The 132,384-nt window shown below is 34.5% G+C and overlaps 13 protein-coding genes and 1 pseudogene across 23 annotated transcripts; 9 read left to right on the top strand and 5 right to left on the bottom strand.

The window, feature by feature from the left end:
* Positions 1 to 242: 242 nt before the first annotated feature.
* LOC108991345 (receptor homology region, transmembrane domain- and RING domain-containing protein 2) lies at positions 243 to 4,398 on the bottom strand. Of its 2 annotated transcripts, XM_018965542.2 has the most exons (5): positions 4,306 to 4,398; positions 3,746 to 3,892; positions 2,912 to 3,142; positions 2,012 to 2,416; positions 248 to 1,183 (listed from the first exon to the last, which is right to left on the bottom strand). In XM_018965542.2, the coding sequence occupies exons 2-5, from the start codon at positions 3,867 to 3,869 to the stop codon at positions 612 to 614; spliced, it is 1,332 nt and encodes a 443-aa protein (XP_018821087.1). In that variant the 5' UTR covers positions 3,870 to 3,892; positions 4,306 to 4,398; the 3' UTR covers positions 248 to 611. The 2 variants fall into 2 exon arrangements, with proteins under 2 accessions (XP_018821086.1, XP_018821087.1); XM_018965541.2 differs by lacking the exon at positions 4,306 to 4,398 and having other exon boundaries at positions 243 to 1,183; positions 3,746 to 4,116.
* A 1,770-nt stretch (positions 4,399 to 6,168) lies between these two features.
* LOC108991346 lies at positions 6,169 to 11,885 on the top strand. Of its 10 annotated transcripts, XM_035682911.1 has the most exons (10): positions 6,169 to 6,485; positions 6,655 to 6,885; positions 7,074 to 7,340; positions 7,887 to 7,970; positions 9,078 to 9,183; positions 9,361 to 10,164; positions 10,941 to 11,065; positions 11,156 to 11,264; positions 11,390 to 11,452; positions 11,554 to 11,885. In XM_035682911.1, exons 1-5 carry the CDS (start codon positions 6,276 to 6,278, stop codon positions 9,117 to 9,119), a joined length of 834 nt encoding a protein of 277 aa, XP_035538804.1. In that variant the 5' UTR covers positions 6,169 to 6,275; the 3' UTR covers positions 9,120 to 9,183; positions 9,361 to 10,164; positions 10,941 to 11,065; positions 11,156 to 11,264; positions 11,390 to 11,452; positions 11,554 to 11,885. The 10 variants fall into 10 exon arrangements, with proteins under 10 accessions (XP_035538804.1, XP_035538798.1, XP_018821092.1 ...); XM_035682905.1 differs by lacking the exon at positions 9,078 to 9,183 and having other exon boundaries at positions 6,655 to 6,891; positions 9,896 to 10,164; XM_018965547.2 differs by lacking the exon at positions 9,078 to 9,183 and having other exon boundaries at positions 9,896 to 10,164; positions 11,390 to 11,885.
* Positions 11,886 to 16,717: 4,832 nt separating this feature from the next.
* LOC108991320 lies at positions 16,718 to 17,341 on the bottom strand. The gene has a single exon (XM_018965504.1). The coding sequence runs from the start codon at positions 17,339 to 17,341 to the stop codon at positions 16,718 to 16,720; it is 624 nt and encodes a 207-aa protein (XP_018821049.1).
* Positions 17,342 to 34,392: 17,051 nt separating this feature from the next.
* Positions 34,393 to 42,831, top strand: LOC108991309 (ABC transporter G family member 25). The gene is made up of 3 exons (XM_018965491.2): positions 34,393 to 34,652; positions 34,812 to 35,649; positions 41,518 to 42,831. Exons 1-3 carry the CDS (start codon positions 34,521 to 34,523, stop codon positions 42,540 to 42,542), a joined length of 1,995 nt encoding a protein of 664 aa, XP_018821036.1. The 5' UTR covers positions 34,393 to 34,520; the 3' UTR covers positions 42,543 to 42,831.
* A 1,982-nt stretch (positions 42,832 to 44,813) lies between these two features.
* LOC108991329 (exocyst complex component SEC5A-like) lies at positions 44,814 to 65,337 on the top strand. The gene is made up of 21 exons (XM_018965510.2): positions 44,814 to 45,452; positions 47,490 to 47,641; positions 48,119 to 48,213; positions 50,532 to 50,726; positions 50,916 to 51,043; positions 51,136 to 51,294; positions 52,100 to 52,204; positions 52,848 to 52,922; positions 53,492 to 53,629; positions 53,730 to 53,921; positions 55,236 to 55,370; positions 55,686 to 55,812; positions 55,890 to 56,100; positions 56,653 to 56,768; positions 56,853 to 57,087; positions 57,698 to 57,791; positions 63,188 to 63,265; positions 63,391 to 63,447; positions 63,656 to 63,805; positions 64,168 to 64,383; positions 64,834 to 65,337. Exons 1-21 carry the CDS (start codon positions 45,048 to 45,050, stop codon positions 65,053 to 65,055), a joined length of 3,285 nt encoding a protein of 1,094 aa, XP_018821055.1. The 5' UTR covers positions 44,814 to 45,047; the 3' UTR covers positions 65,056 to 65,337.
* A 2,165-nt stretch (positions 65,338 to 67,502) lies between these two features.
* Positions 67,503 to 75,989, top strand: LOC108991321 (annotated as a pseudogene).
* Positions 75,990 to 76,452: 463 nt separating this feature from the next.
* On the top strand, positions 76,453 to 80,248 carry LOC108991334 (subtilisin-like protease SBT3.17). The gene is made up of 3 exons (XM_018965516.2): positions 76,453 to 76,787; positions 76,927 to 77,024; positions 79,934 to 80,248. The coding sequence occupies exons 1-3, from the start codon at positions 76,558 to 76,560 to the stop codon at positions 80,005 to 80,007; spliced, it is 402 nt and encodes a 133-aa protein (XP_018821061.1). The 5' UTR covers positions 76,453 to 76,557; the 3' UTR covers positions 80,008 to 80,248.
* Positions 80,249 to 80,638: 390 nt separating this feature from the next.
* On the top strand, positions 80,639 to 85,188 carry LOC108991331 (non-structural maintenance of chromosomes element 1 homolog). The gene is made up of 6 exons (XM_018965513.2): positions 80,639 to 80,909; positions 81,236 to 81,432; positions 82,031 to 82,111; positions 83,942 to 84,181; positions 84,468 to 84,545; positions 84,628 to 85,188. The coding sequence occupies exons 1-6, from the start codon at positions 80,795 to 80,797 to the stop codon at positions 84,871 to 84,873; spliced, it is 957 nt and encodes a 318-aa protein (XP_018821058.1). The 5' UTR covers positions 80,639 to 80,794; the 3' UTR covers positions 84,874 to 85,188.
* Positions 85,189 to 89,383: 4,195 nt separating this feature from the next.
* Positions 89,384 to 94,012, top strand: LOC108991330 (calcium-dependent protein kinase 11-like). Its single transcript, XM_018965512.2, has 7 exons — positions 89,384 to 90,154; positions 91,030 to 91,173; positions 91,295 to 91,447; positions 91,573 to 91,688; positions 92,295 to 92,462; positions 92,570 to 92,794; positions 93,627 to 94,012. The coding sequence occupies exons 1-7, from the start codon at positions 89,599 to 89,601 to the stop codon at positions 93,759 to 93,761; spliced, it is 1,497 nt and encodes a 498-aa protein (XP_018821057.1). The 5' UTR covers positions 89,384 to 89,598; the 3' UTR covers positions 93,762 to 94,012.
* Positions 94,013 to 95,288: 1,276 nt separating this feature from the next.
* On the top strand, positions 95,289 to 98,385 carry LOC108991333 (50S ribosomal protein L21, chloroplastic-like). The gene is made up of 5 exons (XM_018965515.2): positions 95,289 to 95,733; positions 96,007 to 96,087; positions 96,781 to 96,882; positions 97,015 to 97,089; positions 98,125 to 98,385. Exons 1-5 carry the CDS (start codon positions 95,419 to 95,421, stop codon positions 98,194 to 98,196), a joined length of 645 nt encoding a protein of 214 aa, XP_018821060.1. The 5' UTR covers positions 95,289 to 95,418; the 3' UTR covers positions 98,197 to 98,385.
* A 329-nt stretch (positions 98,386 to 98,714) lies between these two features.
* LOC108991332 (uncharacterized membrane protein At4g09580-like) lies at positions 98,715 to 101,930 on the bottom strand. The gene is made up of 4 exons (XM_018965514.2): positions 101,393 to 101,930; positions 100,389 to 100,659; positions 100,096 to 100,266; positions 98,715 to 99,067 (listed from the first exon to the last, which is right to left on the bottom strand). The coding sequence occupies exons 1-4, from the start codon at positions 101,653 to 101,655 to the stop codon at positions 98,936 to 98,938; spliced, it is 837 nt and encodes a 278-aa protein (XP_018821059.1). The 5' UTR covers positions 101,656 to 101,930; the 3' UTR covers positions 98,715 to 98,935.
* A 7,755-nt stretch (positions 101,931 to 109,685) lies between these two features.
* LOC108991347 (auxilin-like protein 1) lies at positions 109,686 to 117,116 on the top strand. Its single transcript, XM_018965551.2, has 8 exons — positions 109,686 to 110,194; positions 111,100 to 114,970; positions 115,070 to 115,133; positions 115,237 to 115,334; positions 115,423 to 115,488; positions 115,579 to 115,668; positions 116,004 to 116,180; positions 116,893 to 117,116. Exons 1-8 carry the CDS (start codon positions 109,830 to 109,832, stop codon positions 116,926 to 116,928), a joined length of 4,767 nt encoding a protein of 1,588 aa, XP_018821096.1. The 5' UTR covers positions 109,686 to 109,829; the 3' UTR covers positions 116,929 to 117,116.
* An 11-nt stretch (positions 117,117 to 117,127) lies between these two features.
* On the bottom strand, positions 117,128 to 120,272 carry LOC108991348 (ornithine carbamoyltransferase, chloroplastic). The gene is made up of 5 exons (XM_018965552.2): positions 119,964 to 120,272; positions 118,747 to 119,081; positions 118,443 to 118,574; positions 118,046 to 118,321; positions 117,128 to 117,569 (listed from the first exon to the last, which is right to left on the bottom strand). The coding sequence occupies exons 1-5, from the start codon at positions 120,193 to 120,195 to the stop codon at positions 117,387 to 117,389; spliced, it is 1,158 nt and encodes a 385-aa protein (XP_018821097.1). The 5' UTR covers positions 120,196 to 120,272; the 3' UTR covers positions 117,128 to 117,386.
* Positions 120,273 to 122,788: 2,516 nt separating this feature from the next.
* Positions 122,789 to 126,258, bottom strand: LOC108991381 (dihydroflavonol 4-reductase-like). Its single transcript, XM_018965609.2, has 6 exons — positions 125,848 to 126,258; positions 125,565 to 125,734; positions 124,258 to 124,452; positions 123,803 to 123,962; positions 123,333 to 123,525; positions 122,789 to 123,207 (listed from the first exon to the last, which is right to left on the bottom strand). The coding sequence occupies exons 1-6, from the start codon at positions 125,963 to 125,965 to the stop codon at positions 123,024 to 123,026; spliced, it is 1,020 nt and encodes a 339-aa protein (XP_018821154.1). The 5' UTR covers positions 125,966 to 126,258; the 3' UTR covers positions 122,789 to 123,023.
* Between the last annotated feature and the right edge of the window lie 6,126 nt (positions 126,259 to 132,384).

Here is a 132,384-nt window from a genome sequence, read left to right as displayed (position 1 = left end):
GACAGGAATTAAGTTTGGGAACTACTAACAAATGAAGATAATAACCTTGAAATCTTCAGCTCCATGACGGCCAAAAGAGAAGAGAAACGATAAAATTAAAAAATATAATAAAATAAGAGAGAATAAGAAACCGATTCCTGGGACAGAGCAGTCAGCAGAAGCGAAAAATAACCTGATTCTTTTGAATGGACCAATGAGAAAGAGCCTCTCTAACAGCACACTTATACACAGCCCCAAACAAGTCTGGTTAGTGTGGTTTACCATATTCACCAATGAAGACTATCAAAACATCAATGTTAATAAAAATCCAGTACACCACAATGCACTCGTGAACGTGTAAGACAATTCGACAAACCTCAAATCACAATTATCACTTGAAATTTGAAAGAGACAACACAAGCTTGTACTATTAATGTACATGTGAGCATGCAACAAGAAACACTCCAAACATAAAAAACTGGTAACCGCCGGTGTCAAATAGAACCCAACTATGATTCAGCAATTTTGTGGTGCAAGCCAGAGGTAGAAATGATCCAGGACTTTCGGTTCAGCTCCCACTGATGAGCTCTTGGTCGTGTCAACCCAGATTTTCAGTCGTGATAAATTTCGATTCAGCATTCTGGAAGAGAATGAGCAGAAGCAAAGGGAGAAAAACTTGCAGCTGACTCGCTACAATGCAGTGGGTGCTGTAGACGACCAGATGAACTGACAAAGCTTGGCGATGCATACCTTGGGCTTGGAATATGCGGAAGCATGTATCTTGAGTTTAGTGGTGATAAAGATGGGTAACCCATTGAGTGGGGTGAAACTAAATAGGAAGCATGAGATCTTTGGGATGATGCATTCCTGATATCTACCGAGCTTCGGCTTACACTCAGGGGAGGGGTTTGGCGATAGGATCTAAGAGAATGCTGAGCATAAGGAGTGCTAGCAACAGAGTGAACTTGAGAAACTGACGGGGAATGAGACGATGCTGGTGCTATTTGTATGGCTGATGATGATGCTAATGATGATCTAACAGACGACAAAACAGAAGAAGCCACAGAGGCTGGGCTGGATGAAAGCAATGGTGTTGCTTCGGATGCTGGTGGATCACCGGAGTTAGTTCTTGCATCGCGCTTGCAAACTGGACAGAAGGTTCTCCAGGTGGTAAGCCAAGAATCCACACAGAAAGCATGAAACTCTGTCAAATTCCAGAAAGTTTCATAAATATATGTGCAAGACTAAATAATATACGATAATATAATGAAAGAAGATAAATAAGCTGCAACAAAATAATCATTGAAAATAGCACGCCTGCCACAAAATAAAATAAGCTTGCCCTGAATGACAAAGGCAGTGCAGCATATAAGACTACAATTGCCAACCCCACAGGTACAGCCTCTGAATCAACACTGTAGTAACTCCTCTCTCTCCTATCTTCCCCTCCATATTTCTCTCTCTCTCAATAACTGCGAGTTCTCACCAATGATGATTTTCTCAAAAACAAAACAAGACGGAACAAAGTCATTTAGACAATAAGAGGATTAAGGTGCTTCTATTTTTCATCCACTTCCAAGCCAGCTTTTAACAACTTTTACAGCAGAAAATTTTCATTTATGGCTAACGTCATTTTTCCCTGCAGAACCCTCTCTACCAAAATCCTAAACAACACTTACTACTTCCAGGGATATCTATCCAAAATGACATAGGTGAAACTTCCACGGGTACCAAAAGTGAAATTTACCCATATTTCTAATAATTGGAACATAGTCAATGTTGGCCTATAACTATATGGTAGATCAATGCAGATACACACTTGACAATATAACCACTCCCTCTCTGCTCTCTCGGATCTGTTGGGACAAAAGCTTGTGTATTAACCACCTCCCACCACTAAACACCATTATACGTTCCCACTCATAAAAAAACACTCACAGAACAGAGAAGCCATGCCACCAAATTTAAATAAATACAGTTAATAAAAAATTTTACAAGCATTATCATCTTGGCTGTGGTAAGAAACACTTACTGTGACGACATGGCAGAATCCTGAGCTTATCTCCAAAGCTATAGTCTTCAAGGCATATAGCACATGTAATTGAAGTACAATTATCCTCTAAAACAGAAGTGAAAATCAAGCTTGGCATTGCTTTCACGAATCGACTACTCATCCCATGGAATTCCCGCACACGAGAAGCTCGTGGTCTTTCACGTCTTATGCGATGCCTGCGAACAAAGAAACAAGTAGCCAGCACTGCAGACATGGCAAGTAGGGAAATAAACGAGATTGCCATGATTGACCATGCTGAGTTTTCAAAACTTGGGATAATCCATAGCTCCTTGTCAGTCAAGCCGGTATATTTTGTTAGTATTTCACCTGAAGCTTTAGAAACAAACACAGCATGTATTTTGATGCCAGCTGAATTTCCTGCCACTGCATTGTCCACATGAATGTCGATTATTCTTGGATATGAACATTGATTTGAAAAACAAAATTAACAGAAAGTACTGGAGACAAAAATGTATACACAAAGCTATGCTCATATACATCTACATAGTGAATCTATCAAATATCATTCACAGGAACAAATTAGCATGCATTTTTTACTACTATTTCCCAGCCAAAATAATGAGATTGATGGCAATTCCAAGCCGTATTATCAATTCAATTAGTAGGAGATTCATTTTCCTAGCTCAAATATCACCATAACTATTTCGTCATTCATGGAGTACTAGCTTGGTACACTATAAAATCTCATTCAGTAGCCCAGTAGGGAAAGCATGTGAGAACTCATATACTATCTTATGTATCAGACTAATATTGATAAGTCGTATGTATTAGATTACAAGGGAATATTAACTTAATTGATCAATAACCATAGGCATAAATGTCATTGGACAAATTTGACTATGCAGGAAAAGCTCATACTTGCAACCAAGATGCCACCATCTTCATTGTCATAGACAATTGCAGCTTTGAATTCTGCCTTTTGAGCTCTTCTTACTTTATCCTCAAAGCTACACCCTCCTCTAGTAATCAGAACAAACGGGGAACTAGTATTTGAAGCTTGTTCAACTTCATTAGTCAGTGTTGAGCATGCATCAAGAGGCTCAGCCGTGTATAATACCCCACAAACCCCTGAACCTTTAACCGGTGGAGCTGTAAAAACAACATAACACAACCCAATAAAATGTACCAATATCACAGTCCAGTATGTACGGATGCACACACTCACATAAGCACACGTACACAACCCACACCGTCGACAATCTTCGCATAAAATTTTGCACCTACTCTTCCTTGGCAAATGCTAGAAATTAAAACCGCAATCCAATATATATTAACTTATAGATCATGCAAACGTGTATATATAAGAACGGCATTAATCGTAAATACATTAATACATAATTCAACACAATTTTTCCTTTCACAACACGAGTAAAATCCAGATTTCCCGCTCCCTCACCCGAACAAATAACCCAATCAATGTTTTTAACCATTTCCAAAGTTGGTTTAAGGCTTCTAATTAATGACTTGCTCTTCTCTACTAAAAAACGAAACAACTTGGCTCAACTAGCCCAAACAGATGAATTGCCTAACCCGAGTAAAACTTTCAAAATACCCAAGTACCCAATGATCAAAACTTCAACACCCTTGTACCAAAACAAAAATATAAATATTGAAATACCAGTTGTTTCGCATGTTCCCACAATTGCCTCACCAAAAAACATAAGTTTTAAGCTAAAACCCCAGAAAACTAACCGAAATTAGCTTCAATATCGTCGAAAGAGAGAGTGACGTTGTCCCCAATTAGCACCACGGTCGCTGCCGTCGTACAAAAGCCTGCCAGTAGAGACAGCAAAGAGAAAAGCACAGCCGGATTCATAGCTTCCCACACGAAATCAGATTCTGAGTTTTCCCAAACAATCAAAAACCCAAATTTCTCAGCAAGATATACATACATCAAAAAGAAAAAATTTAGGGCTTCGCGGAATCCATCACAAAATCAATAGATACATCCGCTTCCATTTGAGGAGGAATAATAAATCTGAATCTTCTTGTTAATTCTTTTGATGCTTTCCAAGTTGAGAGGATCAAGACATAAATTATTGTGCGAAAAAGGTGAACTAAATATATATATATATATATATATATATATATATATCGAGAGAGAGAGAGAGAATAGTGTGTGAGAGGGAATGTCGAAGTATAGACAAAAAAGTAAAAATGAAGCTTGCAATAAATATATATATATTAAATAGTTTGGTAATGATCAATTATCCCCACCGCCGGAAGGGGCCTGGACAAGATGGAAAACTCACTCTATTCAAGTGCACATCGTGTACGATGAGGCGGGCCATTGTGTCGCAGCTTCCTTCCGCTTTGACGACGACAACTGCTCACTTCCATCTCAGGTTAGTTTCTCCAAGCTAAATTTGCTATTTCTTTATTTTTCCCTTCTTTTTTTCCTTTTTCTAAGGGAAAAAAAAAAAAAAAAACTGTACCAATCACATGCCATGATTATCTTTTCATTTTTTACTGAATTTTTATCTAAATTAAAATCTACAATTCCAACAGAAAATTAGATGCGATCTGTTTCCTGTCATGTCGATTGCTCAGACAAGACATGCGGCGACCTTTAAAACCTTAAAAGTTACTTTTCACGTGGCTCAGACAAGAAAATTAGGCCTCGTTTAACTATGAAAAATATCGACAATTTGGAGATAAAATTTCAGGTGTTCATAATGGTGTGTGATTCCACGAGGGAGGGATGATCGTACGATTCAAAAAAATGTGAAAAAAATATTTGAGAGTTTATCTTCTTCTTCTTCTTTTTGTTGTTGTTTTGCAATTATACAAATAATTTTTTGATTATACAATAATTTCGAGCTAGATTATTCCCGTATAACCAGTCAACCCCAGGATGCCTTATTTATTCTGGAAGCGACAACTGTGTAGGATAAGGATGGGGACTCATTTTTCCATTAGGTAGGATGATAGTGTGATAAGACACTCACTTTGTCCTTACTCCTACGCCGTTTTCACTGTAAATTTAAGTTTTACATCCAATTTCAATGGAGTTTTGATGTCTTTGCTTCTTCAAATACACTTCATTCGGACAGAATCACAAATTTTAAACTTGGGATAAAAGCTATTAAATTTATTTTTTATAAAATACTTCTCGTAAAAATTAATTTTTTTTTTAGATATTTTAAGTTTAATTTTAATCCCAACCATTGTAATTTTATATCTTTATCTTTGTCAACAAAAAAGACTGACGCGGTCCAGAAAAAGAAAAGACAAGAAAACATATCGTCTTATTCCAAAAGCCTCCCAGCCCATTGTTATCTGAGCACTAACCCAGGATTCAAGACCGCACACGTTCTTTGCAAGCGGGCCTTCCTCGATAGAAGTGTGATGGTATAAGTAGCTCTTACCGTACGATTGGCTTTTTCTGGCAGTAAAATATCAATTAAAGTTTTTTTTATTATCTAATTCATCTCAATTTATTATTATAATTTTTTTAAATTTTAATATAAAATATAATAAATAATTCAATTTTTTTAAATTTTAAAATAATAATAATATTAAAAAATAATATTCTAATAATATTTTATCAACTCAATTCAATTCAATTCACTTCAATATCTAAACACAATTTAAGACCGACTATATTGGCCACTTTGGATTACGTCAAATTTGAGCAAACAATTAAACCGTTCGTTTCTTAAATAAGTATTTTTTAAAAAAATTAAATAAATTTAAGACGATAATTATTTTTTTAATAATAAAATTCATAAAAAAATTTTAAAAAATAAAATAAAATAAATATAGCCTCGCAAGAGAAAAGATTAAATAAATAATATTAGATGTAGTTTTAAATGATCTAAATTTTATATATATCTTTTAGAAAGAATATAATTTGTTATTAAAAAGATAATTTTTTTAAGTAGATTTTAAATTAATTTATTTTTAAAAAAAATATGTAAAATTTATATATTTATATATTTTATAACTATAAATATTATTAACGGCTATATAAAATTGTAATTTATTAAAATTGAATGTCAACAGTATTTTGCAATTTTTTCTTCTTTAATTTTGAATTTTAGTTCGACAATTGTCGATAGAAAGCAATGGAAGGATCGTAAGTTATAACAGTATGTAAAATATTGGCTGATCAGTGATTAGGTGGAATCTAGTTCACGACGCACGTGGCCTTGGAGCCACTGGATAAAACAAAGAAGTTGAAACTGCGAAGGCAGGGTTTGAGTTCTGAGCAGCCTCAGCAATGTTGGAAGTGCCTATAATCTTAGTAACTAGCAGTGAAGACGAAGACGAACACGTCGTAACGAACGTGAGCAAGATCAGAAAGCACGAGGATGAGTACAGATTGATATCAGATCTGAGTGGCTTTGACAACCTCAGGGCCATGGTTGAGGCCGACGCTTTACTTAGAGCGAAGAGAATGGAGAGAAAGAAAACGATCAAAAAGGAGACTGTAAGTTACGCTTAAGAAGTGTCTGTGCCTTTGATCTATGTTCATGTTAGTTTTTATCTTTTTCTTTTTTGCTGTTTGGTTACTGAGAAAGAGCGAGGGGAAAAGTGTTGGAAGTTGTTGGAATTGCCGCCCTTCCCGCTTCTGAAAATTCTATTATATGAATTCACAGGAAAGGAAACGGACGGGAAAAACTGAGAAGATAACGTTTGTAAATGTCGAGCCCGAATTAGAAAACCCCCTGATCTTTTTAGAAAGCAGCGAAGATGAAGAAGCGAACAACGTGAAGAAAAGGAAATACGAAGATGAACACAAAGGGATTTCAGATCTGACTGGCCTCAGAGCTATGATTGAGGCCAAGGCTCTCAAAAGGAGGAACAAGAGGAAGAGATATACAAAGAAGGTACCCGTACGTGGATCTCTCTCTGTTCCTTTCATTTTCTTTCTTTCATTTTATCGGTCGCAGCAAATGGAATATTGGAACAATGGAATTCATCAATTTACTTTACTCGTCTGAAGTATGCTTTAAAAGAATGACTCGTCAGATGCACTAAAATAATCAGAGGCACTCGTTATCTCATCTTTTTACAGGAAAAGAATATGGCTGAAAGAGTGGAGAAAAGTATACCGTTAAAGATGGAATCAAAAATAGAAAAACCTATGATTTTGATAGCAAGCAGTAAATATGGAGATGCAAACATGGATAAGAGAAAATTAGAAGATGAATACAAAGTGATTTCAGATCTGAGTGGCTTTGACAACCTCAGAGATATGTACGAGGCTGAGGCTATCGTGAGGTCGAAGAAGAGGAAGAGAAGGAAAAAAAAGATTGAATGTAACGCTCAAGAGAAAGTGTCGGTGTGTGGATCTTTCGCCTTTTCTTTCTCTCTTCCTTTTCCATTCATTTATTCTTCTGGTTCATTTTTCTGTTTGGTTTTTGAGAAACAGGGAGGGAAAATTTTAAGATAGTATTGTTTCAATTTGGACTTACGTGCGCGTGATTATTTATACACGTAATTTCTAATACTCTAAGTCCTTATACAGAATCACCAAAATAAATGGTGTGTTGAAACTAAAAGATAAATCGGGTCAGCTACGGGAAACCATCAAACCAGAGAACTTGAAAATATTAGAAACTATAACCTTCGCTCTTATGTTGATATCATCCGTCAATTTGGCTCATAGGCACTACACTTGTTTCATCTTTCCTCCATTTTTCAGTTGCATCAATATTGGAATTTGTGAATCCGCTTTCAGAATCATGTTCATTGCTTTCTCCATATTTTGCGAAACATGTTCAGAATCATGGTCATTCCTTGTTTTACAGCATCCTAGTTTAACTTATGGTGTGGATTGAGTTTGCAATCGCTTGAATTATCAGATTTTGCATTCACCTTGCTACAGGTTGATGCTATGAACGAGATGAAGCAGTTGGATAGAAATAAAGCTTTAGACTCAACTGAAGCATTGATTACCGAGTCAGTTGAGGTAACTTTAATTATTGTGCCGCAAAAGCCTTTTGAGTATAAGAGTCAATTAAATCTTTGAAAACACCATTAAGGAATATGTAGTACTTGTTGGTCTTTTGTGTAGCATGGTTTTGTTTGTGGGCGGCCTGGTTGTTAACTTGATCCGACAATGATTAGTTGCAGTTTTTGAATGGATTTTTCTTTTTGGCTTGGGCTATGAAGCGGCTTGGGCACTAGAACAATGGATTTTTGAACATTTTTTTGGCCATAAACCCGACCCACTTGGGCATATATATATGTTCTCCTTTTTCCTGGTTCAGGTTTTATTGTTTTTTTATTTTTCTCTCTCGTACGGCCACAGCTGTATTTTCAATTAGAAATAGTAAAATCTTTGTAGTTCTGTGGACGTAGATAGCACATTTTTCAAACCACGTAAATCTTATGTCATGTATGATTTTGTTTTTTTATTCTATTTTTGTCCATTTTCTCTTATCGTTCGTAACAATACCATTAGCACAGCGAGGATAAGATGTATGCCTACTAGCACATCCCGTTAAGTAATCAATTGTTAGGAACAATAAAATAAAAAGTAAAGTGAAAAACGAAATCAATCACACATGAACATAAGAGTCAAGATTTACGTGGTTTGACAACGTGCCTACGCCCACGAAGTTGTAGAGGATTTGATTTAGAATGATAGTCAAATACAATATATAGTAAATCATAATTAGTAGGTTAGGTTGGATTAAGAGCTAAAAATGGGTCCAAGCCTGCACTCTATGGCCCAAGTGTCATTGAAAATCCACAAAAAAAACACACACAACGAATTATTGTCGGGTCGGATCATCAATTCGGGCCGCCGCAAAACAGAACCAGGCTCTACACAAAAAGCCCAACATCAGTGACACTCACTATCTGTCATGGATCAGATTACATTTGACTGTGGGCCATGGAGCATGGACCACTGCTTGCTATTTCGTTATTTCAATTACATGCTATCTTCTTGCTATTTATTTGGACTGTAGTTGTAGTGGGTTAATGGGCCCTTAGAATACTTTTCATTACATTTTGTTGTTTATTGTTTCTTTTAGTCCGGCCTATTGATGCATGAAAAATTACACAACAGGCCGGAATAGGAGAAAGAGTCATTCCTGGCTCACTGAGATGACTCGAGTCTCGATCGGTATTGTTTAGAGCTCCCGACAGTGGTCTGATGCGGCTGTATGGTGTTGGTACGTACATCCATGGCGGTGAATGAAAAACTAGTACAGAGAAAATAGAAAGAAAGTGATACACAAATTTACGTGGTTCGGCATGTTGTTACATTCACAAGCGTTTGAAGATGAAAAAATATTATAATATGCTTGTTTACAGTCTCTCATAGCTTCTCATTTCTCACTGTACAATAGGAGCTGGAGATCTACTTGCTGGAGAAGATGTTCTCTTTGGAGCTCTCCCTCCAAAGACTAAAGAAGAAGTCGAAGAAGAAGTCCCTTTGAAGTCGTCTAGATCTCCCTTTTTATTTGATCTTTTTCCCGCATACGCCTCAGTAGTGGTGAGAGATGTCCGCTTTACGTGTCTGACCTTCTCTCCCTTTCCCACTTTCTACTAACACCCCCTGCCTCCTGACACCCTCACTTCCTTGTCCCTTCTTGTCCCTCTCTTTCTCTTATTTTGTCTTCTAGTGGTAGCCTGGTAGGCTGGCCTGGTCTTGGACCTGGTGTATTTTACACATATGGCCCATTTGAGGATAGTTGAGGTGAACGTTACCCTATATGTATTGGCCTTGGAGGCTCTAAAGTTGAGTCTAAAGAATCAACCAGAAACCTAATAGAAGATTTTTCTCTTTTTCTTCCTTATCTATCTCTATTTTTCTTTGAGGTTCTCACCCTCAAGCGAGATTGTTCTTTCAAAGGTGTGTTACACTATCTCATCATTTTACAGGAGAAGAATATGACACAAAGATCACAGAAAATAATGAAGGCAAACATGGAGTCAGCAATAGAAAGGCCTATGAATTTGGCAGCAACCATTAATGATGAGGATGCAAACAACACAAAGAAGAGAAAACGCAAAGATGAATACAGAATGATTTCAGATCTTACTAACTTCGACAACCTCAGAGCAATGTATGATGCAGAGGCTTTCATGAGGACGAGAAAGACCGCATAAAAGCGGAAAGAAAAGTTTGTATTTAATGCCCAAGAGTAAAGGTCTGTACGTGAGCCTCTCTTGAATTCTTCTCCCCTTTTATTTAATTTATTTTTATTTTTTCCTTTTTGCTGGTTGGCTTTTTAGAATCTTTAAGGTTAAAAATAGTAAGTTGCGAGAAGACAATGTGATGGACTCAGTTCTTCCATGACATCTGCTGCCTTACATGTCGTTGTTCTTGATGAGCATTTCTTCCGCATTTTTCTTTATGTTGTTTTCTGTTTCATGACTACTGTTTCTAGAATGTACGAAAATCTGACAGTTTCCGTTTCCTAGCATTAATTTTGGTTGTTTCTTTTCTCACGACTCTCTCTCCCTCTTCATGAATGAGCTGTAGTGTAACTTCTGATGTTGCAAATGAATAAGAGCAGACTGACAAAGCTGTTAGGTTAAAGAAAAAATAAATGATCCAAAACAGTAAGACTACTGATTAGAATATGATCTGGCCTCAAGTATTGCTTCAATTGGAACTTGTGTGTGGATGTATCTACTTATTGAAGAAAAAAGTCTGTACTTATCTGTGCATGAATTTTTATCTATATGTATCTGCGCGCCTGTGTATTAATGGGATTTTTTCTTTTTCTGTCTTGCAAAAAAAAAAAAAAAAAAAAAACAGAACACCAAATAAAAGCTTTTTAAAACTAAAAGCAAAATCATGTCAGCTAATAGAAACCTGAGGAATATGGTGTGCTAGAAAGTATTACAAATAGCCTGATGATGTCTGTTTTAGGCCTCTTCCCAAGTAATAAATTTCTTCTTCTCTTTTTGCTCTTCTTAGAGATCACAGGTTGATACACGTGCCTTCAATTTTTCCATTCTGATTCAAGGCTCGTAGGCTTGTATCTCATATCCTTCGTAATTCCTGATCAAATGACCTGACTTCACTTCCCAATGATCATCCACGTAATATTTTTCTGATTTTATCTTTTTTCTTCATTATTATTTCTGCTTTAGTTTAATAATCTCAACTCATCAGGTTGATGCTTGCTACAGGATAATCTCAACTCATCAGAGTAGTCTTTTTCGTTCACTAGAAATGGAGCAGTCAGATAGAATTCAATCAGTAGAAATAACAGGAGTGTTGGAAACCGATTCGATTGAGGTAACTTAAACCATCTTGCCCTAAAATTTGAGTCGGATGGGCACTTGCAAAGGAATGTGTAAAAGCAGCAAGATACCTAGTTTAAGACCAAAAGCCTACTCTTATGATTCTTGTTTTTGGCGTAGGTTCATTGAATGTGACTTATTATATATATTCTCGTGGAGTCATTATCACTATTAACGGTGGAGGTACGTTGATTTTGAGGCATGAGTACGAAAATCCACAATTGCACTTCGGCTATATTTAATGAAATAAATTATGTGTTGGGCTTAAAATTTGGGGAGAACAGATTCTGTTCGTTGGCTTAGGCCCGTCTGCATCGCCCGGATCGAACAGGCGCTTGACATGGGCGCACAATGCTTCAAAAATTAACTGAAAATGACGTTGGGAGGTGTGGTGCCTATCAACTTTACTGAATGTGCCCCTTTAGAGTTTGAATATGGACATTAAAGGTTATGGTAACTCTATTCAATTTTATATAGAAATTCTGAAGAAAAAATTTTAGAATTGATATCTGTAATTGGTGGTTTTGTTCTATCTTGAAGGTGAATTGTTTATAACTTGATAGCGAACTCTTCTGAATGGAGGCAATTATAACTTTAAAGATAGTATTTTAAAGATAGTGTTTTCCATGTTTAAAAGAGTAGATTTTATTATTAAAAAATTAATTTTTTTTATGTAGTTCTTATATTTTATTCTTTTTTTTAAATTGTCTATATGGTAGTTATATAATTCAAGATTGTAAATATTTTTTCTCATATTTTTATTCCTCAACAGTATTGGGCCGATTAAAAAAAGAGTAATTCTACATACAATCGTGAAGTGCGTAAACGCCGCATAATCGTTTTGAAAAAGAGTGGGGTCTACTATTAAAAAATTAATTTATTTCATGTGGGTCTAATGTTTTATTCACTTTTTTCAAAGCGATTACACGGCGGTTGCACAATTCACGGTTGTAAATATCTTCTCTCTTAAAAAAATTCAAACAAACAAACAGCTGTATTGGGCATCAAATTTTACATAGTACGACATTCCGTTGGAATGACCAAGTTTCGTCGTTGCAAAGCTAGCGTTTTATAATTCAATTGACCCATCCGTATACGAAGTATTTAATTTAAGACCTATCTTCCTGTAATCTAAAGAAATATTTGGTCTATACATAATTTAATACAATAAAGACTTATACATCGAATTAGACTAATATAATCAATCAAATTAAAAAAAATTATTAAAAATGTATAAATTTAGAAAATTATAAAAAAAAACCGTATATATTCACTGCCAGTGTCTCCTAGAAGAACTCCATGCAAAGATATATGTCATATATACAACAAGAATTTTAATTCTTAGAGAGAACGTTACAGCTAATTAATGCATCATGTATAGATGATATATTATTAAATATTTTTGAAATACGGATAACGTTGTATTCTTCTCCTATTATAACACGTTATTTAATTAATATTATTTAATATTTTAGAGTAAGATTAGCCGTCGGATATTTGCGAGTAATTAAGCAAAGCATTAACTGTGGTACGTACTGCTTAACAAGCAAGTTAATTTCTGTCGCAGCCGTGGACGCCAACAAAAATCGCTTCTGGCACAAGAATTTCGTAGCAATACAAGATATATAAGATTCATGTCCTGTCGTGGTATTCAATTTCTTTGACGTTTCTACACTCAAGAAAGAAACAATCGGCACGTACGTAATAATATGTTTTCTTTTGAATTATAAAAATATCTCTCCTAAAATTATATTTTTTCTCATTTAATAAAGGGTGGATCTGCATATACAGTCCTCAAGTAAAAATTATAAATAAAGTTTCTCTTATGAAAAATATCTTATATTCTATGAAAAATACATTCACACTCTATGAAAAAGTGTAGGTGTAGGGTGTGAGAGTAAATAATAGCTGATGAGTAAAATTCTTTTTTTTTATATATATATACAACTGCAGATTAAAAAAAAACCTTAATTAAAAAAAATTAATTTTCAACTGTAATTGGCCAATATTTATCCAATATAAACCTTCAAACACACACAAACGACTGGATCGGATCGATGCATTTTTAATTATTTATCGAAAACACAAAGTTGGATTTTTTTTTTCATCTTTATTCTTTATTGGCTGACAAAGAAAAATTATATATATAAAAAAAAAAAAGATGGATAAATGATAAACCTCACTACCCGCCGTTAACGCATGCATGCATGAGTGGGGAAGCGTGAAGAAGTTTGGTTACTCTCTCTTTAACATTAAGCAACCGCGCGGCAATCTTTCATGGCCATCATACCATCGGGTCCTATATGTTTCACTATTTTTCCATATTTTTATATATGTTTGTTTTATGTTGTGTCAGCGTACTCATGAACGTGTAGTGAGTTTCCTGTTTTTGTTCGGAGTCATGATGAAATTAACGATGGCAGGACATAAAAATGCTTGTTATTTGTAAGTGGGATGCACAATTTGTAGTAACGCAAATCACATGACGGCAAATGATATTTCTAAAAAAAGAAATATTAGAGGGACAAATGATTACGTAAAACTAATTTTACAAACTGATGTAATTTAATGTGTTTCGTCATATTGTAAAGTTATTTTATTATAAAGTAGATCTGATAAATTACATGAAATCACTTCAATTTATAAGATTATTTTTATGTAATCTATTTATGACTATAGCAATATTCAAATCATGATCACAAGACCAACAATAATATCGATCCTAACCATCTCTACATGATATAATTACAAGTCCAACCAGCTGGTATCAATATTCACATGCAGAGTATGCAAACAAGGTCAAATAATTACGCATTTAGGGAGATTTATCAACAGAAACTGAATTACGCAATTAGTAGTTTTGTATAAGAGTACTACACCAGCTTATCATGCTATCCGGATTCCTTCCAATCGAACACCACAGTACTTGAGAGGATGTTTTATCATGGGTTTAATTTGGGAGTAAATATGAGAAAATTAATAACCTGAATTTCATCTGAAAAGTTTAAAAAATATTTCTCATGTTGGCCTTGTATATCTCCTTATATTTAAAAATATCTATCGCCTAATGAACAGTAATGATGAACAGCACTCTTAGTTTACGATTTTCTTCTTCGTCTCTCTCTACGTCCTCAAACCAATATTTTTCACAAAATCATCACAACAGATCACAAAATCACCATACAAAATCACAACAACAGATCACAATATCATAGCAAGCACATACCAAACTCACCGAAATCATCTCAAAATCATTATGGGATGATCACAAACTCACCGTAAATCATCCTAATTCTACAAAATCACAAAATTTACAAATTTACAAAATCACAAAATGGGAGAGGTAGAGGGCTGGGCATGGAGGACTAGGGGAGGTGCTGTGGAAGGCTGGTGGTGGCGTCGTGGGCTGTAGGCGGCAGATCTCGGCCGTCGTGGTGGTGCTTGGTAGAGCAGGGGCTGAGTCGCGGTATCGCAAGGGTGGAGAACCCATGTGTTGAGACCCATTTCAGATTGTTCGCGTGCGGCTAAGGGATGAGCTGCTAAGGAGCTTCGACGGTGGGGTTTGGTCGCTGGCGTAAGGGGAGGCTAGTGACGTAGTCGATGACACCGCATGGTGGCACACTGCTACTTGAGGGAGGAGATTGAGTGAGAAAGAGGGAAGACGTGGCTGAGCGGAATGAGAGAGAGGGAGAAAGAGAAAGTGAGAGGAAAGGAAAGTTTTTTAGATTTAAATACAATCCTTCATCATAAGTCTCCAAATTTGATCTAATGGTAAAAATTTAAATACTGATTTAAATTAATTTAAAATAGATAATCAACATATAAATATCATATCATAATTAATAAATTATCAAATTTAATTTATAAAATATTAATATTTTATTATTAAATAAATGATGAAATTTTGTTAAAAGATTTTTTTTTTTTTTTCCTTCCAGGCCAGTACCGACACATTTAGGTTTTGCACTCGTATATACAAGTCAACCCGGCGAAACACTACAGACAACTTTTGATTTGTTTTTTTGTTTTGGGATCACTTTTAATTATAGGTCATTATAACCAAAGAGATGCCACTGATCAAGATGATAATGTAGATAAATTAAGTAGCTAGCTCGGTCAAAATACATATTAATTCATCTATATGAGTTGTGGACCTCTAGCTAGCACTAATTAACATAAGCTTGACAAAAAGATATTGTCCACTATTGCATGCTTTCATCATGATGTGCGACACATAAAGAACAACAATATATATCGATCGAGATGATCCCTACCACCAAGAAAGAGACCTCGATCGATCGTGAACATTTGCTTATGTATGACATATATAATCGAAGGTCTCAATTACGAGTACGAGTATATATCATGTACATGTACAATAATCATGCAGGACCAATACCGTACAAGCAGATCATCAAGTCATGCAAAAATTATGCCAACATGAAATTAACAGCCGTACTACAGAAAATGATAGAGCCACCAAGAAATTGTATAGAAGAGTTTGTATTGAAATGTTTTATTTTTTAATATTGTATTTATTTATTTTTTAGTATTCTTTTTAAAAATACACAAAAAAAAAACCAGTTAAAAATAATAATAATATTAATAGAGTAATGCTAGAGAGAAGCCACAATAGCAGTGCACACTTTGCACTCACTGCATGGCTACTTTTAGTTGATTGTTCTCAACACTTACTTGAAGAGATGTGTGGTCTAGATAATGTCACATCATGTGTGTAAAATAGATGTTTTTAATAATAGCTTCTATCTATATTTATTCATATTAATAAGTTTAACGATATTTTTGTTGGGTGTGAGTAGCACCGTCGACTGTGGTTTATATATTAAAAAAAAACACGTGGGAGAGCATATGGTAGCTCAACAACTCTAACCCCCATCCCAAAATTTGCATGTATTTATAGATTATTGCGTATATTTTAGAAAAGAAATCGATCGCGAAAAAGAGAAGATCAAATGAAAAGTCAAATCAATTATAACTCTAGCTAGCTGTCTTTTCCAATGTGGTCCTGTACCTTGCTCACACATGGGTTTAAGTAAATTTCACTCCCGCTGTTGTGCATACAATATCACATGAAATACAGCGAGTATCAATATATCATCATATATATATATATATTATACAAAGATTTCGATAGCAAAACTGGAAAAATAAGGCAAAACGATGCAAAATCGTTCACAAGACAAGACAGGCAAACACTACATGCTTCCAGCTAGCTAGTTATATATTAACATTTTACAATAACTCGTAGATTTTTGGGACATAGTTGTCCACTTCACCCTCAAGTACAGTTTAATAAACAAAGACAAAAACATAAACATGAACGGGTAATGAAAAGATCAGTACATTTTTTTTTTTTCAAGTTTTTGGTAAAATCAATAGCACAAACCCCACAGAGGATGACTGGAAATTAAGATAACAAGTAGTAATTCAGCGAGAACGGCGATAAATCAGATCGAAAGAGTGTCTGCTTGACCTTGGAAGATAGACTATTGACTCTGAGATTGCACTAGTTCTCTTGCAAGAAGCATAAAGATCGATAAACCCAAAGCGATCGCTCAAACTCCTCGACACCTTGGCTTGATTCCAAATACTACCATTTGATAATTCTTCATGATCATCATCCTTGGAGCACTCAACCAATGCAGCAAAAAATGGATCCCTTTGTAGAGTACTCTGCCTAGAATTCTTCTTCCGATCCCCAGAGTATTCTTCCGAGTTGAATTTCTTCGAGGTCGAAGTGGTGGGTGGTGGCAATGGCAAATTAAGCTTTGACAAGGGCTCCTTCTTCTCGAGGACTTGTTTCTTGGGTATTCCGGGAAGTTGTTCCCAAGAAAATGGGACACCGGAATATCTAATTGGGATGGAAGGGTTAGGTGGGGAATCGTCCGGGAAATAAGAAGAATCAAAGGAAGAAGAAGATGGCGAAAGTGATGAGGAGGAGGAAAATGACGGGGTCCGGCGAGAAGAGGGGTATTTTGAGGCCGGAAATATGATGTCACTTTCTTTGGAAACGAGTCGGGCATGGCTGGTAAGAGTTGCTGAAGAATCCATTATTTTCTGGCTAGGAAAGAAGAGGGCTCTGTTTTTTTGCTGTTTATGCTACTTTGGTTTTTCTTTTTTGTTCTTGAGCTTCTTTGCCTCTATATATGGAGAGAGTGCTACTCTGGTCATAATCTTATGGGACTTTGGGAGTGGAGTGAAAATATAATTAAGGGACCCTACACACTGATGATTAAGGGTACTGGGGGGAGACAACTGGGGGCAGAAAGGGAAATCAATGCTTTGTAGAGGTGTTAAAACCTAAACCTATGTTTTATTAGGGGCAAAAATGTAATTCAATGGTTACCTGGAACTGGCCGGGTATGGGAGAGCAAAACCCGGTTAGAGCACTCTCATTAGATTAGCTAAAAGTTAAATCCAATCCAATGAGTATTTAATTATTAAAGAGTAAAATATGCTTATATTGGATTAGTCAAATTCCAAATATTTATAATTTAACTACAGTGACTTTTAAAAATTTTTTTAAATTTGAAAGTTATTGTACATACATCAAATTCATATTTTATTAATTATTTCTCTCTCCATTTCTTTCTATCACATATTTTATCATAATTAATATATTAATTTGATTTAGTGATATATTAATTTAATAAGAACATGATTGTTAATTAATATATAATAAGTAGAATAGTAAAATATGATAAAATTAAAAAAATTAATAATTAAAAAAATTAAATATTTTTAAAATTATTAGTTATTCATTACTATATAATTAATAAATATATAATTTAATACAAAGATTTGATGTGAATAACTAAAATTAAATTCATCTTATATTATTTTATTATTATATAATAAAAAAATAACTATTACAATATAGAGATTTATGTGAATAAAATAGTTAAAAGTTAATTTTTTTTTATATTTATTAAAATTATCTTTTAATTTTGACTAATTCAATAAAAGTATTCTTACAGATATGACTGTTCAAAATCCATATTCTCTCCCTGGGGACCCGGATAGCGATCGCTTAAAATAAAGCATTCGTTCAAGTACTGTTTGGCTGTGAGTTTGTACATCTAGATGTATGTTCTTCCTTTTAAGAGCATTAGTATTGGATTCATCATTTTTATCTTCAAAATTTGATGAAAAGTACATATTTTTCATAAATCCAAAACTTCTCTATCCATAACCCCACATTGGATTAACCATTAGATTCATCAAAATAATAATATAATATTATTTCGTTAATAATAATATTTTTAATTTATTTTTTTCATATTTGACAATTACACTAACTATATGTTAATTAATAATTTAATTTAATATTTAAATTATTATTTCCTAACTTAAATATATTGTGGCTCAAAATTGAGAAACAATAATTTAAATAAATAAAATAATGATTATAGAGTGTGAATAGTGAGTCTTCAAATTTGAAGATGAAGATGAATGTACTGTAGCTAAAAGCTTGACATTTGAGCATATGGTGAATCCAATGCCAAGATTTTAAAACTAAAATCATCAAATTTTGAAGATTGGACTCATGGACTCATTTGATGAGTCCAATGCTAATGTTCTAAGGTCGGAAGTAATTGGAAGTCCATCACGAGCTGCACATTGAGTGCAAATAGAACGGGACAAAGAATTATATTTACAAGTGGGCGAGGGATGCCTGTGGTCACACACTCACACGGATGGGATCGAGTCAGTCGAGCGACATTCAGCTTCGCGTTGGATTGAAAGATGAAATAAATTGAGATTATTTATTAATAATAATGAGATTTATGAGTTGAGATAAATTAAAATAATTTTTAAAAATTTTATTATTTGAATTGGAAGTGAGATGAAATGGTTTTAAATTATTTAAAAGAAGATAAATGTGGATCTCATAAATAATTATATAATATTTGTAATGATTTTATTTTATTTATAAATATATTTATAAATAAGTAATAATAATTTTTTAATAAAAAATAGCCAACTTTTTTTTTATAATATTAGAAACCAATAGAAACAATAGAAATCATCTCAAAGTTAGATAAAATACCGGGGCTCAATGTTGTTGGAAATAATTATGTATATTCTTTTAGCTTCTAGAGCCAGTCCTCATGAGCTGCAACTATAATTAAAAGGAGAAAAAGGGCCACAATTTGATATTTACCTTTTAGGGCTATAATTTGTTAACTAAATTATTTGAGTATTAATTAATTAGTAAATGAAATAAGGGTGGGCAACGGGATCCCGCACCCTGCTGCCCTGCCCCCGCATGGCGGGGGAGGCAACTCCGCTCCTCTCATGCAGGGACGGAGCCCCCACCCCGCATCTAGTGCCCCTAGCAAGGGCAGGGGGGGAGGCCCTCTCCCGCTTGCATGTTTATATATATAAATATAAATATATATTACAATTTGTTAGACTTGTTCACAAAGTATGCACAAGCAAATTTAAAAATTAATACAGTACAACTTACACAAAATATATACTAGCAAATTTAAAAGCTACATAGTTTTTAAATTATAATCATATTTATAAAATTTAAATTTATAATTCGGGTCTAAAAATATATTTTTAATTATTTTTAGATCTATAAATAATTTTTAAATCTAGTAGAATGTAGTTCATTTTGTAAGTAAATATGAAGCGGGACAGATTGAGAATTCGCCCCACACCCAGCCCCCGGGGGCGGGGGCGGGAGAAGGGGGTGGCAAGCCCACCTCCCACCCCATGCGGGGCGAGGTGTGGGGAAGGAGTGGCCTCGCCCCTATGGGACGGGTAGCACCCTTAAAATAAAGTACTAAACGTGCATTAATGAAGACATAGTATCTCGTGCTTAGTTAATAGTTTCTAACAATTTTAGTCTTGTTTCCTAATAAAAACAAGAGCGAGGCATGCCAATAATAATTAATTAATTTCATGTACGACTGATTATAGTAGCTAGCAAGCAAGCTAGAAATTAAAGACAAAATGGAATAGAATACACAGAGTATTGATATTGTAAAAATCACACAACAAGCTGGAATGAGAGAAAGAGTCATTTCTGGTCCACTGAGTCGACTGAGCCTTGATTGGTATTGTTTGGAGCTCCTGGGAGTGTTCCGGTGTGGCTGTACGGTGGCGATGCATACGTTTATGGCAGTAGATAGAACATAAGTACAGAAAAAGTAAAAAGAGATGGATATAAAAATTTACTTGGTTCAGTACTAAGCCTACATCCATGGTGGTGTGGGAATGTGAGTCTTCACTATAATATATTTGTTTACAGTCACTCATGGTCCATCATATCTTACTGTATAAATAAAGTTGAACTCTTCCTGTTGGAGATGCTGTCTTCCTCAAGAGGTTGCTAAAGAAGAAAAAAATGATCTGATTGAGAGAGAGTCTTTTTGTCATCCGGTAAAAGGTTTTTTATATATCTCTTTATTGTTTGTGTCAGTCTACAGTAATGGGACCTGATCTCTTTACGTGTGTCAGCTTCCTTTCTCTTCCTATTTTCTCTCTTACCTATATAATACTTGTACGCTCTCATGTCCCTCCTTAGTTATTTCTTATTTGTCTTCTTATCTCTAGTAATGATCTAGTAGACTGGGCCAACTATAGACTAGTATGGTGTTTTCTCCCTTCACACAGAGTTTATAACTTGTTATGCCATTAATTGTTTTTTAAAATTTCAAGAGGTAAAAACTTGTTAATTAGACTCTAATTACATGTGTGGTCAACTGAAAGCAATAAAGGCATGCGAGGCTATATATATAGTACAAACGAGCAGTGTCCTCAAAACTGGATAGGACCCTGCTACAGTCATAGCTTCCGGCCACCGCACTGTTAGTTATTGAATTTTTTTTTATTTTATTTTTTGTTTTATATATATTTTTTTAAAATATTTTTTTAAAAAATAAAAAATTATAATATTATTAAAAAATATTTTGTGAAAAAAATTTAAAAAAAAATTAAAAATTTAAAACAGTAGAGTGGAGCTATAAAATTGAGTGAGAAGAATAATATTATCCAACTGGATATTCTGAATTAGCATGGTTAGAGCAATAGCTTTCCGAGCTAACTAATAACTATATATGCGGTTCGATAATTATGGCAGTATGTATACGTATTTGATGTTTAGTTAGGTTGTGTGGATCAGAGAGTGAAACAACCACTTCACCAATTCCTCGTACGGAAGCCGTGAGGGTTTAACTTCATTTAAATATTATTGCTTCAAATGCACGCATGCGTCCACAATTAAGCATATATATATATATATATATATATCAATGGAAATGAGTAAGATCGTGGGCTTGATATATTATGGCAGCTACTTATAACCCCCAATAAATGTAGATCATCACCATTATTATAATTTAATATAAAGTAGCATGCATGTTCAGGTTACGAATTAAACTTCAATATTCGTTTCAACTAAAAGATCAGCATTTTATTGATAAACACGACGCAACTTCACGATGGAACTCTGCAACTTTTTTCAAACTCGATTGTTTCGACAGAATTTCCGTACATTAGTCTTTGTAAAGATCTTTGAAGCTACGCTCAAATTAAGCACGTACCAAAAGGAAAAGTTGTGTCCAAGTTAATTAATGCTAGCTACAAATAATGATATATAATAGCTTTGGACGTGCATGGTTTAATTAACGTACACGATTATATATATATATATATATATATATATATATATTTATATATGAACCCTTAGTGGTTGGCTCAAATGGTAAAGATCTTAGTTTGTGAGTATGTTTCTCCCAGATCTAAAGTTTAAATTCCTTTAGATGCAAACAATCTCTAAGAATTATTGGACTGGAGGATTTTCTCCTTTAATTACCCAAGTGTGCACTTGTGGGAAATTTCTTACCAAGGGTTTGTTTACTTTTGGGATTAGTCGAGACACTGTTCCTAGACACCCGGTACAAATCAAAAATATATTTATATATGTTACATTATAGCTTATCATATTATACATCATCTTCCTAGCTTGTTAGCTAAATCAATTCTGCTAACAAAGATTTCCAATTAATATTATAAGTTGTCAAGATCAATTGACAACATCTTGCTTTCTCACTAAGAGAATCAAGGATTAAATCCCTCCTCCCCCATGTGTATATATATATATATATATATAAATATTTTTTTTTAAAAAAAAAGAAGAAGATATTACAAGCTAACCTAGCTAATAAGTTTTCGTTAGACTAACATCTTATTATATACAACCATTACCCTCTTATATGCATATATACCATACCAAACTTCACTAATTGAAAAATATGTTATTTTAATTACTTTGTTTAAGCATACTGAAGTAGTAGTACTTTACTTGAAAAGTTTAATATGTTATTTAGTTTTTAATAGATAAACGCATACTCTCCCATTCACTTAATGGGGGTTATACCTTACATCTAGTATTATTCAATCATGATGAGATCAAGCTTGATAGTACGAACGCGGGGCCTTACTAAGTTACTAACCATCCCAATCAACTGCTGATCACTATTGAAATTTGAAGTATATTTGGGTACAATAACTAAAATCTAATGATCGGATACCAATATTAACTTAAGAGCACTTCTACTAATTATTTTACACCATACATCGTATTTGATTTTTTTTTTTTTTGCTAAATTAAAGAAATTATTCTACTCATCATCCATATGCTACACATTTAGTAAAAAAAAAAGATAAAAGATAAAAAATAAAAAATCATGTGTGTTGTGTATGTGTGTTGCATGGTGTAAGGATGATTTGTAGAATTTTTCTGAACTTAAAAGATCACTTACAAAAGAGATTGAAAATATTGTAAGTTGTTGTTTTTACATTGATCCATAACATTTAACGATATATGATTTTAACAACTCAAGTCAAGCCACCTTTAAAACTATATTCTAAAATAACTAATATTACAATTAAAATATATTGAAAAAAAAAACCTACAAGCTGAGTTCTCTCTTGCAGTACTCAACTTAGAGCCCGCCATTCACCACTAAATATAAGCTAGCTTTCAGATATAACATATTAGTTGAATGGGATAAGTCTTTTGGTTTATAATAATTTCAATAATATAATGACAACCAATCATTATGTGGCTTGAATTAAAATGCAAGGCCATGCCATAAAATGTGATCAGAATTACTGAGTCATATATGCCATCTATAACGAAATGACCTAACAAGAATATTCCTAGTGACTTGAGACACTGAGACTTTAATGCCCAAAATTAAGCATACAAGTATAATATATTTTTGAACCTGAAACGCGCTTGATAGGATTTTTATTTTTATTTTTAATTACGATTGAAAATTAATGAAGCATTTCTCGTGTATCTTGTAAAATTAATGAATGAATAATTTGCATATAAATGCATCAGTTGGCCCGTCGTCTGCAATGGCTGCATATTTTGCTGAGTATTTTCCTCCTTTTCTGTATCACTAGGTCAGATTTTAGCAAAAATAATATCAATTTTTTACAAAAATTTAATTAATGAATAATTTAATGCATAGAAATTAAAAACTTAAAAAAAATTAATTAATTTAGCAAATATCTTTAGATAATAATATGTTAGTGATATATAATAATTTGTAGTCACTGTCCCACCAGAAAATAAATAATGAGACCTCTTTTGTAGGTCAAAATCTTTTTATCATTCTCAATATTCTCATTTTTATTTTTCATTTTAAGGGTAAAGGCAACCTTCAATATTGGCATCTAGCTTTCAAAATCACTATTTGCCGTTTCAACAAATCTTCTTTGATATCTTTCAAAATCCACAAAAGCTAGTCTGCCCATCTTCTTTTTCTTTTCTTTTTAATTATTATTTATTTATTTATTAGAAAAAATAACCTCAATCCACAAATTTTCTAGCAATCACAAGTAGATCTTTTACTCTTTGATTTTATCATTTTAGTAAGTTTTCAGTACAATCCATGGGTCTTAGGAGAAGGAGAGAAACACATATTGACATCAAAACAAGCTAGCCAATAACTCCTCTATCTAATAAAACTCACATCTCTACAACATGTTATTTTGTTCCTCACATGATCAAAAGAATATATATTCCTAATAAAAAGATAAAAGGAAAATAAAATGGAAACACAATCATAGAGCAAAGACTGAACAAAAACAAAAGCATCTACTGCAAACCAATCTCTCATTCTACATATGTACCATTGCAACACTTCATGGGCAAGTCCTTTTTGTCTACAGAAAAACGGAAGTTCCATGAGTGACGCTAATAGATTCAGAGCAAGTTGTAACAATGATATGCCCTACTTCCATACCTTAAATCTAGAAGACTATCAAACACAATTAAAATTGTTTGAAGAACAGACAGGTCATCAGTGTGATACCCCATAAGATATGGATAATGGTAGGTGGTGTATGAGATCTCACATTGCTTGGGAATGAAAAGTTCTTGCTCTTTATAAGGTTCCAATTGGGCTCCAATTGTATCATTGACTAGTCCTTTTGGAGTATAGGCCAACCAAAAATGTGGGACTTGAACCGTGCCACCTACAATGAATAAGCCTGACGAGGACGTCGAGAATTTAAGGGGGGTAGATTGTGATACCCCATAAGATATGGGTAAGGGTAGGTGGTGTATGAGATCCTACATTGCTTGGGAATGAGAAGTTCTTACTCTTTATAAGGTTTCAATGGGGCTCCAATTGTATTTTTGACTAGTTCTTTTGGAGTATAAGTTATGTGGTTTGAGCCTTCTATTAAGGCATTATAATCAGTATGCTCATCTCTTACTTTCTCTATCTAGAAGTGTAATTAAACAAAGAGCCAAGGACTATGTAAAATGGCAGGAGTAGAACACAGTCAAGAGAAAAGAAAGTTCTAGATGAAAACATGAAAATTTTGTCTTTTTATGAAATAAAGGTTTCTAAACTCGTGGAACACCATGACTACCACCAAACACACTACAAAGTAATAATTAAGAGTGTCAACCGAAACCATACATATAGTAAGAAGCTCAAAATGAGAAAGCAATGCACCAAAAAAATAGAATGCAGGCATTGATAGGGGCCTCACTTGCAAAAATTGCAACGCATACGACGGTCCATAATTACATCATTTACTACTCCTATACTCAAGTTTTATAGCTACTTAAAAATTTAGAATGATCATTTAGACGAGTTAACACATAAATTATTATCCAACATAATTACTATTTGAGCACATATATCATATAACAAATATGTGATACCTCAACAGCTCCATCTTTCATTTGAACTGGTAGCACCAACACGTATACACTTGTCCAAATCCTCCCTCCTTTACCCAGTTTTCTGACTGTTTTGTACATTGGGGAACCACCATCTTGGACCTGTTGTAGAGAAACCATATAACAAAATGAGTATCCTGAATGCATAAGAATATTGTCCCTGAAAAAAATAAACCACCAAATTAGATCAATTAAATAAAAATAATAATGACATGCAAACCAAAAAAATAAAACCCATAAATTGAGCTTCAGTGAGATAGTGAGACGCATAATTTTGAATTTCATACTGTACCGACCGGTACGGTCAAAATTTTTCGTACCGGTCATCTGGCCGGTACAGATACTATATTTGTTTCGTAACGGCCAAAATACCGGCCGTACCGGACTATATTTCGGCATGTACCAGCCTCCATTTCGGCCTATACTGGTAGACATTTCGGCCAGTGTTTTTTTTTTTTTTCATTTTTTCAAACTACAATCTTATTTTTTAACCTCCAATTTAGACTAGACTATTTATAATTTATATATATATGTATTTATATATAATTTATTTATATATAGACTATTATTTTGGAATATAATTTTAGAATATAATTTATTTATATATCGACTATCCTTAAATGTTATTCCGAAACGATATTTTGAAACGGTACCGGTATCGAAATATTTCATTACAGTGCCTTGACCGGTACGTCCTCCAGTACAGTATTGAAAACATTGGCTGAGACGTCCCAAAAACTGTAGAAAAGAACTGTGAAAATTTGAACAAAAAAAACTGTTAGACCGACATACAAAATAAACCAACACAAAAGAGAGTCCCAACGAAAAAAAAAAAAAAGGATTAGAAGGAAAATGTGAAAAGATCAAGGAAAAGAGCTTTGATGAGAGAATGAGAATGAGAGGAACTTCGGCGAGAGATTGAAGGGGGAGAGTTTAGGATAGAGCAGCTTTAGCGACAAGAATGAAAAGACGAAGAAAAAGAACCATAATCAAATAAGAAAACTTGCATTGACACAAATCGGGAAAAAAGGAAAAACTCAGAAAACATGTATATCCATTAAATACACGAAAACACGTTGTACTCACTTAACTAACAGAAGGGTAAAACCTGGAGGACACAAAACAAATGGATGAATATTTTCAACGGATAACGTTTTATCCGGATGGACTAACACAAACTCAGACCATCCCTTTCCCAACACTCAACGGACTAACACAAATAAATTCATCAGCCGATTTCTTTTCCCAAGACTCAAACAAAAAAGACCATTGTGTCCCTATATTACACGAATGAAATATACGATAGACACTTAACAAAAGGTTAAAAAAAGGGCATAACAAAAAAAATAAAGAATGAAAAATGGATGAACAAACATTATTGTTCATCACTGTTGATAAGGTTTTTTATCATAGAATAGATACACATGTTTTCTTTTCTCAAGCTAACGTATTTGATTGTGAAATCACTTTCAACATATTTCAGACGCCCTAATAATTATTCTTTTAATTTCTTGGCTTCAAATCAGAATTACTGGGTATTTATTATTTAATAGGTGGATACGTATGAGGCTAATAGTAATAGCTATTTATAACAACCTCGTGCTAGTAGAAGCCGGTCATTAGAAATTCAAAATTACTCGCATTACCCTTCCCAATCAGATATTTTCCGTTGAGAACCCTTGGCTCTGGATGATTGCTAATTTGCTACCACGTCATTAGTGTGTAGAGGGGACCGGGTAGTCCACACACGTGCACGTGATGAAGCCCTTGTTTTTTACTCGCATGGGAGATTGGACCCCACCGTCTTGCACTTTGTAATCTTTTTTTCTTGTACATAACGAATGAACGGTTGAGGAGAATCACGTGCAAGATGTAGAATGGAAGATTGATTTGGAAGGTTTTCTTTTGCTTTACGATTTTCTTTTGTGCTCGTGACTTCTTTCTCTCTCTTATCTCTTTTAAATCGAGTTGTGCTCGTGATTTAATTACTGTGCATGCGTGATTTGATAAAACAGAACCATCTCCGGCGTCCCATTCTTGTAGGATGGTTCTCTAAACGCTCCAAATCTCTAAATTTTAGAAAATAAATTTAAAATTCTTTTATTTTAATATTTTGTCAAGTGTTATTTTTATTAAAAAAAAAAAATGAAAAACGTGATAGAGGAGAAAGAAGTTTCACTACACTGATAGGATTATGACCGGCCTATATCCCATGCGGGCAATACTTGACTAAGGCCTTGTTTGTTTTTCAAAAACATCTCATCTCATCTCATCTCATCTCACCTCATCATTACAACTTTTCTAAATTTCCACACAAAATAAAATAAACAATTCAACTTTTTCAAATCTCAAAACAACAATAATATTAAAAAATATATTTTAACAATATTTTATTCAACTTTTTAACTTTAATCTCAACTCATCTCATCTCATCTCATCTCATCTCTGAAAACAAACGAGCCCTTAGCTTCATTAGCAGCCGGTAAATCCCGAGGGTAAACAATCGTGTGGCTTGTGATGTGATGTCAAGCAGACAAAACTCCGGGCCTTGGCTAGAATTGGGCGGCGGAGCTGAAATCAAGGAAAGGTCATCTTCTTCCTTTTTTTTAATTTTTTTTTTCTTAGACTTTTGCAAGCCTCTGTATATCAAACTTGGGTGGCCACCGCTCCCAGTCACGCTGGGAGCCACCGTTAAGGTAAAATGTTATATTTTTTTATTTTATTTTTTTATATATGTATTTTTTTAATACTAAAAAATATTTTTTAAAAAATTAAAAAAATTATAATATTATTAAAAAATATCTACTTAATCACTAAATAAAAAAAAAATATTAAAAAAATATATAGTAAAACCGAGAGCTGTGAGAGTAGCTTTACTCATCAAACTTTACATATTCCATAGAACTAACACAAAGGTTTTTTACTAAGTTCCATTGGCACACTTCGTTTGTAAATTATTGCGATAGAAAATCGCAAGCATACAATTAGAGAGACAAAAAAGAGGGAGTGTATTTCTTTTGTTTTAAGGTTTTACTGAAGTTGAACTGCTGCAATACATAGAATTTTCTCTCACAGTTCTGTGTAACAACCACTCAAACAGTCATCACCCCTGTTTCTGGTCCTGTTATACGAATTTTGACTATCGACTCCTCGATTGCCATAAGTTCAAGCGACCCACCAGCTGCTCCAACTAGATACGACCTTATTTCTTGGAGTACCCTCTCAATATTTTTCTCATTCAGGTCAAGGCCAGTTTATTCATCGGCTATGGGTTCCACTGTAACTATTTCAGGGATATTTTCCATCAAACGACTCTTAATACCCATTTTCATTGTCGTAACAGAGCTGTAAACCCATTCTTTTTAGTTCTTAAATATGCTAGATGAAGCACGGCGAAGAGATAATTGTTTCAGTTTCACCAAAAATCAAATGCCCCGTTTCGGTCAAGCACTTCAAATTTCATCTCCCCCGCCTCAGGATAAGACGCACCGTTTTAATTAAGTTTGAGTCCACCCCAGCCATCAGTGTGCAAAAGCGCATGAGAGAATCATTTTTCATAAATTTAACTTTTTAATACAAGTATCTCTCCATTCGGTTTCATATTTTAAATAAAAATTTTATGATGTGAACAGTAATTTCCTATATTTAGGATGTTACTGTTCTTTCCTAAATTATTATATATATATATATATATATATTATTCTAATAAATAAAATAAATTTTTCTTCTAATCATTTACACTTTCTTTTATACTCATATTTGTTATAGTTAAAATTTGAAAAAAATATCACCATTGAGATAATCCATTTAAAATTTTTTTTTAACCATTTGTGAAGATATGATTTTTTTAAAATATTATCATTACAAAAGCACTGATTTTAAAAATAGTATCATTTAGATAGATTAGCAGTTTAAAAAAACCATTACAGATGAAAAATCGAGAATATGGATACAAAAAATAATAAAATAATTACAAAAATGTGAAAAAAAAATAAGTTAAAAAGTTTTCTTCTGATCATTCTCGAAAAGATAAAAAAATGAGTAGTTAAAGATGTATAAATAAAGGAATAGAAAAAATAAAAAAATAGAAAAATATTATTTTAACAGAATAGAGAAAAAATAGGAATAAGATGTAGAAGGTTTTTGAAATGAATAATGTTACATACAGTCGTGAAATGTACAAACGTCATACAGTCGTTTTGAAAAAGAGTGAGATCTACTATTAAAAAATTAATTTATTTTTATGTGGGTCTCATATTTATTCACTTTTTTCAAAGCACTTACACACTCATGACTGTAAGTATCATTTATCTTTTGAAATATAAGTAAAATTTAAAAGAAAATTTTAGAGTGTATTTTTTCGCTTAATTATAGATAAATGTATAAAAAAGCAAATGAGAATGCTCTCAGAGCACTCCCAATGGCTCTTGTAAAACCCAACTTTTTGTAAAATTTAAAGAAAAGAGCTCAAAATATCCCTCCAATAGGTTACGTATTTCATCTTTAAAATACAGTTTGCTACAGTATCACCGCTACATTTAGCAGACACCGTTCAAAAATGTATAACTTTTTTATTCATTTCTCTCTCTTACCTTCTACTTTTTTTCTCTCACTGCAGAAACTAGAAAGTAAACTTCATTTCCATTTCAGCCCCAAGTTCTTTTCTTTCATTGCATAAACTAGAAAGTAAACTTTCAGAACATGGTGGTGCAGAGTGTGTACGGGAAATCGGGATCATATGTATTGAGAAAAAAGATTATTTTCTGGGGTGCAATAGCAAACCAAAATGTCCGTTGGTGGTGCGCGTAGTTGTAGGTATATATCATGCTCTATTTTATTGAATTAATTTATATTTTAGTTTAGTTTATAAATTTGAATTAATTTAAAATAAAACATAATTATATGACATTATATATGAAAAGATATTATAAATATTAAAATATATGAATATATCATTAGTAATTAGAGAAAATATTTGATATGAATAAAAAATATTAAAAAATATAATATTAAAATGATATGAAGAAACAATAGATAAGCTGATGTATGATATATTATAAAAATCATTATGTAAAATAAAAAAAATAAATTTTAATGATATATTTTAAACGATAAGATAAAAAATTCATTGGGAGTGCTCTAACCACTTCAGTTTTAACTTCTCCACGTCTTGTTCTGTCGTTTGAGAGTAGCAGAGGACAATGGTGCAGCCAGCCAGACCATGTTTAGGCCGACAAATAAATCTTCGACTTGGGGTAAAGTGGAACGAAGCGGTAAACCATACATGGACGAGCCCAATAAAAATAAATAAACCAAAGCTGTTAAACGGATTGGGCTTCTGTCCTTAGAGTAACGTACGAGTCTTGTGTATTTATGCATTGGGTATGGGTCGAAAGTGTGTGGGCCTTGACCTGGTCTTATTTGATTAAATGGAATTTTAATTGAAAGCCCAAAGAAATTTTCAGATTTTTTTGTTGAGACACCAAAAAAACCATCTTACATACATGTGTTTATAATATTGTTTATCGTAAATTAAAAGAAAAAACCATTTCGAAAATTATTTATGATATTACTTAAAACTATTTGATTCTTAAAAAATAAAAATAAAAAGATGATCCAAAATAGACCAATAATCAATAAATCATCGATATGTTGTAAAACTAAAGAAAAATAACAAGTAAATTGAAGGATTACAATATATGAAACTAGTTATTCAGGAACTCAATATTATTTTCTCAATATTGTCTACAACAAATCTTCCTCGAGACTCCCTTTTATAGACATGAGATACATTATATTAATTATATTAAATAGATGCATGAACTTATGAAATAATAATACATGAATCGAGAGAATACGTGGGTATTGAAAATAAGAATACATGAATGGGTCAGAATTTTAATGGTCATCTATCAAATACAAGAAATATATTTTACTACATTCATATATTTACAACGCGGTACGCGATTCTGGCCGATGAGGGTGGTAGTATACTAGTATAGAGAGAGCAAAGAAAGAGAATTTAGAAACTCAGAAGTACAACGAGAGAATTAGGAGATAGATCATAAAGGAGATTTTGCTCAACGACCATAATAATTATGGCACTTCACCTTCCTGGGCAGTGCGCGCTGCATGTACATCAAATACCTGCGCAACAATCTCTATGATGATATTGTTAATGTCAGGTTTGAGCCTGCACAATAAATTGAATTTGAAAGATCGATGTTTCCCCATATAAATCCATAAAGTCAAACAGAGAGATCTGTTTCATCGAAGTTATCTGCCAATATCTACAAAAATAATAATAATCTGCTAATATCAATCTCATGAAAACAAGCGGAGTTCCCTCCTCGACTATTGAGTGACTGATATTAAATAAACCAAAAAAACAGAAGACAATATTCTGGTAAGTATACTTCGTTGTGTACTAATTATTACTTAAATGAAAATATCTTTTCATTTATATAACGTTCATGATCAGCTTTAGTTTATTACTTTGAGTCTCAAATTTCTTCATTGTGCATATAATTGTGATCTGTCAGCAAGATTCAAGAAGTTGCGAGTCATGATGAAACTGTACCCGTAACTTTAAATGGGGTAGAAAAAAATCCCCAACGTGCTCGCGATCGTTTTCAGATGGTATGGTTCTCTGATGACACTTCATCACGAGTAAAGATAACATCACTCTGAACAGTACTGCACTGATATCTATATCTATATCTATATCATGAAGATATAGACTTCCAAATTAGGTCCATGCATGGATGGCAGAGAGAGATCAGAGATCGGTGGTAGAAGATAGCCATGGAGGAGGGAACCTTTTTTCTTTTCACTTGCAGTACTACTGCATCATGATCTCGATCGGTCACACCCCTGTCATGTCCTAATTCTTCTTCCTTTCCTTTTCTCTTCATGCTTTAGTTTTTTTTTTTCCTCCGAGCTAGATGTAGCTAGAGACTATATTACAAGAGGTTAGTGAAAGCATAGATGCGTCACTCATGACGACTCTCACCCATTTTCAATAAACTCACAAAATGATGAACAGATGCATGATTGTCAGTGACCAGTTTCGTCAGATCATGATTCATGCATCACCTTTAATTAATATGTTGTTGGTAAATAAACCGTTGTACATGCAGGATATACATACAACGACTTAAAACAAGCAAGAAAGAAAGTTAAAAAATGGGCTGTTTCGTAAATGGCCCACTTTCAAAAGGTTTCAGTGGAATCGTGGATGATGTGGTCCAATGGCAGGCAGACACAATTTCGCCTCCACGCCTCCGTTTCTCCGCTCCACCACTAGTACTAGTACTACAGATAATGGCTAGCCTAATTCTTCCCTGAACACGCGCGTCGTACGCGCACACAAAGTGCGAGTGCCGAAAGCTGCTTAGAATAATTCCGAGAAAGCAAAACAAAGCGAAGTGGGAAGAGATTCGGTGGAGGTCTAAATTGGGGAAAATGAGTGGGCAGCACGTGCCACCGGTTTGATTAATAGACACGCGTCTCGGCCTATTTTGACCGCCTCAGAGGGTCGGGTCCTCACCCACTGAAAGAAGGAAACTCTAGATTTGGTGCTATCCATTTCGATGACAGCCCAATGAGGTAAGCGAAAACAGTAGAAGATCGATTTGCTGGACCAATGGAGTTCTTTTCGCAGCTGTAATAATCAGATCGCACAGCTTTACGTCACAGCCTGAAGAAGTGCTTGTCGTGCTAGCGGGACTCGGGGTAGGACGTAGAATATTGGAAATGAAAAGCGTGACGTGTCATTTCCGGAAGTTCTAGCCGGAAAGGGTAAATTTTCCGGTTCCCTTTTTTCGTCGATTACTTCGATTGAACATGGATTGATGCGAGAAAATTAAGCAACACAGAATACGTGTCGTAGTACATTGGGAACACGCTGATAATTAGTTCGATCCTCCAGCAGAAATGACTTGCGCAGAATGCAGATAGTATTCTGCTGTTGATCTTTATTTTTTTTAATTCTTTATTTTTTGCCCTTTCCAACTTTTTATAGCACCGTAGAAACGAAATATAGAGATTTCATATCATTTAATTATTATAATTTTTTTAATTTTTAATATAAAATAAAATAAAAAATTTAATTTTTTTAAATTTTAAAATAAAAATAATATTAAAAAATATATTCTAACAATATTTTATTTAAATTTTTAATTTTAATCTTGTTTTATTTTATCTCACTCTTAAAACAATTCAACCAATTTGTACTGTTTAAACAGAAATCTGACATATACAGTGATAGCAGGTCCCGGATAATATATATCTTTATGTTCGTGTGACGTGAGATTTTGGCGAATCTAACCATGTATTTAAGATACAACTGAGATTAGGTTGGGTTGAGAATCTCAACCAGTTAAAATTTTTGTAAATTTTTTTATAAAATAAAATAAATAATTTAATTTTTTATAAATTTTAAAATAATAATAACATTAAAAAATAATATTTTATTTCATTTTTAATTTTTATTTCATCTGCAAACTTATACAATCCTATGTAATGTTAGGCATGTCCTGTGGTAATTGCTCACACTCTCTCCACGATCTCACCCCCAAAGTCATCTTCTCATCTCGATTACAGATCTCTCTCTCACAGCCTCTCTCTTACTTTCTGCCTTCCTTTTAAATGAGAGTAATGGCTCCTGAAACCTTTTCTCGCTCTTACTTAAGATAGAGACAATCGGGGAAAAAGATATTAGAGGTTCTTTACATGAACCTGCCTCTACGAGCTGCCAACTGGCATACAGAGCTGCCACGTTGCGCCTTTGCTGTTGGCGTTTCACTTTGACGTGGCATGCACTGGGACCTTAGACCTAAATAAATAGGGTTTGTGTTCGAGCACTCCGCTCTCGATCTCTCCATTACTCAGTCTTACTCAACCAGTTACCTCACTTCCCATCACTCTCTCTCTCTCTCTTTCTCTCACCTTTTTCTCTTGCCTGGCCTCTACTTTTTCCTTTCGAGAAGAAAGCAAAAGAAAATCATGCCGGGGCTTGGTGTCGGAGAAACTCCCAATGGAGAGTCATCGGACGGCCTTGTTTTTTCGAAAGGTGGCCCTCGAGAGACGCGTGACTTGCCATTTTTATTGTCTTCCTCCGATCCTATTACTCTCAAGGTACGATACGGAGAGGAGGGTCAGAGATTTTGTTTTTCCAGTACTTCCTGTATATTAAACTGACCGGGTCGAACTGTATGACTCGGCTATTTCAGAGTCACGACTTTGTTCGCCATATGATTGACCTTTTTATGAATTTCTTTTAATCTCTACATGCAGTTCATAGACGTGTGTTACCGACGGAAGATAGAGAACAAGCAGAAGCGCGGTGTTAAGTGCATGTTTCGTCAAGGTCCCACAAAGTCCGATCAAATATCAACTGCTTCAATTGAAGAACGAACAATCCTGAACGGAATCACCGGCATGGTGTCCCCCGGTGAAGTCCTGGCCATCCTAGGCCCATCAGGAAGCGGAAAATCGACGCTCCTCAATGCACTTGCAGGGAGACTCAACGGGAACGGCTTCACAGGAACAATCCTCGCCAATGGCCGTAAACTCAACAAAACCGTGCTGCGGCGAACCGGGTTTGTGACTCAGGACGATGTTCTCTACCCCCATCTCACAGTCCGTGAAACCCTAATCTTTTGCTCTCTCCTCCGCCTGCCAAAAACTCTATCCAAAAAAGAGAGAATATCAATTGCCGAGTCAGTGATCGCCGAGCTGGGTTTGGTAAAATGCGAAAACACGATCATAGGGAACAGCTTCATACGTGGGATATCCGGTGGGGAGAGAAAGAGGGTGAGCATAGCTAATGAGATGCTGATTAACCCTAGTTTACTGATACTGGACGAGCCCACGTCGGGGTTGGACTCCACCGGGGCGCACCGATTGGTGTCGACGTTGGGGTCGTTGGCACAGAAAGGGAAGACCATAGTGACGTCCATTCACCAGCCGTCAAGCCGTGTTTATCAGATGTTCAACTCGGTCTTAGTTTTGTCAGAAGGAAGGTGCTTGTACTTTGGGAAAGGGAGTGATGCGGTGCCCTACTTTGAGTCGGTTGGGTTCTCGCCGTCTTTCTCCATGAATCCTGCGGACTTCCTGCTTGATCTCGCTAACGGTACGTAAGCTTTTCCCAGCTTTTTATCTCTATTTTTACGTAATTTCTTGCTCTTTGTGGTGCCTGGCCGAGTAGAGTAGGGTAACTAAGGGGAGCTTTGTATACAAAAGCTAATCAATATTTTAATTCATTCCATTGTTATAATTTTTTTAAATTTTGATACAAAATACATTAAATAATTAAAATTTTAAAATAAAAATAATATTAAAAAATAATATTTTAACACAATTTTATTTTACTTTCAAATTTCATCTCATTTCAACTCACCAAATTTTCAACTCACCAAATTTTGCAAGAATAATTAATTTTGTTGAGTCTTTTTTGTTTTCCTTCAATTTAGATGAAGAAGAATGATAGTTTATTAAATATTGATACATATAGTTGTAGTTTTTACTTGATCGCTTTCTGAGTTTGCGTATACGTTTCTTCATTCATTTCTTCTTATATTCCTTCTTTTTCCTTGAAAAATATTGAGACTCGTTCTTTCCAGATTTTTTTTTTCCCTTTCTTTGGTTTCTGTTTTGATCATTTTCTAACGTCAATGTCCTCTAATTAAATCTCAATCTAGTGAAAAGAAATGAATTTAAGTGCCTAGCTATAATGCGATCATCATGGCAAAGAGTCAAGTGATTCGTGGCCAAGGTGATCCATTAGCAGGACCATGTCGGGTGTGGCACACTCTCTTTGCGATCGTCGACGCCAATTCTCCGATCCATACCATATACGGCGCTATCTGTTGTACGTACTGTTTCTCGTTAAGACTCGTGACCAGCTTGGTCAAATGGTCCATACTCCGTAGAGAATTATTTACCATGTCATGGCCACGGTGATCGATCTGGATTTGCGTCGTGCATTGATATCTTCTGCCCATACATTATAGTTGTGAAAGCCTAGGATCGAAGATGGATAATTGATCTAGTTCCTGGTAGATTTTGTGATGGCCTTATTGGGGAATAGTGATGGCCCTGCTGGTGGTGTTGCTGTTGGAGGTGGAGGGTTCGATAAAGTAACACTTTTATTCTCTCAATGGAAACGTAAAGACTAAAGACTTGTTTTTGAGAACCCTAGCTAGCTGCTGGATAGAATCGATCGATTAGACCACCCGTACTGGCTATGATTTAATTTCCATTTTGAGAGAGTTCTTTGTAATTTGTTGGTAAAGTATATAATTTTTCTGTTGCACTCCACGCGTCCTTCATTCCTTGAGTTTGATGGTCACTCTCTCCCTTTACCACTTTCTTTAATTCCTCTTTTAGCCAACTCGATGCGACTCCTTATGCTCCATTAATCCTTTCTCCTCTTTCCAACTTTCGTAATCTTTAGCGCTTGTGCGTTATTCTCGTCCACAGGACTGCCTATTGCCAGTGTCTTGGTGCCTCCCCTAAGTTGGACAGGGTGAACATCGAAGATTCCAATTTCGCTTGTGCTTATTCTCTGTTTTTCCTTTGTTTCCTGGTTTGGACATTCCAGCTTTTAAAGTTTTCGTGGTGCCGTGATGATATTATTAATTGAAATTACATTTCTATTTTTAATAATCTCCAAAAACTTTTCAATCTTTTGTGATCCATTTTGGGATTTTACTTCACTTAAGAATTAAGGAGACGGGTATTAATTATTGGACTGGATCTTTTCTTTTTTTCTCAGCTTGCGAATCGTTTTTAGTGACTTCAAATCATTTTTTTTCGTTAGGAGGATATTATATTTATGGATGGAATATGGGACCCAATAATACCCTAAATTCGTACCAAGGTTAACTAGATATGGACATTATTTGATCATAAACGTTGGACCCCCCATATATCACAGAATATATATATTAGAAACGACGTTTATTTCGACCGTACGTTCAATGAACTTCATCTATGTTCTTTATATATTCATGGTGCAAGGTATGTAATATATATATTAGAAACGACGTTTCTTTCGACCGTTCAATGAACTTCATCTTTGTTCTTAATTTATATATTCATGGTGCAAGCTGGTATACACATACCCGAATAATGTGTAAAGATTTATACTAAGCTACTAATTAACCTCTCGCCCCTTCACAGCCACACTAGCTCGTGTATTTATGTTATTGAAAATAATGAATGTTGATTTAGCTAGGCTATTTTGTACGTTGAGTTGTGAATATTAATATTTTGTGGGTCCTATTGAGATGGGTGTAACTTTTTTAAGTTGTTATGATTTTAATTTTTTAGGTTGAAATTGATGAGTTTAATTTTTTTTATGATAAATTGAAAAAATAGTAGGTCCTATTAATAATTAATTTGAGATTTAGATGTCATTTGAATAGTAAGTTGAGATGATATGAGTTGAGACGAAAGTCGAAAGTTGAATAGAATATTGGTAGAATATAATTAAATTATTTATTATATTTTATGTGTTAATTTAAAAAAATTATAACGATGAGATTAAATATTTTTATTATTTAAATGAGGCTTAAAGATTAGTTTGGATAGTAAAATATTTTTAAAATATTTTATTATTATTAATTATTTTATTATTAATTATTAATTATTTTATTATTATTCACAAAATATCTAAAATAACTCTGCTCAAACACAACCTAAGTTGACCAATTTAAGGTCTCGTTTGTTTTGGGAAAGCTTCTCATCTCATCTCATCTCATCTAATCATTACAACTTTTCCAACTTTCAATATAAAATAAAATAAACAATTCAACTTTTTCAAATCTCAAAACAAAACTAATATTAAAAAATATACTTTAATAATATTTTATTCAACTTTTTAACTTTAATCTCATCTCATCTCATCTCTAAAAATAAACGAGGCCAGTCGGATAATTTGGCTGTGAAGTCAATTTCAACCCTTTTTTTCTAGAAGGAGTCGTTTTCAACCTTTTGAAACGAGATCCTCGCATTGTCGTAATCATTGACCATGGCGTGTCCGGTATGGGTGCCACCTCAACTCTCTATCCAGTAATTTAACACAATGGATCTTATTCTCTCTCGTTTTTTCCTTTTAAATTACTTTGTATTTTTTATATTATTTTCCGATAAGCGATAAGTAAATATCATCTGTACTTAATATCTGATTTAGCATGAGAGTAGTTAGAGTGGCGTGGGCGTAGATTTGAAGGCATTAGTAAGAAAACAGTTTTTCCATGTTGAATTTGTATTTTAATCACTCATAATAAATTATTGAATTTTTCTTGGAAAAAAAGAAAAGAACAGATTATCAAAAGTTTCACGCACCCAAACAATTTGAAAAGGAAACATGTCAAGAGTTTATAAGAAACTACAAGCTGTTCCATTGACTTTTTTCTTATTATGTTACAGAAGCCATTAACAGATCATGCAATAGGCTTGGATGTGTGCCATGTGGGCCACCGTATTTGTTAGGTAATGGACCACCCCTGACGAACCAAGTTTGGTCGTATAAAATTGCTGGAAAACCTGGGTCCGTCCGAGTGTGAGAGCGTGCGAAACTGTTGGACACAAATGGTATCGCAGATTCGCATAATCAAAGTAGTCATTTTTGAATGCGTTGGTGGACACGTCACTCAGCAGTGTCTAGAGTTAAAATAATGCATACTGACTGCACTAGTGCTCTTCGACTTGGTGCCTTGTATAATTGTTGCACAGATGTTTGGGGGGGGCTCTGTATTTAGCTTTCCCTTCAAACAATTCTTGGACAAAATGATTAACGTTTTAAGGGAACTCTCAAGGTGGAGCATCGCATCAGAGTCCCTCCAATATAATTCGTGTTCCTATCCATGGGTCCATGATATAATAAGGTTGTCTGTCATCTTCCTCTAATTTACATGATGTTTTGCGAAAGTTCATGAACGGTTATTTTGTCCTCTGTGAAAGAATATATACATATCTTTTAGATTTAAATATTCTTAGTTAAAATTAATTATAGTTTTCAGGGTTAGGGAAATGACAAAGATAGAATCATTTTCATAATTCTGTTTCACGTACAGTTGTCTTTAATTTATTATATATTATTCTTGAGAGTTATTAGCTGAAAAAAACATATAGGAGGATGACGAGTGTATGATGAGGATTGCACTCTTAGATTTATTATGGATATGATCAATTGCTTAAATTGTTCTTTTCAGCGCTGACCACTTTCTTTTGTTGTATCTCTTATGTCACTAATCTCAGTGACCAACTCTATACTCCTCACAAATTATAAAGTGGAGAAAATAGTGATCATGACATCAAGGCTAGAATCAAGATTTTTTTTTTTTTTTCCCCTTGATATGACGAACGTGATTAGGTATTAATGATGGGAATAAATAAAGATTTTTAATCCAGGGAGGTTATGTTCTCCGTGCATATTACGGGACAGCATTATAAAATCAGCAGTAATGGCCTCATTTTCATAGACCATCATTAACGTACAGCTTCCTATATATTAAGGGAGCTAGCTTTAATAGTTAATTATCTTAAAATCTTGTACCTGTAGATTGGTGAATGTATTCATTTGATTGATATTCTGTTGACTAAGCAATTTTTTTTTGAAGTGCTGTTCTTCAGTACTTGATCTTCGTGTTATCGCTCTCTAGTGAGAACTATAAAGGTGTCCTAGGATGTCCTATATTCCGTCCACCACACTGACTAGGCTTCATTCTCTTGAAAGTACTAATATGAGTAGTATAAACCGAAGAGCAACACGTGTTGGGTTGCTTTGAATTTAATTCCATGAGTGTTCCCAAAAACAAAAAGTTTGAATTATTTACGTGTTTTAAAAAATATTATATGTACAGTAAACATGGAAGTGGTGGATCGCCCTGCGGCCTCTTTTGGGCAGCACCACCAACTTTGAGTGGAATCCCACCTTACCACTACCACTGGTCCGCTTTTATTTCTAACTTAGGTGTGCTACTAATTATCTGCTTGTACAAGTCATTAAATCTTGCACCATTACATTAAACTAATCAAATAATACAGTCTTTATTTATAGTGCGTCTGCTTTTTGCCCCCATTTAATATTTTATATGTATTCTAAAGACTAATGTGCTAATTAATCTATGTTATATTATTAATTAATGGTCCAATCAGTCTCCCCAGCATGCATTTACAGGGACCAATTATGTTTCACTTTCTTTCGTTGAGATCATGTAGTGGTCATACCTGATTTAGATATAGAAAATACTTTAGATATAAATGAATTATATAAAAAAAATATAAATTGATGTGATTTGGCGTAATATATTAGATTATAAAATTATTTTTATTATAAAATATATCAAACGATATGATTGGCAGATTGGCATTGGAGGCACTTTCTTTGGTATTTGTTGCTTGTAGCAGCAAATTAATCACTCTGATCAGCAAAATCTTGTCCGATCTGACTCTGTATTTTATTTGAATTTTATTTGAATAGTCAGGTTAATTATCTTTCGAAAAGTCCAGTTTATTGGACCGACCTTATTGATCACGATAAGAGAAAAAGAACACACACACACATATATATATATATATAGATAGACATATGTACATGCATGCTACTTTTTGGCTCATCTTTACACCCCACAAGACAGAGCAACCTATTATTTTAACTATGTTTTTAAAGGCTCTTTTGATGCTGTATGAGTTGTTAGTCTAGTATCTGTTTGTTAAATGCTTAATTTTTAACTCATTTGCAAAGACTCATACTTTAACAAGTTGTTTACCCTAGTAAACCTTGTTTGAATGTCTGCTTGTTTGCTTCTTAACTTTAGAGAGATAATAATTCTATTGGCCAAAATCCCACATACATAAAAACTTGATGTGATATTATTATTACCAACTCCAATAAATATAGGCTCTAGTAGGTGCAAAATCAGAAAAGAGTGATTGAATTATGCTCTTCTTGGATATGAATTATAAGGACTATTCTCCATTAATTGCGCAGGTATCTGCCAGCTCGACAGTGTAAGCGAAAGAGACAAACCAATTAACATCAAGCACACCCTCGTTTCTTCGTACAACACCTTGTTGGCTCCTAAGGTAAAAGCTGCATGCATGGAAACCTCCACTATTACAACAACGGAGGCAGGTTCTGTTGGAAGCAACTCTCCAAAAGAGCATAGACGCTGCAATAGAACATCCTTTTCCACATGGTTCAACCAATTCAGCATTCTGCTCCATAGGAGCCTCAAGGAAAGAAAACACGAATCCTTTAACACGTTGAGAGTCGTCCAGGTAATCATTGCTGCAATATTAGCTGGTTTAATGTGGTGGCACTCGGGTTTTCGAGACGTTCAGGATCGTCTAGGCCTCCTCTTTTTCATCTCCATCTTCTGGGGAGTTTTCCCGTCGTTTAACGCCGTGTTCGGCTTCCCTCAAGATCGTGCCATTTTCGTGAAGGAACGGGCTTCGGGAATGTACACTCTTTCATCCTACTTCATGGCTCGGATTGTGGGAGACTTGCCGATGGAACTGATTCTTCCCACAATTTTCCTCACCCTGACATATTGGATGGCCGGACTAAGACCCACCCTGGAAGCTTTTCTCTTGACTCTGTTGATTCTACTCGGCTACGTCCTCGTTTCTCAGGGTCTTGGCCTTTTCCTGGGCGCGGTTATCATGGATGCCAAGCAGGCTTCTACGGTGGTAACGATCACAATGTTAGCTTTTGTATTAACTGGTGGATATTACGTGCATAAGGTGCCGTCTTGCATGGCTTGGATCAAATATATCTCCACCACCTTTTACTCTTACAGGCTCCTGATCAACGTCCAGTATGGAGAAGGGAGAAAAATCTCGTCTCTGCTGGGTTGTAATTCCCATCATGGACGTGAAAGACCTGACTGCAAGTTTATTGAAGAAGATATTGGAGGGCAGATTAGCCCTGTTTTGAGTGTTGGCGTCTTGTTGTTGATGTTTGTGGGATATAGATTACTGGCCTACATTGCGTTGAGGCGCATCAAAGCTTGATTTCTGCAGTAGTACTACTCTTGATGATCTGCTGCTTCCGCTGGAGTGGTCATAATTGTAGTTTTTCGAATGACTGAAAGGACATGACGAGCATCGATACACAAGCGCATCGAGCGCTCATGTTGTTACCTCTGCTTAATTAATATCTTTAGGTGCCATTGTTTCGTCTTTGTTTTTGCTGAGGCATTATATGGGCCACTAATTCAATCCACTCCAATTGTATAATTGTATTGTAGTAACGATCGGTTTGCATTTCTTGATGAAAAAATAAATGGGTATATTTAAGTAACAATTTTTGTTTGAAATTATATTTATTCATGCAAAAATATGTGAGAGCACGTAATAAGTCTGCGATATCGGTAGGAAGTACGAACCTTTTCATTCTATTATAACATCAAATGTAAACCCATCTGTGCACGCTACGCTGCAATGATAGGCCCATGCACACTATTGGGCCAACAAAACGCCCTATCAATGTAATACTCTTAACCGACCCGACTGTTGTATGATAATTAATTATAATTAAAGCAGACGACGATAGCCCAATAATAAGGAAAAATGCTAAAAACAGAGCTGAAAGAGCAGATCCGGTTACAAGTTTATTCAGCAGTCATACATCAGATAATTATTTGTAAAAAAATTCTTTTTATTTTTTTTTTCTGACCAGTATTGTGTGTGATATAGGATTGTTGAGTATAATTTTTCATCCCGTTATATAGAAAAGATATATTTATAAATTTGAATTATGCAACCGTCGCGTAATCATTTTTAAAAAAAAATGAATAAAACATAAGACCCACGTGAAAAAAATTAATTTTTTAATAATAGATCTTACTTTTTTTCAAAATAATTACATAATATTTATGCAATTTACAATTATATGTATAATTATTCCGTCATATATGTATAGAAAATGATACAAGCATATCGACTAGTGATTTTTTTTTTCTTCAAACATTTGTGCATATTTATTTTTTAACATATTTCTAATATCCCTAATATTTCTCACACAATTGTTTTTCTTTTTACCAACATCCAATTCCCACCACTGTCTTCCTTCTACCCGCGCCCTGTTTCTTCGACATGTTCTATCAATTTTATCAATAAATTTATTGTTTACCGAATAGAAAAAATGTTCTCTCACCATGTTGTTACCTTGACAACATTTATAAAAATTATGGATTAAGAAACTAGTGACCCAAAGTCCTATATAAAAATTATCATTATTTAATTCAATGACTTTTAGCTTGACAACATTTGCCTCTTCTTTTATAAGGAATTGTAGAGATTTGAGTCTCTATATCACGAAAAATTCTATACACTGTATTATTATCTTAATTTTATTCTATTATGTATGATGTAACATATTTATTACTATTAAATGATTATTTATTAGATAATTTGGTATTATTTAATATTGATAAATGTGTCACATCTTACATAATGAGATGAAAATATGATAGGATTATGGAGTATAATATTACTCCTATATCATTATTTACAATACTGAGTAAATTTGTGATTGGAAAATAAAATAGAACAAAATTAGTGATTCTATATATTATAATGAAAAATGATAGAATTATTACTCTCATACTATCCATTTATTATTATTTTTTATTTGATCTTTTTATTAATCTTTTATTTTACTTAATGGTTAAGGAAGTGACTATTAGTAAAATTATATATTTTTTATTTTTTTAATAATTAAGGATATTAGAAAAATACTTTAAAGAAAATGATAAAAAATTAAAAAATTTTTAAATATAATATAAGTAGTAAAGCAGTAGTGAACCGATTGCAAGGGTATCATTACCCTATTACAATAAGTGACAGACATTAAAAAATTAAATTAACATGATTTGATGTGATATTAAATTATTAAATTAATCTTATCATAAAATAGATTTAACAAATTATATTAATTATATTAATTTATGAATTTATTTATACGTAATTTATTGTATCCTAATCTTATTTACTCGTACTTATATAATAATAATTGAATGAAATTGAGATGAAAATATATTAATTAAAGAGCAGTGTGCTACATTCACGATAATCGTTTTGATAAGAATAAAAAGTGGTTTTTATTTTTTTATATTCTTATAATTTTTTAAAAAATTAAATTAATAATATTATTAAAAAATACTTTCTCAATTTCTTAGTTAAAAAAAAAAAAAATTATCAGGACGAAGATTCGATGACTTCTAGCATTTTTGTTAATTAAATAATCTCATTGCCAAACGGCCCTAAATAGAAACCGCGGCGAGAGAGAATACGACGCGCGTAGCGCTACGTACTCTACGACCTCTCTCTTCCATGAACTTTCTCATCTCCCGTTCCGCGTATTTGTGTGTATATGTTTCCTGAGGTGGTGTGATGGAGCCTTTTCCATGCCCATGTAATATCTATCATCGTCAGTAGCACGGACAAGTCCTCGTTAGATCTGTACTCCACGAGACAAAACCCTCAAGAACGCGACCTGATTAGCGAAAAAGGTAAATGTCGAGCGGCAGCGAGGACCTGGACGAGGACGAGCTCCTCCAAATGGCTCTCAAGGAGCAAGCGGAGCGAGATCTCAATTACCAGAGGCCTCCTGCCTCTTCCAACAACAAACAAAGGAAGCCTGTCGTCAATTACGTGCAGCCTCCTCCTCCTCCGCCCAAGAAGCCAGCCGCCCCTAATAATTCCAATTCTAGGGCTGCCGCGGCGGCGCGGAGAGTGGTGGACGAGGATGATGACTCCGAGGTCGAGATGCTCAGCATATCCAGCGGCGACGACGACTCCACCACTAGAGATCATCCTCATCATCGGCCATCCAGGGCTCGCCCTAGCTCTGCCAGGGACGACGATGTCGCCTGGGACGGCGACGAGCCTTCTTCGTGGAAACACGTCGAAGAGGCCGAGGTTGGTCGATAATCCCCTGATTCCTCTCGCGTTTAGGATTTTGATCCTAATATTGAATATTCAGTTGTTTACTACTAACTGACGTGCTTGTCTCTTCCGAAGAGTTCTTGCAATTTGCTGATCATCTTATTTTTGTTTAGTATTGAACCTTAAGAATATTGTAATGTGATTGAATAAGTGTGTGTGAGGGCATTCCTATTCAATTGGAACAAATGAACACTAGAAGGATCAATTTTTTGATTTAGTTCACGCAATATCCGCCATTACAAAATTACTTGGACTTAAAGAACTTCAATGGACTGAATGTGGTTCAGATCAGTTCATGAGGTTAAAAATTGACTAGGGAAATCATTTTAGTGCTCAGTAGGTATGGGCCTCCGTGGATCTCTGAATCATCATGGCAGTTATCCCATGCCAAACGAGAATACATCCTTCTACTGAGTTTCTTTCCTTTCCAACCCCCCCCCCCCCTTCCCCTTTCCTTGTCTATGGTAGTTGTTTATCATTTTGGTGTTTTGAACATGTTGAATGTATTGTGTCTTTATGTGGTCATCCGTATGACATGGTGCAAAACCATTAAACACGTCGTGCGATTTTAGCATTATTCATCTGTTTATTACAATCACGTACTATTTTAGTAGTGGAGCTTAAAAATAGACTAAGTTGTTGATACTTTATGGTTAGATCATATTACCAACATTAGACCTTTAAGGTGCATTAGAGACATTCTTTAAACATTGTCAAACATGGCAACATAGGACAAAAGGTCTGATACCAATCTTATGCAAGATCTTTAATAAATTCAGCACTAGGTTAGGTTTCTTGATAACTTCTTAAAAGCTACTTGGATATGGTTTGATGATTAAGGATTTACGCATGGTCAGGTTATAAAAGGAATTGAACGTTGAAGGAATTTGATGCTGTGTGGTATTATAATTGTTAATTAAAGGAGAATGAGTAAGAATAGCCTAGGCAGTTGCAGTTGGGTTCCATAAGCAATCACACCCTCAATGTTTGGACTGGAATTTTGAAAACTCAATCTCTGATTACATAAAAAGCCTTCCAATATTATTATTTTACCAATAAGAAAAGAAACTTCGTATAATATATTTTTAATCCTTATTGTAAGGAGACTATAGTTGCTAATAACAATGAAAAGTAATTAAAGAACTCCTAAAGCAGGTGGTATGGTCCTCCAAAATATAAAATAAGTCTCATAGGTCACTGGTACAGTACATTTTGACAAATATTAAAATTACCAAATAAGCCTTGGCATAATAAAATTTGAGAATCAGAATTAAACCAACAGCTTCTTATCACCAATAAACAAAATAAAATAAGACAATCTATGGACAAATACTTCATAGAATTTCAGCTAGGTTCACGGCAAGTAAAGGTCATAATTTCCAATAATCTCAGTTTTAAAATTCGGTCCGTCTGATACCGTGCTTCAGTGGTAAAGCTGACAAAGATTGTCCTCAAACACCCTTAAATCATCGATAGTAGCTCATGATACCATACTTGTTTTTTCTAGTGTTTTCAGAGATTTTGAATGGCTGTTTTTCTTTTGATTTGAATAGAGGTTCTCTTGAATACATCCTGCGTACTATGGCTGTGTCCCCCTGCTCTTTTTATTGAGATTACATACGTATGAAAAAAGGTTGTTCCTCCTAGAGCTTCTTGCTGCCTGCATCACTTGTCTAGGGAAGAGACCAAATAAAAGAGGCAAATTTATGGGTAATTATTTTTACCAAAAATGCGGATGATTTTAGCCTTACTGTTTTAAAATATTTGTTGGTATTTTTGTTTCGATGTCTGCAAAACCCCAAAAAAAAAATTAATAATAAAAACTAAAAAAACCAAACTTGTTGTGCACTCCAAGCGGAACATATGGATCCTGAATTGAAGATTTGAAGTTCATAATATTTAGGTATCCTCAGATTGGGTGCCTTCCAAAGTATAATATAGTGTGCATAAGGATGCTATCTTCTCTTATAAAAATTAATTGGATAATATATGATTGCACTTCTTTGACAGCTTGCTCGTAGGGTTCGTGAAATGCGGGAGACAAGAGCAGCACCTGTGGCTCAAAAATTTGAGAGAAAACCATCAGAAATTGGTAGAAAGGGGCTTACCAGTTTACAATCATTGCCTCGTGGCACGGAATGTATTGATCCACTTGGGTTAGGGTAAAAATATTCAATACAATACCTGTCTGGGATTACAGAGTCATCATTTCTTCTGGCCATTAATCGATCTTGACATTTTTTACTAGGCATTGTTTGCCATGTTGTCTCTGTTTTAATTGCTCTCCCGTATATATTTTACAAAAATACTTATAAAAAAAATGTTGCAAAAATGACAGTACAGTCCTCTTTTTAATATATCGAGGCTTTACTAGTTGGCTGCTGTATCTATGTTCAGCTAGCTGTATATGCATTGATGTCTAAAGGAATTTGACTTTATCTTCTTAATTGTTGAAATTGGTTATTGTTGATTTTTCATTTCAAGGCAAGACAACATATACTGTAGCAATTATGCAATAGACAATATTGTTACTGAATTAGTGGTCCAATATTTTCCTATATCAGATCAAAGTCATAGTTATATAATTGATTATCTCTTATTATTACTTTCACGTACCTGATTTTGTGCTGTTCTTACAGAATAATAGACAACAAATCATTAAGGTTGATCACTGAGACGGCAGAAAGTTCTCCATCCAAGTTTGACAGAGATTATTTGGATAGTAGCCTTCGCGGTATTGCATTTTCTTTTTTGCTCAGAATATTTAATGCATAATCTGGTGTTTCATAATATATATTTGGTCATGGGAAATTACTGCACATGTTTCTTTTGGTTTGTTTTTCCTATTATGTTATCGTTGTCTGTTACTGAACTTATGCTCCCAACTTGCATATATGTTAGCACCTCCCCCTCTTCCTTTTGAGCACAGCAACAGATTCCCAAACTTAGAACTATCTTTGACCCCCTGAAAGTGGCTGTGTTCCAACAAGATAGGAAAATGTTCGGAACAAAGTCTTGGGAGTCTTCTCTGTGAGATTTTGGGAAATAACACGTCCCACTATGGTAAAATAAGAAATTGATCTATCTTGGACCAGGAGGGATTGTCCTGGTTATTAGACCAATTGAAGCCCCACTGCCTACTGCTATAGGGAGATAACTTTTTTTTGATAAGTTGCTATAGGGAGATAATTAGATATAAAGTTTCAAAATTTGTTAGTTTTGTCTTGGGTGATGGATCTAAGATCAACTTTTGGCATGTGTGATCCGTAGGGAACAACCTTTTAATATATCTTATTTGGTTTTGTCTAGTATTGCACGTTGTTAGGATGCATTGTTTAGCGGGTTACTCACAACTCCAAAAAAATGGAAGTATTTAGTGGGATATACTTTTTAATGGACCTTTACAAAACTTGGAGGTGGATTTGGTTTCCTCTTTCTTTAAGATGTTGTACTGTCTCAAAGTGTGGCAAGGAGGCGCAGATTGCAAATGCTAGACTCCATCCAAAAGACACAAGTTTGAAGTGAAGTCATATTATCGGTTTTTGGTTTTTGTGGAAGCCGTTATTGGAACATCATTGTGGTGGATTACTGTTGTGCTCTTAAGAAGAATGGGGATTCCATTGCCCACCTTCTTCATTGTGAAGTGACAATAGATATATGGAGTTTGCTCTTGAAGTTGTTTGGTGTTGATAGGGTCCCGAAAAGAGTAAAAGAGTTGTTGATGTGTTTTATGTGATATTACCCTCTAGTGAAAATTAAACATTGTACTTGGGCTATGCCTATTCTTATTAATATAATCTGTTAAAAAAAAATTTAAACATTGATGCGATTACTATTCTGGTATAATAAATAGATTGTAATGAAGTAAGAGGAGCATATGGGGTGGGAGTTTGGAAATGTATCAGGAACGGATGGGTAGATCTCTCCAACAATTTCAGAATTGAGGTGGGAAGGGGAACTCGAACCAGATTCTGATGCGACATATGGTGTGGTGATATAGCCTTGAAAAATGCTTTCCCTTCACTCTATAGGATCACATTGGACAAGGATGCTTCAGTGGCTGATAACATGGTCACTTCTGCTGGCTCCGTCCAATGGTTGGTGAGGTTTACTAGAGCTGTTGAGGATTGGGAGGTGGGTTACATTACAGAACTTTACAGGGCACTTTACGCACTGAACCTAAAAGCTGAAGGGGAGGACAGGTTGCGTTGGAAGCATACCAGGAACAACTTCTCAGTCAGATCCTTCTACAAGGTTTTGTCGCCGCATTCTTCTATTGCTTTCCCTTGGAAGAGCATTTGGGGAGTTATGTTCCACTTGAGGTTGCTTTTTTTTAGCTGGCTGGCCTCTCATTGGAAAATATTGACTATTGATAAGCTAAGAAAGCGAGGATTCCTAATAATGGATTGGTGCTTTATGTGTAAAAGCAATGGAGAAACAACAGATCTTCTTTTACACTGTGAAGTGGTCAAGGCTTTATGGGACGATATCTTCCCTAGGCTTGGCATTGCTTGGGTCATGCCTAGGAAGGTGGCTGATTTATTGTTATGCTGAAGAGGAATTCAGGGTAATCGTCAAATAGTGGCTGTTTGGAAGATGGTGCCTCTATGTTAATGTGGTGTACTTGGAACAAAAGGAATGGTCTCTGCTTTGACAACAGGGAACAGTCGTTGGAAGGGTTTAGGGACTTTTTCTATCATACATTGTTACTTTGGGCTTCAGCCATTGTATTGAATGGGACTAGCTTTAATGACTTTTATGCTGATTTTCACAGCACTTAGCTTGTAATTAGGTTCACCTCTTGTATACTTCCCGCGTGTAATTAGGTTCACCTCTTGTATACTTCCTGTGTACTTAGGCTATGCCTAATTATGTAATTAATAAAATTTCTTACTTATAAAAAAATAAAAAGATTGTAATGCTCACAAATGTTGAGGGGAAAACAGTGACTTTACTTTCCCTCGTTAGTTTTGTATTGACTTGGATTATTTATACCAGTTGCTCCATGTTGTGTCACATAAGGTAGGTTGATGAATTTTCCCTTTATTGCAGAAAAGTTGATGTACTTCTCTGATAAATTTGATGCAAAGCTGTTTCTATCCCGAATACACCAAGATACAAGTGCAGCAGATTTGGAGGCTGGTGCTCTTGCTTTGAAGAATGATCTCCAAGGAAGGACTGAAAAGAGAAAACAATTGGTTAAAGACAATTTTGACTGCTTTGTGTCTTGCAAAACCACAATTGATGGTATGCCTCCATCATGTCAGTCTTTTGGTGTTAATTTTTAAGTTGACAGCAAAGTTATCAGGCTCCCCGTTTTGTGCTTATGCACATTTACGCCTGCATTATCTGTCTGTAAAGCTTAAATCCTATATATTGGGTGTAAGTGGAAGTGCTAATTGGTTTTGATGCGGAAAATTCAAATTATTGTACCAGATATTGAGTCAAAGTTGAAAAGGATCGAAGAAGATCCTGAAGGTTCAGGGACATCTCATTTGTTTAATTGCATCCAAGGAGTAAGTTTGCAAGCTAATCGTGCTTTTCAGCCTCTCTTTGAGAGACAGGTTTGTAACATTTGGATTTTTATTTGAGTGGAAGTCTGGCCATGCTGATGCAACACCGATCACAAATGTTTGCTTGAATGGCTCTACTGCAGGCTCAAGCTGAGAAGATCAGGTCTGTCCAAGGAATGCTACAGAGGTTTCGAACATTATTTAACTTGCCAAGTACGATTCGTGGGAGCATTAGTAAGGGTGAATATGATTTGGCAGTTAGAGAATACAAGAAGACGAAGTCAATTGCTCTGCCATCTCATGTATAGAATTTTTTATTTTTATCTAGCGAATTTTCTTTTTTCTGAGAAATTTCTGAACTCATATTTAAGCACTAAATAATGTCAAAATCCAATTTTCATACGTATGTAAATTCAGAGATCTTGAGCATACAAGTGTTTATCAATGTACGTATATTTTTTCAATATTCATTTTCATTACAGGACAAGATGCTTGACTAGCTTTATACAGCATGACTTATCATTTTTAAAATTCCATACAACTTCAAGGTGGATATTTTATTGCATAATATGTTCTAAAATGAAGGTTTGGCTTCTCATTTTTAAAACTATTTAACCAATAAGAAGAGTTAATTATAGTATGATTTTTAGGGGTTTAAGGAGTTCCTTGGCCCTCTTTCCATTTTTGAGAGATTCTCTTCATCATGAATTGAATCATTGTTGAGAGTCAATATTTATTTTATCATCAATCCAATCAACCTTTCTTTTTTGTGTTTTTCCTATCTCTTAATATATCCATAAACTTGTAAGCACTAACATCTATGTTCTCAAATGAGAAAAATCTCCCTGTTTTGCTTCCAATACTTTTTAACTTCCATACGAGCCTCCTCATCTTAGGTCCAATTTGACAAGTTTTGTTGTAATTTTATCTCCCATGTGTAATATCAGTGTCTCGAGATTTACTGTGGAAGCAACTGATTCCATCCTAGAAATCATTTCAGGCGAAACAAACTTTATCAAATATTTGTATTCCCGCAGTCTATCATGGGCTTGACAAAGTTCTTTTTCTGCTGAAGTAAATATTCTTTATTTTATGTGTTACTTTCAGGTGGGAGTTCTAAAACGGGTTCTTGAAGAGGTTGAGAAAGTGATGCATGAGTTCAAAAGCATGCTTTACAAGTCCATGGAAGATCCACAAATAGACCTCACAAACGTAAGCTTGTTTTGTACACTAGCGTTTTTTGACTGTCAGTCATGCTGAATTGGAAGTAAAAAAATTAGAAATAACCGAGGCCTTCTACCTGTGCTTGGACATAATTTGTAGTGATTATATTTTAGAGTTAAAATTTTTGGATTATTAATTCGTATAGTACTAGTTCCACAAGACCAGTGCATGGATACTACACAGTTTTGCCAGACCATTATGGCATCTGGGTAATTTTAAGTTATATGCTAGGCATCTAGGTGATGTTTAAAAAAATCATATGCAAGTGTTGAGTAAAATGTGTCAGCTAAGAATTCTCAAGTGGCGAAGGTCACATGAATCTACTTTGTTACTATGCTAATTAATCATAAATGCTCAAAAATTGTTTTGCTTGCTGTGCTTTTAATTAGATTTTGATGAATTGGTCCTCTTGGTTGTTGGCCTATGTGACATGCATGTTTTGAATCCGATATATAGTTAATATAATGATCATATGCCTACTTATCATTTTTTTTTAACGGCAGCTACTAAAAAAAGTTTCTGATTGTATGCTTCATATTCATCTATCACCTCTATATGATCTTGATCTGCAAAGTCACGTCTTGTGGCCTTTCATTTTGTGTCTACTGAGAACTTTCAATGTTTCTTGTAGCTTGAAAATACTGTCAGGCTGTTGTTGGAGTTGGAACCTGAGTCGGATCCTGTTTGGCATTATCTAAGTATACAAGTAAGCGAAGTCCTAGCTGTCCCGTGGTTTTCAAATTTCTTTACACTTATGTTTTTTTATTGTGTTTAGTGAATACCAATGTTATTTGCTTCAATGAAGAAATCAGTGATACCATATATATGGTTGAAGTTTTGTCTTTGTTACTATGCTACAACTTACAGCTTGACTAGCATCTAGCAACTATTAAGTTGCCCCTTGGCTATTTTCCAACAAAGTAAAAAGAAAGGGAAAAAAAAAAAAAAAAAAAACTAAAGAGCCAACATGAGGCCTCGTTTGCATTCAAAACCCAACTCAACTCATCTCATCTCATCATTACAATTTTTCCAAATTCCTGCACAAAATATAATAAACAATTCAACTTTTTCAAATCCCAAAACAATTTTTTCAAATTTCCACACAAAATATAATAAATAATTCAATTTTTATTCTACTATTCACAAACCATCTCAACTCATCTCAACTCATCTCTGAATCCAAACCACTCCTTAATCTATTTCTGGTGAAAATTGTCCTAATATACTGCAATTGAAAGATCAGCTTGCTGAATAGTTTGTGTCGTCCTTTGCCAGAATCACAGAATTCGAGGTTTGCTTGAGAAGTGCACCTTAGATCATGAGGCAAACATGGAAACTTTGCATAATGAGATTCGTGAAAGAGCTCTGTCCGATGCAAAGTGGAGGGAGATTCAGCAGGCCTTAAATCAGTCTGTAAGTTTAACTGTTAGAACAATCATCTTATATTAGTATTGGAGCAAATAAATTATTTAGTGCTTGATACTGATGTTATGCTTTGTTTTTCTACCATCAGTCGGATGTTGACTATTCTCTTACCCTTGGCGACACCAATCTTCCGGTAGATTCTCAGCCAGTCGACTTTGCCAGTGAAGAAGTTGATGCCCTTAGAGGAAGGTATATACGCAGATTAACTGCTGTACTTACCCATCACATACCCGCCTTCTGGAAAGTAGCACTTTCTGTTTTCAGTGGGAAATTTGCGAAGGTATTTGGAGCATTTTCTTACTTTTAAAGGCTTGCTGTATGAATTGGAATCTAATTGTAATTTCCAGCAGAATTAGGTTTGACTTATTGCATGACATTTTGTCTCATAATTGATCTGAAATAGCCAATTTTTTTCTTGGTTCTTTTGTCTTTTTTGCATCCTTTTGGTTTCAATTTGGTTGGCATTATGTCGCTCTTGTATATGTCCCCTGTACAAGGGCTATTCTTATCATTCTCATCAGTATGCAAAAAATGCAGTTTCTAATATGTGATTCTGGTTTATTATGGTTACTCGAGTCTTGAAGCACTGAAAGTCTATTGATGGTCTAATCTCATTCAAATTTATAAGTGACTTAAAGACTCTTACTTCATTTTTAACAAGTAAAAACCTATCTGAAAATAAGAAAAACTAATGTGGAAACCTCATGCGATTGGACATTTTACCAGATACCTTGATACAAAATCCTTAAAAGTTGAAACACTTACAAACCTCTAGGCTCTTTACAAGTCAACAATTTATTTTGAAAATCCTTTCAAAGTGCAAGATGCAACTATCAAAATATGCACAAATATTAAAAGATGGAGGAAAGTAATGGAGATAAAGCTAATAAAAGGTTAAGTTTTCTATGCGAACTGAAAAATGGGCAAGAGGGAGTAAAATTTGTTGTGAAGCTCCATACTTTCCTAACGTCAATATCATTAGAAGCATTTGAACAAATTACTCAATTGAAGGAGTCACCAGATTGCTAGGCAGCAGGCGGGAAATTTGTTGTGGAACTCTGCACTTAATTATGGTGAATATCATTTAAAGCATTCGAACAATTTAGTAAAAAATTGAGTTACTGGAGTGCATAACAACCTGGAGAGGGGTCATAACTCAAATAAGTGCATATAGAAAGCTAATCCAAAAAACTTATTACGGTTATTATATGTAATCATCCGTGATAGACTAGAGTTTTGTTGTTTTTGTTTTTGTTTTTCTTCTGTTTTTTACTTGAGTATTGATACTCGCTTATATGTGATATTCTTTTACGCCTTCATCCATTTGAAATTTGTGCCTGCTTGAGCTGCTTGAATATGTGAAAGTATATTACACAATGTAGGGTTATTACTTGGTAGTTTTTAGACCTTTTGTAGTAACAACCGCAGTTTGTAGTTGTTATGACTCAAATTTTCTTGCTTTTGGTTTTAGTTGAAGATTTTTCCTCCCTGCCATTTTTATATTTAATTAAAGATCCTGTTATTTCTTCGTCTCTTTTGTGTTGGATATTTTGGTGTTCACTTTGATTCCTGGTCTAATTCTTTGTCATCCCAGGTTTCCACTGATTTGAGTACTAACACTTCAGCAAATAAAACTGAGGAAAAAGTTGGAGATGGGAAGTACTCAAGTCATTCTCTTGACGAAGTTTCTGGAATGATACGGAGTACGATATCTGTGTATGAGGTCAAAGTGAGTATGCTGGCTGAACCATTTATGTCCTTTTGCATTGGATTGAAGTGTTAGATTAATGAGCTACTTTGACTGTTGTGGGGTTGGATAATACCAATTGGAGAATAGTTTTTCATAGTCTAGTCTGATATTACTGATAAGAGATTGTTTCCTCTCTGGTTCTACTCTCTGGTACTATTGAGTAATACCAAGTTTTGTATATTTCAGCTGAAGCCAGAATTGGTTTCAGAATTCTATTAATATAATTCCATGCCTAGCTTTCTGTTCAGCCCATATATTTGGCGGTGGTTCAAAACAAGCATACTGTTGATGCAGGTTCTCAACACATTTCGGAATCTTGAAGAGTCAAATATTCTGCGGTCATACATGAGTGATGCTATAAAGGAAATATCTAAAGCATGCCAAGCTTTTGAAGTCAAGGAGTCGGCTCCTCCTATTGCTGGTATCCAGGCTGTCTCTTAAGCAGCAATACATTGACTTCTCAAAATTATGCTGATATTTTTCTTCTTTATGCAATAGTTATGGCGCTACAAACGATTCATTTGGAGATTGTGAAGATTTACATTCTAAGGCTTTGTTCATGGATGCGTGTATCAATTGAAGAGATATCAAAAGATGAAACATGGGTCCCTGTATCAATTCTTGAAAGGAATAAATCTCCTTATACAATCTCTTTCTTGCCTCTAGGATTTCGTTCGATTATGGCTTCAGCGATGGATCAGATCAATTTGTAAGTCTCTTGTGCATCTTATTGCTCAATCTTTGTTAGCTTCCTGGCAACCTGTTAGTCTACAGAACTTCCTAAGTTACCTTGGAGGAATTCAAGCAACTTTTCATTTAAGGAGAGTGGGTTATCAGGTTCAATTTATCAATGAACCCCACACCCCCACCCCAAAGAAAAAGAGGATCTTGTAGAGCCGGATTGCAATTCAATGTGGAGGAGGTCGGGATATGGATTCCCAATTTCATCTTAATAAAAAAATACATTTTGCAAGAGAAATGGGAAAAATTAGTAGCCAGCCTTGACATTACGATGGTAGTTAGTTGCGACTGGATGTCTTGAAGAAATGGAACATCACAATTAGAGCAATTATGATACATAGGGAGTTACTGAGATAGTGGGGATGATGTGTGATTGCATGTCAAGTTATAATTATTTTAATATAATGGTGATTGAAGGGTGCACTTCATTTCTGAAGAATTAACAAATCAATGTAATTTGAAGGTGAGTTCATTTCTATGACTGCAGTCCTTGTCTCTGTCTCATTATTTCTTGCTTCAGGTTGATTCAATCTTTAAGGAGTGAGGCTGCAAAGTCAGAAGATATGTTTGTTCAACTTCAAGAAACACAAGAATCTGTTAGGCTTGCATTTTTGAACTGCTTCCTTGATTTTGCTGGTAAGATGGATGATCTCAACCTTATGTTTGTGAGTTTACTTTTAAAAGATGTTCCGTTATGGTACTTTCTGCAACATTAATCAGGCTATCTGGAGCGCAATGGAAGTGATATCATCCAAAACAGATCAAGCAAAGAAATTCCACATTTACATGATGGATATTCTCATGAATTAGAAGAAAAACTATCATCTGATCTCCCTGGTGGCGTTGTTGATCCACATCGACAGTTGTTGGTAGTCTTAAGTAATATTGGATATTGCAAAGATGAACTTTCTTACGAGTTGTACAACAAGTACAAGCATATCTGGCTGTTGTCTAGGTTGGTGCTCAACTATTTGTCCAGTATTCCAAAGTGGAGAAATGTTAGCTTATCATACATGGATTTACGTTGCATTGCTTATTTGTAATTGTGAACTCGATTAGATGTGTGCCACTATGCAGACATCGATAAGCTGATAGCCTAGCCCTGCCCAGAAGACAATCATCTTCTGTGAGTTAGTATGTCAGCGTGATTGTCCCATGCCCGTTGGTTTGTATTGACTGTGTATATTGTGAGATCAAGTAATTATCTTGCCTGAATGGTTGCATGATATTGTTCTCTGGATTGAAGGGTATTAGTTTTTTAATTTTGCATATCAACAATCTTCAAAATGAGAGACCAACAAACCACAAGGGTTTTGGCCTAATGTCTTTTCAGCTTGGTTCAGATGCCTTGGGAAGCATTGGCTCAAGTTTGCCCCAACCTATAGGATTTATGTTAGTAATTTTGCAATGCACGTGGGACAGGGAACCACATATGCCTCTTGGAAAAGGAAAAGCTGTGATCCCAAATCAATTGATTGGTTGCATTGGTTGCCTCGTGCTGTAGCTTTTATTTTGGGTAGTTGTTTTGACTCTTACAACTATTCTGGTGTTCCTTCTCTCTTCAGGGACAAAGATGAAGAGGACAATGACATACAAGATCTAGTGATGTCTTTCTCTGGTCTTGAGGAGAAGATCCTTTCCCAGTATACTTTTGCGAAGGTATAAATAACTTGCTTCGTCAATTTGTATAAAAAAGTTTTGCCCACTGCACAAGACAATAAACACAGTCAAAGATGTTTCTCATCATATTATCTTGTAGGCATTTCACTGCACATGTTTTTTTTCTTTTTGATAAGTAAAATAAGTATTTAGTCATCTAAACAATTGTCGATTACAAAATCAGAATATGCCCTAATTATGTAGGAGCATTAGAAACTAAAAACTCATGGAAGTCCATGCCATTAAAGTCCACAGCCATGGCCCAAGTACAAAGAGTCCTAAAAAATAACATTTTTAGTTCCGCTATAAATCTCTCTGTCTTAAAAAATCCTCTCATTGCGCTCCTGCCACAAGCACCACATAATACAGATAGAAATCATCTTCCAAATCGCTTTGATCTGTCGCACACCTCGAATTGAGGTCCAGCAAGCCAAGACATCCAACACGGTTTTCGGCATAACCCATGCTAAGTCCATTCTGTTAAACACCTCGTCCCATATAATCCTGGCTACCTCGCAATGTAAAAGTAAATGATTCACCGAGTCACCCTCTCTTTTACACATGCAACACCAGTCTGCTATGATTATGCTTCTTTTTCTCAGATTATCCGTAGTGAAAATCTTTCCCAAAGACGCTGTCCACACAAAGAAAGAAGCTTTGGGAGGAGCCTTATTACGCCAAAGCTTTCTCCAGGAAAACTATATCTCAGGAACTTGTGTGAGTATCTTGTAGAAAGAGCGAACAGTAAACACCCCTTTCCTTGCTGGACTCCGCCATAGGTCATCTGCATGCTGGATATTTGGGCGACAAGAATACAAAAGATTAAAAATTGACAAAACTCCCCATCTCCCAATCCTGTGCTGCCCGACTGAAATTGATATTCCAATGGATGTTTCTTCCTACAACTTCCATATCCTCCGCCACCATGGCATTTTTAGCATTTGCAATCAAGAAAAGTGTAGGAAGCAAGTCTTGTAGAGCTCTATTGGTACACCAAACATCCTTCCAAAATATGATCTTGGAACCTGTACCCAATTGCAATCTTGTGTGTTGATGGAAAACCTCCCACCCTCTTCTAATGTGTTTCCATAACCCCATTCCAGAGGCCCCTCTAATTTCTCTAGTACACCAACTCTCCCCTAAACTACCATATTTGTTCTCAATCACAGTCTTCCATAAGGCTTATGGTTCCTTGATATATCGCAACCATTTGCCAAGTAATGCCCGATTGTACATCCTCAAATTTCTGATACCCAAACCGCCATTGGAGATAGGGCGGCACACCATCTCCCACTTGACGAGATGGAATTTAAACTCTTCACCTAAGCCCCTCCACAGAAAGTCTCTCTGTAACTTCTCAAGACGACCCGCCACACTTCCCCGTATAGGGAACAAGGATAAAAAGTAAATGGGTAGATTAGAAAGCGTACTTTTAATTAGCGTAATCCTGCCCCCTTTTGACAAATACATTCTCTTCCAACTTGCTAGTCTCCTCTCTACTTTTTCAATCACAGTATCCCAAATAGAGTTCGCCCTTGAGGCTATACCCAATGGTAATCCCAAATAGCTCATAGGGAGAGACGCTATCTTACAACCCAGTGTGCCAGCCAACTCCCTCATATTCTGAATTTCTCCAATAGGCACCAACTTAGATTTATCATAATTCACTTTTAAACTAGACACTGATTCAAAACAAAGCAGCAATATCTTCACAGCCCTCAACTGATCTGGATTGGCTTCGCACATAATAAGCGTATCGTCTGCAAAGAGCAAATGCGAAATGGTAGTAATACCCCTACTCAGCGATCCAATCTGAAAACCACTTATAAAACCATTAGTCACTAAAGTCGAGATCATCCTGCTTAGTGCCTCCATAACAATAACGAAAAGTAAAGGAGATAATGGATCCCTTTGTCTCAAACCACGAGAGCTCGGGAAGAAACCCTCTGGGTTGCCGTTGATTAACACAGAGAATCTTGCCGTGGATATACACCAGCTGATCCAAGACCTCAATGTTTCTCCAAAACCACACCTACTCAATAGATATAGAAGAAAATTTCAATTAACATGATCATATGCCTTTTCCATATCTAACTTACACATAAGCCCTGAGCTGCCAGCCTTCAATCTACTGTCCAGACATTCATTAGCAATTAGAGCCGCATCCAGGATTTGTCTCCCCTTCACAAAGATATTTTGAGGCTTAGTAACAATCTTCCCCAAGACCTCACTTAATTAGCAAGTACTTTTGCAATGATCTTGTATGTACCATTCACTAGGCTAATAGGCTGAAAATCTGTAATCTCAATGGTCCTTACCTTTTTAGGGATTAAAGCAAGAAAAGTGGTATTGAGATTTTTCTCAAATTTTCCCATCGAGAAAAACTCCTAAAACACCTTCATAAGATCATCTTTTATCACCACCCAACAATCTTGGTAAAAACCCATAGAGAACCCATCAGGGCCGGGGGCCTTATCTTTTGCCATTTTCCTTACCACACCATAAACCTCTTCCTCTTCGAAAGCCCTCTCCATCCTAGCAACTTCCCTCGGCTCAATAGTGTCAAAAACCAATCCATTCAGAATAGGCCTCCACCCCACCTGCTCAGTGAGGAGCTCTCCAAAGAAATCGACCACGTGATCTTTTATTACCTCTTATTCGCTGCACTCAACCCCCGCAATTTTCAGCACCTCAATGGTATTATTTCTTCTATGAGAGTTTGCAATTTTATGGAAGAACTTCGTGCTCTAGTCCCCTTCCTTTAGCCAAAGAGCTCTTGATTTCTGGTGCCATGACATCCCTTCTTGTAGAATTATTCTCAAGATCTGCAACCAGCCGAGTTTTCTGTGTTTGCTCCTTCCCAGTAAGTGATCTCCCTTCTTGTAGTCTTTCTAAAGGTGTGTTTGGGTACTAAAGTATCCTCAACACTTTCAAAGTTTCTCGTACTTTTGAAAATACTTCACATGCCAAACAACTTAAAATACTCTCAATGGGACCCACAAATTCACTTCAATCTTTACTCATAACTATTCACAAACATTCTATAATACGTATCACTATTAAATATAAATAAAAAATAAAATCACTATAATATATAAATAAAAAATAAAATCATTATAATATTTATCTCTATTATAAATAAATAAAAAATAAAATCACTATTATATATAAATAAAAAATAAAATACTATAATATTAATCACTATTATATATATATAAATAAAATTATTATAATATTTATCACTATTATATATAAATTAAAAATAAAATTATTATAATATTTATCATTATTATATATAAAAGTAAAATAAAATCACTACAATATTTATTAATATTAAAAAATCACTATAATAAAATCATTATAATATTTATTACTAAAAATAAAATCACTATAATATTTATGGGACCCACACATTTTTCAACTACCTACTCAAAAGTCAACAACTCAACATACTTCACACATCCAAACAACTCAAAATACTCTCAATGGGACCCACAAACTCACTCCAATCTCTACTCATAACTATTCACAAACATTCTCAACACTTCTCACTACCCAAACGTACCCTAAATCCTGTATTTCCCTCCACTTGGTATTTTTGTTTTCCTTTACATTGCCGAAAGACTGTTGATTCCACACCTTTAAGTCTCTTTTTAAAGCTTTCAGTTTATTTGCAAAAATAAAACTAGGGGTACCTTCGAAGTGATACGAAATCCACCATTGTTTAACCCTTTCCACAAAACCTTCAGACTTCAACCACATATTCTCAAATTTTAAATACCTTCTACCGTTGCGAATACCTCCACAATCAAGCAAAATAGGCCAATGATCCGAGGCTAGGCGTACCAAACGTGTTTGCCAGACATCCGGAAAATGGCTTTCCAGCTCAAGTGAAATTAAGAAACGATCCAAGCGGGATCAGGTCTGATTATTTGACCATGTGGCTAAACCCCCTGCAAGTGGAAGGTCGTTCAAATTCAAGTCAAAAATACACTTTGAGAACTCCAAACTTGCTGGCCTCAATCTTCTACTTCCAAAACATTCATTTTGGAAACGAACCACATTGAAATCTCCCCCAATACACCAAGGGAGCTCTCACCAGCTATGTACCCCTACAAGCTCATCCCACAACAATCTTCTGTCAACACCTTGATTAGGCCCATACACACCTGCAAATGCCTACAAAAAACCATTTGATACATATTTAAATGAACATGCTATCATATATCTTCCTATGTATTCCTCCACTTTCTCCACCACTTGCCTATCCCACGTCACCACAATTTCTCCCAATGCCCTTGATGAGGCCAAATATACCTAATCTACATACATACTGCTCCATAAACTCCACACAGTCTTTCTACTGATCATTTTCAGCTTCGTCTCTTGTAAGCACACAATGTCCGCTTTTCACTCACGAGTTAAATGCCGAATCCGAAGACGTTTATCGACCTCGTTGAGACCCTAGACATTCCAAGATACAATCTTGGGTTTCATGGGGAAACATTCAGCCCATTTCCTTTTGCCCTATTCCTACTAGAGCTACTCTCCGAGTTCATCGACCACATCAATCTTTTCGATTCCCCCTTGGTGTAGAATAGTTCCCATGGTGGGATTTCACTGCACTTGTTACCTGGTGAGTTGGAAAATGTAGTTCACAAGTGAAAATATGTTACCACCTATGTGGATGTAAGAACATCCAAAGGTCCTACACGCAAAGAGTCTTTTGAAACCGTATAAAGAAGTAGAGAAGATAAAATTCACCGAGTTTCTGATGAAGATCATATTTCCTCTGCATTGCTAGAGACTGATCAGGTGGCAAAAAATATAGATCTTTAATTATCTGACCAGTCAAATCCCACCATGGGAACTATTCTACACCATTGCTGTACAGTACATGTAGCTAATTTGCATGGTTCCAAATCTTCCAGAATATAACCTTTTTAAATTATACGTGCACATAATCTGTGTGATGATTTGATTTTCACATTTCTAATTTAAATTCTATGACTGGCTACATTTTGTTGTTTGTTTATTGATAACTGAATTTATTTAGCTGCAAAGGGCTAATTAGATGGTCTAAAATCATTGGTTCTTCCTTTTTTTCTTTTGTCCATATAAGATCTAGATAGCCTGGGTGTTCTTTTTTTCCCCTTTTTATCCCAGATATGGTCACATGCCACTCAGTGTAGGAGCAGTTGTTACTGGAAATCTGAAAGATCTGGACGGAGTATATGATTTTTTTTTCGTTAGAAAATTTTTGGGGGTAAAAACAGGATGGAAATCCTTTCTTGCTGGAACTTTTTGTGCACAATGTTCAAGTTGATGCGGATTATCTTTAAAATATTTGCACGTTTTCTTTCGTTGAGTTTATAATCATTGTGTCCCCCCATCAGGCAAATTTGATCAGAACAGCTGCTGTGAACTATTTGTTGGATTCTGGCATTCAGTGGGGAGCAGCACCTGCAGTCAAAGTAAGAAACAAGTGAACTTACTAATTGTAATAAAATAGTTTTGTATATTTTTCTTTTTTGCCTAACTTTCTTAGGCAAACATTGCTGTCCCCAAAATAGAATTATTAAATGCTGGTTTCTCGCAGGGTGTGCGTGATGCAGCTGTGGAGTTACTCCATACTATGGTAGCTGTTCATGCAGAGGTACTCAATACATGCACTCTGGGGTATTTGCCCTTTTTTTTTCTAATATATGTTTTCCTTGTTCACGTCTTTTGGCTTGATCTTGAAAATTGGATTTATACTTTACTTGGTTAACTTTGCTGTTTAGTTTCATGTTACTGTAAGGCTATATTACCATAAAATTATGAAATGTTTACTTCTTGAATGATCACATACAAGTCTATTGCAGGTTTTTGCTGGTGCTAAGCGCCTTTTGGACAAGACACTCGGTATTCTTGTGGAAGGACTGATTGATACTTTTCTCAGCCTTTTCCATGAAAACAAAACCAAAGATCTTAGGTCACTCGATGCAAATGGGTTCTGTCAGCTCATGCTTGAGGTAATACATGGGGTTCTACTTTCTTTACTGGAGAAGTCCTAAATCAAACTGCTGGTTTCTGAAATTTCACATGGCTGTAATCGAGCACAACAACAAATATAGTTATTTCAATTTCTTGGGTCTTTGGACGAATGATGTTCTTTCAGCAAGTACCCTTTTAAACTTGATTACTTATCAAACAAAAACAAAAAAGAATACTCATATATAATTCCCTACAGTGTGCAAGAAACCATGTCTCACGTGTCACAGAAATTGTTAGTAGGTTAGCGATGCACCCTGTGGGTTTTAAGACCATGATCTCACCTTCCCATGGAGGAGCTCATTTGTTAAATGGTTAATTATTTCCTGTGTATCTTCTGCAGCTTGAATATTTCGAGACTGTATTGAATCCGTATTTTACACCTGATGCAAGGGAGTCACTGAAGTCTTTGCAAGGGGTGCTTCTGGAGAAAGCTACTGAGAGTATGACTGAGGCTGTGGAAAATCCAGGGCATCACCGCCGACCAACTCGTGGGAGTGAAGATGCGCTTACAGACGATAGACAGCAAGGAATGACTGTGTCACCTGACGACCTGATTGTAAGAAACTTCTACTCCTGTATTTTCTTCTTTTAGTATGCTCACAGGAGAATGCTTTGAACAAATTGACTCTATCAGGGTACAAGCACGCCCTAATGGATTTAAAAGTATAGTATGATTGCTTGATTATCATGCACAAATGATGAAAACGGTACATGAGATCATGGGAATTTAAAAAACCTGGGTTCTTATTGCTTATAAATCGGGGTCTTGAATTAGCTTAACGGCAGAAGCAATGTTTCTTTGTTGCTGCATTTTTATTTTTATTTTTAGTTATTATAATTGTTTTTAGTTATTATCCATCAGGGTCTTGATTTGTACGGCGGAAGCAATGTTTATTCCTTGCAGCATTTTTATTCTCGATTTTGGTTATTATATTTATAAAAAAAAAGGAGTTGGGTGTTGGATATTCAATCTTTATTAATGGGTTTGTTTCTTTTATGGCTTTAGGCTCTTGCACAGCAGTATAGTTCTGAGTTACTCGAAGCAGAGCTTGAGAGAACTCGTATCAACACAGCATGCTTTGTGGAGTCAATTCCATTAGACTCGGTGCCGGAACCTGCAAAATCTGCTTATGCTTCTTTCAGGGGACCATTAGATTCTCCCAGCAAAAATTACAGAGGCACACATGTCACGGGTTCACCAAGTTTCTCCCGACATAGACGCCGATGAAATATGTTTCAAAACCTCCTATTCTTGTTTATTATATTTCGCTCTCTCACGTGTATGTGCAAGTTTTGTATTGTAGTTCATCCGTTGAATTGAATGAAATCCATATTCTTTCAATTTGTATTTCCCCTATGATCTACTCCTGCTTTCCCCCTCCTTATTTTTCTCAATTTTTTTGGCTTTTATTTTTGAGAGACAGCATTACATTGTTTGTATGTTGCTTGTGCCATAAATATAGCATTTTTCAAGGCCATGTTAATAAAGGACCTTTATTAGTTTGATCGTTTATTTTGAGGAGGTTATTTTTCTGATTAGTTTTTTTATCCTTGAATTTGGACAGGGTCATGTTTTAACTTGGCTTTGGTTAGTTGTTTTTATGTTAGTTAGGCATTCTAATTATTTGTATAAAGGTTTTCAAATATAATTATTTATAACTAGTTTTATTCCTATTCATAATTTGGTTATGGAGTCCGATATAAATTAGATATAGAAAAAATAGACGAACTTTACTCTTCAAAATTATAATATATAGATAAGAATAGAGTAATGTGAGCTAAAGTCAAATTGGGTCCATTATTAAAAATTGATTTTTTATATAGATTTTAAATTTGTCTATTTTTTCAAAGAAAATAGATCAGATTTGTTCATTATTTTAAGACTATAAATTATTTTTCATGATAATCTTAACAGAGAAACTTTCAACTGGTCCTTTATTTTCAAATAACAGCCCTCTAATGAAGAAATGACACGTATGGGCTCCACTTTATCTCCATTATACTGCACCACATACCAACTTCGCGGAATAAAAAAGCACCCCCACCAAATCCTTCCCCCGCCTCTCGCAACCGACGCGGACCCTTTTCCCCCCTCTCGCAATCGACGGCAGACCCCCACCAAATGCTTTACCTGTGACGCTCCCCCGAGTTTTATATGGTTTGTATTGGTTTTGATTTTATTTTTTGTTTTCCTTTTTCGGTCGAGTTGGTGGCATGCAGTTGGTGAGTCGGAGGCATGGCTGACTGATATGTGCCATGAGAGATAAGAAGTTAGAGAGAAGAAGAATTCTAAGAAGGTACTTGATTGGTCTTTGCTAATTCATATATTTTCCAGCATATATTTTTGGTATTTGACGTGTTTTGGTTTTTTGCCATTTTCTTTTGGGTATGCGATGCAGAGATCAAGAGGATTGAAGGCCATGGAGAGTATGGACAGCGAGATTTCGCTTGTATTGATCTCTTTCTCAATCTCGCACACACTAGTACTGCTATATATATGGCTTGAACTGGTTCTGGTACCCAGCTGCTGCTCCACTTGCCACCGGCGTTGTTGTGGATTGACACTTTTTCTGTTTGAAAGAGGATGATGATATGTTGCTCTTTCACTCTTAACGTACAGAGAAAATAGTTGAACTAATTCCAGATGGTGTCGGAGATCAGCGAAAACAAGAGCGAGAAATGTAAAGAAGATAAAGAAGAGTTTGGGAAAGACTTCCATGGCAAAACAGAATGTAAAAAGTGGAATTGGTGAGTTGCATAGAGGAAATGAAAAGAGACGGAAATGAATAGTGGAGTTGGTGAGTTGCAGTGGAGTTATTTTGGATATCAATAAATATAAATAGAAGCTATTATTGGGAGCATCTATTTTGTACATATGATGTGGTATCATGTAGATCACACATCTTTCTAAGTGAGTGTTGAAAACAATCAACTAGAATCAACCACGCAGTGAGTACAAAGTGTGCACTGCTATAATAACTTCTCTCTAGCATTACTCTTTGGATATAGTGTAATGAGTTTATTGTGGAGTCTCTACAATTGATGATGTGACACAATTCTATTATTGGCTGTTTATGCCTCAGTAACAGATAGACCGCTCAAACTCTAATTTTAATTAATGAAGAGTTATTTTATTTTTAAATTAGTGTATAAAATATATCATTCACATTATTTAAATGGTAAAATTTAGTATGTAATATTAAAAATTTAAAATTTATCTTTAAAATTATATTAAGTCGTAAGTACTTTATTAAATATGTTTTAAGACCAAAATATATCTGGGAAGGTAGTTATCTATGAGGATAATGCTAGGAGTTAGGACCCCTACCAATGGGTATCGACAGTGTATTTTACTTTCTTTGTTTTTTAAATATTTAAATAAAACACACAAATAATTAAAAAAAACACTAATGGATACAATTTTTCAGTACAGTTTGTCAGTGGATTATCACTATGCTGTCAAATAATTGTGCTGCTCAAAATTCTACTCCAAGCAAATTGAGCAATGGGCTAATGGCTCCCACCGCCGCGTTTAGAAATGTCTAGTGGAAGATCGTCCCCGCTTGTAGCCGTACTCAACTGGTTTTCTAGGCCAAGTTCATTTTCGCTACAGAAAGAGGAAGAGACCGCACCAATCACCTTCGTCATATTAGCTTACTCGAAGAGAGAACCCCCATGGCGATATTAGGGAGAGACCTTCACTGCCCCTGCGTCGGAAGACTTGAAGTCGTCAGGACCAGACCCGTCGGTTTCCTCTGTGGTTCTATCCCCATTCCCACCGGCAAATCCTTCCATTCTTTCAATTCCTCCTCTCTCGTCCCCTCGCGCCAGACGTAACTCTCTCTCTCTCTCTCTCTCTCTCTCTCTCTCTCTCTCTCTCTCTCTCTCTCTCTCTCTCTCTCTCTCTCCCCTTTTTCCTTAGTTGTTACGGTTGAAATTCTTGGCAATTGAGAATTTTCATAATTCTATTTCTATTTTTGTTCTGACGAAAGGCTGACTGCTCCACGCTATCGGATGCTTCCAGACAAGGTTCTTCCTATTGCCGGTGTGCAGCCCAAGGCCAATGGAGGTGCACACCGATTCTTTTTGCATTTTATTGCGCATTCTTGTAGCTTACCGGGTAAATAAATTGAATGATATCGTTCTCGATACGCATTGATTCAAGATTTGTGTTATTTTGGCCTTGATCTTCTTATCATTGCACATCCGTAAATCATCTTTTGATGGATTTGTTTCTTTTTGTTCCTGAATTTTTTCGAGACATCGTTATTGTTAAGAGTGGCTTGAATTCAATTGAAATAGTGCTATGTCGTATGTTCGCTCAAGCGGAGGGACATTCAACTCGAGCGAAATGCAGTCCGAGAGCTTCGCTCAAGCATCGCTCGACATTCAGTTCGAGCGATATGCAAGTCCGAGAGTTTCACTCGATGCCGCTCTTCTGTTAGCTTGAGCGAAATGTCAAAACCCTACGCTCGCTCGACACTCGCTCGAGAGTTCGCTCGAGCCAATGTTCACAGAAGTGAATTTTCACTATTTCTATAAATATCAAACGGGGCCTCTTTTATTTTTAACACTTCAGAAATCACTTTTGTTTATTTTATTGATTTTCTTGAGAGAAGTTAGAGAGCTAGAGAGATAACTTCTTTGTGAAAGAAGTTTTGTATTATTCTTTTGTACTTCATCTTTGTTGATAGTGAAATCTCTGATACCGACCCCACCAGTGGACGTAGACTCACTTTGAGCTGAACCACTTAAATCTTGGTGTTGTTTCTGTGTGATTGTCAGTATTTTCTTTTACTTATTTCTGCTACTATACTTCGAGTTAGTCTTAGATATACAGTTATTCCCAACAGTTACGTTTGTTTTTATAAGAAGAGACTTCGTTACATAGAGAAACGTAATCTCAGGATTCTTGCAATTATTGCCTATCCGCTCACGCATCGGTTTGTAATTTTCGAGTTCAATGACTTTGTTATGGATGTTATAACTTATAAAATAAAATATGTAAATAATGTTGCCAATTCGAGGTGCCAAGGCCTCCGAGATTCAGTAATTTCTGGAATGCAATTTCTCATCTTCATTTCAAACACTTGCAGGATATAAATAGATACAAAAAAATCCCACTTTCTACACGTTGGACACGGCCTAAGACCTTTCCCACGTTTTACAATCTAATCCCTTTATAACTACCCCACTCCACACTGACGCACTTAATAATAACTGGCCATTACCAAGACTCGGTCAAAGAACTTAATGGAAAACAAATGAAAGTAAATTACTATGATAATCCTAACTAATTTAAAATAGACTCCAATGATGTGGCACATAATAGACTTTAATGAGCAAGTTTGTTCTAGGATATCTGCTAATAATACTCTTTCACTAGAAGCATCTATAAACTGATGAGTAACTATAGATTGATGTACTCCAGAAACACTCCACCGCTACATCCTTAGAAAGTTTTGGACATATATAAGTATTTGGATTATGTTCTACTCTTTTTTGTACTGAAACTATAGTCCAATCATATTGCTAAAACCTAGTTTACTCTTGATTTTTTACTCCTTAATTTCCTTCCTACAGTTTGGAGTATTTTTTTGTTTCCTTTTATTTTCCCTACACACCACCTTCATTATACAAAACAATTTTATTTAATGGTAACTTCATCGTCTAAAAAATGTTATAATTGAAACCCCTTGAAATAATTCACATAACATCTGAATCCATACTCTAGAAGGATTAGTCAATATTATAATTAAAAACCCTTGAAATCGTTATAAAGGGTTTGAATTCCTCCCTCCCTCCCTCCCTCTCAAGTACTATGAGATTCCATTCATCAGCATCATATACACAATTTGGGATATTATATCAATAAATTAGGGGTTAACTCAAAGTCTTTTAGGTTTTTTTTTTCCCCTTTATTGTTTGTTTGTGGGCGGGAGAGGGGTGAGGAGGGTTAGAAGTGGGGGTGGAAAATCGTGTTTCGGGTCGTTTTCATGTTGTGTCAAGTCATGAACATTTGACTATATAAGTCAACATAAACCCAACCCGTTAAGCTAAACGTGTCAAACTTTCAAACTCTAACCCAATTCATTTAGATAACGGGTTGTGTCACGTCACCCATTTTGACATGTTTAATAATTAATTAAAAATATGTTAACACAACACGACTCATTTAAACCCGTTTGTTTTATGTAAATAGGTTGAACTAAAACGCATAACTCATTTGACCTGATTAAAATAATTTCACATAAAAGTTAAAATTTATATTTATTAATAACCACAATATCCTAAAAAATATATATCAATATTTTTCAAATTTTAACATATAATAAAACCAATATTACAAACCATACAATAACAAATATGAGCATATATCTAAAATTACAATTCCAACAATAAAAACATAAGCATACTGATAAATATCAATATTACAACTTAACAATAATAAAATTTTAATTTTGAAATAAATTCTAAATGGGTCAAAACGGGTTGATTTCATGTTAAGCAGGTTGACCCGTTTATAAATCGTGCATTAACGGGTCAACCCGTTTTGACCCGAACCCGTTAACATTAAACTCAAACCCGCTAATTTCATGTCGTGTTCGTGTTGGGTTCATGAGTCGTGTTACATATTGTCACCCCTACTTAGAAGTTGGTTTAAGAGTATCTCTAACATGGTTAAATGTTATTTGATTTTTGTAATTGTCATGCTAATGTTAACAACATTCAGATAATGCTTCTTTCCCGAATCATTTGCATTGGTGCTCATTCTTGGTAGATTTACCTTGGGAAGGCGGTTCAGTTACATCAAATCTTTCTAGGAAATGTGAGGCCTTTGCAGTGTCGGGTTTGGTCGAGTATGGGGATGGGATTGATGTTATTGCTCCTGCTGGCATTCTGAAGCAGATCTTTAAAATGCCATATTCTAAGGCACAACTATCAATTGTTGTTCATCATGTTGGAAGATGTTACGTGCTGCTAGGGTTCCAACTTTTTCGTTTTATTGGCTAAGTGTTGTCATTGTAGTGTTGTCGTTTTGACCGAGTCTTAGGCCCCATTTGGATGCACAACTCTATCCAGTGCACTTTATTTTTAGACTGAGTTGAACATCCAAATGCAGGTTTTTACACAGGTTGAATAGAGTCCAAAATTGAACTCATCTATAGGGCCCACAACTGACAAACCTTAATTTCCGGTTTTACTTACTTTTATCTTGTCAGTTGACTTTTCTCTCCATTGTGTACAACTTTTCCATCTCTCATGGGGCCCAACTCAATTGCTTATCACTTTTTCTACTTGGCTAGTCTGACTGTAAGTGCAGCTTGTCAGGAATTTTTTTTTTGCAGGTTTTGGCTCGGGCAATTGCTCAGACCATGTCAAATGAATAGTGAAATTCAATGGTGGGACCCATTTATTTTACAACTTTCCATCTTAACATCCAAACACACTTAAACTCATTTTAAGTGGATCTCACAAAATTCACTCAACCATCTCAACTCACTACTATTCATAAAGAACTCAGCTCAGCTCAACATCCAAATGTAGCCTTAGTTAGTGGGCCGGTTACTAGTAAGTGGGTCAGTTGTTGAGTGAGTTGGTTATAAAGGGATCAGATTGTAATACATGGGGAAAGGCCTTGGGCCGTGTCTAACGTGTTGAACGTGGGATTTCTTTTTGTATCTATTTATATCCTGCAAATGTTTAAAATGAAAGCAAGAAATTGCATTCCAGAAATTACTAAGTCTCGGAGGCCTTGGCACCTTGAATTGCCAACATTATTTACATAATCTATTTTATAAATTACAACACTCATAATAGTGGTCTCAAAGTCGTTTTCCTGCGACATGGCAGAGGGCACGCGTCATGCACAATTGTTGGAAGCAGTGGCGACGTTGAAGGGAGAGACTCTGCACCTGCGTGAAGAATAATAGAAACAGAAGAGCATGTTAGAAGCAGTGCTGCAGTAGATTAATAATCTGGCATCCAGTTATGAGCAGTTAGCAATTATAGTTGCAAATCAGCAATTGGATGAAGGATCCTCAAATATTTTTTTTTTTATAAATAGGGTGAAGGATCCTCAAATATGAACACTAAGGTTAGTAATAATGCTTTGTTTGATGGAAATGAGGGGATACATGCAAGATCACTAAAGTTGGAACCCTAGCAGCATGTAACAACAGACTCTTATTCTAAATACTGGGTGGGTATTTCTATCTGTTCCTTTATTTGTAATTCTATTAAATTTTATCGGGACTTGTTTGTCGGTGCATGTGTGTGATTGAAGTTTGTCTATTCATTTGATGATCTTTGAGAATTACAACTCCCAATGGAGTTTTCAATAGTGTTGTTTAGTTTCAAAAAAGTAAATACCATCTGTCATGTATGAGAAATTTTTTTCGGTGATCTATTTTTGTATGATAAACTAACCATGTTGGTCAAAACCTTGCATTTAATCGTTGAAAAATATTTAATGACCAACCACAACTGTTGAGTTTGGTTTTATGTTAAAGGGACAAGCTCATGATGTCTATTCTATTTTATCAAGCTTAGGCCTGATGTTGAAGAGGGTGAGAAGTTTATTAGAAGACACAAGAATCAGTAAAAATCTGTAGATTCTTTATTTTTGCACTTTGCCATGCACTCGGTTAGAATGGATTGTCCTCCAACTCGTCATGTCTCATCACAGGAGCGGTCAAACTCCTGTCCTTCCTGGAGGAAATAGAACTCAGTTTGTGGGGAAGTGTGATAGTGTTGCTAAAGATGGAGGAGTCAATTGTTGTTCTGAGTACCCTCAAGTCAAACAGGATAGCTTTTTTTGAGAAAGTAAGAAGAATGAGAGAAGTAAAGGGTGAGATCCTGTCAAAAAGGCTTCACAAGTGGGTGAGAAGCCTAGGTGCCCAATGCAGGAGTCTGAAAATAAAAATTGGTAATAATGGGCTACTTAGGGTCGTGTTTTGGTAGTTTCACAATTTCCGTATGCTTTTGGGCAATGACTTGCTTCTGTTCAGTAATGAAAAATATGATGCTGCGAGCTTGCATTTATGGAACATTACACGACAGGTGGGCATGAACTTCTGAATTCTTGTTTCCATGTTTGTGTTTACCCATTTTTAATTGGGTTTTTCATCCATGTTTTGACAGGTCACACCATTTGCATTTGCTTCTGTACGTGCATTTGCTCATGAACAATTTGCGAGGCTCATTTTAAATTATGATGAAGAACTGGGTTTAACATCCGAAACTTTTCCTGTAGAATGTGAAGTTACAGTTATTGATGCTGAGGAAGAATCCTCAGACTTTGTAAGTAGTAATTCTGAATTAGTCTCATCATTAGTTGCAGAGGATGAACCATATGAGGATGGACAAAAAAATTTTGCATTGTGCAAGGCATCTCCAACAATAGTTCAAACTGTTGCTGATCTCATTGCCTCTAAGTTAGCTGCAGTACCTCATGTTTCTCAGGCTATCAAGTCTCTCAGATGGATGAGCCAACTGCAGAGCACTGAATTAGAGTTGGTGGATGAAGGCAGTGGAACTGATGATACGCTACCTTCATCTATTATTTTTTCTATTTGTGCATGTGGTGATGCAGACTGTTCGAAGTTTGTGACATTCGAGAATGACTTTCAACATCAAAGTTGGACCATAAGTTGTGGAATCTTGTTCTTTTGCTTGGAGAATCATATTTGGCACTTGGTCAAGCTTACAAGGAAGATGGTCAGTTGCATCAGGCATTGAAGGTTATAGAGTTGGCATGTTCTATTTACGGATCAATTCGTCAGCATCTTGAAGACACAAGGTTCATTTCTTCAATGATCAGTTACTCATCATTGTAGAAGAAATTCAATGAAAGAAATGAAAAAACAAGATCATACAATAATGATGTGAAAGATGAGAAATCCAGCTCTACAGATGCTTCTCTTACTTTTGACCAGTACTCTTCCACTTACCTCTTCTGGCCAAGGGTGTGGACTCTAGATGGAGATGTTTGTGTTAAGTTCCATATGATATATGGTAAAGAGATATCAATACAAGCAGAACCGAAATCCAATATCAGAGGGTAGGGAATATCTTCTGAGGTGGTGAAGGAAGTTAAAAGGCTCAAGAAGCAGCTGGGGCAGAATAACCAGAATTGTATCTCATGTTCGTTGTTAAATTGTAGCTGCTAGAGTGACAGGGCAAGCAGTGGGAGCAGTGCAGACAGTAGCAATGCAGATAGGCTCTCAGTAGGTTAAGGCAGAAAACACACAAAAAAAAAACCATATGCGAAAAGAGCACATCCTGCTCATTTTTGGGAGACCTTGAAGAGGACCATTTCCATCACCAAATGGACAATGGTAAGAGTTTTGATGGTGGGCATCTACAGCAAGATAAAGGTGATGAAAGCCTCAAAGAGGCTGCTTGTACTGATAATTTTGGTTTAAAGTCTTTGGGAAATAATACTAAAAAGTTTTCTACGCAAAGTGAAAAATGGCGGGATATTTAAGTACCTCGGGGATTCTGTAGTGAGAGATGCAGAGGATAATCTTTTAGCTGCCCTAAGCTGTTATGAAGAAGCTAAACATGCATTGGGTGGGCTTCCTCAGGTTCAGCAGAACTCCAATCTGTAGTCAAGAAGAAGGGGTGGGTTTGCAATGAACTGGGTTGTAACAGGCTTGAAAGAAGAGAATTGAACAAAGCTGAAGTTGCTTTTGCAAATGTTATAAATGCGTTCTGGGAAATCTCAGATCACAACAACATAATATGAATTAATTTGAATTTGGGCCATGGCAGATGTGCATTAGTTGAAGAAGTGGTATCAAAGATTGAGGATCTCAAAATACATGCAATCTTACATGGTGCATTCAACCAAGCACTGGAGACTGCAAAACGAGAATATAGTGAATCACTTAGATATTATGGAGCAGCAAAGTCAGAATTGAATCTTATTGCCCATACATATCTGAGGCTTGGCATGCTTTTGGCAAAAGAAGATGCAACTGCAGAAGTTTACGAAAATGGAGCCTTGGAATATAAATTTGTAGGTTATACCAGTCCCAGTGATAGAAAACTAAGGAAAGAATCAAGAAAGCATGAGATCTCAGCCAATGATGCCATACGGGGAGGCATTATCTGAGTATGAATCGCTCGGTGAATTGTGCAAATAGGAAGCTACATATGCTTATTTTCAGCTGGCTTCCTACCAAAGGGTTTTTGTTTAAAGTTTAAGAAAAGCAACTTGTCTAAAGGTGAAAGCAGCGTTCTCCAACGGGTCAAGCAGTATGCTTCCCTGGCTGAGAGAAACTGGCAAAGAGCTTTGGATTTTTATGGCCCACAAACGCATCCCACAATGTACCTGACTATTCTCATAGAGAGATTGGCTCTTTCATTAAGCCTTTCAGACCTTTTACACTCAAATGCAGTATGTTCTTGGACGACTTGGTTTCTTCTCTTTCTCAATGGACTCAAAATTTTCTTCTCTTCTTTTTTCACAACTATAATAGTTGAGATTGGCCATGCATTTTAAGATGATTAAATACTTTCTAATGTTATTTCAATGACTATTTTGCAAATAACTTTCTAATGGAGAGGGGAATATGACGTTTAGGAAAAAAGGTACCAAATGCTTCTAGAATAGTGGCCAGCGTTTTGAACACGAACTTTATGCGTTTCATGAGAAGTCAGCGTGAGACGTGAGTGCATGCTTTTGTTTACCTGGCCTTTTCATTTACCTCATGTGGCCCTGCAAAATGAATAATGTGATGTATCAGAAACGCAATTGCTTGCCTTGCAAAATGAATTATGTTGTCATGAGTCTTGTTTATGCGCTTATCAGTTGTTAACAGAGATTAATATGTTGTGTTTGTTTTTAAGATGCTGGAATCAGCCCTATCTCGCATGCTTGAAGGACGTGATGTATCAGGAAAAGAGGCGGATTCTTTCAGAAACGCCTATCCCGAGATACATGCGAAATTTTGGAGACAGTTGCAGATGATTTTGAAGAAAATGTTGGCAAGTGCAAACAACTCTCTCTCTCTCTCTCTCTCTCTCTCTCTCAACCAAATCCAATCTCCAATTGATCTGGAGATGCCGGGAAGCTGAGGGAGCTTTACAAAATGTCTCTGCAGTCCACAGACATGAGTGAATTTGCACGCTACGCACACATTGTGGACCTCATAATCAGAAATTTGACTCAACGGTCACCTAGTTTAGAATATTTTGCATACTACGTAGAAAGTTCATACGGTTGTCTAGTTAACCCTTTGTTGTACCAAGCGAAGTGCAGTATAGTGACCACCTTTTAGAGGTCACTCTCGAGGGGTGAATAGGAGGTAGATCCTGCTTTTCATTCCTTTATCAGTAACATGGGGGATGGAAGGAGTAATTATTAGATAATTTTAGAATATACACAAAATTATACTTCAAACTTTGAGTTATAAAATATAAATAAATTCTAGTTATACAAGCAATTTTAATTATATAATCCCATATCATATCAGCTGCATTTTAAAGATCTTTTTACTATTTATTATTTAATTATCTTTATTCAAGTTTTCTTTTTAATTCTGTTAATGCGAGAGGCATGACACATTGACACGTGTTGAATTCCTCGACAAAAGGTAAGAATAATGGGAAAATCGGCAGTCGATTGTCCTACATTTTTTTTGTTGGACGGCATTGGTAATTTGGTATCGGTATTTGGGCGGCTTTGGTTATAAAAGCGAGAGGGAAAAACAGGGAAGGGAATATGGGTCTGCGAATTAGAAGCTTTTCATCTCTGTTTTCGACATTTCCGCTGCTTTTATCCTTGTTGCTGTTGATTTCGGTCGCAATGGCCGAGTCTGCTCCCACCACCAAGCCTGGTGATTCTTCTCCTTCATCGTCTTCAGCGTCGGTCCAAATCGTGTACACAGAAAGGCCCCAGGGCGAGGATCCCGAGGCTTTCCACATCCGTACCCTAACCGCCGTCCTCGGCAGGTCCTCTCTCTCTCTCTCTCAACTACGAGAAATTTTATTCAATTACGTATATATCTGTGCTGCGTGGGTGTGTGAACGCGTATTGATTGTTTGTTGTTGTTGTTGTTGTTGTTGTTCTGTATGAATTTGTATTGGAAAGTGAGGAGGCTGCAAAAGAGGCTCTGTTGTATAGTTACAAGACTGCCGCTAGTGGATTCTCCGCTAAGCTTACCCCCGACCAGGTTTCCCAAATTTCAAGTATGCCCCTTTCCCTTTTTTTGAATATATATATATTTATATTCGATGCTCTTTCTCTCTCTCTCTCTCTCTCTCTTTTTTCCCTAATTATTAGTAATTGATTGCCAAGCTAGTATTTTGATAATTAATTTATGCGCAATTTTTCTTTTTTTATATTTAATTATATTTCCATTGGACATCTGTTTGGTTACTGAGAAACCTAGGGGAAAAAAATGGAGTCCAAGTGTTGAATTGTGCTATCTTACGGTGTATATTGGTTGGGGGAATTTGCATCTTAATTGACTGGATAAAAAATATATATATTACTACACCAAAATATTCTTTGTTATTATCGCTGTTATATTTTTTAAACCAAGACAACAACCAAATGGAAAGTTGACATCGGATTTATATATCAAATTTTTAATATCATGCTAGAGCAAGGTTGTGAAGAATGGCCTGTTCTTCTTGTTGATGATTCTATATTTTGTTTTCAATTATATATCCCAGGGTAAGAATGCAAAAGATTGATGTTCTGCAATTTAAAATTGTCTAGCAAGGTCATATTTTAGACTTTTGTCTGTTGATTGTAAATGGAAAGTTTAGCCCAAAGTGAGGAATTGCATTGAAATGAACTATCCACATGATGGTATGTGGTTCTTATGTCATTACGTTGTATACTTTCTATTTTCACCTTGACAGTTTGCATATCTTGCACGGCCCATCTAAAATGGAATTTGATTAGATCTTAATTATATATTTCAGGGAAAGAAAAATAGGAATCATTGTGGGGTTTACAATAATTGAACTCTTTCGGTGATTTAGTCTCTGCTTCCTGATCTTTATTCTCCTTTTGCTTCCTTAATTGTCTTGTTCCATCATCATGCAAAATCGATTTACACGTCTGCTGAAAGATTGCCTCGCATTTTTCTTGCATACAGCCAGTTAGATTGTTTGTGATCCTCCTGAGCCCGTCTTTCCTAGGCGAATTTGATATTTGCCCTATATGAAGGGATATACATGTAACAACCCAAGATAAAGAAACCCTATAATTGGCACCTATTGGAATAATTATAAACCCACCAAAACCAAAAAAAGAAACTCTATAAGGTTTTCCTCCCTACCAATGTGGGATCTCATTTTCCACCCTCTTATACCAAGTCCGAGATATTACAATCTTTCCCCATCGTTTAAATCCTTGATATCCTCGTTAGGTCATTATGTTGTAGTGGACACGTTTCAAATCTCACACTTCTAGTTGTGACAATCCAAGGAAAGTTAAAGCCACTTTGTCCTTTATTTATTTATTTATTTATTTGACATTGGAGAACCTCTCCAAGGCAGGGCCCTTTGTACCCATCCCTATGGGTGAAAACCGACCCCTTCGGCGCGGTTTTTGGGCAAAACCGACGCCGACTAACCCTTAAGTTTTGGGAGAGAAAATCGGCCGAAACCGGTCGATGGGGAGGAGAAACGCCGATGCTGGCCGATGCTTCATTTTTGTGGCGGTTCACGGTCGGTTCTCAAACCTAGTTTCGTCTGAGAGAGTAGTGACTAGAGAGAGAGAGAGAGAGAGAGAGAGAACTGAGACTCGAGGAAGAAGACGGATTGATATCGAAACAATGTTGTTTGGTTTAAACCAAACGGCGCCATTCTACTTATTTGTTTTAATACGTTATAAATAAAACGATGCCATTTGGTTTATTACCAAACGGCGCGTTTCAGTTGTGTTTAAAACACAACTATAGGATTAAACTACGTCGTTCCACTTAAACTTAAGTAGAACAGCGTCATTTTGAGCACAAAGTATATAAAAAAAAATTAATTTCTTTAGTCGGCCGGTTCAGCGGTTTGAACCAGGTTCTAACTAACGCCGAACCGGCCGATATCGGTTTTCTCAATTTTGTACCTCACGCCGACCGGTTCTTCACAGGTTTCGGCCGGTCTGAGTCGGTCCCGATCGGTTCTCCGGTTTGTTGTACAGCCCTACCCATTCCTGTAGAGTAAACTCCAGTCCCGTGCACCGCACCACTTTGTCCTTATATTCTAAAGGGACTAATTATTATTACACTTAAAGCCCTTTGGAATCATGATTGACCCCAATAACTTATCCCTCCTATGCAATGAGGGATCTCATGTATCTCCCCTCGTACCAAATCCTAGGTGTTACAAATTCATGTCCAATGTTTATTAGCTTATACTTTAGACTGTAGCCTATGTTTTGGTCATGTTTGTTAGTTACTCAAGTACAATGGTTATGTACCGTTATAGTAAATATCTTTACTACCTGCCTTTCTTTACTAGACAAAACTCTGCTATCAAATGCCATTCAGAGAAATAAAAATAAAAATTTTTATTTTTGAAAGTTTTTTTTTATTGGCACCGGGTGTCGGGGAACAACGTCTCGACTAATCCTAGGGGTACACAGGCCCTCGACAAGAAGTTTCTTATAAGTGCACTGTGCACCTTGGATGACTCAAGGGAAAATCCCCCAATCTGATGATCCCTAGAGATTTTTTGCACCCAATGGGGATTTGAACCTTAGACCTAGGGGGAGCATATCCCCAAGTCCAATGCCTTTACCACTTGAGCCAACCCCTAGGGTTTATTTTTGAAGTTTTGACGATGCATTGACTATAGAACCTAGTGTTGAGCTGGGCACCAACTGGCAATGTTATCTAGATAAGCTTCTAAAACTTATGAAGTGGTCTTATTTTTAGTAGTCTGTTAATTTTAGTTATAATTCTTATATATAAATGCAATCTCTTCTGGCTTGTGTTATTTATAAGATGCTGAATTATTTTAGAGTTAGCTCGTTTATTAAAGGTCTGTTTTGCATCTTGTAGTGGTTTTCATCAACATTGTTATGCTGAGAAATACACAATGCTCTCCAGTCTCCATACTACTTTAATATATATGTTTTTTGGCAGAACAACCCGGTGTTCTTCAGGTTGTCCCAAGCCGTATGATGCAGCTACATTCAGGACCTGGGAAGCTGCACTGAAGGATGTGAAGCTCCTGCACTTGCTAGTATATATCTTTCAAACAGCTTTCTCATGTATAAACCAGTGTGCCTATGTGCTCTGGGGCATATAGCCTTTCACCTAAATAAGGTCCTAAGCGACATATAAAAGTGTATTCTCGTATATGGTATTTGCTGCGTGGTACATATGACGTGTAACACCAAGTTGTTCGGGTTTTCCTTAATCTATATGGTACTAGAGGTAATACATTTCGTGGGCATATGATTTCCTTTCTCTCTTCAAATATGCAATTCAAAAACCACCAAATTAAAATTTGATCATGCTGGAAATTTGATTGAAAAATCTTTCTTCAAGCCATTGTGAAATACATCCAGCAAAGTAATACTATATAATTTGATTTTGAAGATAAATTTTAAAATCTGAATATTACAAATCAAATTTTACCAGTATATTTTGCTTGACAATACATCTAATAAAGTATTTATATTGTAAAATTTGATTTATAAAATTTAAATTTTTAAATTTATTTTTTAAAATAAATTATTTGCACCATTATTTACTAGGTGTGTTGTACAAATCGGTTTAAGAATATAGTTTTTCTAAATATATTCCTACCGGATGATAAAAAAGGGATTTATATTCAATAAATCAATTTTCGGTATCAGGAAAAAAAAAACGAGAAGTAATCACCAGTGTTTCCCGCCTTTGGAAGACGCAGCAGCATTTTAGTTTCTGGATTTCTCCATTCCTTTTCAGTTCCGTTCTGCCTCCCTCGAAAAATTTAGGGTTCCCGAATTGCCGTCGGTGATGTCGGAGCTGAGCTGGAGACACCAGACCCTCATTCAAGCTTTGTTATCACGTGGCCCTCTCAAGGACGATGAGTTCCATTCCATCTTCACCGCCCTCACTGGCAAAAACTCAGGTTTCTCTCTTCTTCTTTCTTCCTTCGTTCCTTTTTTTCTTTTTCTGTTATTTTCCAATAATTCACTTTTTTATATTGTTATTATATTTCCAGATGTCGTTGGTTCTCTCTCTTCTTCTTGTATTTTTACATTTACAACCTTTTTTTCCCTTCGTCCTTGCAATTGACCCGCTCAACCTAAAAACCCCGACTTCCTGTGGTCCTCGAAGTTCGACAGAAATTGACTACCATGATCAAGCTAGTATCAGTGATAACAGATTATCTCTTACATCTCCATCAGCAGCATCTCTTTGTTTATGTGATTTAGGTTGTCATATTTGATACAGGTGCTCATAAACGGCTATTTGATGAATACCTCCTGAAGATAAATAAGTCACTTTCTTATGTTCAGTGTGAGTTACGGGGCTTCCGAAACCAATACGATGGACAGATTTACTATGGGGTGGTCAATAATATTTCTGACGAACAGTCCAAGCTGGGAACGAAATATTCGGTTCCCCAGATTGCTTTCTTCAAGGCAATTGTAAGGCTGGTTAAAACTTATACTAAATTGAAAGAAGTTTTTATTTTCTAATTTGGTTAGTGGACAATATACTTAGTTGATGCAACGTTCATTATTTTCAGTCATTGTTTTAGTGGGGTGGAATTCTGCTAAGATTTTTGTATTGGATACTCTACAACTTGAAATGATCAACTCAATATGAAAATTATGTTGCAGATGGTAAAACATAACTTGGGTTTACTTACAACTTGATTGTTGCCATTTTTTTATTTTTTCTCTTGTATTCTTCTCTTGTGTTCATTAAGAATATAATATACTTAAAAATATATGAATCTTTATTACTTTTTCGAGAGATCCATTACTAGTGGAATAATGGGGAAATATTGATTGAGGGAAAGTGTCAGAACATTCACTTTAAATTGCATTATCCTTAGTTATTATTTGGTGAATGATGAGGAAAAGACAGATAATTTAATCACATGCTTGCTACATGAGGCTTTTCTCTATGCAAACCCTGAAATATTTTATGCCAATAGATGTTGGATGTCTAAAAGTATGAGATTTGAATGGCTTCGTCCATATTGAGTCATGCTGTGTTCTTTTTTATGTCAAATATCAGATAGAAGCAATTCTGCAAGATGCCGCAGCGGAAGGTAGCATATCTGACATCGATGTCCTTAATATACGGTTGGAGACTCAGGTCCGAATTTTGCTAAGAATAATTGTTCTTTATCAAGAAACATATGACCTTGTTTGTTGCACTAATGTTTTATGTGCTGCAAATATGAGTTAGCAAATTGAATGATGCAAATCCTACTAAATATTATATGTCAACTATAAGTGGGCAAACAAATTTGCATTAGAAAATCCCACTGTAGGAGTTATACTAGTTTTGTTATAAACTCAAAGAGAGAGAAATAGAGATCAAAATCAAGGCCAAAGAGCTTGATTTTACCATCAAAGGTTACCTAGGGAAAATAACTTAAGTTTGAAATTTTAGAACTGTTAAGGTGCCATTTACAATATTTTGCTACGGTAATATGCGAAATTTATTAAATTTCTTTAATCGGTACATATGAGTTTTCTTGCTGTGGAAAGTTCTTGGCACCATTGAAGAATGTGAAAATTCCGGCCATATGTTGTTGGATCAAGTATTTTTAACCTCTCCATCAGTATTCCATAAGAAATGGGTTCCTCTGATTACCTTCATTTTATCGAACCTCCCTATCAGGCTGCTCAAACATCACCATCAAAGTTATGGTAATTATAAGAAAAAAAAATCCGTAAAAGTAAAGATAGGACTCATTGAAGATCGGTCGGCAGTTCCAACACATATGGAGGTAAACTTATTTCTTCAGTATGTTGCAGAGACCAATCTTCCTTGATTTGATGGATTTCCTTCCTTCCTCTGGAAACTCTCTGTACATTTTTTTTTATAAGTGGAAACTCTCTGTACATAAGTGTACCAAAATTAATTACCTTCAACAGACTGCTTGATTTTCTCCCACTTTATTTGGTTCCGCTCTCCTTGAGCTGCCATCATAGAGTTTGTTATGTTGCATTTTCTGATTTTTTTTTCTGGGTTTAGGTAATTATGTTCCACAGAATCATGGAATGCAACACCCTTCAAAAAGAAAAATACTTTGGGTGAGAGAGAAAGTGAGAAAGAAATTGTCTTTAGAAAGAGCTTTTTAGGTTTTGTGGTGTCAGAGGTGGTGTTTGTGTTGTGGTGTGCTGTAGAAGAGGGGATTTTCTCCTTAGAAATAAGTTTTTTATTTAGTACCAAATAAAAAAGTTGAGATATGAGATTCATTAACATGCTGTGTTAATGAGTCAAGACGATGAAATTGAATTTATTTCTAACACATCTTAGTAGATAAAGTGAAGGTTACTTGTAAAAAAAAAAGTAGATAACAGTGAAGGTAGTGGTACTGTTTCCCAAATTAAAGGACAAAACACGTGTCATCTTGCAAAAATCTAAGGGAAGGCCAGCATAATTTAGCCAGACATATTTTCAATATCTCACATCGAAGGAAATATTGTAGTACATAGAAACATTGATTTAACTCTGCACAAAGTACTCCAAATGATCAATAAAAAAGAACAACCTTAACAACATGGTCAAGCTCATACCAACAAGGAAGAAGAAAACAAGAAATGAAGCTAAACTGACCTTAGCATTATATGGTCTTATTTCTACTTGACCTTAGCATGATATGGTGTATGTGAACAGTTATTTATTACTTGCTACAGAAAATATTGTTTGCAGCAAAACTTTGGACACGTATCTAGGTAGAGCCTAATTCTCTCAGATCTTATGGCAGAATCAATGTTTATTGACTCAGGCTTGCCTATATTGGATGTTTCCAGAAATAGTGACTGTATGCTTTTAGTGATAAGATTCATGACAATTCACTATCTTTTTATGTAGGCTCCCTTGACTGTTCCACCACTTTCTCGTTAACAAATGAGTTTATTATTCTTACAAGCCCTGATGTTGTGCTTGATATTTCATGTGGTCTATCTTCAGGTTTTGACTGGCACAGGATCGCAATCACAGGGCGGTCCAACTCAAGTCCCTCCTGCACTTAAGAATTTCTCAATATCTCAGAAGCAAAAAGCTCTGGATGAACTTGTGCGGGATCAGTGGCTTACTCGTACCCCTGATGGTAACATCGGACTTGGTGTCAGATCCTTTCTTGATCTGCGCAGCTATTTCCGTAATAACGATATTCCTCCATGTCAAGTATGCAACGAAGCTGGAGTGAAGGTTGTAACTGGTTGCTGCTCTGCCACATCAGTGGATACTGGCTTTTTAATATATATATATATATATATATATATATTATACACACACACACACAAACGTATGCTCATGCTTTTTTTTTCTTTCCTTTGTTCAAGTCCTTGAGTGGTTTCAAAGTAAAATATAATGTTTTATTCAACGGATATAATAGTAAAGGAAAAAAGTTCTCCACTTGTTCCAACCAAACTAATGGAATAGTTCTTTGCTGCTGCAATTTAAGCTCATACTTTGTTGGGTTTGTTCCCGGCAGGCAGAGTTGTGCCAGAATGAATCTTGTACAGTCCGAGTTCACAAGTACTGCCTAAAGAAGTTATTTTCTCAAAGAAAGGTATATACTCTTGATCTTCTCATGTTTACAGTCAACAGAATTTCACCTACTTCATAAATCTGCTGACTTTACTGAGTTTTAGGGTGAAAGAGTTTGTCCAAGTTGCGGGACTCAATGGCATTATGTAGCACCTAAACCGGAGCTCATAGAGGAAGAGAACGAGGCAGAAGCACCCACCCAGAGCCAGCCACCGTCAGGATCTAAAAGAAAGAGGCTTGAAAGCAGCAAGCCCGGCGATGCAAATGCAGTTCGAACGGGTCCCTCTCAAGCTTCTAGACCTACTTCTGATCTGAGAAGAACAACCCGAAGTACCACCCGTTCAAAGTAAGCGTCATGCTCCCTTCATTAAGGGACAACTGGAAATATGCTGTATAGTTTTGCTTTGAAACAGCTGAGATACGCTGCGTGGAGTGAGTGGTTGCGACTGGAATATATGGTGGAATGCTTCACAAGTCTCTGTTTTTTGATATCCCAAGTATTCCGCAACGAACTGTGATACCATATTAGATTTTTTCTGAGTAGCCTGAAAACAGCTGGACGAATTTATGTATAATATTTGATTCTCCGTTCATTTCCTACCAACAATGTAAACTCTCATTCCTTTTCCTCGGCTTGGAATGCCAACTGGATCCCGTTTAACTTATGCTTGGTTGTTGTAACTTGTCTCCACAAATGCATATCAGTTTCCAATCACAGCGAATCCAAAAATAAATAATAAAATTTACATATTTCCATCAGTTTAAGCTTTGGAACAAATGATAATTTCATATGGTATCAGAATAGAGATCCTGAATTGAATCCTAATTTTATACTCTATCTTATTTAATTAAATATTTCACATATTTGGTCACTCATTAAGAATGAATTTGGCCCACATGTTAGAGGAGTGTTAAAATGTAAAATAAATAATAAAATTTATCTCTTCTTATTAATTTAAACTTTTGAGACAAGTGGTGTGAATATGCTGTTAATTTGTCTCATAATTATATGTCCTCTGAATAAGAAAAATAAAAGAATTTTATCCTCACAAAAGCTCTAAATCAAATAAAGAAAAATACACCTTACAATTATCATATTCCTTATATTATGCAGAATTGATATGTACACCCTCTAATTAATAAATAATAATAATAAATAACTCTCGTACAATTAAGATAGATAAATAAAATAAAATAAAAAAGACAATTTTAGATGATTTTGACAATTAGAAATGAACGGGTAATACATATTGTAACTTTTTCAAAGATTAAAAAGTAACGTATCAACATGGATATTCTGACATGTAAAAATAACATGTATGATAATTGGAGGGCAGTAAATATTTTCTTATTTTATTGTTTTGTTCTTATAAGATCACGTCAATACTAAAAATATAATATATAAATTATTATTTATATTAACTGATATAAGGGATTTTTATATAATAAAATATTTTAAATTTTTATGTGTAAATACTTCCGACCAAACAGACCACTGGAAATGACTTGGCAGACGAAACGGACCACAGGATATTGATTTACAAAATAAATATTAATTATGTTTAAACTTTAAAGGAATGTGTATACATATATAATTTCACGTGTGCACACTGCCATTATCCTATCCTCTCGTGGCTGACGGTGTGCTGAATAGACAAAGTATATTCTTGCCCATTAAAGTACAAAATCAAAAAGATGAAGATGATCTGCCGCGTAGGCACTGTCTGTGCGCTTGTTTTTGGTTCACCTTTTTTGCTTTCTGTTCGGTCTTCGAGACGAGGTTTCGTTTGTTATCATCTCACTTTTATCTTAATTTATTATTATAATATTTTATATTTTAATATAAAATATAATAAATAATTTAATTTTTTTAAATTTTAAAATAATAATAATAATAATAAATAATAATATTTTATCATCTCAACTCAAATTAATTTAGCATCCAAACACATTTATATCACACGGAACAAATTAGTTTGGCTATATACAATTATTTTTAAATATTTTTATTTTATATTAAAAAAAATAACATAATCAATCGTATTAATAAAATATATAAAAATGACTGTAAATATAAATTTTTAAAACCAATATGCTGAATCATGAATCAGTAAAAGTTGATGCCCTCAAAAGTGAAGTATATTTTCTTAGAACTTTCCCGCATCCATGTGTGTTGTGTGGCTAAGCCCTCCTCGGAAACACCCATAAAACTTATATATTTATCTCATCAATAACGTTAAAAGAGGTTAGTTTCAACTTATAAATAGCATAGCTCAATTTATTAAGTGTCACCCATTAAATTAATACCAACTTATATCCGTCTAATTAATATAATTATTGGTACATTACTACCAATATATTCAAATTCATTTACAAAATTTTATAAAAATAAATATTTTTTGAAGAGTTTTAACTTGCGGAGCGCATAGTACTATCTACAATAGTGTGACGATTATCACATATGTTCGGTAATAGATTGCAGCAATTGTGTCAGACAATATGTTTTTGGCGACGGAACTCGTTGGCTGAAAATGCAGTTTTGAAGCGAAGACGACTCTCGTGGGATGCCTTTTGCGTCGGTTAATAACTTTTTTACGTCGGTTTGGGAGATAATCACTATTATTCATAAATCATCTTAATAAAATTATATTTGTAGCGATTTATTTTTTCCGTTTATTGCGACAATCGTGCGCGCTGAGAAGTGCCTTTTTCTTGTAATGAAACGTGGATGTCCGTCTGTTCGTACGCGATAGGCAATGATCTGCCACGTTCTGAAAATAAGAATGGAATCTCCTCCACTTGCATATCTTTTGTAAAGGTCACGGGTCCAATTACCCAATAAGCTCATTTTTACTAGTAATATTAGATATAAATTTTAAATAAATAAATTTTATATAAATTTTTTATAAAATAAATAAATCTTATTAATAAAAAATAATTTTTTTTATACTTTTATAAGGTAAGATTCATTTTTTTTATAAAGACTTATATTAAATTTATCTATTTAAAATTTATACAAATTATTTTTTTATTTTTATTGATCTATGAACAACTTTTTTTTAACAGAAAAGAAAATGCTGACTGGATTTTGGATGAAATAACTTTATCATGCTTAAATAATCTTTTATTTTTTCAAGACAAATTTAAAGGTTGATAAGTAATACCATCTCATCAGACAATATCAATGGAAAATTAGATCTTATCCATTAACTTTTGAAATAGGCACAGGACACCTCCAAGCTATATTCTCATCCCCTAAGATTATACCATAAAGCAACAATAACGTTGAATCTCTTAACTTTAGATTATAACATCTAAACTTCAATTCACAGCTATAATCACCCTGTGAAAGGAAACGTATATTACAGCACTTTTATAAACTTATAAACGTATATTCAATTGACAATGTCTCCCATTTCCTAATTTTTTAAAGAGTGCTACAATCACAAAATGATTATATAAAAATAATCATACAAACTGACATGACTTTATATAATTTGTCATATTTGTTTTACAATAAAAATAATTTTATAATTTGATAAATCACATCAATTTATAAAATTAATTTTACATAATCACTTTATAGTTAGAATATTTTTATAATTTTTTAATACGATAAATGCTATTTGAAAATTCGTTTATTGACATTCCTAGCATAATAATGATGTGAAAATACTACACATCAGCTAATATAAAAAATTAGAGATGTTTTTATTTATTTTTCAGTTTTAACGGGTCTTAAAACAAGTTTTTTTTTTGGGGGTCTTTTCCTAATTTTTGTAGTTTTTATTTATTTGTTAAAAATCCTCTGTTTCTTACCTATAGATCCATCATAGGCTGTGTATTCGTTGTACATTGCATAACCAACCTTACCTTATCGCCGGAGAACGTTGTCGAACTTAATTAGCCATGTGTATTTCCTCTAGTTATATGCTTTGTAGACAAAAAATAATGTCAGTTTTTTTTTTCTAATTTTTATTAATCCTTGGGAGATCTCTTTCGCCATCAATATTAATACTATGTAATTGCAATTAAGATGGAGCAAATAGGAAAGTCATTTTAATATTATGTGGCAGTTCCAATGAAGAATGTAGTGATGAGCTCGATGAGTAAATGACTCTTCTTACAAAAAAATAGCAGGTATTGAATGGCAGTACCCAAGCTTTGTCTCGCTTCTTTGGATGGTATTTTACATCCATTTTTGCTTCTTTGGATGGACTTTTCCATCTAATCTTTGCCTTGAGTTTTCAATTCAATTGCGATGTCACAACAGAGAATTGTCCTTGTGCTATCAACGATTTGTTTTGGAAACCGTTTGTAGTTTTACACCTTTAAATTGTAAAAAATTACAGACATAAATCTCATAATTTTGCACATTATTTAAAAATATGTGATTTTATTTTTTTTATTTTTATATTTATATAAAAATATAAAAATAAAAAAAATAAAATCACATATTTTTTTTATATAATATACAGAGTATATAACTTTTGTGTAACACGATTTTTAAATTTCACCTTTTATTTTCAAGGCTTGAAAACGTCAATAGTCGTTAAAAGGGGTTGAAAAACTTGTATTTTATGGAGTAGTTTTCGCAAAAATATTCAGGAAAAAGAAAAAGAAAAAGAAAAAGAAATTAATGTGGTCCCCACTTCATCTTCCTGGATATGTCCTCACCCGAGCTACATGATGTTTATTCCATCCAATGAAGGCACCCCCGTATTCACGTCTTACTTCCATCATCAATGTTTTTGACTTTAAAAAATAAAATAAAATAAAATAAAAATAAAGTCTTTTTTTTTTTTTTATAGGAAAAATAAAGTCTTTTAAAATAAATGACAGAGATAAGAAAAGTAGTACTTTGATTGGAATAGCGACCAACGCCATTAGAGAAAAAAAGTTTCAAGGAGAGCCTCCTTTAATTTTTTCTATCTTTTCTTTGATTCAGAATTGCAAGAGAGAGAGAGAGAGAGAGAGAGAGAGAACCTAGGAACCAGTTTCACGAAGGGAAAGAGAGGTGGATCCAAATCTGCGAGGAAATAGGAAAGGAGAGAAAAGAAGAAGAGGTTCAAGCAATGAAGAAGCAGGGCACATCATCACAATCGACGACAACAAGGCCTGCGACAACAGTGTTGCCGTACCAGACCCCAAGATTGAGAGATCATTACCTTATTGGGAAGAAGCTTGGCCAAGGCCAATTTGGGACTACCTACCTCTGCACCCACAAGTCTACGGAAGCCCAATACGCCTGCAAGTCAATTCCCAAGAGGAAACTCCTATGCAAGGAAGATTACGACGATGTTTGGAGGGAGATTCAGATCATGCACCATCTCTCCGAGCACCCGCATGTGGTACGGATCGAAGGGACTTATGAGGACTTGGTGTTCGTGCACTTGGTCATGGAGCTGTGCGCTGGGGGCGAGCTGTTCGATAGGATTGTGCAGAAGGGGCATTACAGTGAGAGAGAGGCAGTGAAACTCATAAAGACCATCGTTGGTGTGGTGGAGGCTTGTCACTCTCTCGGCGTTATGCATAGGGATCTCAAGCCCGAGAATTTCTTGTTTGAAAGTCCTGCCGACGATGCCAAGCTCAAGGCCACCGATTTCGGCTTGTCTGTCTTCTACAAGCCAGGTTGGTTTCTGGGTTTCCTTCCGTTTTCTCTGTTGTCATTGGAAATGGCGGGTTTTATTCTATGCATGCTAAACTCGTGATTGCAGTTCTAATAATACAGTACGTTGGCCGCCCGCTGGTCGACGGGTACTTTCAGTTTGGGTTTTTTCTTCATTGTTTATGAATTTTTTGGCTTTTAAAAAAATCGGTCTTGGTTGGATCGGTTTTCAAGCGGACAAGTCGATTTGTATTGGTTAGATTTGCGGCTTGTCTAGCGTCCTTGGTGGATTTCAAGCTTCGCTGGTTATTGGTCATTATTTTATTTGTTTTAACGTTGCCGGTTCTTGAACCGAAATTTAGTCCTGTTTTTGGAAATTGTCTTTTATCCATTTGAAACCAGGCTGATTAGTCTTCGAAGGGCATGATTGTAGCGAACTAAATCTTTTTTTATCTAAAATATGTGGATATAACTTAAAAGGCACAAAAATGAAATATTGGAAGCACGGCATGAAAATTGTTTTGCTCAGATTGATTAGGGAGTTCACTTCCAAATGAAAGGAAGAATGGAAACTGTGGGCATTATTATGATGGCCAGTCTGCTCTGGAAGCTGTTTCGAATGTTCCCCTTTATTTTGGATATTTGAAGGGGGGAGCTTAATATGTTGCTTGGTAGAGTGGATTGTAGCCAATTGACATGCATACATGTTGCGGGCACAAACAGTCTGGCTAATAACATTCTGATGCGAAAGCAATGGTTTTTCTTAATGCGCTAAGTCTTCAATTTTATGTACTTCTATGTAACATTGTCAGTTTCCATGAGTTCTTCTCTGTCCGTAAATCATCTTTTGTCTATGTAAACTGCTGTCACATTTTCTAATGGTACTCTTTTCTTCCAGGAGAAGCTTTCCATGATGTGGTAGGAAGTCCCTATTATGTGGCACCTGAGGTGTTGAAAAAGCATTATGGACCTGAAGTAGATGTATGGAGTGCTGGTGTTATCCTTTACATTTTACTCAGTGGAGTTCCACCTTTTTGGGCTGGTAGTCATCTTGACTAGCTAAGATCTTCTATACTTAAGAGTTGTGGCTGGATTGTTGACGGTTATACTCATTTTGCATTATTTATACCTAAGCTGTACCTACTTTTTCCAATTACTTGCAGAAACTGAAACAGGAATCTTTAGACAGATTTTAAAAGGAAAATTAGATTTTGAATCTGCACCATGGCCTAGTATTTCAGAAAGTGCAAAAGATTTGATCCGAAAGATGCTCGAGAGGGATCCAACAAAAAGAATTACTGCCCATGAAGTCCTATGTGAGTTGCTTTGTACCCATTATGCCTGCTGTTCTGCTGGTAGAAGCAGGGGTATTCAATGTCCTTGCTTTGTTATAGCTCTCCTATCTGTGTAACGATAACAACAGAGTTTATTTTTGTACCAGGCCACCCATGGATTGTGGATGACAGAGTTGCACCAGACAAACCTCTAGATTCTGCAGTTTTGTCACGGCTGAAGCAGTTCTCAGCAATGAATAAACTTAAAAAGATGGCTTTGCGTGTATATTTCTTTTTCCCCACAATACTTGCTCTGTTTTCATTTTTTAATGGATGTCTGCATTTAAAATTATCATAATGAGCAGAAAAATTGAAGCTTCTTGATTTAGGATTTGTGGCGCTGGGTTAAGTTCACATATTTAGACAGGTAAAGGATAGCTCTTTTCGAGATAAAGCCTGACAGAAAAAATAGCATGATACACAAATATGAGATTTTCTAACTTTGAATCAGCTTGAACTCTACTCTAGTCAATTAAGCCTTAGTCCCAACTAATTGGTTCAGCTACACGGATTTTTTAATGCCACTTGTCCTATTGGAGGCCACATCTGCATTTATCTATCCAACAATCTGTTTCAGCCATAAATTTCACCCACACTATAATTTGGATTGTCTTGAACGGAAGGAAATATAGAATTATTAAATATAAACTTGTTCCAGGAGTAAATATAACTCAAGTGTACCAAACATATGAAAATGTCGTGTGTCCAGTGTCAGAATGAGGTCGGAACCTCCCGTTTTCATTAAATTTTTTATTCTGTTTCTTAATGCCCACTTCTCTAGTTATGCAACCTGTTTGTTCATCTTTTGCATTGGAAAATTTAATTTCAGGTCATTGCTGAAAGACTTTCAGAGGAAGAAATTGGTGGTCTGAAAGAATTGTTCAAAATGATTGACACAGACAATAGTGGAACTATAACATTTGAGGAGCTTAAAGAGGGTTTGAAAAGAGTGGGCTCTAATCTAATGGAATCTGAGATCAAGTCTCTGATGGATGCAGTAAGTAAATTGCTCATAAACTCTTGCAAGAAAATAAATAAGTTTCACTGTTTTTCCATTTTATTCAATTTATTATCTGTTACAACATAGATGAATTGGTTTGGCAGGCTGATATCGACAACAGTGGATCAATAGACTATGGTGAGTTTCTTGCTGCTACATTGCACGTGAATAAGATGGAGAGAGAGGAGAATCTGGTTGCAGCCTTCACCTATTTTGACAAGGACGGTAGTGGATACATCACTATTGATGAGCTTCAACAAGCTTGCAAGGACTTTGGTCTAGGTGATGTCCATCTAGATGATATGATCAAAGAAATTGATCAAGACAATGTAAGTTTCTTTGGTTACATACTTCCACGTTATTTTTTTGTGTTTTCCCATTCAAATTCTTAGACACATTTTGTGGGTATCACATTATGTATCCTGAATCAGATCATAATCGGTAATTATTTATTATTTCATGCCTCATCGAAAGGTAAATTTTCTTAACCACTCTTTTATTCTTTGATTCCAAAGTTTCTTTTGCCTGTAGAAGTTATATTGGCATCATTCAAAAAGATATGTTGTTGCTCATTCTTGTAGGATTACTTTTTGTGTCCCTACTAGTAGATCTAAAACTGCCATCTGATATACTGGTTCTTTGACGATGGTGGTTTCTAGCGATGGCTTCATATTCTTAGAGATGTTTTCTTAAATAAGCAAAGATGCTAGTTGGATACTTTGTTGATCTTTTTTGGGCAAGTTATGTCTATACTACGGCTAGACAGACACGAAGTCATTAAACAATAAGACTCCTCATGTTACCATATTGTTGAGAGAATCATTTACATTATCTAGTTTTTGTTGTTGCTGCAACATTTGAACAGTTGTGTTCAGATCATCCTTTAGCTTCCAATTTCAACTTTATTTATATATTTGATTCTAGTACTAGTAAGACATATTGATAGCAAGCAGTGATAATGTAGCTAGTGGTCACTTGACGAAAGTAAGAATCATGCAAGTTGCAAGTTGTGAACACAGGCCTCAGTTACTGTTATGTTTATCAGATGAAGTTTTTTTAAATGTGGTTATTAATAAATCCCAATTTATAACGAATAAATCAGAGACTAGACAATACTCGTTTTTCATAGAAACTTTCATCCTAACCTCTACCACTTTCCAGGATGGGCGTATCGATTATGGGGAGTTTGCAGCAATGATGAGGAAGGGAGATGGAGGAGTTGGGAGGAGCAGAACAATGAGAAGCAATTTGACCTTTAATTTAGCTGATGCCTTTGGAGTAAAAGAGACAAGCTGAGATTACTAACCAAAAGCAATCCTGTATAGTAACAGCTTAGAGGATGAAGGCAATAGTTCCATTTTTATATCTTAATGACACTTAGCTTTTGTTTGTGCTGAATTATGCCTAGCCGATTAGAGTATGAAGGCATTAGTTTTTTTTTTTTTTAGATCTTAACGACTCTCAGCTTTTATTTGTGCTGATGCTTGTTTTTTCAATTACTGTTCTGTTATAAAGTGCAGAGATTTGGTTCTTTTGAATCTTCTCGATCTCACGGCATTCTTGCACTAGAAATTACGTTATCCAAGAGGCTCACCTCCTTTGATTGATTCCCACTTAATATGACTAATTGAAAAGGGAAATGCTTTTCCCACAGTTTTTTTTTTTTTTTAATTTTGTTTTTTACTTGGTGATTAAGTAAGTGTTTTTAAATGAATATGTGAGTTTTTTTTAAAATATCTAAATAGTTTAAAAAAATGTTGAAAGTAAAAGTAAAAAAAATAAAAAATAAAAAGATTTTAACTGGTTGGTAGAGAATTTCGGTTCTGTGGACGTGGCAACATCCAATTGTAAACATGTGCAAATTAACTACATGTGTTTGAGAAATGCTACACCCACCGAATTTATATACCGATTTTTTTTTTTTTTTAACTTAATGGTTAAGGAAATATTTTTTAATAAATTTGTAAATTTTATTTTTTTAAATGTTTAAAATGATTTGAAAAATATTTGAAGGGAAAATAAAAAGAAGAAGAAGAAAAAATTTTACATTGTTCATACCCATTCGGTACACTTTCATTGGGAGTAGTACCACTCCACGTGTTTTAATACAACATTTTTAAGAAATACTTCGGGTGAATCTTATATTTACTTGAGATCTTACTATGATTTAGATTTTTCCATTTTTTGCTCATTGATTTTACTTGCGTTTACGGATGCTTCAAAAAAAAGAAAAAAAAAATAATGAGGTCTAATTTATTTGGCTTATGAATCCCTTAGAATTCTCCTTAAAATTGTGGGGAGGGATGGATGAAGTAAGAGGTTAATACAGTAAATAAATAAAAAAACAGTAATTGCAGTTAATACAGTAAGCATGCAAAATAATTTACTTTCCAACTCGTTTGTTTTCAATAAACTTTTTAATTCATCTCATATTATTTAATTATTATAATTTTTTTAAATTTTTATATAAAATAAAATAATTAATTTAATTTTTTTAAATCTTAAAATAAAAATAATATTAAAAAAATATTTTATTTAATTTTTAACTTTAATTTCATCTCATCTTATATGAAAAAACGTTTATTTTTACATATGAGATAAAATGAGATGAGTTGAGATTAAAATTAAAAAATTAAATAAAATATTATTAAAATATATATTTTTAATATTATTTTTATTTTATGATTTGAAAATATTAAATTATTTATTTTATTTTATATATAAATTTAAAAAAATTATAATAATTAAATATGATGAAATAGATTGAAATGAAATATGAAAACAAACTAACATATTAGATCAGAAAAGTATAATTGGAAGGGCATATTGGTCATTGGGAAAGGAAACGGATAGGATAGGGCATCGGCCTAATTCCGGGCGGGCATGGTGTGAGAGGCAGACTTGTGAATCTGTGATGTGTTAGGAGAAAGAGCGAGCAAATAGCATTCCAACTATGGCCTCTGCCTCTGTGACCCTCTCCTTATGCTCATCTCTCGCCACCCACTCCAGAATCTGTACAAAGCAACACGCATCGCCGACATTCTCATTCTCTAACAATACCTATCTCAGCTCCCTCTCCTTCTCTCCCCACAAACTCTCTCTCTCCTCTTCTTCTTCACGCGCATTTCCTCTTCTCCTGAAGTCCTCAGATTCGGATGCAGCCGTGCTCGAGTCCGAACCCGGTGCAACGGAGGTTGAAGCCACGCAAATCGTCCAAATCTCACCGGAACAAGTCCCCAAGCGTGAGGAAGTGTTCGCCGTGGTCATGGTGAGTAATTGGAAAACCAAACCACAAGCTATATGCGTTCTTCGAGCGTTTTTGAGGTGACCCATTTGATGTTCTTGATTGCTAATTGTGGCTTTGGAGTAATTCTGTGTTTGCCCAGACACTGTTTACCGTTTCGTATATCTGCGAGATTTATATTATGCTCTCCTCATGATAAATTTGATAGCTTGTATGCTTTAAGGTTGTTCCTATCACACACATACCAATATTATGTCTATTATTTGATTGTGGTTGTTGTATTTCCGCCTTGTTTAGATAGGATCACGCCAATATATTGTTTTTCCTGGGCGGTTCATCTATACTCAGAGGCTTAAAGGCGCTAATGTCAACGACAAGGTACTTATTCCAACTCGTTCTTGAGTATTATTATTTTTTTTTTCCTTGAGATTTTCTCATATGAAGGCCGTATCTTAACGGACTCCCTTTGTGCAGATTGTCCTTTATCTCTCAATTTACTTGTTTCATTTAAAGCATTTGGTAATTTCGTTGGCTGGGCTTCCCTTTCAACATCGAAAATCCCTTTCATATCCAGAAAAGTATATAATATCAGTTACTGTTTCAACCCACCAATCGATTTATTACCTTGCCAACACCATCTCAATGATGAAGACGCTCTAACATAAAAATATCATACGATTTACATCCCCAATTAACAGTGTTTGTAACATTTTACTAATTCCCGTACCTTAGATAGAAAAGGTTAATTCTTGCATATCTTATTATCCTGTCTTCGTAAGAATGACAAATGACACACTTAAGTTAACAGTACTTGAAGCACTGAGGTGCCTACATGCGACAGATTAATAACCCATGATTGTGGTCAGGTTTCTAGGTTATGAGCAAGTCTTGCTGCTGAAACTTGCACAGATGTCAGTTTTCTACATGTGTATGCATTTTTATATGCATAAAGTTTATCTGTAAACCAAGAAGATGCTCTCTCTGGCCGAGTGGTTGGCTGGTTGCTATGGTATTCGTATAGTTCTTGCTTTCTACCTCAACTAAGTTTTTTGAAAATTGATTCTGGGGCAGATCATCCTGAACAAGGTGTTGCTCATCGGAACCAGAACAACTACCTACATTGGAAAACCAGTGGTGACTAATGCTGCTGTACATGCAGTAGTTGAAGAGCAGGTAGTTCACTACCATCCTGATAAATCTTTTATTATTATCCCCCAATAATAAAATGGAATATCTTTTTTCCTAGTTGGCATTCTTATTATTTCTTGACTTCCTCTATCTTTGACCTCTACATTTTCAATGCAGGGTTTAAATCCCAAAGTAGTTGTCTTCAAGTATAAGAAGAAGAAAAACTATCGGAGAAATATTGGTCATCGACAAGTATGTTACATAGTTCACTCGTATCATTGATGGTTAACTTACCACTATAAAGGGCGTAGCATGGAGCAATTCTATGGGATGCATAACTTTTGCATTTTTAGAGTCCGGTACTAAAACAAGGAGCAAAAGAAAGTTACTGCATGATATATGCATTTCACATCTGGGTTTAGAAGCTTTACTCTCTCCCAAAATGGAAAATTCTACCCTTTTATTTCTCTCTAGCTCTTTATAAAAAAAAAACTCACCTTTGCCGTTTCTTTCTAAGCTCAAAGCTGTCTTGTTGGAGCAGTTATCATGTCTGTTCAGACCTGCTGCTTCAGCTAAGCAATGAGGGTGATTTTCAAAATCCTCTCGTTTGAATTCAAAACCTACCTCAACTTATGTCAACTCATCTCATCTTCATCATTATAACTTTATCAAATTTCCACACAAAAGATAATAAACAATTCAACTTTTTCAAATCTCAAAACAAAATTTTCAAATTCTCACACAAAATAGAATAAATAATTTAACTTTTTCAAATTCTAAAATAATAATAATATTAAAAAATAATATTCTAAAAACATTCTAGTCTAATATTCACAAATCATTTCAACTCATTAATGAATCCAAACAACTCCTCAGAACTGTTGCTTACACGTTTACAACACCTAAAGCTCGACGACGTTTTAATCTTTCGTTTTAATCTATTTCTTGGGTGCTTAATGACATACTTGAACCTGCAATTTCTGTTCCATGGTAGTTAAAATTTCCATCAGTTAGAGATCTCTGTGGTCATCTTGTGTGCTGTTGCTTGCTAGAAAAATTTGCTCCTTGTTGGGTGGTGCAAAAAATTTTACCTATCCATTTTGGTACTTCCATGTTTCCATCCTATCTACAATCCACAGACAAAGGGCAATAGTCTGTCTCATGACTTGTCTATATATAACTTAGCTATTTACTTCCAGAAAAATAACAATAATACAAATTATAATTCGTGTATCTGTTTCCTAATTATCCTATTTATGATGATTTCGTTGTTACCTAATTATGCAGCCAAATACAAGGATAAGGATAACAGGCATCACAGGTTATCAGGATTATCCAGCTGTTACTCTAGACTCGTAGGGTTTCTAGGCGAAGTTGGGGGAATACCGAAGATCATTGACATCTGAATGTTTTGTGAAGGTTTTGTTCTCTTGTTTGGCATGTAATATCCTCTGTAGGGAGCCAACTCCAGCAATGAATATTGAAAATTACTTTGTGCCCGAATGAATTATTCAATCAAAATGCGTTGTGAAAATAATGTTTGATGCATCGGTTTTCTATCATTTACAACATCATCCATGATTCAACATTTTTCATTCATGCTACAAATTCCCTTTCGACTGTGTAAATTAAATGTGCTTAAAAGCACTAGGACGTCATCTTACATCTTTCCAAAAGTAAAAAAGAAATGATATTTGCAATAAAGTGTGCAAATGCTGTATAATTATTTTTAAAAAAATGAGTAAAAACAGAATTTGTGTGAAAAAAATTATTTTTTTAATAGTAAATTTCACTCTTTTTAAAAAGAATTACGTGATATTTGCGTCCTCTATAATTGTTACTCAAAAGCCAAATGATTCCACAATGACTAGTGGGGAAAAATTGAACTGTGAGCCTATACCAATTTCCTCTGTCGTTTAACATATTTACTTTGGACAATAAGTTATTGGCCTAATCATCATATCATTCACAACACAAACTAAATCCTATATAAGCTGGCCTTCAACAGGAAGATCGGTGGGGAACCGCCAACATTCTCAGATTTGCTTCCGACTCAAACCTGAATCCGACAATGGGAGGAAGTTTCGTTAACAGAACTTCATTCGGAAACTTTCTTCCTCTTCAGAAGGGCCGGACAAATTGAGATGAAACCGATAAGAAAAAGAACTGACAAAGTTTTAAAATCATATAGATCCTTGACTGACTTGAGATCCCCAAGAGCAAGGCCGGCCTATATAAAACAGAATGAGCAACAACAGTAAGGTAATTAGCAAAATGACATAAACCAAAAAAAAGGAACTTAATTATATTTAACTCGTAAACAGAATCTACCAAGCCTGTAAACTATTCAAGGCTAAGAAAAAAAAATCCATTCAAAGGTAAGGGTAAAATCCATGAAATAACATCTATTATGAAATTTCAGGAGATGTACATAGACAAAAATTAAAACTAATATATATGAATTTCTAAATATAAACACTGCTTCCTTGTATGCGGACCAAATAAAGCAAAAGGAAATTTTCCATTGAATGTATTGTCCGATGTCTCTCTTACATTCATGTGTACTTCTCGGCCCAAAAGCAAAGGTACTCTTTTGCTATCAAACTTCAAGCAATTTTTCAAACTCTATTTGCTAAAGATGAATTTTGCAACAGAACAGCAGCACAGGAAGAATACAATCACAAACCCACCAAAACTACTTACTTCAAGAAGACTAACTCTATTCCTGAAGGTTATTTCTTTGGGGGAGGGGGGGGAGATGGACAGCCCACCTACACTTCATCTTTGAAGAACATGCATGTTATAGTCCAAGCCGAAGCATCTGAATATTTATTCTAAGAACCTAATCAGTAGATTGTTTGCTAGCAACCCTGCAAATACTGCTATAACTCCAAATCAAGAACCCCGACTTCGAAACCACGTAAACACAACCCATCAATATGACCATGTTCACCTTTTTAAGCAGTAACAACTTGAAAAAATTATCTTGCGATCATAAGATGGTCAAAATATATGATACTTATCACCTTTTTTTTTTCAAAACTGATAACGGTTAAGTGACAGCTTTTTTTTATATACTATTTTATTAAAACTCAACATCAGCAACTCATATATTTATAACATGAGACAACTAAGATAATAAATCTGAACTAAGATATAAATAGTGAGCTTTTTGGGAAGTTGGCTAATGAAAAGTAATCATAACATGAGCCAAATCAGATAATAACTCCGAATTAAGAGGGGCAGAGATGGACTTACTCTGACTGTGATATATGATGCTGGAATAAGACCAATCAAAGTAGCCAGAAAGAAAATATGAAATGGTATATCAACAATCGGAGATGCCAAATTGATGAAAAGGTTGGGCAATGATGGAGTTATCCTCAGAAAGAGCATGTAATTCAGCAGCTTATCTCTACGTTTAGCTATCTGATTCCATGAAAGATAAGGTTAATGCAGTGGCATGGCACAGAATACGAGTTGAATTAATAATAATGTTAAGTTATGAAAAATGAACTGAATATCAACAAAAAAACAACAGAAAGATATACCTCTGACTGGAAGAATCTCAACTTTTCATCCCAGAACCAACTAACTATAGGCTTGCCAATTAACTTAGACAAAAAGAAGCAGCATGATGCTCCCGTTGTAGCATTAAAAACAACTAAGAGAAGGCCCCTGATAACACCAAAAAGAGCTCCAGCTAGCAAAGACATGAAAAGTGTTCCAGGAATCATAAAAGTCTGCATGAATATGTACGTGGAGCAGTAGCCTAGAGTGAATCGGGCTGGGTAATCTTTAGCATATGATGACAGATGATCTCTGAAGCAAAATTAAAAAAAAAAATGTTCAGTGCAGTTAAAACATAAAGGCAAATAAAGAAACCCAAATGGTATAGCATACCAGTCATACCGAAAATTGAACAATTACAGACTAATAGAGACCATGACACTTTCTTGGATCACAACGCGTATATGACTAAATATAATGAAAGTAAACAAATGGAGTTTGCGTCACAGAAGTCATGATTCTTGAGCCAACTCGCAAGCTCTAATATGATGGGCACAAAATAAAGACCATAAACATAAATCTACATATAGGGACCACCTTTCAGATATCCATGCGCTATATTCTCGTAATCAGATTGAAGACGCTGCAATCTAAATTAAAAAACAACTGGAGATGATCATTTAGTGGAAATATTCTCACATTCCCCAAAGGTTCCCATACAAAAAAGTGGCCGCTAGTGCACCACCGTATTCATAAACCCCACCCCACTTATTTAAGTAAATAAGTTTAAGAACCCATTCTTCCCACACGGGGGTCCAATTAGAAAACTAAGTTAACGTTCCCTCATTTGATTCAATGAAAATTGATAACAAATTCTTCAAAATTTGTTAATCAAAGTTAAGTATATCGAACCATCTCGCTCGGAAACGTGATGGCCGCTCATACCACACAGCTTGGAATGTGTCTATATAATATGAGTCGCCTAAACAAGAAGCTAGAATCGTCAATTGAAAAATGCGAGGAACGAATCGAAAAGGGGACGCACTTGAGCATACGGAGATCCGAAATGGTTCGAGGCAGCTTGAGTTTCCCGTAGTCGGCGGCGGGCATGGTCAAGTAGATGCAGAATAGGCCACCGGAGAAGATAAAGAAGATGCCGAGGGCGGCGGTGAACTCCCAGCGAGACACCGGGAACCTCTCCGATTTGGGCTTCTTGCAGGTGCGAGAATCGTCCTTCTCACCCACCGCGTTCTCTTCATCCCTCAACAGCCTCCCGTTCTCTCCAATCAGATTGCGAGGAGCCGCCATTAATGCTTTAAGCGCGTTGATCCAAAACAAACGAACCGCACCACCGCCACCACCGTCAATGGAGAGGACAGTGAGGTTTGGGCTCGAGAAAAAGGGACGGCGAACCACATCAAATCAGAATCCCGTTTTGAATATCCATTTCCAGAATTCAGCACTAAAAATCAAACAAAGAGAACCAAAAATAAAATAAACAAATAAAATCTCTAAATTTAGCACTGCGTCTCTCTGCAACTCTACTTATACACGATCATGGGAACGACGGACTGACGGAGAGAAGTTTCATTATAATTTCGTGTCTTATTTCTTTGTTTTTTATTTAATTTAATTTTTATTCAAATTTCTGTTGGAGGGGCTTTCTTTATTTAATTTTTCGTTAAAATATTTTACGCACCGTGCAAATTTCTCCAAAGCTTAACTTAAAATTGGATTTGGTTTCTAGATAGAGACACCTTTGCTTCTGTTTTTTTTTTTTTTATTATTTATTTATTTATTTATTTTTTATTTATTTATTTATTTCATATGTCCTTATCATTATAAAGGTTAGTCATGTCAAATACGAGGGCTAAAATTCTTCTTTAGTTGAATATTTTAATTCTTTAGGCTGGTAGGTAAGCTAACCAGTTAAAATTAATTTGAAATTTTCAAAAATCACTTTAATAGATCATTTAAAAAGAGAGAAAATAAAACATAAAGTGAAAAAAAAGGAAAGAATATTTCAAAACCAAAAGACAACATAAAATAAAGAAATCAAGGAAAATATTAACATATCGAAACTTTAGAAATAGTTTTTCTTGTTTTCATGATATTTTAGATTCGTTTATTTTTTATTTTGTGTTTATACTTTATATATATATATTTTTTTTAAAATTATATTTACAATCATGAATTATGCAATCGTTACGTAATTGTTTTGAAAAAAATAAATAAAACATGAGATCTACATAAAAAAAAATTAATTTTTTTTATTGTAGACCTCACTTTTTTTCAAAAGGATTACGTGACGTTTACGCATTTCACAATTGTACGTATAATTACTCATTTTGTTTTCCTAGATATTGATACAAAATAGCCCTTCTCATCCATTTCCAGCAATCAATAATGTTTTTCTCCAGGTGTTTATTTTTTAGTTCAAAATATAAACAATTGCCAATTTAAACTTTCTCTCTTTCAAATGGACGATGAAAGAAACTTTTTATTTGCAGGTAGACATGGCGAATACGCCTTTCTTCATGTTTTCATTGATCTTAATTCATATCTACTTTATCTTTGTTATGGCAGTTACCCAGTCATCGAGTGATATACATCTGGTTTGAAATACTAGAGATTGAACGGTCGATTTGAACCAGACCGCCTCAAGGCCCAGCAGAAAAGGCCCGACAAGGACTATGCCAGGTCAGCCCAATCACTCACACGGTCTGCAACGCACATCAGTAAACGTTAATCTCTAGAAAAAAAATTATACTTATTATTCCCCTCCATCACACATTAATATGTAATTTTTTATTTTTATCTTTTTATTTAAACACACGTATATATTAATGTATAAATATATATTTAAATAGAATGATAAAAATAATAAATTATATATTAATATATAATTTGAAAATAATAAATAATATTTATCTGATCCGTATACATTTCGCGATCAGATTAAATTCTAATCCTGTAATATTATTATTCGATAGTTTTTGTCATTCACTCATGCTCACATTAGTTACACATTTTTTTTTAAAAAAAATATCATTATTCATTGATTTAACTCTCAAAAATCTCTCTTTCAATAAACTCCCCATGTCTTTTTTCTAATTAATGGTTCAATTAGAAGTAAGAAAGAAAACAAAAATTATTTTTAGTTTGCAATATAATTTTTATCCTGTTCACCTAATTGTTAAATACAGTTTCTATTGCCAATCAAGTTACATTGTGTTGGTACTGATCAAAGAAAAGCAAAATATTTCTTCAAAATACCTTTTCTAGTTGAGTGTACATGATACATGTACATATATGTAATATATATATATATATATATATATATATAAGTGATCAACCTAAGGAAGGTTGGATCTATACTTTAAAAGTACTAATTAATATTAAAATTAGAACTTATTAAAATAATTATAAAGAATAACAAAACTTTCACTTTTAAATAATATAAGATGTCATTCATTACTTCGAGTATTGCACTGTCAATAACAGGATGCTTTTTGGCATTTAAAAAAATAAAAAATAAAAAAAGAGGATCAGTTTTGGGCCGAAGAAGAAGAAGAAGAAGGAAATAGTTGGAAACTTGGACTAGTTGGTAACCTGGTCTTACAGTTTCAACAGACATTCTATTTTGGTAGGCACATGCACCTGCTCCAGCAAAGGAGATATGATATTCCATCTAAGTCTATGTTTACACGTCAATATCATTTCAATCCGTTTCAAATTAATTATTGATAGGATCTATTACTTTTTTAACTTCTTATGAAAAGTTAAACCCATCTTAACCTATTTCATAAATCCAAACACATATTTCAATCGATTTACATTCAAACACGTCCTAATAGAATCTACAAAATATTACTATTCACAATTTTACTCGTATATCAATTAAACTTACATAATATAATGAAAATTATGTTTTATAGGTCACTTTTTTCTTGATTTGCAACACTACCAATATGTTATGAGAAATTATATATAGAAGTCTTACACCACACACCTCTACCTAACTAACATGAAATTTATCTTTTTTATCATTCTATTTAAACACATACACAAAGTATAACATATGTATGCTCAATATAGACCGATACATGAGATGATCGTTATAAAAGATAAAACTGAGATGTATAAAGATGTACTTACTTAATCCGAAAGAACCCAATGGTATTAATTCAAATAACATTGCAGAAATAAGAGTCATATCTGATGGTTTTAGTTTATGTGCTAAAATGAATATTAATCACATATAGGTTGAAACAGATTCTAAGCTAGTGGTTAATTGGTGGGAGAAAGGTGAGCAAGTTCCTTAACGTAGTCAAAGATATTGAAAAGAGACTAGATTGAAGACTCGTTGGATGGTGTTAGTCTTTATCATTCAAGTTATATGGCATCGGTAACACTTTTTGCAGGTCTTGTTAGCACGCACTTTTATATTTTGAGTTGTTAGGTATTCTTATTGATTAAGGGTTAGCTGTTTTTCTTTGTGTTATTGTAGTTCATTTTGATACTTGAGTTTGAAATTTAGGATAATATGTAACCTCCGCTATTCAGTTATAACCATTATTTTTTTTCGTAAAAAATAAAAATAATCAATAAAATAAAAATATCATCCTCTTAAAAAAAAAAAAAAAAAAAATCCGGAAGAAGCAGTTTTCCGACGGGGATAGCATTGCCAATAATTTGCCATCGAGACTGACAACTTTATTATGGCAATCTTTTTGTCCCCTTTTTTTTTTCCTGAATTGCTTGAAAGTTCGTACAGATGTGGTAGTCTTTTATTATTAAACCCCTGGAAAGAAGAAAGAAAGACTTTCCTTTTTCATATTTTATGGAAGATAAGCTAAAAGAATTAGAGGTGTGTGTGTCGTGACCTGTGATGGGCCTTTAGATTAAAAGAAAGCGATGATCTAATCTAAAGGTCCTGGCCCATAAAAGAAGAAAGACCGTTATTTTATGAGGGTACCATCCAATACGTAAATAAGCAATTCACGAATGTAGAAATAAGTTTTCAGGAAATCAGATGGCAAAATAATGATAACAGAGGAAAATGAATAATAATTTCAATCCAGCAGGAATATTAATATACACAATGATTAAGAAGGGCTGCTAACACTGTTTCTTAAATGATCCAACTTTATAATTAGTTTACAATTCATTTTAAATCAATCAAAGTAATTGTGACACTTCATTAAAAGATAATTTCAATTTTACTTAATTACCCTTCATTTTAAGTAGAGTAGTAAATTTGTTGTAAACTAAGTGTAAGCTTATCATTTTCCAAAAAACAATTGCAACATTATAAATTCGAGTGAAGTTAATAATGTTTGTGAAGTCGACACAAATTTTTCACCCAATTTAGGTAATGATTAAAACCACAAGGCAGATGATATGTCATAACAAGGAGATCATGACATATAGGAAGGTGTATCTATCATTGTTTTTGGTAATCAAAAAGCCAACTTGAAAGTCAATTTAGGTATCTCCGACCACGTCGCTTTGTCAAACTGTGTCTAAGGTCTCTCTATCCCCCCATCCGGAGGTCTGCCCTGTCCTGGGATTTGAAATTTTCGAACGTTGTAGCTTTAATTAAGTTCTGTTTGTATTAACATAAGATCATTATCTATCTCATTTCATCTCATTTTAATATTTAAATACAATTTAAATATAAATACTTTAATTTTAAATTTTAAACTTTTTTATCTAATAATTACCTAATTATTATAATTTTCTCAAACTAAAAAATAAAACATAAAAAATTATTCAATTTTTTTAACTTTCAAAATAAAAATAACATTATGACAATATTTTAAATTTCTAATATTTTTATTTAAATTTTTCTCTTTTATTTTTCAAAACTTCGTCAAACATTATAACTTAAATTATTTTATTATTATTTATAAAATATTTTATTATTATTTATATATATTTGTATCTTATCTCATTTTAACGTTTAAAACGTTGCTTAAACCATTACTACTGAGTTTGGTGTTCAATGTTCACTTTCTTGTTCTGTACGAGACAAAACTCATTGGTAAGAGTTGTATTATTATATAAAAATACATACTGCGGAATAAATCCACTTTTCATGCTTTAACCTGATTCTTGAGACACTGTACACTTAGGCTTCGTTTGGATCATCAACCTATCTCAATTTATCTTAACTCATCATTACAATTTTTTCAAATTTTAACATAAAATATAATAAACAATTCAATTTTTTTAAATTCTAAAATAATAATAATATTAAAAAATAATATTCTAACAATATTTTATCATCTCAATTCAACTCACTTCAACATCCAAACTTAACCTTAGATTAAAAGAAACAAAAAATAATGCTAGAGTAACAGTTGGGGGCTCCCGCTGAGCTCCCTTGGGCTATAACATGTGTTTTTTTATGTTTTTTTTTTAATTTTTAAATATTTTTAAAAAAATAAAAAAAATTCACAACATCATTAAAGAAGTATTTTTTAATAATTTTTTTTTTTTTTACTTTATGACTAAGAAAGTATTTTTTTAATGATGTTCTAAATTTATTTTATTTTTTTAAAATATTTAAAAGTGTTCAAAAGATTTATGTAAAAAATAACTTTAAAAAATATACATAAAAAAATACATGCTAGAGTTAACGAGAGTCCCAAACAGTAACTCTAGCATTGTCGAGAGGAAAATTATAACATGAACAATCAAATCAATAGCAACCACCTTCTCTCTTGTAAAAAATCAAGGTCTACATATTTGATTTTAGCCCCAAGGGGTCTCTCATTCCTTCATTCATCAATTTTGTCTATCAAAATTTATTTTACTTAGCTTTATTTTGATTTCTTTAAAGTAAAAAAAAGTCAGATTATAATTTTTTGATAACTTTTAAGAGACATTCGCGGCACAAGCAGATTCATAAGTCAAAAATCGTTCGAGGGAAAGTGGTGATTTTGCAAAAATCACCGAGCATGATTCTCACGCACCGCCCACATCTGTACGTAGTCCTCACGCCCCACTCCTCCCGACAACTCTTCTTGACACCCGAGCCAGATCACTTGAATTGCCACAGTCAGACATTTCAGATATGACATTTGTGGTTGAAAAAAAACAAATGTGTTACCTTCACGAACCGTCATAGATTCTAAAATCTATCAGAGTTGGTCCAAACTATAATCTATTATTTTTCGCATATATCTTATTGCTTTCTTTTTTTATTTCTTTATTTTTAGTAAAAAAAATGTTCGTCTCTTTAATATTTGTCTGTATAAGTTGACTTATATCTTTTTATGAAGAATGAAGTTGAGTCTCTATTTAGGCAGAGATTGTTGTCTCTTGAAAGTTTGTCTATAGAGAGTATTAGTAATAGTAAAGACCAAACTAGTCACAAAAAGAAATAGTATATTGATAGAACTTCAAATGCATTATTTTAGTTTATGATGTCATATATATAATCATGGATATAAATTTATTTAATAAATGAATTATGACAATTTCTCTTAAAAAAAATTATAAGATATACTTGCTAAGGACTCAACATATATATATATATATATATTTATGAATAAAGGGGACCGGTTCAGATTCTTAGGCTCGTTGGAACACTTGCATTATATCCAAATTCTGTTAATACTAGTTATAATTTGTTTGAAATTTATAAAAGTTATATTAGTTTTTGAGTAGATGAAAAAATTAAAAGTTAAAAAATATTTTATATTTTAGTGATATTTAAGAATAAAATTAAAATTTTTTTTAAGAATTTTAAAATTTTCATCTCATATCTATCTCAAAAGATGCCTTTATTTTTGCTTTGTTGGTAGAATCTATCGCAACTATATAAAATAATTTTTTTTATTAATATATAAATTAATATCATGAATTTCATAGTAATTATATGCGTATAATTTTTTTATAATTATTTATACAATTATATATTAAAATAAGAATATTTATATAAAATAATATTACTTTTATAAATTATTTTATAAATATGTCTTATTTTTTATATAATTATATAAAAATTATAAAAATATTGTATTTCTATCATTATCCTTCCTCTTAAATAGTGTGTTACAGAACTCTACAAAAAAAATAAAAATAAATTAAGCATCAACTTCGTACTCTGTGCGGCGTGTGCGCCACATCACAACTCAAGCCGTGGCCATGCGCGTTTTGATTCGTACAAGTTTTATAAGGTATCGTTTGGATTAAAAAATAAGTCAAGATGAATTGAGATAAATTATAAATAATAATAAAATAAATTATGAATAATAATAAAATTTATAAATTAAAATTATTAAATAATAGTAAATAATAATGAGATAAGTTGAGATAAGTTGAGATAAACTGTGAATACAAATATGCTTCGTATAAGTTTTTTAAAAATATTTACTTAAAAAATAGTATAAACGGTGAGTTTGGATCTTAAATTCATTTCAATTCATCTCAACTCATCATTATAATTTTTTCAAATTTCAACACAAAATATAATAAACAATTTAACTTTTTTAAATCTTAAAATAATAATAATATTATAACAATATTTTATCATCTCAATTCAACTCACTTCAACATCCAAACACACTCTTATTCTTTATTGAAAAGTAAAACCCATTTTTTTGAGACTATTTGTAATGATATTTTTTTTAGACTATTTTGAAGCTCATTTTTACGTAATTTATCTATTTACAACTTATATCTAATATTACTTTTTATAAATTTTACGACATTGTGCCGGTATCAATAATGAAAAATAATTTATACAAATTCTAAATAAATAAGTCTCATAGCCTTTATAAAAAAATAATCTCACCTAAATCTTTTAGCATAAAAATTTATTTTTTATTAATAAAATTTATTTTTTTATAAAAATATATTTATACAAAATTTATATATTTAAAATTTCTATCTAATACAATTCTCGATAATCAGTTGACTCTTGATAGGTTGGACACAGGAGGATCCTGCATACAACGCGACAGCTGAGAAGCCAATTATTTTCGATTTATGTTACTGGCTCTGCCCGTCGCCCGTTTTTGTCATTGGCTGATCTTTTGCGTCCCAAGACTACTCAAGCTTCTTTAGAAATAGATATTTATCATCTCAAATTTTATCCCATTTTATTCTTAAATATAATTTAAATATAAATATTTTTAAATTAATCATTATAATTTTTTTAATTAATAATTTTAAATTTTAAATTTTTTAAATTTATAATATTTTTTATTCAATTTTTTTTTTTTAAACTCAAAAAATATTTAACTCAAACAATTTAACTATTATTTATAAACTATCTCCTAACTCCAAACGAGCCCTTAGTGAGTACTGTATGCGCTGACAGTTATACCGCATTTTCCCTCACTTTCTCGGAAAACTCTCTCTCTCTCTATCTCTCGGCCTTCTTTCTTCTTCTCCTTGTTTGACTCTGCCAAGGACTTTCTGCAGAGAAAGAGGAACAAAGCGCGTTCACGTTTAGCTGGGCCCTGATAATGGAGTATCAAGCCTCCTCTCCTACTCTCTCAAAGAAACTCCCCACCGGACGCAGTTTTAGCTCAAAATCTGTGTATGACGGCGTTTTTTCTGCTCCGTCGTCAAAGTTCGGGACTCCGAGTTTCTCTTCTCGGGTTCTGGACTATAGAGAGATTTTCGGTGGCTCCGAAGCCTCGCGAGGGTCTTCGATTCCGTTTCTCGAAGTTCCGGCGCTGAATGAAAGAGACGTTGAGGTTGATGCCTGGGGTACGAAGCTCGATTACTCAAAAGTTTTCGGTGGCTTTGGAGAATTAGATTGTGCCGTATCTTATGAGGAACTTGTTTCTGAGCCCAAAAAAAGGACTGGCTTCTCTCAGAAAACGCGGTAAAAACTAAATCTCTGCCTTTTCTTAGAGAGTATCTTTGTCTCAGAGTGTGAAACTTCAAGCTCGGTTTGGTTGCTGAGTATGTGATTGTCTGAAATGAAGTTCTGAGAAGATAATTTTTGCAAATTTGGAACGCAGAAGTTAAAAACATGCTTTCCTATGTTACTACTGCGGCCTATTTTTATTGTAGATTTTCATCTCTGTTGTTTTGTGAACAATTTTTTGATCGGTAGTTATTTTGTGAACAAAATGAAGCATGTATTTGGGTTTTGAGTTATGAAGAAGTGTCTGATATCCAGTAAGTAATTAGTTAGTAGTCAAGTATATGATGGGGCTTCGAATGCATGTTTGAGTTGCATTAGCGTTTTTAACGGTTCTCCAGGAGATTAGAGTCATGTTAGTGGTCTTTATTAGTTGCCAGTTGTTTCTGAAGAATCTGAAAGAGGATAATTTACTTTCTTTGTATGGTAAATGTCTGCTAGGAATTCTGAGACAGCCTCCTTCTTGTAAATCAATCCAGCTTAGAAAAATTCATGGATGCCGTATCTGGCTGTCTGGGAGTGCCAGTCTGTTGATAGTGTCTCGTTTTTTTATATTTTATTTTGGTAGTTGATTTCTCTAAAATATTGATGCTGGATTTTTGTTTGACATGGCTCTTTATCTCTCCCCTCGAGGAGATTGGAATTGATTGGATGCATATAAGATCTCATTTTGTTAGATGTTTGTTGTATATTTTTGCACATATATTATAGGGAACTGTTTCGTCGTCTTATCTGCCTGCTTATTCTTCTGTCTTATTTACTGGTTTTTTTTTTCTTCTCATCCGCATTGAAATTGAGAGGAATGAAACAGCTTTCTTCAAGTTGACCTTTTCTTGTTGTCATATCTATTTGTTATTATCCAGGAGTTCGGCTCAAAGAGGATCATTTTCACAAGGGGCAGATCCTTCTGATTGTCAAGAAAAGAACCAGATGAATTCACATGAAGCATCTCATCAGTCATTTGATGGTGTGAAGAAGTTCAGTACGTCATACAATAAAGTCAATCAAGGAGGCAAAAATGGGACAGACAGGGAAACCCACATAGCTCAGCTTCATGCTGTTCCTGCTTATACATGTTTAATTGATGAAATGACTACCTTGCAGATGAATGATGGCAAAAAGCCAGTGTCTTCTGCAGTAAATGGCACTTATATTAAGAAAGCTTTCAGTGATGGGTTAACTGAAACTGTGCATTCCACGAAAGTTGTGACAGATCTTCCTGCTGGAGGTGCTAGTATACAGAAGTGTGAAGGTGGTGTTGCACTTGAAAATAAATCCAATGAGTATAGGTCCAATTCAATTGATATGTTATTTGGTGCAAATGAATGTGGCCATGGACATTCTTCAAAAGTCTCACCATCCTCGATCCCACTGCCTGATTTTGGAGGTAGCAAGTGTGATTCCGAGAGATCAATGGCTGCAAAGTTTTGGGATTCTGAGATTCATTTGGACGGTGCAGAACATGTTTCTTCACTACCAGACTTTGATGAGGAAGTAGATGCAAATTCATTTGCCGCTGCCTCGGTGGCTGCTTTGAAGAAGGCAATAGAGGAGGCTCAAGCAAAGATGAACATTGTAAAAGAATCAATGGCAAGAAAGAAGGCAGGCCTTCAAAATCATGCAAATCTGAGCAGAAATTATGGGCTTAAAGCTGACCTGAGACAAGAGGGTAAAGCTACAAAAAAGGCAAACAGATATAAAGAGAAGAAGGATTCAAATATATATGAAAAAGAGGATACTCCAGTGCAAGTCTCTGCTGGCATGAGAAAGCAAAATATGATGAGAGCAGGCCACAATTCTGACATTGGAAACAGTGAGTCACTTTTTGGCACTAATGCAGCTTTTGGAGAAACTTGCGGGAGAGAATCGAGATCAACTCAAGCATATCATAGGCAGGCAACAGCAAAACCGTTGGACGAAACAGAACAGTTTTATGAACTTGTTAGCACTGGTAAACACAAAGAAACAATACTAGAGTTTGAGCAGGCAGACAATATGAAGAAAGAAGGCTTTGAGAAGCCAGAAGAATGTAGTGAGAGATTAAATGCAGTTGTAGAGGTTCATAAGGAGGTGATTGATAGGAAAATAAATGTAGTTGAAGCAGCCGTTAAGATTGAAGAACATGGAGGTGAATTAAAATCTGCTCAACAGGTTCATGATCATGAAGATTATGTAAAATTAAGAGTTATTAAGGAGCGGGAAGGATCTGTGAAGAAAGTTAAAGCATCCCAGGAACATGAAAAATGTGAAGAGAAACTAGGAGATCTTAAGGAAGCAATATTTTATGAGGAAAACATTGAGACCCAAGAGTTTGAGGAAAATGAAAGCATAAAGGGGTGGTTGGAGCCTCATGAGCGGGCGGGAAATGAAAAGAAAGGAAAAGGGGCTTGTGAAGAGGAAGACATTCAGAAGGAAGAGGAAGATGCCTACACTGGGGAAGACACTGAAAAAAGGTTGAACAAAGTTCATTTGCAGGCAGTAACTGAGACGAGATTTAATGACTTCCAAGATGAGGAAGAAAATAGGAAGAGTCTTGAAGCAAATAGTGATTTGGAAGAAAATGAGAAGCTTCAAGAGGGTGGAGAAAATGAGAGGTTGCTTAAAGGGGATGCTTATCAGATTGAAGAGAAAGAGAACAGAAAAAAGGAGACTTTTGAATGGATAGAAGCTGAGAAGATACAAACAGATATTGATCAGAGTGCAGAAGATCAAGAAAGATTGGAAGTGGCCCAAGAAGCTCTTAATTACGAGGAGAACCTTCTTGAGGTAGCTGATGATCCATGTAAGACGGACGGAAGTGAAAACTTGAGCAAAAATCAGAAAGTCAATAGACATGTAGAAAACGATAAAGATGCAGAATTAACTTTAGAGATAACTGCACATGAAGAGAATGGGAGTGGAATTGCAGTAAATAAGGCCTCCATTAAACAAAAGGAGAGTGTAAAAGAGTCTGAATTTGTTAAAGATAAAAATGAGGTTAAAGCAACCAAAGAAGCCTTTTGTTATGAGGACAGTCTTGAGACAGCTGATGATGGATGTAAGCAGGATGGAAGCGAGAAGGTGAACCAAAATCACAAAGCCATCACACAAGAAAAGGATGATAAACATGTGGAAGTAACTTTAGAGGTACTGAATGGGAGTACAATTGAAGTAAACGTGCCTTCTGTTGAACAGGAGCAGAATGTAAAAGAGTTGGAATGTGTTAAAGATGAAATAGAGGTAAAAGTAACCGAAGAAGCCCTTCCTGATGAGTACAATCTTGAGACGGCTGATGATGAATGTAAACAGGATGGAAGCGAGAAGCTAAGAAAAAATCATGTAGCCAGCAGACAAGAAGAAAATGATAGAGATGTGGAAATACTTGCACAAGAGAATGGGAGTAGATTTGAAGTAGATTTGGCTTCCGTTAAACAGAAGGAGAATGTGAAAGAGTCGAAATGTGTTAAAGATGAAATTGAGGTAAAAACAACTAAAGAAGCACTTTGTGACAAGGACAGTCTCGAGACTACTGATGATGGATGTAAGCAGGATGGATTCGAGAAGCTAAGCAAAACTCATGAAGCCAGCCGAAAAAAAGAAAATGATAAAGTTGTGGAAGTAACATTAGAGGTACCTGCACATGAAGAGAACATGATTATAATGGAAATAAATACAGCTTTCTTTGAATACAAAGAGTATGGGAAAAAGGTAGGATCAGTTAACGAGGCAAATGACATGGAAGATAAGGAGATACTCGAAACAGTTGGTTTGGCTCAAAATACCGTCAGACTTGCTGAGACAAAGCAGAAAATGGAAGATATGATAGAGACTGTTGTTTTTGAGTCACAAGGAATGGACTTTGTTAAAACTGACATGAGCTTTGGGCAAAAGCAAAATTACCTACTTGTGGAAGAGCACAAAACAGTCTTCAATCTGGGAAGGAACATTGAAGAATTGGCTCCTGAACTTGGGGAAATATATATGAATGTCAAGGAAGGTGAAGTTACGGCAGATCAGGAAGAAGACAGGAATGATTCCACATCTTCTCACGAGGAAAAATGGGTTGATGGGAACAAGGTGAAAGCAGATCAAGAAGAGGATGGGAATGATTCTACCTCTGCTTGCGAGGAAAGATGCGATGATGATGGGAACAAGGTGAAAGCAGTTCAGATTCCTAACATTTTTGAAGGGGAAGGCAAAAGTGAGGAAACATCTCTCGAGATAAAAATAACCCCGATTACAGAAAAAATCAAGACTCATCAATCGACCGTGACAATGGAAGAGAAGGAAAGCAATGGTGCCGAGCAAAAGTATGTGGAATTGGAAAAGGAACAATTTAACGTTGATGATGCAAAAGAGCGGGAAAGGGAAAGAGAGAGAGACAAGATGGCTGTTGAAAGAGCCATCCGTGAGGCTCGTGAAAGGGCATTTGCTGATGCCAAAGAAAGGGCTATTGCTGAGAGAGCAGCTGCCGAAGCTCGTCGAAGGGTGATGATGGAGGGGCGAGAAAAGTTAGGGAAGACTTCTGTGGCTAATGAAAAGTCATCAGCTGAGAAGGCGGCTATGGAAGCCAAACTTAAAGCTGAACGTGCTGCTGTAGAGAGAGCAACTGCAGAGGCTCGAGAGCGTGCTCTAGAAAGAGCAATGTCCGAGAAGGCTGCCTCTGAGACAAGAAACCGAGCTGAAAAGTCTGTTGGTGAGAGATTTTCTGGTGCTTCCGGAGATAATGAAAGGAGGCAGAGCTTTTCACACAATGTACGTTTATCTGTTGAACTTGTAGTTCACTCATTTCCCATGAAGTTTGTCCAATGGCATATGGCATGGAAAATTAATAGTTGATAGAAATTCCTGCAGGAACCACAGAATAAAGGCTCTAGTTCTACTAGCAATTCAAGATACCCCCACTCTTCAAGTCAAGGTGTGTGTCACATTTGACATATCCTCCCTTACTGCTTAATATGAGGCTTCAGCTGTACTTGCTGATGACCTACTTCTGACCAAATTATATTTTCTTAATGAAGTTCCCCACTCTACTGAGAGATTTGATGGAGCTATTGAAGAATCAGTTCAGAGGTGTAAAGCGACGTCTGAGAGGCATCAAATTGTAGCAGAACGCGCTGTATGCTTCCTTTTTTTGTTTAGATTTACATCTGCAGGTGCTCTAGCATGTAACAAACTTGCATAATGCTCTATCTGCTTTCATTCAGGCAAAAGCTCTTGCAGAGAAGAATACGCGGGATCTTCTTGCCCAGAAGGAGCAGGCAGAGAGAAATGTATGATCTGTTCTATTAATGTAAAGAAATTATTGCATTCACAGGAAGACCTAAGTCTTGCTTATCATCTGAACCTTATTTTTGTGACAGAGGTTAGCAGAATCTCTTGATGCTGATGTCAAAAGGTGGTCAAGCGGGAAGGAAGGGAACTTGAGGGCTCTGCTTTCAACTCTACAATATGTATGTGCAAGCCTTATACCATGTTTTATAATGAAATCATAAATCTATGATTTTCCTTGTCTTCTTATAGGATGGTGTAACATTGGGATCTTGTGGCTGTACTGAAAAACACAGATGATTTTTTGCTTGTCAAATCATTTGCATTGATAAAACTAAGTGCATATTTCTATTGGACAATATGCTTGGTTTCTGATATTGAACAATGAAAACTGACTCTATTTTGCTATTTTCTTTACATATATGTTGATGCTGAGAAATAACTTCCAAGCTGCCTCAGTTGGCACTAACTTGAGCACTTTAATCAGTACGATTTAATTGGATGTTTGTACTGGCAGATCTTGGGGTCTGATAGTGGTTGGCAGCCTATTCCTCTTACAGAGATCATTGCCACTAGTGCTGTAAAGAAAGCTTACCGTAAAGCTACTCTTTTTGTTCATCCTGACAAGTTGCAGCAGCGGGGTGCAAGCATTCAGCAAAAGTACACTTGTGAAAAGGTTTTTGATCTTCTAAAGGTGCGTTTCTGATGCTGCTTGTGCATTGTTATTAGGTAGAAGATCTGGGTCAGGGTTAGCATAAACATTAAATTCAGGTAGGGAAGAAAGTGATGGATGCTCGACAGCAAGTCAATACTAAATTGATACCTCCAAAATTGTTCTAATTGGTGCTTCTAGTTCTTACTTCCACCAACAAAAGTGCAATAGGCATTTTAATCTTTATAACAGATCGAGTCTTGCAGAAACGATATTGGTGTTGTGACTTAGGTGAGGTTTGGATAGTGGATTGAGATAAAAGTTGAAAGTTGAATAAAATATTGTTAGAATATTATTTTTTAATATTATTATTGTTCTGAGATTTAAAAAAGTTGAATTGTTTATTATATTTTGTGTGAAAATTTGAAAAAGTTATAATGATTAGATGATATGAGTTGGAGGCCTTTTTGTTTCCAAACTTAGTCTTTTAATTAATAGTAAAATTTTAGGACTTTTTTCTTTGAGTTCGAGCATTTCTACTGATACTTTTTTTTTTTAACTAAGTGATTAAGTGAGTGTTTTTTAATAATGTTATTAATTTTTTTAAAATGTGCAAGGACTAGGAGATTAAAAAAATACTTGAAAAAAAAAAGACAAAAAGAAAAGAAAATAGCCTTCTCAGTGGGCAGTGTCGGTGGCTCTAGCTTATACTCTATTCATTTATTTATTTTATTTTTGGTTTTTCCATGTCCAGGAGGCTTGGAACAGATTCAATGTGGAAGAACGGTAGGCGGGGACCGTACTTTTTATGGCCCAAGCCAATTGATTCAATTAGAACAAATAGTTGGGACTTATTGTTGGTCCGGCCAAATCCTGGGCACAAGTTGTAAAGTTGTAACTACATTTGAGTTTTGGGAAAATATTTGTCGTTGAGAGTAAGAGAAAATGCAGCTGAAGATGCAAAGTTAAAAGAATCAACTCAAAACTTGCCACGAACCAAAAGTTACTTTAATAGAAGAGAAGTCATCCAGGCAACAACAAAAACATTCAGTTGCCAAGCTAAAATTGAAAGTTGTAACTCAAGAACATGCAAGATATATATATATATATATATTCCTTCAATATATGCACTATTTGAAAGTGCATTTCGAAGCATAATATTTTGAGTTCAGATGGCTCTGACACCAATTAAAAAAACAAAACCATAATAATAATAAATAAAAAAAAGTTTCATAACCCGCAATCTAGTTAGTAGCCGAGCAGATGAAGCATTATAGCGTTCTGTGCATGCATGCGATTTTCAGCCTGTGGGAAGACAATGGAATTTGGAGCTTCAATAACCTCATCAGTCACCTCTACTCCTCTTTCTGCTGGCAAACAATGCATGAAATATGCTTTCGAGCCTGCTGACTTCATTAGATTTCCATCCACCTGCATACAATCGCATGCAAACATTTTCATCCTCTTACTGTTTTAGCAGTGATTAAAGGATTTACCACAAAGCCCATTTTATGTGGTACTATAGATGTCACTTATTCTAGAACGTGTAGCATGCTAGTAGTCTAATAGAAATACAATAGCACTGTTTCCATCACCACAAATATTTTTCAAGATTCAAACATGAAAAAAGATTAAAAAAAAAGAAAAAGAGGTATGATGGTGAAAGATGATGTATGATGGCAAACATATTTACAGTGTCTTACTGCTGAAAATGTACACATCCTGAATCAAGTAGTTGAAACAATGTGCCCTCACACAAACAACTAAGAAAGTGCTTGTAACACTTGCAGTAACTTTAATCTAAAATCTTCAACTGATATGAACACTTGGTTCACAGAGAAAATGTTAACACTTGCATTAACTTGCATGCCTCTTGGGAAAAAAAAAAGTTTTGACACAACATTTACCTGAAAGCCTTGGAACACTTTACGTCGATGAGCAGCCTCCTCCTTTTGCCCCATGCTGGCCCATACATCTGAGTAAACAACATCAGCCCCTCTAACAGCTTCCTTTGGGTCATTTGTTATTTCTATCTTGCTGATTCCAGCCTGCCGTGCCTTCTCAACTGTTTTCTCATCTGGTTCGAAACCTTTAGGGCAGGCACAAACAAAATGGAAGGGGATAACCGATGCCATCAACAACCAAGAGTGCACAACGTTATTTCCATCTCCTATATAGACGACCTAAATGATTCATTGCCATCAAGTCAGATCAGACAAGAAATACATGGCCAGAAATGATATTCAGAATGTGGCAAGACAAATAACAGCCAGATGTATTAAACTAGCAGAACCAGGGGCTGACCTTGGTTCCTTCCAATTGACCGATGTGTTCAATTATAGTGAGGACATCAGCCATTATTTGGCAGGGATGATTGTAGTCTGTGAGGCCATTAACGACAGGAACACTTGCATGTTTAGCAAGATCAAGAATGTCCTGCAAATGGAACAAGTAATTGCATTTATATATAAATATGCAAGATCAATTGCTTTGAAATACACACACACACACACACACACACACCAGAAAAGAAAGGTTCAAACTCATACATCCAATAAAATTATTAAACCACCATTAAAAAAAAAAAAAAAAAAACTCACCAGCATACCTGATGAGCAAAGACACGTGCCATAATAATGTCATTATAGCGAGACAAAACACGAGCAACATCACGAGTTTCCTCTCGCTTACCCATCTGAATATCATCAGGTCCCAAATATATAGCATGGCCTCCTAGCAAGAAAAAGCCAGACTCGAAAGAAACCCGGGTTCTCATTGATGGCTTTGCAAAGATCATAGCCATTGTCTTCCCCTTGAACGGGAGATATGTTCTCTCTCCTGATTTTAGCAACGCCTTGACTTCTACAGCCTGTTCTAAGATCTTCAAAATAGTAGCTTTGTCAAAATCACTAATGTGCAGAAAATCTTTCAGCTCTGATTTTGCTGTAACACAAGGAAAAAGAGAAGGTAAAAAAGTCAGAAAACAAATAAAAGATATAATATAGCTTACGGTTACTCAATTTGCAACAATTCATATTTCAAAACATGATATTGGACAATTAAAATCACACAAGAACCATCTTACATTCAACCTCAAGGCAATCAACCCGGAAACATGGGATATTTGATAATTGTAGATTCCTTATTCTCCAAATCTTAACTGATTTTACAAGGGACCAAACATGTCTCAAAATTAATCGATTCATCTTTGTTGAGTTGCAAGGACTAAGAAAAAAACATAATTCAGACACGGGCAGTAGAGAGCATACAGTATGTTACTTTGGATTCTCAAACCATCGCGAAACATATTTTCTATCCTCAGAAGTGGGGATGGGGGTGTTGATGAAACATAAAATGACAAAGAGAAGACAAGCATCTCCCATAAAAAGAGAAGACAAAAATTTCCGATAAAACATTATCAAATATGAAAGGGATTTAGAACCCTTCGATGTCGTAAATTAATAGAACATTCAAATCGTTCCACAAGTGGATCCATTAATGATCAATTACAAATCAGAAACCCTCAGTCGCACCTCATCCATAAGTGCCAACCAAAAAACCAGACATAAACTAGCAGAGATACGCAGAAATCTGCACTGTCCAAAAACACCAATTTTTAAGCCATGTTTCCATGATTAAACCCTGAAAAATGTATCCTCTGTCGAGACTATAAATAATTAGGAATCTTAAACAAAATTGAATACGTTGCAAGCCTTAACAAAACCCAAAACCTGTGTTCCAAAAAAGAAGAAATCAGACATATAAACACAAAAGAAAGCCTCGTATTCAATGTTATAATCAAGGAATCTGAAGATGATAATTGACCTCGGACATTGGCGGCGGATGCAGGTGTCGAAGTGGCAGAGGAGGTCTGGCATGAGACCCGTAGCCGAAGAGCTGGAAAGCACGCTGGAGAAGACACGGAAATACCTGAAAACTTGTTTCCGGGGAGTCTCGGAGGTCGTAGGAGATTGAGATCGGAGGAAAAGGAGAATGAGGAGGAGTGTAAAACCTTGTCCGAGGCGATCGGAGAACAGTGACAAGAAATCGCCGCCATTGCTGTTTGGTAACTTCGGTTGAAACAGAAGCTGAGCTTTTTCTCAAGTGGTGTTTTGTCAGTGGGGTACTGTATATCACTATGTAAACGGCTGAACATAGAGGGTTTATAACTTTACATCCACGTCGGTATTTACATAATTAGCCCTAATTTTCTTGTTGATTTCCTTATCCCTTGAGCATCTTCAGGAGTCATAACCTAATGAATAATCAATTATAAATATAATTGAGATGTGATAAGATAAGATTAATTAAATAAAATATTATTAAGATATTATTTTTTAATATTATTATTATTTTAAGATTTGAAAAAGTTAAATTATTTATTATATTTTATATAAAAATTTAAAAAAATTATAATAATGAAATGAGATAAATTGAAAGTATTTCTCAATCTAAACGGGATTTAAAGGTCTATATTAAAAAACTTTCTTTAGAATACAAGAAATTTGACTTTTGATCACAACGATCGAACACGTTCGTCCCGGAAATAAAAACCTTTTAATTTCATTAACTTAAGCCTCAAAAGCTTGACTCTAAAATCAAATTATGTCAATAAAATCTTTATTATATATTATACACCGATTTAAAAATATAATTTTTTTTAATATTTGAGTTTAAAGATCTTGAATAACAATAAATAAATAGACACTTAAAATGTATATTATAATATGTATTGTTACTTGAATTTAAGAAAATCTTAATCATATTACACACTAATATAAACATCGTGATAAAGTAATATTAAATACAGTCTTAAAGTGTATAAATCTCACGTATTCTATTTGAAAAAGAGTGTTGCTCATTATTAAAAAAATTAATATTTTTTTCATATAAGTTTCATATTTATACACTATTTTCAAACAGAGTATATGAGATTTATACATTTTAAAATTGTAAATATCATTATTCTTATGCTTAAGGGAATATTCTTGCTGCAATGATCGAGACAATGTCATGAACCCGCGAGGGTGAACCAACGAATATGGATCCGTCTTCATACACTTGGAACATAATAAAATTAAACACACGTTATTTGTGATGCAAGGTTTTATGTGCAAAGCATGTGTTACAATCCAATTTTCCAAGTTGATATAAAGTACTGCTCTCAATTATTTATATTTTTCTTATTTTAGATGACATTTATTTGGTCTCACCATTGCAACTTGCCATACTGTAGGACTCTGCTTCATATTTATCACTATACACTATATATATTTTAAAAATATATATATTTTTTATTTAATTTTATTCCAGCTAAACTATAGCGGAGCGATTGGAGACGGATCACAGGATGTTAGTATCACATGAACGAATTAAATAATACCACGTGTCAAGGAAAAAATTCTGAAAGGAGTATTTATGGGTGCACCTCGGAAGGAATTTTGTTAAGAATAATACTACATATTACATAAATATCGAATAATGGTTTTAAAAAAATTGGAATTTATTATTAAAAAATTAATTTTTTTTAATTTACTTTTTTATTTTTTTAAAAAAAGGACGACAGTTTGTAAATATTTTTTTTCTTATTCCACGAGCGCTGGATACGAGGCATTGAAACTCTGACATGTTTATATCACACATGTTAAAATGTTGGAAAATCATACTATGCGGCCTTGTATGTACTCTAGTTTCAGGGCTCTTCAATTTTAATTTTGTTTATTTTTTTATTTAATAAGTTAAGAAAATAATTATTAATAAATTTATATTTCTTATAAATATTTAAATATGTTTAAAAATATTTTTAAAAAGTAATTAAATAAAAAGGGCAAAGAGATTATGAGACACATTCAACGATACATGTTGGATGTCATAGCAGCGCTCTAAGATGTTAATCTAGACAGAGATAGAGAGAAAAATAATCTTGAACACTGCAATCTTAACACCCAGACATAATGTCAGTGAACGTACAATTATTTTTATATAATCGTATTTTAAATTAAGTGTGTTTTTGTAAAATAATTTTTAAAAATAACATTGTTTTATATAAATGAACTTAATTTAAAACATAATTGTATAAAACATTTGTAAAAAATTTTATACGTGAATTATTACCCTAATATTAATTCTCATGTTAAGAGATTCAACTTTCTCCTATTTGGTCCTACCGATAATGGAATAACAAAACTTGACTTATAAGTTTAAATCAGTAAATTTAATTACTTTAAATAACAGAAATAATTTAGTTACAAGTATTTTTATTTATACATTGTTAATGTAGAGGTTTGTCACGTCAATTTATATAAAAATGTATTGATATTTTGACTCTTTTGTAAAAATAAAAAATAAATGGTCTCACAGTAAGTGGTGTGTTAGATATCAAGCTTATAATAAACATAACTCAAATTTTATCGTAGCACTTCCTTTTATACGTGGATTAGACTCAAACTTATATATTTTGAGATCAAACTCAAATTTAATTAGATATTTTGATGCCATGTTAAATCACCACTTATCACATCCGTTCAAATATTATGACGTGATGTTAAATCACCATTTCTCCTGGATGTTTAAATTGATAAAATCAATTAATTATTTAAACTATATCCCAACTGATTAAGTCTTGTCTTGTCTGCTGCTAAACAAAGAGATTTACTAACAACATATCATTATCATCCTAAAAGAGATCTATTTTTTTCCCATAAAATTCAAGTTAACAGAACAATAGGTACTTAGACGTTGAGTGAATACCACATGGAATGATGGAAATCACATCAGTGGATAGCTCTCAACTCACAAATTGAAAGACATTTTATTTTAATTCCAACACAAACATAAGCCATGATGTCACACAAGCTGCAGCTGCGTTATATATGAGAGTCAGACTTAGTTGTTGCCGTTGACATGCTTTTCATCGCCAGCAGCCTTGGGAAGCAACCCCTTTTCTCGGCATGTTTCCACAGCTTCTACAAACATGTCCTCCAAGCTGTATTTGAACTGAAATCCCAAGGCTTTTACCTTCTTGGAAGAGAACGACACAATCTCCAAGTTATCATCGATATTTTCGAACCTGAGCAGCATCATCATTAATGCTTGATTATATCTCAATTACGGAACTCACAGTTTGTAACACGTGTATATATAAAGAAGGAAAACAATTAATGCAAGATGCCAGCAAAGGTGGGAAAGGCTTACTTGGTAGGAACATTATATTCTGGGTACTTTTCTCTAAGCAATTTTGCAATATCGTGAATGGTAGCATCTACAGCATTGCATATATACCTCCCCTCTGCCTTAGGATGCTCAAACAAATATATGTGGGCATTACAGAGGTCATCCAAGTGGACGAATTGGCCTTGCTTTATGATCGAGTAGTGAGCTTCATTCCCTGTACATTGAACGTGCTTGTGTAAAATTAAGGTACTAGTTTTAATTATTAATCTATGTTCACTCGACTTCTTATGATTTTCTGACGCAAATAATTTCTACAATTTGAAAGAGATAGACGCTGTCGGTGAATCCTACAACATTAAATATTGTTGCAAGTAGACAATGTAGAGGAGACTCTAATTTTAAATACAATGGAATCTACATGACCTATACATTTCTCTCCAAATTGTAAAAAATATTAATCCATTGAGGACAAGGAGTATAGCGACGTGTACCGGTGATAGGGGAAAGTCCGGTTATAAGACTTGGTGGCATAGACGGCATGATGAAAGGACCAACTACAAGAGGTGGGATAATAGTGATGAAATCCAAGTTGTTTTCTTTGGCATACTTCCATGCGGCTTGCTCAGCAAGTGTCTTGGACACGAAATACATCTGCAGGAAAAAAATAATAATAATATAAGGTCTCGTTTGTTTTTACAGATGAGATGAGATGAGATGAAATGAATTGAATTGAGATTAAAGTTAAAAAGTTGAATAAAGTATTGTTAGAATATATTTTTTAATATTATTTTTATTTTAAAATTAAAAAAATTTAAATTATTTATTTTATTTTATATTAAAAATTAAAAAAATTATAATAATTAAATAAAATAAAATAAAATATTTTCTGAATGGAATAGAAATGATTGCACAAATAAAATTTAACAGAAATAACATAAGTGCTGACCCATCCAGTCATCTTTTTGGCCCGGCAAAACTCAACATCACTCCAGCAGCTTTCATCATAGACTGGCTTTTGGTGCTCTTCAACATTCACAGTTCCTGCAGAAGATGTGAATACCAGTCTTCGTACAGTTTTTGCTTTGACACTTGCTTCCATGATGCCTAACAACCCTTCTATCGTTGGCTTTATCACTTCATTCTGCAAAAAGAATAAAAGTAAAATGTTGGACATGCATGTGGACACGATTTGCCATTTGAGTTTCGATATTTCAAGTAATTTATGTCTTTATAAACTGATATCAAATATAATTGAGCATGGATATACTTATAACAACCGGTGCACTACATACATACATACTGTTTATACAAATTCGTATAGTTATGTTTAAAAGAAATTAAAATTATAATAATATTATTTTTAAAATAATAATTTTTTTCTTTTTATTTCATTTATTAATAAGACTGTACATATCATCTAATACCCCAAATAAAATTTCTCATTTCTAAATGTCTGGTAGAATGTGTTTTGATCATCAGATTCCAAACTGACATCTCCATCAGGCATCAGATTCGAAACTGACATCTCCATCAGGCATCAGATTCGAAACTGACATCTCATTTCTCTCCTCAAAATTTGTTTACTTTTAATTGGACGTGGCAAGTTTGACGTGCCACGTCAAGCCAAACTTAGGCACGGTGCCTCATGTATGGACCAGAACTCGTGTGCAGGATTTTTCACTTCCTTTTAAGTATAAATAAAAATTTAAAATATATATTTATATAAAGTGTCAAAATAAAAGTAAAGAGAAATAATACTTGCAGTCGTGAGTGTGCACTCGCCGTGCAGTCGTTTTGAAAAAAATGAATAACTAAGAGACTCACTTGAAAATAAATTAATTTTTTAATAATGAACCCCACTCATTTTCAAAGCGTCTGTAAAATAAGAGTATTGTACGTATTTGGACAGACGTGAAAGTGAGACTCTCCTTTCCCGGGGTCTTCCTTTTTCGCTTTCTTTTTTACTTCTTTTTTACTTCTGTTTTCATCTTCTTCTCTTTATCAAAACGACTTCAAATATTGGTGCCAGACTACTTCTCGGCTCCGGCCACCGCAGCCGCTCGATACTCAAGCCATCTCGGCCACGCAAGTACCAGAAACAACATAACTATACAGAACTAAAATGTTTTCCTTTTTCGAAGCAAAGAACGATCGCATCGTTATCTTAATAATTAAAGCGCTAGTCAGCAGTATCTATCATACAGATTCATAAATCTGGAGGGTCAAAATCATATATACTCCATATATACATACCTCGGGGTCCTTGGACTCAAAGTCCATGGGTGTAGCCACATGGAACACTCCGGTACACCCTTTAATGGCTTCATCGAAGCTTCCCGGTTCGTTGAGGTCAGCCTTCCACAGAGTCAAGTGGGTCTCCGCCTTTGGCAATTCCAGCAGATGCTTTACCTTCTTTATATTATCTGCAAACCCAAGAAAACACTAAAAATCAAGTTCAATCATAACGACAACGGTCTGCTATATTCGACCAAATGTCAAAGAAAAAAAAAACAAAAATTGAAGGTGAAATCGGGACCTGGGTCTCGCACGGTTGCTCGGACGGTGTAACCGTGCTCGAGGAGTCTCATGATTAGCCATGACCCGATGAAGCCAGAGGCGCCCGTGACGCAAACGGTTTCGCTCTGGGACCCCATGTAATTTTGCTTCTTCCGAACGAACGAACAAAAGAGGTCAAGGAGATGGAGTAATAAAATATTAGTGCTCTGTAATAATGGCGAGCACTTGGCATGAGCAGTCTCAGAATGCCTTGGTTTAATATATATAGGAAATATTGGCGTTGCCTTTAGTTTTTGGGATCGGGAGTCCGGGACCAATCACTACACTACCACTTGGCTTCACAGCTCAATTCTCCTTATTTCTGGTGTGGTTAAGCTAGCTAAAACGCGCCGCACGTGAAAATAGGAGGTTGGCAGGTGGAGGTGGACGCTGATTGGTAGCTGGTATCACTGGTACAGATTTAAGTAAGCTGTTCGATAATGAGTTGATTTGATTCAAATGAGATTGTACGAGATGAATTGAGATAAAAATTTAAAATTAAATAAAATATTATTTTTTAATATTATTATTATTTTAAAAATTAAAGAATCGAACCTATAACAATAAAATAAAATAAAATATTTTTATTATCTAAACGAAAGTTTAGTAGAGCTTCCTAAACGAACACTTTTGGGTGTATGTCCAGATCACCTGACCTTCCTCTGTGTTGACTTCATTGTTAAGTATAGAAAGAAAAATTTTACTAATAATTTTTACATCATACATAATTTTTTATTTTAATAAATATATGGTGTATAAATAATGAAAATAAAAACTCCATTAATTTAGAAATAATCAAATTAAAAATAAATAAAAATAAGTATGATGTGTGAGAATAATAAATAGTAAAATTCATATATAAATAAAATATTTCGGTAGGTAAAAAATCGGTTTCAGAATAATTTCTAGGCGTTCTTTGTTTCTAGAACCTGTAAATTTAATATACGTGTCTGTTTCATAGAAAACGTAAGGGGTGGGGGAGGATTCTTTTGTTTATCTGAATTATTGACTTTCACTGAATGACAAATTTTCTACAATTAAATTCGTTGGTTGAGATTTAAAGAAATCTATAGGGTAGATTAGGGGTGGAGGAGGGGATCGTCCAATTAGAGAGAGCTCCAAATTTCAATTATACCGATCGTCGGCTTTGAAATTTTGCATTAAATTTTTTGTTTGTGATAAAAAAAATATATATATATTTTGTTTGAATTAAAAGATTTCAAGATAATCGACACAAAAATAGACATTTAAAGAGGATTTTATGGAATTCGATAGTCTAAAATATTATAATTATATTTATCTTTTCCTCACCGTACTATTTTACTATTGGTCAGTACCCATGAGTGTTTGCAAGGTGTTTCTCACTAATTCACAACCTTTACTTGGTATCTTGCAATGCAAAAGTTGATGTGAGATATACTAATAATCTAATCGTAAATTAATTTCAATCCACAACTTTATATATTTTCTACAATTTGACTCATTGAAGTTAAAATTTCTTGGTCAAAGTAAAATGGAATGAGTCGAATAATAATAATTGAACTGGTTTCACATCTCCCAAACTGAATGTTAATACGAAAATGACTTTTTTTTTATTATTAAAATTTTCATTTAAAGCGCTGGGCTGCATCAAAACAAAGGCCTAAGAGCATTAGTATTGGGTTCATCATTTTCATCTTCAAAATTTGATAAAAAGTACATATTTTTCATAAATCTAAAACTTCTCTATCTATAACCCCACATTGGATTAACTATTGGATTCATCAAAATAATAATATAATATTATTTTGTTAATAATAATATTTTAATTTATTTTTTTTATATTTTACAATTACACTAACTATATGTTAATTAATAATTTAATTTGATATTTAAATTATTGTTTCTCAACTTAAATATATTGTGGCTCAAAATTGAGAAACACTAATTTAAATAAATAAAATAATGGTTATAGAGTGTGAATAGTGAGTCTTCAAATTTGAAGATGAAGAGAAATCTACTGTAGCTCAAAGCTTGACATTTGAGCATATGATGAATCCAATGCCAGGAGTTTAAAGCTAAAATCATCAAATTTTGAAGATTGAGTCCAATGCCAATGCTCTAAGGGGTGAAAAAGAATCAAAACTGAGAAAATAATGGAGACAGAATGGAAAGGAAAAGAGACAGAGCCATGCGAGGGTTTGGACAGGTAGTTAAAATGAGATGAGTTGAGATGAAAGTTAAAAATTAAATTAAATATTATTATTATTTAAAAAATTAAAAAATTAAATTATTTATTATATTTTATATAAAAATTTTAAAAAAATTGTAAGTGGAGACAACTCTTAACTCCAATCGAGCCTCAAAAAGGAACAGGTAAGGGTCCATAAATTCCTGAAAGAGGCAAATACCGAAAGATTTGTGAGGTAGAGAGGCACGTTTCAGGGAAGTAGCTGGTGTTGAAGAAAACGAGGAAGTGAGCCAACTGTAGAAGAATAATGTTATTTTGACATCTTATATATTTAAAAAAAAAATTATTTAATAATTAAAAATATGACTATTAGTGTATTGATTTTTGTTATATTTTTTTAAAATATTTTAAAATGATAAAAAACTATCAATAAAAAAATAAAAAGTTGATTTTGACCTAACAGAAACTTATAGCGAACAGATATAAACGACAGAATAGCACTGCGAATTGTAAAATATAATTGGGTTGCAAGGCTATTATGAGTGATGCTAGAGCCACCGCTGGTGGCTCCCGCTGGATGCCACCGCTGGCTCTAGTATATATTTTTCTATGTGTTTTTTTTACAATTATTTTTATATAGATGTTTTTAACAATTTTAAATACTTAAAAAAATTAAAATAAATTTATAATATTATTAAAAAACACTTCCTTAATCATGAAGTAAACAAAAATTATTAAAAAATACTTCTTTAATCACGAAGTAAAATAAAAAAATAATTTTTTTTTACTTCATAATTAAGGAAGTATTTTTTAATAATATTATAATTTTATTTATTTATTTTTTAATATTTAAAATTATTAAAAATATTTATATAAAATTAATTGTAAAAAAACACATAAAAAAATATATAATAGAGCCAGCAGTGACTCCCAACAAGAGCTACCAGCAGTGAATCTATCATTTTCCGGCTATTATTGCTCTTTGAGATTTGTTTTTAAGAAAATGTTATGATTGATCCCGTCTGATATGGGAAGGCCAACTAGCTTTTTATTTTAATTTTTTTTTTTTTCCCTCTTCCCATATCTCCCCTGCCCCGCATCCCTCCATCTCCCTCACCTAGCTCTCTCTCTCACTCCGCATCTCCTCTACCTAGTGAAAGTGTGAAACCCCACTTCTGCATCTCCCTCACCCAGCTCTCTCTCCTCCATCTCCCTCGAGTTAATTTTGGCCCCCTCCCCATTTTAGATTAAGGATATATTTTTTTTAAGTGTGAAGTTATTTTTATGAGATAATTTATATTTCTTATTTTAAAATATAATTATGTAAAGTATTGTAAAAAATATTGTGTATTTATCATTTTTTTAGGTTGTTGATATGCGAGATTAAAGCTCATTTTTTTTTTTACATATTTTGAAGCTTTTTGCTTGACGACAAAATTAATTTAGGTTGTTAGACAAATTTTATGTATTTTGATGTATAGGTTATTAGAAATTATGAAAATGAAAAATAAAATATACATTAGAAAGTATATGAAAATTAAAAAATAATTTAAAATTTTGATTGCATGGATAAAAATTAAAAAGTGGCATATTAAGAGCATCTCTATGAATTAGCTAAATTCTAAAAAACTACTTCGAATAGCTTATTAGGAAATAAAAGGTGATGATATTGGATTAGGCAAATTCCAAAAAGATAGACTTCAACTACAGTAAATCTAAACTTTTTGTCATATTTGGATGTGTCCTGTAGCACTACCAAATCAATTATTTACTATTATTTCATCTCTCTCAACTGGCTTTTGCTCTTTCTACTGAAATATATGAAGAAAAAAAGGGCCTAAATAAAATTAAATAAATCAGGTAATTAAAATTAAAAAAATAGGTAGAATGGTAAAATACGATAAAATTAAATAAATTAATAATTAAAATTAATATTTTTTAAATTAATATTATTTTATTACTATATAATGAATAATCTAATGTGGAGATTTGATGTGAATATGGATGAAAGATGGTCAGTCCGGACCGAAAAAATCAATGGCCAATTTCAGTCCAGGGAATGGGGAATTTTTAGTCTTTGGTCCGGTCCCAGGGTGGGGATTTCTCACCTCGGGACCGGACCGACCGAATATGAAAAAAATCATTTTTATTTTTTTATATAATAATTGTATAATAAATTATGAAATTTCATTTAATATATCCTCATTCACAATATAATAATTTTTAATATGTAATTAAAAATTAATATTCTATTAATTATATATTATCAATTAACCTATAACCAATTTACCATTAACTAGTTACTAACATCTACATCTATGATCTAATTAAAGTTATTAGATAAATTTTTTGGAAAATACCTAAGTTGTAAGTAAATATAAATCAATTAAAAATATTATTGTAAATTATATTTAACTAATGTATGATATCAATTAACTAACCTATCGCCAATTCACCATTAACTAATTAGTAAATCTACATCTATGACCTAAGTTGCAAGTAAATATAAAGCATGTATGGATAATTAAATTATTTATGCAGTTATAATTATTGCTTCATATACAAAATGTAAAAAGTTGTATATAGCTCATTATGCATTAACTTAGAACTATCATAAATTATAATACATTGACATACTCTAAATTAGTAACAAAGTAACAATTAATTCAGTTAGATATCGCGTGCTTTTAAAAGTTGCACGCGATATACTTGCAATACTGGTACACTGGCATCTGAATTTACATTTACCACAACATGTCGTGTCCTTGATCCTTTACGAAATAATTTATCTCCAATGATGGTTGATGGTCTCATTTGTGCACAAAATTGATTTCGTTCTTCTTATACTCCAATTAGCCTTAGGACTTTAATAAATGAGGTGGAGGATTTTGAGAGGCAGTTGAGTATGTTTCTTATTTATGTCATTTTATAAATTTTATGATCTATAATACTATACGTTATTTAAATTTATATAATTTTTTTTATTGTATAGAACTTGTTCGGGAAGGTGAAAACTCTATGGAGGCTTCAAATACAATGTTTACAACCAATGCAAATTAACGAGGTGAATTTGTTTTAGCTTGTTACTTTTCAGTTTTCACTTTTGCTAATAATTTATTTGTTTACACTTTACAGCGTACTGTAAAAACTGAAAAATATGACAAACCCAGAGATGTAGGAGGCTAGAAGCTGCTAAGAGGATAATTGTATAATTTGTATTGATGTAACTTGTACTAAGAAGCGAGAGTTATGTTGTTTTTAGAGCTTTTGATGTAAATTACTAAATATGACTTCTAGTCTTCTTTGTTTTATTTTTTTAGACCTTCTTTTAATTTTCCGTTTTTGAGACCTGTATAATTTTTAGTTTTCATTATCTATGCTTGAGAATGGTTTTTTTCTTCTTCTTTCTTAGAAGGCAGATATGATTCTCTGTTAGTATTTTCTTTTCCTAAGCAAGCAAGTGAACTTCATTAATATTAGAAAAGATGATATATGATGAGGTGGTGGGGATCCCAACAAATACCCCATTACAAAAACTACAGTGCAAAAGTGGTAAAAAAAAGATTTTGGTACTAATTTCTTGGTCCCTACTCTTATCCTACAAAGATGGTTCTATCTTAAAAGATAGTCTATTGGTAAGCCACTACTAGAGGCAGTGCAAGAGGGTGCACTGCAGTCAATTATCCTGAGATATTTTTTGGAGAGATACTTAATCCTTTTTTCAAGATCATCGGTTAGGGAAAACGATAACATAGCAGAAAAATCGAAGATATCGGAATGACAGATCTGCGGCAGAAAAAAGTCTTCTTGTGCCTTTGTATTAGTGCATGTGGGCCACACGCCGATGGTTTGGAAGTGAGGTGGGGGATCCTTTGATACCACACGTGTTGTTAGCAGAGGTGTCAGGATGAGGCGGCCCATTTGGTATAGAGTTGGGTTGAATGGACTAACCGGACCGACTCGTCCCAAATGGGACCGGACTGGTCCTTATGCCTGTTTGGTCCGGTCCAAGATGGGAAAATCTTAGACCGAATAGGTCCGATCCGGTCTACAAAATCTCTTTAAGACCGACTGGACTGGACTGAATTCACCCCTAGATGTGAATGAAATAGCCAAAGTCAAATTCATCTCATAATATTTTATTATTATATAATAAAAAATGGATTATTTTAATGTGAAGATTTAATGTGAATGAAATAGCTAAAATTAAATTCATCTCAAATTAACTAAAAGTGGGATTTAACTTTATTGATCTTAGCCAAATTTGCGTAAAACTTTGACCGTACCAATGCTAGTACTCCTAGCGAGTCATATTCAAGTTGTGGCTTAAAACCGCTCCTAATTAAA

Source organism: Juglans regia, chromosome 11 (assembly GCF_001411555.2).
Source record: "Juglans regia cultivar Chandler chromosome 11, Walnut 2.0, whole genome shotgun sequence".
NCBI classification, from domain to species: domain Eukaryota; kingdom Viridiplantae; phylum Streptophyta; class Magnoliopsida; order Fagales; family Juglandaceae; genus Juglans; species Juglans regia.
Note: the sequence above shows the minus strand (reverse complement) of the source record. Positions and strands in the feature narration are given on the sequence as shown.

Excerpts from the sequence above, each read along its gene's own strand:
- LOC108991331 (XM_018965513.2), top strand. The coding sequence starts at position 80,795 with ATGTCGGAGCTGAGCTGGAGACACCAGACCCTCATTCAAGCTTTGTTA. Across the intron at positions 81,433-82,030 it reads TTGCTTTCTTCAAGGCAATT|ATAGAAGCAATTCTGCAAGA; the intron begins GTAAGGCTGGTT and ends GTCAAATATCAG. Across the intron at positions 84,182-84,467 it reads GCAACGAAGCTGGAGTGAAG|GCAGAGTTGTGCCAGAATGA; the intron begins GTTGTAACTGGT and ends TGTTCCCGGCAG.
- LOC108991333 (XM_018965515.2), top strand. The coding sequence starts at position 95,419 with ATGGCCTCTGCCTCTGTGACCCTCTCCTTATGCTCATCTCTCGCCACC. Across the intron at positions 95,734-96,006 it reads AAGTGTTCGCCGTGGTCATG|ATAGGATCACGCCAATATAT; the intron begins GTGAGTAATTGG and ends CGCCTTGTTTAG. Across the intron at positions 97,090-98,124 it reads GAAATATTGGTCATCGACAA|CCAAATACAAGGATAAGGAT; the intron begins GTATGTTACATA and ends CTAATTATGCAG.
- LOC108991332 (XM_018965514.2), bottom strand. The coding sequence starts at position 101,655 with ATGGCGGCTCCTCGCAATCTGATTGGAGAGAACGGGAGGCTGTTGAGG. Across the intron at positions 100,267-100,388 it reads TGAGATTCTTCCAGTCAGAG|ATAGCTAAACGTAGAGATAA; the intron begins GTATATCTTTCT and ends TCATGGAATCAG. Across the intron at positions 99,068-100,095 it reads CATCATATATCACAGTCAGA|GCCGGCCTTGCTCTTGGGGA; the intron begins GTAAGTCCATCT and ends TGTTTTATATAG.
- LOC108991330 (XM_018965512.2), top strand. The coding sequence starts at position 89,599 with ATGAAGAAGCAGGGCACATCATCACAATCGACGACAACAAGGCCTGCG. Across the intron at positions 90,155-91,029 it reads GTCTGTCTTCTACAAGCCAG|GAGAAGCTTTCCATGATGTG; the intron begins GTTGGTTTCTGG and ends CTTTTCTTCCAG. Across the intron at positions 91,174-91,294 it reads AGTTCCACCTTTTTGGGCTG|AAACTGAAACAGGAATCTTT; the intron begins GTAGTCATCTTG and ends AATTACTTGCAG.
- LOC108991329 (XM_018965510.2), top strand. The coding sequence starts at position 45,048 with ATGTCGAGCGGCAGCGAGGACCTGGACGAGGACGAGCTCCTCCAAATG. Across the intron at positions 48,214-50,531 it reads TTTGGATAGTAGCCTTCGCG|AAAAGTTGATGTACTTCTCT; the intron begins GTATTGCATTTT and ends CCTTTATTGCAG. Across the intron at positions 57,792-63,187 it reads CCCAGTATACTTTTGCGAAG|GCAAATTTGATCAGAACAGC; the intron begins GTATAAATAACT and ends TCCCCCCATCAG.
- LOC108991309 (XM_018965491.2), top strand. The coding sequence starts at position 34,521 with ATGCCGGGGCTTGGTGTCGGAGAAACTCCCAATGGAGAGTCATCGGAC. Across the intron at positions 34,653-34,811 it reads CCGATCCTATTACTCTCAAG|TTCATAGACGTGTGTTACCG; the intron begins GTACGATACGGA and ends CTCTACATGCAG. Across the intron at positions 35,650-41,517 it reads CCTGCTTGATCTCGCTAACG|GTATCTGCCAGCTCGACAGT; the intron begins GTACGTAAGCTT and ends TTAATTGCGCAG.
- LOC108991334 (XM_018965516.2), top strand. The coding sequence starts at position 76,558 with ATGGGTCTGCGAATTAGAAGCTTTTCATCTCTGTTTTCGACATTTCCG. Across the intron at positions 76,788-76,926 it reads CTAACCGCCGTCCTCGGCAG|TGAGGAGGCTGCAAAAGAGG; the intron begins GTCCTCTCTCTC and ends TGTATTGGAAAG. Across the intron at positions 77,025-79,933 it reads CCAGGTTTCCCAAATTTCAA|AACAACCCGGTGTTCTTCAG; the intron begins GTATGCCCCTTT and ends GTTTTTTGGCAG.
- LOC108991348 (XM_018965552.2), bottom strand. The coding sequence starts at position 120,195 with ATGGCGGCGATTTCTTGTCACTGTTCTCCGATCGCCTCGGACAAGGTT. Across the intron at positions 119,082-119,963 it reads ATCCGCCGCCAATGTCCGAG|CAAAATCAGAGCTGAAAGAT; the intron begins GTCAATTATCAT and ends CTTGTGTTACAG. Across the intron at positions 117,570-118,045 it reads AAGTGTTCCAAGGCTTTCAG|GTGGATGGAAATCTAATGAA; the intron begins GTAAATGTTGTG and ends GATTGTATGCAG.
- LOC108991346 (XM_035682905.1), top strand. The coding sequence starts at position 6,276 with ATGTTGGAAGTGCCTATAATCTTAGTAACTAGCAGTGAAGACGAAGAC. Across the intron at positions 6,486-6,654 it reads AAACGATCAAAAAGGAGACT|GAAAGGAAACGGACGGGAAA; the intron begins GTAAGTTACGCT and ends ATGAATTCACAG. Across the intron at positions 7,971-9,895 it reads TGATTACCGAGTCAGTTGAG|GAGAAGAATATGACACAAAG; the intron begins GTAACTTTAATT and ends ATCATTTTACAG.
- LOC108991320 (XM_018965504.1), bottom strand. The coding sequence starts at position 17,341 with ATGGATTCTTCAGCAACTCTTACCAGCCATGCCCGACTCGTTTCCAAA.
- LOC108991381 (XM_018965609.2), bottom strand. The coding sequence starts at position 125,965 with ATGGGGTCCCAGAGCGAAACCGTTTGCGTCACGGGCGCCTCTGGCTTC. Across the intron at positions 123,963-124,257 it reads CCAAAAAGATGACTGGATGG|ATGTATTTCGTGTCCAAGAC; the intron begins GTCAGCACTTAT and ends TTTTTCCTGCAG. Across the intron at positions 123,526-123,802 it reads CGGACTTTCCCCTATCACCG|GGAATGAAGCTCACTACTCG; the intron begins GTACACGTCGCT and ends TTCAATGTACAG.
- LOC108991345 (XM_018965541.2), bottom strand. The coding sequence starts at position 3,947 with ATGTATGTATATCTTGCTGAGAAATTTGGGTTTTTGATTGTTTGGGAA. Across the intron at positions 3,143-3,745 it reads CGATATTGAAGCTAATTTCG|CTCCACCGGTTAAAGGTTCA; the intron begins GTTAGTTTTCTG and ends TTGTTTTTACAG. Across the intron at positions 1,184-2,011 it reads GATTCTGCCATGTCGTCACA|AGTTTCATGCTTTCTGTGTG; the intron begins GTAAGTGTTTCT and ends GGAATTTGACAG.
- LOC108991347 (XM_018965551.2), top strand. The coding sequence starts at position 109,830 with ATGGAGTATCAAGCCTCCTCTCCTACTCTCTCAAAGAAACTCCCCACC. Across the intron at positions 115,669-116,003 it reads TGCTTTCAACTCTACAATAT|ATCTTGGGGTCTGATAGTGG; the intron begins GTATGTGCAAGC and ends TTGTACTGGCAG. Across the intron at positions 116,181-116,892 it reads AGGTTTTTGATCTTCTAAAG|GAGGCTTGGAACAGATTCAA; the intron begins GTGCGTTTCTGA and ends TTCCATGTCCAG.